Raw genomic sequence first — 144,179 nt, forward strand, 5'->3', positions numbered from 1 at the left:
TTGGGGCAGGTTCCTGACCCGTCTGTGCTTCAGTTTCGCCATCTGGCAAATGGAGAGGGCGATGCCTTCTGCTCAGGGAGGCGGTAAAGGTGAGACGCAGTCGTGCCTGGAAAGTGCTTAGCACAGCGCCTCATTACTCTCTGTTCCTCTTTGTCCATGAAAAGACTCGAGTTAGGGCTGCTGGGAACAGGTGGGACTTGGGGGAGAGGGCGGCATGGCTGTAGGCCTTATAAGAACAATGTGGCCCTCTTGAACAAAACGTCAGAACAGAGGGTCTGGGTGGGTACAGCCTCCACAAATCCAGGCTTTGTGGTGGATTTGAGTGAGGATTTCCCAGGAAAAACGTCCCCCAGCCAGAGAATTGTTGAGAGGAAGGTAGGAGGTCAACTCAACCTCAGACCAGTTGGCAAGGAAGGCTCCAATTTCACACCTTGCACTGAGATTTGCTGGGGAGGAAGCCTGATGCTGTGTCTCCAGGATATCTAGGATAGATGTGGGGTGTGTAAGCACCAAAAAAAACCGGTCAGTCTGTGGTTTCTGGATTTGGCACTCTTAGCTTCAGAAGCACTGTCTTGGAGTGTAGAGCTCAGGATCAGGACACCTCAGGCCTCTGAATCATCATGGGTAAGACAGCTGTGATGGCCCAGGTATTAGTATGCTCAGGCTGCAGTCACTTAAAGCAACAGAAATGTATTTTCTCACAGTTCTGGAGGCTGGAAGTCCAACTGAAGGTGTCTGCAGGGCTGGTCCTTCTGAGGGCTGTGGGGGAAGGGTCTGCTCTAGGCCTCTCTCCTGGGCTTGCAGATGGCTGTCTTTTCTCCATGGCTTCACAATTCTCTTCCCTCTGTGTGTGTCTGTGTCAAAATCTTCCTCTTGTAATTGGAACACCAGGTTTTAGAATTAGGATTAGGGCCCACTCCAATGTCTTCATTTTTAACTTAATGATTTCTGCAAAGTCCCTGTCTCCAAACCCGCTTGCATTCTGAGGCACTGAGGCTTAGGATTTTGACATATGGATTCTAGGAGATTGAGGGGGGCCCATAATTCAGTCTAACAGCCCCTAACCCTCCTGGCTTCTGTAGAACCAAACAAACCATCCAAAGGCTGATCAACAACAACAAAAAACAAGCTTTTCAGACCAACAAGAGAAGAAAGACAAGATTGCAATGCCTTTATAACAACGTTGCTTTATTGATGCAATGCAAGGAAAACTACATTAGAATCTATTGATTCTCTCCCTCTTTTTTCTTTTTAGGTAGAGTTTTGTTCTGTCACCCAGGCTGGAGTGCAATGGCATGATCTTGGTTCACTGCAACCTCCACCTCCTGGATTTAAGAGATTTTTGTGCCTCAGCCTTCGGAGTAGCTGGGATTACAGGCACCTGGCACCATGCCCAGCTAGTTTTTGTATTTTTAGTAGAGATGGGGTTTCACCATGTTGGCCAGGCTGGTCTCGAACTCCTGGCCTCAAGTGATCTGCCTGCCTCAGCCTCCCAAAGTGTTGGGATTATAGGTGTGAGCCACTGCACTGGGCCTCTATTGATTGTCTTTGAGATCAACAGTAAAGTAAGAGATGAGCCTGGGATCCCCCAGATTCTTCCTGTCTTCAGTATGTTAAGGCTCAGCCTAAAACTGCTCAGCCTTCCCAGTGTGGCTGAATGTGGGACTTAGGGCGTGTCATGTAATGTTTCTGAGTTGAAATTTATTGATAAAGCCCAGATAACAAAAATAACTTCTATTTATCTCCCTAGGTGTTCTGAGCCTTAAGATATGGTTGCAGTGATGACGCATTGCAGAACCAAATGAATTTGTCCTTAGGATAGACCATCCAAAGGCCTATCAACGGCAACAAAAAACAAGCTTTCAAACCAACGAGAGAAGACATGATTGCAGTGCCTTCATAACAATGTTGCTTTATTGATGTAATGCAAGAAAAACTACATTAGAATCTATTGATTCTCTTTGAGATCTAATAATACGCTTTATTCAAATCTTTTTCACAAACCACTACCTCCATGGGTCTTTCAAGGGAACTGAAATTGGCCAGTTACAAACAGAATTGGTTCTACTGCTCTTTGAAATCACAGAAGCAGACATATTTTAGAATACAAAAGATACCAAGCTTTCTTTGGGAAACACGTCCTGTTTGGAAAAATAAATCTCACTTCTTAACAAAAATTGAAAGCATGCCTAACTTCAGATTTATTTGATTACAGAGTCTTTCTCAGGGCTAATCAGTTTTAGAACAGGTTCCTATTGGCGTCAGAGAGCCAATAAAAAATCCAGGAGAGAAGTGCTAACACAACAACTTAGAGAAACAAGGTTGTTCATTTTTTAAAAACAGCATTGAATTCATATTTATACTGCTGAGTGAAATTATTTATACACACCCTGTAGGTTTTGTATCTTCAGAATTTGTTAGCATTCAGAGGATTATAAACTGTACCTTGGCTTATTTGTGAGAAAATATGTAGATGACACCTGGTGGGGTTTATTGAAACTATTACTCAGGTGTAGAGCTAGAGAAACTCAGCAGAAAGGAAGTAGGCTAGGTTTTTAGATGTCACGATGGATGGTTAAAAATTTCAGCTTTGGGGCAATGTTATAATACTTGAATTATTTGCTTCTGGTCCTCGTTTTCTCCATCTCCAACATCGGTTCTGAACTCAGGGTTTTCTGTAAATATTAACAGGAATAACACATGCTGAGACATCTGTGTGGGCCCTCCCAGGGTTAAGAATTCAATAAATGGTAGCTCATATATCATCATTATTACAGAGAATCTTTGCATGTTTATATTTCATCTTTGGAAAAGAATTAAATTCGTTGAAAAAAAAAGGGAGAGTAAGTCTCAGGCCTCCTTAGCATGTGCTCTTTCTCAGTTGTAAGAAGGGACATTGTCTCCCCACTCCCCCAGCATGGAACTGGCAGGACGGAGGGGCTGGTTAGCAGGCAGGGTGAGGAAATGCATAGAAGTTTCACTTTTTCCGTCTTCCCTGTGTAGCTGCAGCATTTGGCTTGGTAACTTGTGAATTCCAAGATCAGAAGACCCACCGGAATTGAATTACCAGTGCCCTAATCTTTCCAAATTCCATAATAATTTTTAAAAAGTTAATTAATTAATTACTTTTTTTGAGACAGGGTCTCGCTCTGTTCCTCAGGCTTGAGTACAGTGGCACAGTCTATGCTTTGCTTCCCAGGTTCAAGGGATTCTCCTGCCTCAGCCTCCCGAGTAGCTGGGATTACAGGTGTGTGCCACAACACCTGGTTAATTTTTGTATTTTTAGTGGAGACAGGGTTTCATCATGTTGGCCAGGCTGGTCTTGAACTCCTGACCTCAAGTCATCTGCCCTCATTGGCCTCCCAAAGTGCTAAGATTACAAGTGTGAGCCACCACACCTGGCTCATAGTAATAATTATATTAATATTATTATTCTTTTTTTCCACATCACCATGTCATACTGTAGCACAGAAAACTAAAGTTGGACCAATGACTATTGGCTGGAAGGAGCCCATTGGGATTCTGATGGTTATTGACTGCATTCGTATGTCCCCCGAAGATTCACGTGTTGAAATCCTAACCCCTAGGGGGATATTAGAAGGTAGGACCTTTGGGAGGTGATTAGGTGATGAGGGTGGGGCCCTTATGATGAGGTTAGTGCACTTATAAAAGAGACAGAAAGTCCAGGCGAGGTGGCTCATGCTTGTAATCCCAGCACTTTGGGAGGCCTAAGCGGTGGATCACTTGAGGTTGGGAGTTCAAGACCAGTCTGGCCAACATGGTGAAACCCTGTCTCTACTGAAAATACAAAAGTTAGCCAGGCATGGTGGGGCACACCTGTAGTCCCAGCTACTTGGGAGGCTGAAGCAGGAGAATGGCTTGAGCATGGAAGGCAGAAGTTACAGTGAGCCGAGATTGTGCCACTGTGCTCTAGCCTGGGTAACAGAGTGAGTGAGACTCGGGGTCTTAAAAAAAAAAAAAAGAAGAAGAGCTTGCTTCCTCTCTCTGCTCTCCACCATGTAAGGTCACAGCGAGAAGGCAGCTGTCTGTGAACCAGGAACAGGGCCTTTGCCAGGAACCAGATCATGTTGGCACCCTGATCTCAGACTTCTAGTCTCCAGAACTATGAGAAATAAATGTTTGTTGTTTAAGCTCCCAGCTTTGGTAATTTGTTTCAGCAACCTGGACTGACAAAAACAAAGATCATCCCAAAAAATAAGAACTCTTTTTTTGGTTTTTCCTTCTGATTCTGGCTCTCAGGTACCACCACGGGAGGTTATTTGGACTCTCTAAACAACTGATCTGGGATCAAGAGAGACACAGAGTTCCCATTTGTCTGTTTCCCTCTGTGAACGACAACTCTAGATTTGATCTAATATCGGTGGGAAAAACATTCAGCAAAGGGAGAGGCCAGTTCACCAACATGCAGAGGCAGGAATGGTCAGGAGAATCCGCCTCACATCATGCAGCCCTCACCCTGCCTTGTCGGAAGATGATGATCGTGCTGCCATTTATACAGTGACTCTCTTAGGGGCCAGGTAGTGGTGGTCATTTGACATATCTTATTTCTGAATCTGACAACACATTTTTAGGCAGTTATGATTGTTCCCACTTTACGGATGATGTAACTGAGAGCTGAACATCACAGCTCATAAGTAGAAAAGCCAGGGTTTTGGCTTCAGAGCCTGCGTTTAAATAATTATTCTATTTTTACCACATGATTTTTGGGAAGGCACGTAAACTTTTTGAGGATCAGTACCCTCTTAAGCAAGACAGAGATAAGAATTCTATTTTGCAATAAGCACAGAGGAAGATGTTCAGGTCACAGAAATGCAAATTAAGGAATCCTTGCCAGAGCAATCAGGCAAGAGAAAGAAAGAAAGGACATCCAAACTGGAAAAGAAGCCAAACTGTCTCTGTGTGCTGAAGATATGATCGTATACCTAGAGAACCCTAAAGGATCCTCCAAAACACTTCTAGATTTGATAAATGAATTCAGTAAAGTCCTAGGTTACAAAATTAATGTATACAAATCAGTAGCACTGCTACTCATCAATGGCCGACCTGAGAATCAAATCAAGAACTCAATCTTTTTTTACAATAGCTGCAAAAAACAAAACAAAACAAAAACAACCCTAGGGATATACTTAACCAAAAATATGAAAGTTCTCTACAAGGAGAATTACAAAATACTGCTGAATGAAATCGTAGATGACACAAACAAATGGAAACACATCCCATACTCATGGATTGGAAGAATCAGTCATGAAAATGACCACACTTCCAAGTGCAATCTACAGATTCAATGCAATTCCTGTAAAAATACCAACTTTGTTTTTTCACAGAATTAGAAAAAACAATCCTAAAATTCACATGGCACCAAAAAAGAGCCCAAATAGTTCAAAGCAATCCTAAGCGAAGGAACAAATCTGGAGGTATCATATTACTTTACAAATTATACTACAAGGCTATAGTTACCAAAACAGCATAGTACTGATATAAAAGTAGATACATAGACCAATGGAACAGAATGGATGACCCATAAATAAAGCCAAATACTTACAACCAACTGATCTTCAACAAATCATACAAAAACGTAAACTGAAGAGAGGACACTCTATTCAATAAATGATGCTGGGAAAACTTGATAGTCACATGTAGAAGAATAAAGCCAGATCCCTCTCTCTCACCATATAAAAAATCAACTCAAGATGGTTTATAGACTTGAATCTAAGACCCGAAACTATAAACATTCTAGAAAAAAACCTAGGAAAAACTATTCTGGACATTGGTCTAGGCAAAGAATGTGTGCCTAAGACCCCAAAAGCAAATGCAATAAAAGCAAAAATAAATACATGGGGCCTAATTAAACTAAAAACCTTCAGCACAGCAAAAGAAATAATCATCAGAGAAAACAGACGATTCACAGGATGGGAGAAAATATTTGAAAACTATATATCTGACAGAGGACTAATATCCAGAATCTACAAGGAACTCAAACAAATCAGCAAGAAAAAAAATAAAAACAAAAACAAATCATCCCATCAAAAAGTAGGTAAATGACACGAATAGATGTTTCTCAAAAGAAGATATACAAATGGCCAACAATGAAAAAATGCTCAACATCACTAATCATCAGGGAGAGGCAAATTAAAACCACAGTGAGATAACCTCCTTACCCAACCAGAATAGCCATTATTAAAAAGTCAAAAGGCAATAGAAGGTGTGGATGCAGTTAAAAGGGAATGGTTATATCCTGCTGGTGGAAATGTAAATTAGTATAACCTCTATGGAAAACAGTATAGAGATTTCTCAAAGAACTACAAGCAGATGAACCATTTGATCCAGCAATCCCACTACTGGGTATCAACCTAAAGGAAAAGAAGTCCTTCTATCAGGAAGACACCTGTATGCATATGTTTATTGTAGTACAATTCACAGTTGCAAAGATATGGAATCAACCTAAGTGCCCATCAAGCGATGAGTGGATAAAGAAAATGTAATATACATATACCATAGAATACTACTCAGCCATAAAAAAGAGAGAAAGAATGTCTTTTGCAGCAACTTGGATAGAGCTGAAGGCCATTATTCCAAGGGAACTTGGGAATGAAAAACCAAATACCACATGTTGTCACTCATAAGTGGAAGCTAAGCTGTGGGTATGCAAAGGCATATGCAAAGGTATAATGGATATTGAAGACTCAGAAAGGTGGGGTGGAAGGGGGTGAGGGATTATAAAACTACACATTGGGTAGAGTGTACACTACTTGGGTGATGGGTACACTAAAATCTCAGACTTGACCACTGTACAATTCATCCATGTAACCAACAACTACTTGTACCCCTAAAGCTACTGAAATAAAAAAGGAATGCAAATTAAAACCACAACGAGCTATCACCTCACACCTGTAAGGGTGGCTATCATTGAAAAGATCAAAGATAACAAATGTAGCCAAGGATGCAGAGAAAAGGGAACCCTTGTCCACTGTTGGTGGGAATGTAAATTGGTACATCCGCTATGGAAACCAGTGAGAGGTGAAGCCAGCTGGACTTCCTGGGTGGAGTGGGGACTTGGGGAACTTTTCTGTCTTACAAGAGGATTGTAAAACGCACCAATCAGGAACTTTTCTGTCTTACAAGAGGATTGTAAAATGCACCAATCAGCACTCTGTAAAACGCACCAATCAGCACTCTGTAAAATGCACCAATCAGTGCTCTGTAAATCAGCAGGATTCTAAAAGTAGCCAATTGTGGGGAGGATTGAAAAAAGGGCACTCTGATAGGATAGAAAGGGAACATGGGAGGGGACAATAAGGGAATAAAAGCTGGCCACCCCCAGCCAGCAGCGGCAACCTTCTCAGGTCCCCTTGCATGCTGTGGAAGCTTTGTCCTTTCACTCTTCAGGATAAAACTTGTTACCACTCACTCTTTGGTTCTGTGCCATCTTTGAGAGCTGTAGCACTCACCGTGAAGGTCCTCAGCTCCATATTTGAAGTCAGCGAGACCACGAACCCACAGGTAGGAACCAACTCCAGACGCCACCGTAGGGAAGATCCCTCAAGACCTAAAAATAGAACATGATCCAGCAATTCCACTACTGGGTATATATCCTAAGGAATTGAAGTCAGTCTATTGAAGAGATACCTGCACTCTCATGTTCATAGCAGCACTATTCACAGCAGCCAAGATGGGAAATCAAACTAAGTGCCCACCAATGGATAAAGAAACTGTGGTCTATATACACAATGGGGGCATATTCAGCTATTACAAGCAAGGAAATCCTGTCATTTGTGACAAGACAGATGAGTCTGGAGGACACTCTGCCAAGTAAAATAAGCCAGGTACAGAAAGACAAATATTCTGTGACCTCACTTATTTATTTTTATTTTTATTGTTTTTGGGAGATGGAGTTTTGCTTGTCACCCAGGCTGGAGAGCAATGGCAAGACGTCAGCTCACTGCAACCTCTGCCTCCCGGGTTCAAGCAATTCTCCTCCCTCAGCCTCTGGAGTAGCTGGGATTATAGGCATGTGCTACCACGCCCGGCTAATTTTTGTATATTTAGTAAAGACGGGGTTTCACCATGTTGGCCAGGCTAGTCTCGAACTCCTGACCTCAGGTGAGCCACCCACCTTGGCCTCCCAAAGTGCTGGGATTACAGGCGTGAGCCACCTTGCCTGGCCTTGTGTGACCTCACTTCTATCTGGAACCTAAAGATGTTGAACCCTTCGACGTAGAGTAGAATGGTGGTTACCAAGGGCTGGGAGTGGAGGATGGTGGAGTGGGGAGGGAATCAGATGTTGGGCAAAGGATCCGAAGTTTCAGTTACATAAAAAGAATAAGTTTTTGAGATCTATTGCACAGCGTGGTGACTGTAGTTAAAAATAACGTACAGTATATTTCAAAATTGTTAAGAGAATGTATTTCAAATGTTCTCATCACAGAAAATGATGTGTGTGAGGTGATGAATAGGTAAATTAGCTAGATTTGATCATTCCGTAATGTACACATATATCAAAGTGTCACATCGTACCCCATAGCTATATACAATTGTTATTTGTCAATTAATATAAAAAATGTAAATATATATATTTTAAAAAGATGCTCAGCATTATTAATCACCAGAGAGATGCAAATCACAACCACAATGAGATACCACTTTATACTCACTAGGATGGCTATAATAAAACAAACACACAATCACGAGTATTGGCAAGTGTGTGGAGACATCAGATTCCTCATACATTGTGGGTAGGAATGTAAAATGGTTCAAATTGTTTGGGAAACAGGTGTTTTCTCAAAAAGTTCAATATAGGCCAGGTGTGGTGGCCCACACCTGTGATCCCAGCACTTTGGGAAGCTGAGGCAGGAGGATGGTCTGAGCCCAGGGGTTTGAGACCAGCCTGGGCGATATAGTCAGACTCAGCCTCTAAAAAAGAAAAAATTAGCCAGGTGTGGTGTAGTCCCAGCTACTCTGGAGGTTAAGGTGGGAGGATTGCTTGAACCCAGGAGGTTGAGGCTGCAGTGAGGTATGACTGTGCCACTGCATTCCAGCCCGGGTGACAGAGCAAGACCCTGTCTCAAAAAAAAAAAAAAAAAAAAATTCAACATAGAGTTACCATATGACCCAACAATCCCACACCTAGGCATATACCCAAGAGAATTGAGCATGTATGTCTGCACAAAGACTGGTACACAACTGTTTAGAGCAGCATTATTTATAATAGCCCAAAAGTGGAAATAACTCAAAAGTCTATCACCGATAAATGGATAAATAAAACGCAGTCTATCCATGTAATGGAATATTATTTGGCAATAAGAAGGAATGAAGTGCTGATACCTGCTATAACATGGGCGAACCCTGAAAACATGCTGAGTGAAAAAGACCAGTTGCACAAGACCACACATTGTATGATTCCATTTCTATGAAATGTCCAGAAGAGACCAATCCAAAGGGAGAGAAAGTAATTAGTGGTTGCCTCGGGATGGGAACGGAGCAATGTTGGGGAGTGACTGCTCATGGGGGCAGGGTTTCTCCTTGGGGTTATGAAAATGTTCTGGAATTACATGGTGATGATGGTTGTGCAACTTTGTGAGTCAACTAAAAACCAGTGAATTGCACGCTTTAAAATAAAGTGGTGAATTTTATGGTATGTGAATTGTATCTGAAAAAAAGTCAATGAATGCTTAATTTAGAAAATAAGAAAAGAAGGAAACAGAAATTGCAATCGCAGCATCCGGAGATAATCACTGCAAATGTTTTGATGTCGATTTCCAGACACTTATGTAAATCTATACATCTTTGGAAAATAAAGTGGGATCATATAGCCCATACACTTTAGTGAAAGTTTTGTTTTTGTATTACTAGTACTTTTCCTTTGCATTAGAAGTGGCCTAAGTATCAGTGGGTTTCCCCTCTAAGTCTTCTCAAATATCTTGCCTTTCCACATTTCTCTGCCAAGCCATGCTCTTCTTCCCTACTCTTTTCTTCAGGAGAACTTTCCAAATTCATCTCCTCCGCCTCCCCTTGGTGCCTCCGTCTCCCCTGAGCACCTGGCAGAGTTGTTAGAGGAACCGAGGGAAACTGAGGCCTCCCGGAGCATCACATTTGTGGGACTCAGGGTGGTTCTGGAGGACAGAGTGAAGGTCAAGGCCAGCGGAGTTAGGTGGGCATGTACACTCCAGATCATGCGTACAAGGGGAGGGGAGAGAGTGAGGTCCAAGGAACACACAACTAGGCCCAAGAAGGAGCTGGGGAAGGGTGCTGACAGGCAGATTATGTGGCCTGAGGGAGTGAGAGGTTCCGATTTCAGGTCCTGGCTCTCTCTTCCTTGCCCTTGGTAGGCCTCAATCCCAACAGCAAAGAGGGGACCGAGTGTTGAACTTTTTCCAACAGCAACACTAACTGTCTGCACTCCCAGGCTTGACCCACCTCCAGAGGTTCACCCGGGGGAATGGCCCTTCCAGATGCTTCTGTCGTGCCACCTAGATGTCTCCATCAGAGGGTAAGGGACAGTGATGCTCTCACAGGGAAAACTGAATTTTCTCCAATTAACTGAGGGAGAGAGTTCCCACCTAATTATTACTACTTCCAAGTTACTCATATCCCACTCAGGGCTCCGAGGTTGGGGCCTCGTCCTATCTTCCACATCTCCTAGGGCCGTGGTTCCCAAACTTGAGTGTGCACCAGGATCACCTGGAGGGTGTCGTGAAACACACCAGCCCCACTCCCAGAGCCTCTGAGCTCTTGGTCTGGGCTGGGGCTAGAGATACTGCATTTCTAGTACGTTTCCAGGTGACGTCGATGTTGCTGGTCTAGGGAATCCCATTTCCAGGAGCACTGTTCGACAGCCTCACCTCTTTCCTGCTCCCTCAGCCAACTGCAGCAAATGTCTCCCCACTAAAGTGGGGGCTCCCAGTGATGTTGGTGGCTTTCACCATTCTGGGGATAGTTTTCCTGCCATTTCAGTCTCCCCTAATCCTTTTGGTGGATGGATGGATGATGGAGAGGGTAGACGGTGGGGGGGATGAAGGAAAAAAAGGCACCAGAGCTTTATTAATAAATGGTAGATTGAGAGGCTGAGGCAGGAGGATCACTTGAGGTCAGGAGTTTGAGAACACCCTGGCCAATGTGGTGAAACCCCGTCTCTACTAAAAATACAAAAATTAGCCAGACGCAGTGGCAAGTGCCTGTAATTCCAGCTACTCGGGAGGCTGAGGCAGGAGAATCTCTTGAACTGGGGAGGCAGAGGTTGCAGTGAGCCAAGATCGCACCACTGCGCTCTAGCCTGGGCGATAGAGCAAGACTCTGTCTCAAAAACAACAACAACAACAACAACAACAACAAATATATATATATGAATGATATAGCCAGTACTTATTTGCATGCTGGTCACTCTGATCACAAAGCTCCCTCTTGGAATCACTCTGATAGGTTCCCTTGGAAACATTTTTTTTTCCTTTTTCTTTTTGAGCCAGTCTTGCTCTGTCGCCCATTCTGCAGTGGCTGAATGTCGGCTCACTCCAACTTCCACCTCCTGGGTTCAAGCGATTCTCCTGCCTCAGCCTCCCAAGTAGCTGGGACTACAGGCAAGCGCCATCATGTCCCAGCTAATTTTTCTGTTTTTAGTAGAGACGGGGTTTCACCATGTTGGCCAGGGTGCTCTCAATCTCTTGACCTCGTCATCCACCCATCTTGGCCTCCCAAAGTGCTGGGATTACAGGTGTGAGCCACCGTGCCCGGCCCAGAAACATTTTAAGAGAGAGCCAGCTGTCAGGTTGAAGAATGCTACTTCCCAGCCTCTTGCTGGCAGTGTGTTAGGGACATTTCCAAAGAGATGATTCAAATAACACACTTTAAACAAGGCCTGACACAGAACCAGTATGCAACACATTTTGCTAGAAGTACATCCCACAGCATAGAGATCAGCAGTACAGGCTCCAGATCAGAAGGCCTGGGGTTGGATCCTGCCTCTGCTACTTGTTAACTATGTGACTTTGGGCAAGTTACTTAAGCCCTGTGTAACTCAGTCTTCTCACCTGTGAAGTGGGGTTGGGGATAATAGTACTTCCAGGCTTATAATGGATAAAGGAATCGTTATCTGTAAAATACTTACGATAATGCCTGGTTCATAAGAAGCATTTAATTAACATGTGCTATCATTCCTGGTTCAATGCTTTTGTGCAAACTGAAGTAAAGATCACTGTAAAGGCAAATCACATGGGCTGGGCCCCCAATTATTCTGGATGCTTCTCTCCACTAATAATGCTACTTGACAGGCAAAAACAGATGCTAAAAATGTGAGTTGGAGTCATATTCCCTGGGTTCAATCCTGGCTAAAAAATCTCCTTCTTAGTTATGTTAGCTAAAAAACTCCTTCATAGTTATGTGAGCTGAAAAACTCCTTCTTAGTTATGTGAGCTAGAAGAAGGTACCTCATTTCTTTCATCTGTTAAGTGGGGACAGGAGTGGTATCTACTTTATAGGATGGTGTGATGGTTAATACTGAGTGTCAACTTGATTGGACTGAAGGATGCAAAGTATTGATCCTGGATGTGTCTGTGAGGAGGTTACCAAAGTAGATGAACATTTGAGTCAGTGGGCTGGGAAAGGCAGACCCACCCTTAATCTGGGTGGGTGCCACCTAATCAACTGCCAGCATGGCCAGGATATAAAGCAGGCAGAAAAATGTGAAAAGGCTAGACTGGCCTAGCCTTCCAGCCTACTTGTTTCTCCCGTGCTGGGTGCTTCCTGCCCTCCAACATCAGGCTCCAAGTTCTTCAGTTTTGGAACTCGGACTGTCTCTCCTTGCTCCTCAGCCAGCAGACGGCCTATTGTGGGACCTTGTGATCGTGTGAATTTATACTTAATAAACTCCTCTTTATATACCTATCTATCTATCCTATTAGTTCTGTCCCTCTGGAGAACCCTAATACAGATGGTTTCGAGGATGACCTGAGTTAAATTGCAGGAATGAAGCTTAAGAACAGTGCCCAGTGGCTGGGAGTGGTGGCTCACACCTGTAATCCCAGCACTTCGGGAGGCTGAAGTGGGTGGATCACCTGAGGTGAGGAGTTTGAAACCAGCCTGACCAACATGGAGAAAACCTGTCTCTACTAAAAATACAAAATTAGCCAGGCACAGTGGAGCATGGCTGCGATCCCAGCTACTGAGGAGGCTGAGGCAGGAGAATTGCTTGAACCCGGGAGGTGGAGGTTGCAGTGAGCCAAGATCGTGCCATTGCACTCCAGCCTGGGCAACAAGAGTGAGACTCAATAAAAAAGGAACAGTGTCCAACCTACACTGCAAGTCTGATATGTGTTTGACAGTATTCATAGGGAGGTGACACTACACATGGCTTGAGAGTTGCAAATCTGTTTCTTCAAAGCACATCACCTGCCAGGTCTGTGTAAAACTGAATAGATCAGGAAGAAGCATACGAGAGCACAGACAATCATGGCCTGAACTCATTAGGTTCTTGGACTTGCTTACAACAACCCACCCTATGTTTTATTTTTCTTAGTCTTTCTCTCCAAAGGCCTTGGCGGTATTGTTTTTTGAACTGATGTGTCAAATGCACTCACACCTCAAATGGGTTTCTTCTTGGGTTGCAACTCATGCATTTTTTATAAAGCTCTGTCTCCAGTTTCCTTTCAAACTACAGAGAGGATATCCTTTTCCTGTTAAGCTTCAGAATGATTTTTTTTCCTTCAAAGTAAAGCATTGACCTCCAGAGTTCTATAAATGGGTTTGATGTATGTATTACGGGAGTAACAAGGAGCAGGAAGCTGAAGTTTTCATTGGAGTTTATGTGATACATGAGAAACCTGTTATATTTCAAGAGATTTCAGGTTTTCATAACAGTATCCAAGCAGCAAGCATTACATATATACTGATACATATACCACTGAGTTTTTTCCTTTACCTTTCTTTCTTTTTTTTTTAGTAAATGATATACATTCATTTTAGAAAACTTAAAACATATAATTTTAAAAAATCACATGTAGTTCTACCACTGTTAACAACTTCCTTCTTTCTTCTGTACATGCTTGTAAATACTCCTCTTAAAAATGTGATCAGGCAGCCGGTCGTGGTGGCTCACGCCTGTAATCCCAGCACTTTGGGAGGCTGAGGCGGGCAGATCACGAGGTCCGGAGTTTGAGACCAGCCTGACCAATATGGTGAAACCCCGTTTCTACTAAAAATACAAAAATTAGCCAGGTGTGGTGGCGGGCGCCTGTTATCCCAGCTACTCAGGAGGCTGAGGCAGGAGAATCACTTGAACCCGGGAGGCAGAGGTTACAATGAGCTGATATCGTACCACTGCACTCCAGCCTGGGCAACAAAGCAAGACTCTGTCTCAAAAAAAAAAAAAAAAAGTGATCAGGCACTGGTTAATTAACACATTGTCTATACCTTTTTAAAGCTGTAGGCAGCTATTGGTACATAGTTTTTGGATGCTGCAATTAGTCTGTGTTTGTAGTTACAATCACAACTAACTTTATAAAAATAAGTGTTTTGAAATTAAATATGAGCAGGCAGAACATACTATTTAACAGTAGGTATATCATGAACATTCCTCTATGCCATTCAATACTCTTCTATACTAGTATATATTAAAAATAAAGTTTCGGCCGGGCGCGGTGGCTCAAGCCTGTAATCCCAGCACTTTGGGAGGCCGAGACGGGCGGATCACGAGGTCAGGAGATCGAGACCATCCTGGCTGACACAGTGAAACCCCGTCTCTACTAAAAAATACAAAAAAACTAGCCGGGCGAGGTGGCGGGCGCCTGTAGTCCCAGCTACTCGGGAGGCTGAGGCAGGAGAATGGCGTGAACCCGGGAGGCGGAGCTTGCAGTGAGCCAAGATCATGCCACTGCACTCCAGCCTGGGCGGCAGAGCGAGACTCTGTCTCAAAAAAAGAAAAAGAAAAAAAAAAAAAAGTTTCCCTTCTCAATGCAAAAGCAGCACCTACTATTTAGAGATTTTTTTTTTTTTTTTTTTGAGACTGTCTCACTCAGTCACCCAGGCTGGAGTGCAGTGTTACAATCATAGCTCACTGCAGTCTCAACCTCCTGGGCTCAAGGGATCCTTCTGTCTCAGTTTCCCAAGTTGCTGGGACTACGGGCTCACACCACCGCCAGCGATTTTTTTTAAAAAGAAATGGGTTTTTGGCCGGGTGCAGCGGCTCATGCCTATAATCCCAGCACTTTGGGAGGCTGAGGCCGGCGGATTACCTGAGGTCAACAGTTTGAGACCAGCCTGGCCAACATGGTGAAACTCCATTTCTACTAAAAATACAAAAATTAGCCAGGTGTGGTGGCACACGCCTGTAATCCCAGCTACTTGGGAGGCTGAGGCAGAAGAATTGCTTGAACCTGAGAGGCAGAGGTTGCAGTGAGCCAAGATCATGCCACTGCACTTCAGGTTGGTTGACAGAGCGAGACTATGTCTCAGAAAAAAAAAAAAAGAAAGAAAGAAAGAAAGAAATAGGAGTCTCACTATGCTGCTCAGGCTGGTCTTGAACTCCTGGCCTGAAGCAGTCCTCCTACTTTGGCCTCTCAAGGCACTGCAATTAGAGGCTTGAGCCACTGCGCTCAGCCACTCTCTCACATTTCTTAAAGCATTTTTTTTTGGGGGGGGTTTCTCCTGCTGATTTGGTTTGGCTCTGTGTCCCCACTCAAATCTCATTTTGAATTGTAATTCCCACGTGTCAAGGGAGGGACCTGATGGGAGGTGGTTGGATCATGGGGGTGGTTTCCCCCAGCTGTTCTCGTGATAGTGAGTTCTCACGAGATCTGATGGTTTTCTGTTTCCTGTCACCTTGTGAAGAAGGTGCTTGCTGCTTCTTCACCTTTTGCCATGACTGTACGTTTCCTGAGGCCTCCCCAGCCACGTGGAACTGTGAGTGAATGAAACCTCTTTCCTTTATAAATTACCCAGTCTCGGGTATTTCTTTATAGCAGTGTGAAAAATGGACAAACACACCTGCATTCAATCTTTCCAATGGCTTCGACTAATTTCGCCAGCTTCCACCTCCTCCTCATTCCTACCCCCAGAGTCACTGGGTACTTTCCAATTGAAAGTTGTCTCTTGGTCTTTGAGAGTGTTCACTTTCTTTCTTTTCTTTTCTTTTCTTTTGAGACGGAGTCTCACTCTCGCCCAGGCTGGAGTGCAATGGCGCCATCTCAGCTCACTGCAACGTCTGCCGCTCAGGTTCAAGCAATTCTTCTGCCTCAGCCTCCCGAGTAGCTGGGATTACAGGCACCTGCCACTGCGCCTGGCTAATTTTTTTTAGTTTGAGTAGAGACGGGGTTTCACTATCTTGGCCAGGCTGTCCTTGAACTCCTGATCTTGTGATCCCCCTGCCTCAGTCTCCCAAAGTGCTGGGATTACAGGAGTGAGCCACCACGCCCGGCCAGAGAGTGTTCACTTGCTAAAGTTGTATGCTATCATAATGACAGGGTCATAGTGCATGCAGGCTTCCGGCTAGCAGTCAGTGTCCAGCCAGTGTCCGGGAGTCAGTTGGACATTTAAAATAAGTCCACTGTGCCATGACTAGTGAACCGATCCCACAGGGGCAAGGCATGGGAGGAACAGGCTGTGGTTAATGTTGCCAGGCAACATTAATGGGGGCAGATAGGAAGGACAAACGCACTGGAACACCGCATGGTATGACGATAGAAACAAACACAAAATCTTAACAAAAGTCAAAGCTGCCTGTGGCTATCGGTCGGTGTTTTAGGAAGCATCAGTGAGAGGCAGGAGGGGGAGAAGGTGGTATAGTTTCACACTAGTGAAATATTTCCCAGAAGGACAGAGCACCGTTACCGTGTGTGTCACCAGAGGCGGACGGGGTTAGCCTGGGTGTTGTTAATTGAGTCACTTCTGATGTTCTCTGTCCAGTTGTTAGAAATACATCATTTTTGGAGGGTATTTAATTTGATAATACACAGAGTAAGTGTCCTCTATTTTAATGTATTCTCTTTCTCCCTGCATTGCTAGGGTATAGCAGAAAATAGTTTTTCTAACTGAACATGCAAGTGGGCCACCACTTCAGTGAAACAACCCAGGATGCTTAATTTCCCGTGTAAAATTGTTTTTCACTCCATGTTTGCGGGGAGGGTGCTTCATGTTTTGAATGTCTTAGCACCATGTTGGAGGATACGCACAAAAGGAAGTCTAGACAGCTGGTTTCCGACCACTCCTCCCTTGATCATGCTTGTATCAGCTTCACTTTTGGAAAGCATTTGAAAGGAATGATAAAGTAGCTCAGTTTCAAAGTTTAGGTTTAAAATGTCTTTCCATGTTTCAGTGAACAGTCCAAAATGGCCAAAAATAAAACAATTAAAAAGGCCATTAACTATCAGGTCTGTTTGGAATATCAATGTGTGTAAAGCATGTGGGGCACTCCAAGCTCCATTTCTAGAATGTTCTTTTTTTTTTTTTTTTTTTTTTTTGAGATGGAGTCTCACTCTGTTGTCCAGGCTGGAGTGCAGTGGCGTGATTTTGGCTCACTGCAACCTCTGCCTCCCGCGTTCAAGCAATTTTCCTGCCTCAGTGTCCTGAATAGCTGGGATTACAGGCGCCCGCCACCATGCCTGGCTAATTTTGTATTTTTAGTAGAGACAGGGTTTCACCATGTTGGTAAGGCTAGTCTTGAACTCCTGACCTTGTGATCCGCCCACCTCAGCCTCCCAAAGTGCTGGCAATTACAAGTGTGAGCCACAGTGCCCGGCCAGAATATTCTGGTTTTTTTTTTTTTTTTTTTTTTTAACTGTGATTCATTTAAACATTCTTTTTAATTTCACCGATAACAAAATAGAAATAAACAAATATGTATATACACACATATCTGTATATATTACTTTAGGGGGGATAATCAATTTCATGCGTTTGAGGTTACAAAACATAACAAGAGTTGATCTGTGTAAATTCATGTTGCTTTGAATCACTAATGTTTATTAAATTCTCATGGAGCACAATGTGCATCTCTTTGGTCGATCTATTGACACAATTTCTACAATTATGAAGAGCGGTGAAGGGGCGGTATTAGGGGAAAAGGCATGTCCACGTGATCTAAGACAATGGGCTATAGGGGAAAGGAGAGCGCTGTAAAAGGCTCCTGATCCATCCCATGATACGGCCACTGTCCAGCAGGCCTGACCTTCCCCTCAATCTTGGGTTCTGGGATAAAGGCTCTGGGTTTGGGCTGTTGGGAGAAGGGGAGTCACTTCGGGTAACTGGCAGCACTGGGAGGCCAGGACTCACTGTAGTCAGAACGACTCGGTTGCGTGTTCATGGAAACCTCAGGTCCAACTTTAACCAGTCCGCTCTTGCTGGGCAAAGAGGAGAGAGGGCATCCTGAACATGTTTTCACCAGGGCCTGAAATCTTAACAGCCTGACATCACAAGGCTTAGATTCCAGTGGAAAGATGGGTGATAAACACACACAGAAATAAGCAAGATAATTTCAGCAAGAGGCAAGCGACGTGAAGGGTCAGAGACCGTGACTTGATTGAGCCTGGCTTGGGAAAGTTGCGAATCCTTCTTGGATGATGAAGTGTAGCTGAGACCTGAGTTATGAGGAATGAATGGTGCTTGAAATCCTGGCTGGTTTGGGAGAAAGCTCCTGTTTCAGCTCTCTCTGGTAAGATTGTTCAGGAGCACAAGGTGCTGCTCCTCTCAGGGTTCCGCCATCTGTCCGTTTTCTTGTGACATTGTCTGAGGCGAGTTCTACAAGACTAGGGACTTTGGGTCACCGCTGCACTCCCACCCGGCAGAACAGTGCAGAGCCCACCACAAGTACCTGTGGAATGAATGAATGAATGAATGAATGGAGTAACTCACCTGTCTCCTCCAAATCGTCACACCTTGTGTTCCTTATCTTAGTGACACCCACCCTGGTTCCCCAGCCAGAAACCTGGTGTCAGCTTTGTCACATTCTCCCTCCTCTGGGCTGATTCTTTCTCAGGCGTGACTTTGTGGGTTCATGGGATCCCGTGTCTTCGGCCCGCCCCCTCCTGCGAATGCTCCCTGCTTCAGCCAGGCGGATCGACCTAAGACAGGACTCCCATCAAGACCTTTCCCTTCAGATGCTCCGCGGCTGCCCACGTCGTCCCAGCCCCTCGGGATGGTGCAAGCCTGGCACAGTTTAGTGCCAGGACGTGCCCCTGCCTCCCCTCTCGCCCTCTTTTCTCTTTTATCCCCAAACCGGTCGCCCTAAACACCCACAGTGTCTGCCCAGTTGGTGTTCAGTAAAATGGTGCAGCTGAACTCGGGTGCTGCTGGGAAATGAGCCAGCTGCGTCCTCAGATCCTTGGGGAGGGGGGTTTGGGGGGTGGAGGATAGGAGCGGTGACAACTGAGGCAGGTGTGCAAGCGTCTTCCAGGGGAGCCTCCTGTGGCGAAATGGGGTCCCCTGGCCATTGGGTTAGAGAGGTCTTCGGGCTGTTCTGCCAGGATACCTACAAAGCACTCATCCCTGCCAGCCCTGTAGGATCAAGGGCATCCCAGAGGCCTTGGGCCAAAAGATATGATGTGGGGGCCTGACACAAGGGACCCCAGGAAGCTGGGGGCATCAGGGCGGAGGCGAGGACTGGAGCCTGACTCCAGCTTCAGAGCAGCGTGGACGCCTGCAAGACGCAGGGGCTGGAGTCCACATGTTTTTGCAACAGCTCTCCCTGAGGCTCCCTGCCCAGGTGCGCGTGCCTTCCTAGGCAGCAGCTCCTGCCCCTACTCGCCCGCCTCTCCTCACAGCTGTCCCAGGCCCCTCTAAAAGCAGTCACCCAGAGTCAAGACTCTGAATTGAACCTCTGATGGAGCTGGATTCCAGCCCGCGGGTGAGGCCCGCTCAGAGCAGGGGGCGGAGCACGCCCGCGGGAGGTGGTGGGGGTAGGTGCCCGGCGAGGAGTGGCGCCCCCCTGTGTTCAAAGAGGGGAAACGAACGATTCTGCAGCTGCAGCCGCTCTGCATCGGAGGAGATTGATTTGTCCGTGTGATGTGTTGTTTCCATAGAAGCAGGGCTTAACCTTTTAAGTGAAGATTATAAAGCTACCTAATTCATTTAAAATTAGGCTTCAAGCATCTCAGTACTTAACGCTCAAGTGCTTCTGTGGGACTTGCTGTAGCCATTGATCTAACAGCCAGACACTGCCTTTCCAGCGTCTGAAGGCTTTCACTCTGGCAGCAATCTAGGTGATTTCTTTATTTTTTAAAATTAACTTCATCAGGAGATATAACTTCTGTGGGAGATCATCAGAGTATTAATAATACCTTTTAATTAATGAACAGCACTGACTTCTCTTCATAAACACAGGAAGACCGGCACACAGGCAAGATCAGCACGCATGCTCAATTAAAGTAATTTATTGTATTCTTCCAGATCAGACATAAAGAGCATCTTGGGAATTGATATCACAAGACAATGTTATACACCATTTTCACAACCAGGCTTGCATTGAATTCTTTTTTAAAGAACATAGTAATTTAAAAAAATCTAAATATTTACATATTAATAAAACATATATACAGAAGATTGAGATGTTATCCATAGATATGGATTTTTTTTTTTTGCTAAGAAAGCCTATAAAAAGGATTTCTGAATAAAGTCTGAACAGTAGTCACAGTAAGTAAACACAATTTTAATTTACAAAATATGATTTTACTGTTGCAGTTTTGATACGTATTTCCAATGTGTGGATCCATTCATTGCACATATCTTTGGGTTGAACAAGCCCCGCCCGTCCTCAAGTGCTGAATACTCCAAGCCGTGGCCCTCCCTTGGAAGGCAGTGCTTCCGAAGGCTCCCAGCGAATCTCTAACAGACCACATTTGGAAGTTAGCGTTTCTGCCTTTACCAGCAACATACTCATCCTAACAGAGCGAAAGGTCACTAATTAATCTTTTCCCTTCCCTTGGGTAATAGTTCGTTGTGGGAGGCACAGGACAGATTTTAAAACCCATGGTGCAAAAAACACAAGAGCCGCAGTTCGCAGTACATCAGACCACTTGATAAAACAAAGGGGCTGTTTTCAGGAAAGGGATTACTTACGGGCCAGAAGTGGAAAAAGGCTAACGAAAAGGTATGATGGAAATAATTTCTCCAGACCTTCCTTGTAGCTCCGCAAAAAAAGAAAAAGAAACCACACATATACGAGATGTAACTTGTCTAGTAGTTAGACTGACTCCACAAGCCACACTTAAAGCCAGCTTTTTGTCACAGTGCAGGGATGCCTTCTCTCATCTTTGATGACTGGCTGGTCTTTGGTGGAACAGGGATTTTTCCCAGAGCCCCCCCTCCTATCTCTAGGTTTAGTGTTTCAGTGTGATGTGACAAGAGTACCTTGGACAGGGTAGTCAGGAAATTTGGGTTCTAGGCAGGGCCCTGGCCACAGAGGGGTTAACAGGCTCTGGGCAACCGCTTACCCTCATTCATCCTCAGTTTCCTCACCGGCAGAATGAGGGGTGGGACTGAATAGCCTCTACAGTAACTTTTAGCTCTTAACATTCTGTGCTTTGCTAAATCCAGGGCTAGGGGAAGGCATTGGAACTGCTGGTGGACAGGTGTGAACCCCGAGTTTGGTCATCTGTAGTCAAAATTGGTTTCATGCCAATTTTTGGCCTTTGGATCAAGTGGCAAAGATTCAATGCAATTTGCTTTATACAATAAATGAAGTGTAGATGCAGTGTTTCTAAATAACATAGTGTTTTAAATTCACCATCTTATTAGAGAAAGAAATCTGGAGGTAAATATTTCTATAAAACAAATACCTTCATGGCAATATATCTTTTTAAAATAAATCTAGATTTTCATATATTAGTTTTATATAAAGCAGAGGGCAACTATACTAGGAACCAGATAAACGATATAATATTAAGTACATTTTTAGCCAGTTGCCACATGGTGCCAAAACCCTGTACCTCTCAGTTAAGACCATCTGTTAAAATGGCTGTTAGGTATCATGTAGATAAATGATTGATTTTCTCACCTTTTAATTAGTTATTTTGTCATTGTGTTGACGCAACTTAGGTGAAAGGTTTTTCTTTCCTAAGAACTCATAGGTCATTGGCACTTACTCAGTTACAAATGGCTATTTGGGCGGTACCGATGTCATGAATGATTTCATCTAATAGGTCAGAGCTATCCTGTCTCCCAAAACAGCTTTTTCATCTTCTAAGACGATGAAGGTCTAATTAATTTTGGCCTTCACAACTGCTCTCTCAGCACTGGAAAGAGCCATGCTCCTTTATAGTTGCATCTAAGCAGTTTACATTAAAATAAATACGTTTCACAGCTCTATATTCACACTGAGGTTTTGAATGAAAACAGGGAAGAGAGAACCACTTCTTTATAATGGACAATGAACTAACTGAATCAAATGCTGGACTTTTAAAGGGTAACAAATCAACCCTAAAAGTGATTTTAAAAATCTTATACCAGATTGGAGGCTTGGTTATCACACATTACAAAGAAAGTATATGAAACTATTCAAACCTGACAGGTAAACTTCACAGAGCACCCACACTTTGCAGGCACCTGAAATGCTACGTGGATCTTTGTGGAAATTCAAACGGAAGTTACATATGCCACTGAACAATGTCACTAAAATCAAAGTCTAGGCAGTGAAACCTGGTTCTGTATCCTCCGTGTTTTCTCTCCTGGTGTCAAATATATTACCTACAACAGAGACAAGAAAATGAAGGCGGAGAGCCACTTCTTTAAGGAAGAGTTGTACATGTTTCTGTGACATGGCTGGAGGTGGGTGTTCCGGACGAGTAAAGAATTTACTGGGGAGGTGTCTGTGTTTCACAGTTAAGTTGCTAAGTTTTTAGCCAAGGCTTTAGTTGTCCTCCATGAGCAATTGTAGAAATCTGAAATTTGTAATGATTTTTTATGAGAAAGGCCATGAATGTGTATTACCATTAGAGTATATCCACACATTGACCAGTCATAGAAAATGGCCCAAAAGATAATTTACCTGCAAAACAGAATATCATGCAGCTATTAAAAGAATGCATATGAAGATTTGCCATACAGTGGGAAAATGCTTGTTAGGTAAAAATTTAAAAAAAAAAACATAGTAGGAAACAAAATTTTACATGTTTGATCTCCACCGTATAGATAAATAAAATGGAGAACCATTTGAGAAAAATCATCTAATAATGGTTGTCTGTGGGTGGTAAAAGCAATTGAAATGTTCTTCCTTACACTTTTGTTTATTAATTTAAAAGAAAAGTATGGGCCGGGCGCGGTGGCTCAAGCCTGTAATCCCAGCACTTTGGGAGGCCGAGGCGGGTGGATCACGAGGTCAGGAGATCGAGACTATCCTGGCTAACATGGTGAAACCCCGTCTCTACTAAAAATACAAAAAACTAGCCGGGCGTGGTGGCGGGCGCCTGTAGTCTCAGCTACTTGGGAGGCTGAGGCGGGAGAATGGCGTGAACCCGGGAGGAGGAGCTTGCAGTGAGCCGAGATCACGCCACTGCACTCCAGCCTGGGAGACACAGCGAGACTCCGTCTCAAAAAAAAAAAAAAAGAAAAGAAAGTATGTAAAATGCCAATTTATGACAATTGCTAAGTCTAGATGAACATCCCCATTTCAAATTTGGAAGCTCCATTTTAAATTTTAGAAAGCACTGTTTTGATTTCACTTTCTCTATACTTTTTTTTTTTTTTAATGCAAACTGTCCCCAGCTCCTGGGTGGCTTTTCTTGAGCCCCAGGCCCTCTCCACACTTCTGCGCTGTAGCATTTATGTAATTCCTTCTGCCTCTCACACTAGTCTGAGGGCATTTTATACCAGCATCCAACACAGGGCTGATTCTTGGTAGTTGCTCAAAAAGGATTAGTGAATAGGGTTAAGGGAAAATAAAATGGATGCATTATAGAGGGTGAATCCATTTCTGTTAAAACCTGATGAATAGAAGGTTGCTTAAATGTAATGCATCCAAACAAATGTCATTTGACCTGCCTGTAACCCTACCCTAGTCACTTCTGGTTCATAGAAACACTTAAGGATTTACACCCCTTTCCCTGCCCTTGCCCCAAACACACAAGTTTGGAAGGAAGAAAAAAGACCTTAAAAAAGTAATAAAAGCATTGCTGAATCTTTAAAAAGAACTCATGGTTGCTAGCTCAGATAAATGGGATCGTGAGAGTCTGTATCAGAGCCGTTGGTCGATCCTGTGGTTTTGACCAGTGAGGCTCAAGTTCAAGGATAAAACCACATGTGCAAGAAAGGTGGAGTTCTTAAAGCGCACATGTGAGGAGGGCTGTTAGGAGCAGCACTGCATTCAAAGAAGCCAACCAGAATGGGATTTTACTCTGGAGGCAATCAAGAGACATGCTATCAAGGTGAATATCAACATTACTTAATGTTATTACTGCAAAATTTGAGCACAATCTGATACTTCTTTTCCTCTTTATTTTTATTTTTATTTTTTGAGACGGAGTCTCGCTCTGTCACCCAGGCTGGAGTGCAGTGGCGTGATCTCAGCTCACTGCAAGTTCCACCTCCCGGGTTCACGCCATTCTCCTGCCTCAACCTCCAGAGTAGCTGGGACCACAGGCTCCCGCCACCTCGCCTGGCTAATTTTTTGTATATTTTTTAGTAGAGACGGGGTTCCACCGTGTTAGTCAGGAGGGTCTCGATCTCCTGACCTCGTGATCCGCCCACCTCGGCCTTCCAAAGTGCTGGGATTACAGGCGTGAGCCACCGCGCCCGGCCTCTTTTCTAAATGATAAACGTTTTTATTTATCACGCTGCTTAGCGATTTGTATCAAATATCTATCAACAGTTTAGTGAAAAGACCTGCAGGTGTGTGATACTATTTTCTTCATTATGACCTCAGAGCCTTGGGTAAAGTTTGAGAATAGACTGGAAGGAATGAGTTTCAGCTGCAATGAACCGGGCTGACGGACGACGAACATTGTAATTGTGAAGACTGAGACAGTGAAGAGGACTCCTAAAGGGATTAGCACATCCATCATCTCTTAGGATCTTTAGGAAACATGCAGAGGAAAGCTGGCTTTGGCTTAGGTGTGAGAAAGCTATACAGTATCATGGCTGGGAGTCGAGGGACCTGGGTTCCCACCAGGCCGTCAACCAGCTGTGAGGCTGTGGGAAAGCCACTTAATGTTTCTGGGCCTCAGGCTTTTTTTCCTGTAAAATAAAAGGACTGGATAAAAAGAAGGGATTGGACTAGAGGATCTCTCAAGTTCCTTCTCATTCTCAGATTCCTTGACATTTTTTTCAGTTCCATGAGACTCTCCTAGCACCCTCTGGGCTCAGTTTTCTCACTGGAAAGGTATCTCCAACTTCAGATAGGAAAATACAAAGGCATTCCATACTCACCACTTGGAGGTGAATATAAACTTCAAGGGGAGTGGTTTTCAAATAATAAAAGCTCACTGTGTCACATGACGCAGGAGGACAGGCAGTGGAGATGCCCTGGGTGGGAGGGCACTTGGGAAGCACAGCTAGAAAGGCATGGTGCTACCCTGAAGGGCCTTTTGAAGGCTAGGTCTATTATGATTAGGATTTCATGGATCTGCTGGGACTGGCCCGGGTGATAAGAATGAGGCTGATAAGGGTGCCCTGATAGTCAGAGAATGACAAATTGGGAAGGAACAACAGAGATCACGTCTTTCAATTCTCTTAATTCACAAATGTGAAAACACAGCCAAATAAGAGAAATCCCTTTTATATAATGACTCTACATGGGAAGAACTTGATGTAGGCAGGTCTTTTTGCACTATGTAGCTCATTTCATTTATCTATCCATGGATCTGGTGCTTAGCTATTCAGTGGCAGAGAAAGCAATGTGTCACTTACACCGCTCAATTTTCCTGTTGCTCTGAAGCTCTGAAGTTCACTAGCACAGACCCATCCTACACCTGTGAACGTGGCTTTCCTTGCCATTTTGGGATACGTGCTGTCAATGAATACATGGCCTAGTCTAGTTCCTACACAGCCTAGAGACTCCACTAATGTTTGCTGAATTTAATGTACACAGACCACCCCAAATCTAGAGGAAAAAACATTCGGCTGAGCTTTTTCAGTAAGGGGGTTTTTGGGTGTGCCTGGGTTTTGTGGGCAGAGAATCTTCAGGTATCCTTTGGAGGGCAGTCAGTAGAGTCCTGTGACCAATGGAGGGGATAAATTGTTTTCCACAAGGCTCATTGATCAGACACCCGCCCCTCTGGCTCTCAGATATGAACCTATACACAGGTAGGAAGCCAGGGTCAGAAGCATTACTTGAGAGTCAAATATGAAGTTAGAATTATGTCTATGGCTCAACACAACAGTGTGCAGCAAATGCTTCCATGGAAGGGGGCCTTCAGCTGATCTGCTCCTGGCGTTAGGAACGTGCCACTCACGCCGGATGGCTGGGCTTGTTCAAATTGCTCAGTTAAAACACAGTGTTCATTGGGTGTCCACTGACTGATTGCTCAAGGCTCCAAGGCCGTTTGGAGGAGGTGGGAGAGGACAGCCTAACCATGAATTTGATCACACAAAATTAGTGGTTCCCGTTTTAAAGTGAAATCTCATTTCATGTTAAAAATAGTTTGTAATGTCCAAAGGTTTGGGGAGGCAAAATGTTGTGATACTTAGTTCTTAGGATTTGCTCTTCTGAGATGCTTATGAAAATAAGAGTATGAGAAAAATGTTTTTCTATTCAATGTGAAAAACCTCTCTGAGCACGGGGCCTTGAGCAGCTCCGATGACCAGGGCCTGGGTCCACTGCAGAAGCAGTTTGCTCAAGTGTGTGCATGTCTAATGTCAAAATCATTTTCAATGCAGATATTTTTGTGGGCTGTATTTTCCAGGGGGTGATGAAAATGTAAATGCATTTTATTTACCTGTTGGTGGTAGAGAAATGCCATCCAGTCTTTCATCACTGTCCGTGATCTCTGCTGGTTACAAATATAAAACACAAATCTCATTAGTTTCAGGGAGCACATTCATTCTACTGAAAACAGTGATGTAATCTTAAAAACTTGAGTATGCATAAGTTTTCACCATTCTTTTCCCTTTTTAGCTATCATTGGTTCATATTACAGATGTTAATATCGTTATTTGAGTATTTTTTGATGATAGTGATCTAAAACCAACTTTCCCGTATTAAAAATTTTAAAAATCTTACCAGCCTCATTCTATTGATCACTGATGATTTCTGTTTATTTTCACTTATTTACAGAGGCTTAAATATCGAACCAGCATGGGGGGTGAATTGTTGAAATAGGGTCATCAGGGGAACGTGTCAGTGAATTCCTGCTGCAGAATTGCACTTGGCATCGCCAGAACTACTCCTGGGGGGCAGCTTAGGAAATCCTGAGAATGAACCTTTCTTTGGAGATGACTGATGCAGATCCTAGAGCTGCCAATCTAACTCTGGCACCAACGTGGTCATGAAGAAGGTATAGGCGTTGCTTCAGAAGATTCTCCATTGCTACGTTTTAAAATGCAAACCTTTGCTCGTCTCTGATAAATGTATCCATCTCCTTGGGAGTTTTCCAAAGGTAGATCCTTCAGTCACAAAAAACCTTCTGTTAAATGCAAAAAAAAAGGTGCTCATGTGTCTCTTGGTAAGGGATGGGTTTGTTAGTTTCCCGTAACACGTGGGGATGGGAAAACATCACATTATGGCCCCTGGGATAGTTTTGGTGGTGCCCTCCGTGGCCCAGGGCCTGTGGTCCCCATAGGAAGGCCCCTGCTGACTGCATAATGTGTGTGGGCAGCCCTTGTGAGGCTGTTGAATGAGGTCAGCCTTGGCACCACGCTGTAACACTGAGTCGGTAGAAGCCTAAACTAGTACTACGTACTTGTTTTTATTGTTGCTTTAAACATAATCAGGGCTTAGCTATGGCTAGAAACATTGTAAGGCTCCCCCATCTCCTTCATCCTCCAGCATCTTGTCCTCAGATGAACACTCACTGGCATTAGTGAAAGACGCCTTGTCTGCTGACCTGCTAGATCCACCACAAACAGCAATCACTGAGAAGGGACGAGATATGCAAGACCAATCTAGGTTGGGGAAGACTAGCAACCACTAAAATGATGTTGTAGATGAGTATTTAATAACATAAAAATATTCAGTCAAACCATGGGATACATGGTCTGATTAAAATTCTGGAAACAGGTTTAGAGAAAAAAGACAGCACATGCTAAATGTGAACTGTGTTTCCCTCTGGATGAAAGGCTTTAGGTATTTTCAATTTTGTTCTATGGCTTTTAGAAATTATTTTACATATGAAAAATAACGAACATATGTTATGTTTATATTTAGAAGACATTATTTTCTTCTAATTGGTTTGAGTGAGTTGGAATAGACAGATGGTCTTCATGGTAGTTCTCTCATTGCCTAGGATTTTAAAAATCCTTCAATAATAATAACGATGATAATCTCCAGCATTTATTAAATGCTCACTGGGCACCTGACATGCAATGTGTCAGTGAACCCGTGGGAAACTCTACAAGGTGGGTCTGTTGTTCTGCCCATCTGAACAAACGAGGAAAGTGAGACAGAGGTTAGGAAACTCACTCCAGGTAACACAGCTAGTAAGTAACAATGCCCAGGACATGAAGCAGGTTAATGTCTGGGCTATTCATCTCTTTGCTATTAATAGTCCAAACATACCATAAGCATCATTATGAGCTAATTTCTTAAATCTTCTAGTTCTAGTTCATTTTATATTTTAGCAACTTTCTTTACATCTATAATTGCGTTTCATTTAGTTATAACAAGGTCAGTTCTGGGTATAAACTGATCTTCCTTTTGTAATTCAGCTATCCTCCCTTTGAAAAACAGGCCTATGCAATTATGTGCTTTAGTAAGAACAGAATACATATAACCAAAAAATATATAGATGATTATATATAAATCAGAACATGCTAGTTGCATGAATAGGGGCTGAGAGTCAAGGATGAAGACACTGTTGTGTTACTCAAATTTAATTATAACATCTATCTGCAACAACAAGCTCACACTCTTTCTTCCCCGGTGACAATCAAGTTGGTAAATTTGGAAAACATTGAGCAAGTCCAATAAACATTTAACAGCAGTGGCATCTTTACTCTGAGATCTAACACGATATATTGTGATTTCAGCTCTGAGAAAATCATGTAATGAAAATGATAAAAATGCACACCAGGAAAGGAATCACTGGAGTTACAGAATAAAAATTATCTCATGTGACGACAGCCCCAAATGAATTTCTATCTGGATTTGCATAATGGCCTTTCAAATCTGTGTGGGGCATTTCTTTTTTTTCTAGAGGCAGTGCAGGCTTCCTTCAGCGGTAGCCAATTAGCTTGTGGAGTCAGAGTCTCTACCTCATTCCAGGAATGGAGCCAGATATGATAAATAAGGTTGAAGTTGTGCAATCTCTATGCGACACTGTTTGTATTATCATTTAGACTGAAAATTATCAAGACAAAAAGTGTGAGAGCGGGTAATATTATTGATCCAGACCCCTCAGTTCCTACTGGCATCATGGAAGGAAATACAAGTGGCTCTAGTTTCGATTTGCTGGAGCCCCACTTCTGTGCCCTCGAGGAGAATGATGTGGAACAGGATTTGACAAAATGGGAAGACAAAACTGCATTTGGCAGGTCATTGCTGCTGTGCTATCATTTGGGTCTGCTTGTCAGGGTTGGTTTTATCTTACAGCCACTTTCTACTTCTCAGTTGCTAGTAGAACCTGCTAGGAACGCAGAAGAGAAGGGCCAAGGGAGCCAATCATAAGTATCTGGGCAGATGATCTAAGCCAGTGGTCAAAAGTTACAATGTCCGACATCAAATATTCTGATGCCTAAGGGGCAGGAACGGGCAAGTGAGTGGAGGCTCCTCGAGGAGGGGAGGGGTGGGGAGCAGGATGTGGCTTGGGCCTCATCCTGTAGAAGTGGGCAAACCTGGGGGGAAAATGGGCGTTTGTGATATGAATTATCAACAGAAATGAGGCATGGTTAGGGGATGTGTTCCCTGTCCAGTCTGCTTGTGGGAAAGAGAAGAGGGATGTGGCGGCACATCTCTACTGGCTGCGTGTCTGCTTGCTGGTGGGACAGGGGAAGGGAAGAGACACCAGAGCTCATAATAATCGGTCTCAGCATCTGACGATAGAAGGAAAAGAAGGTGTGTTTATGTCTAAAATGTGCAGCATGGGGAAGGCACCAGAACGCCATTTAAACTGTGTTTCTTAGTCACATGATCCACTGCCAGCAAGGCCTTTCTGGGTCCCTGAGAGAAGCCTTCTACAGAATTTCCCCACTTTTTTTTTTTTTTTTTTTTTTTAAAGAAACAGGGTCTCGCTCTGTCACCCAGACTGCAGTGCAGTGGCCAATCACAGCTCACTGCAGCCTCAAACTCCTGGGCTCAAGTGATCCTCCTATCTTAGCCTCCCAAGTCAGTGGGACAACAGGTGCGTGCCATCTTGCCTGGCTAATTTTTAAGGTTGGTTTGTGTGTGTGTGTGTGTGTGTGTGTGTAGCTAGGGTCTCCACAAAACATCTGGAGATGTTGCCCAGGCTGGTCTGGAACTCCTGGGCTCAAGCAATCCTCCTGCCTCAGCCTCCCAACTATTTTTAGTTTTTCTGGAACCTCCATACTGCTTTCCATAATGGCTACACTAACATATATGAAATTAAAAAATCTTATCTAGAGATGTGTGGCCTCCTAGAGATAGTTACTCTTATTTGATGGGAGAAAGCTGACTACCCAGGGATTCTTCACTAGGAAATTGGCCCCCACCGTCACCTTGGGGAAGCAGAGACTTCAATGACCAAATCTGAACAGGTGTAATTCTCCTGGTGCTCACTTTTCCTGGAGGAATAATCCCAGAATCTCCAAGCCCAGAATTTAAAACCCACACACACAACCCATGCATGCATGCGTGTGCACACACATCCCCCACTCAAAATCCCTTTTACTTGATGTGGTGTTGCTGGTAGAAGAGTTTTTTTTTTCTTCTTTTTTTTAACCTTAAGCAACTTGTACTTTCATAAAGTCACGCAGATCCAAACAAATAAAAATCAACAGGTAAACAGAAGCAAACCATCAGAGACCCAGTTTTCATATATAAGAGCATTAGACCACAAATGAGATTAGCAGTCTTTTTCACTTGTACTCTTCAAAGCAAGTGGCCTGACATAATTTTTACTATTTAGTCCGAAGGTAAGTTTCAAAATTCACTCTAATAAGACTTTAAGAGAGCAAATCACAGCAGATTATACACAGTCTCTCCTTCAAAAGACAAGACGCTGAAATAACCTAGAGGCAAGTATTGTACTTTATAAAGTCTAAGAATTCCTAAGTGCTTCTCCAGTTATTTTTTCTGCACCTTAGTCATACCTGAGCCTCTTTTTAACCTTCTTCTGGCCAGTTTAATTTGATCCTGTAGAATCTGTACCCAGTCTCTTGGGCCAGGAAGCTTATCCACATGGTGAGCTGTACAGTACTTTTCTGTGAAGACTGAAAGAAAATGTAAAATCTTGTTGAATACCTTAAGTAACATATGCAGATCTGCAACAGATACATATTCTACAAAGGAAAAAAAATGTATTTCTTTTTTTTTTTTTTTTTTTTTTTTGAGGCAGAGTTTCACTCTTGTTGCCCAGGCTGGAGTGCAATGGCACGATCTCAGCTCACCGCAACCTCCGCCTCCCAGGTTCAAGCAATTCTCCTGCCTCAGCCTCCCTAGTAGCTGGGATTATAGGCATGTGCCACCAGGCCCAGCTAATTTTGTATTTTTAGTAGAGACGCGGTTTCTCCATGTTGGTCAGGCTGGTCTCAAACTTCCGACCTCAGGTGATCCGCCTGCCTTGGCCTCCCAAAGTGCTGGGATTACAGGCATGAGCCACTGCGCCTGGTCTAAAAAAAAGTGTATTTCTAAAGGACGTCAGTTCTGTATCTTCAGTATCTGGATTATATTTCTTTGGCAGAGATGGAGATTGACAGGTCCTGGCTAGGTCCAGTGCACTGTGCTTCAAAATGAAACTGGCGATACTCACTAAGTAGTCTGCATGGAAGCTGCTCTTCCTACTGGCTCCACATCCATCTGTATGTATCTTATAGGCAGAGAAGAAAATGCTCCCTAAGGGTCTACTGACCTTATGGCAAGGTTTTGCAAATATATTAAAAGAGTTCAGTTTTTTGTTGTCAATTCAAAATTGAATGCAAAATTAACACGAAAAGATGGTCTCTCTCCTGGTGATTTCTACCAACTCAGTCAGTACTCAAATAATAATGCAGTTGGTGTCGTGATGAAAGTTCCAGTTCTACTTCAAGTCAACCCCTTGCACATCACATGAGCGCCCAGGAAAGAACTACCCGATTAAGCACAAAGGGAACTAAGAAGAACCCCAAGGCAGGACACAAGGCAGGCGGGACAGTGATGGTGGGAGGGCTGTGCACAGTGTGTGGCCGCACACGTGGCGCTGGGGTTGACGTTTCCGCCTCACTCACTCCTGAGCACTTTGAAACTCATCTTTTCAACCTGTCCTTCGTAAGGTCAAGATCTGGTAGGCCATGACATCCCATTGCCTCCTTGGTATTTAAAATATTGGTAATTTCGATATTTTGAAAGGTTTCTCTTAAAAAAAAAGACAAAAAGAAAATATTGACAGATTCAGCTACGGAAAAAGGTAAAATTTCTATTGAATGAAAAATAAGGCATTTCATCAGAATGAGAAAAGCTAGTTGTACTAAATGTGACCGAAAAGGTTCATGATCTACCGTCAGATAAAGAGCTCATTTACATAAACGAGTAACCTTGAAAGTCCCCATAGAGAAATGGGCAAAAAATATTTAACAAAAAATATTAGGAAAAATGTTCAATTAATATGTAAACCAAAGAACTGCAAAACACACTTTATACCTACTAAAATTAGAAAAACAACGTTAGAAAGCTAATACTTGATACTGATAAAACTGGCACATTCAAACATTACTGTTAGTGCAAACAGGGAAAACCCTTTGGAGAAATCAGTAGTATTTAATGGGAGACATAAAACTGTTGTACCTTTGGACTGGTAATCTTACTCCTGGAAATTTATCCTAAGGAAATAATTTGAAAGAGAAAAGCAGCTATATGTGATCTCTACTATCAACTACATGGCAACAATCCAATTGTGCAGGACGAGATCAATGTCAATAGCATGGCTGACACATTTCAGGGAGCCCAGAGCGAAGCAGGGAGTTCCCCTTCAGGAAGCTACTGCGAAAGCCTGAGCTAGAGACGCATCTAGGGCCTCTCAGAGAACTGCCATTGTTTGGTTCATCACATGATGCGGTAAAAAGAGAAGAAAGGCAACGTGTGTGAGCTGCAAGGACATCACAGGCTTGGTTTGGAGCATGCTGAGTTTGGGGTGTTTGTGGAGCACCCATGTGGAGATGGCAGAGACAGTCCTGGTTCCAGGACCCCCAGCAGATCCCAGAGTCTGCAGATGTTCAGGTCCCTGATATAGGCCAGGCATGGTGGGTCATGCCTGTAATTTCAACACTTTAGGAGGCTAAGGCGGGAGGGTTGCTTGAGGCCAGGAGTTTGAGACCAGCCTGGGCAACACAGTGAGACCCTGTCTCAATCAATCAATCAATCAATCAATCAATCAATCAATAATCCGGGAGTGGTGGTGCAAGACTGTGGTTCCAGCTACTCAGGAGGCTGAGGCAGGAGGATCACTTGAGTCTAGGAGTTCGAGGCTGCAGTGAGCTATGATCACACCATTACACTCCAGCCTGGACAATCGAGTGAGACCTTAAGCAACTTGTGCAACTGTGCCCTGAGACACCGAGCATACAACAGCAGTGGAGGGGCACCCAGCCTATTTGCATGATTTTTAATTGTTGCATTGAATTTTTTTTTTTTTCTGAATATTTTCAATCTGTAACTGGTTGAATCTGTGGATGTGGAACCTGCAGACAAGGAGGCCAGGTGTATTTAGACAGAGAAATTTAGACAGTTCAGAGAAGAGGCCAAGCTGAACACACTGGTTTAAGAGGCACAGACATACATGTGGTGGTTAAAACAGTGAGAGAGGCCGGGCATGGTGGCTCATGCCTGTAATCCCAGTACTCTGGGAGGCCAAGGTGGGTGGATCACTTGAGGTTAGGAGTTCGAGACCAGCCTGGCCAACATGGTGAAACCCCATCTTTACTAAAAATAAAAACACTGGCTGGGAATGGTGGCACGTGCCTGCAGTCCCAGCTACTCAGAAGGCAGAGGTAGGAGAATCGCTTGAACCTGACAGACAGAGGTTGCAGTGAGCTGAGATCGCACCACTGTATTCTAGCCTGGGTGACAGAGCAAGACTCTGACTCAAAAACAAACAGACAAAACAGTGAGAGAGAGAGAACGTCCGCCAGAGAGAACATGGACAGTGGAAAGGGCACAGGCTGGGTTGGGAGCCCGGGGGAATGCCAGGCTGCCAAAGAGAAGGTGGAGGCAGAAGAGCACAGGAAGGGGCCCAAGCGTGGCTGGACAGGCAGGAGGGATGGGGAGAGTGGTGGGAAGGCCGGTGAGTGGTCCTAATAAAAAGGAGGGACCAGCAGGCTGCAGTGCAGAAGAGGGACAGAAGGGGTGCCCTCTGACCTTGGTGCCCTCTGAAGGTCAGTGAGGACCGGGGAGGGTGGTCACTCTCAGGACACCTGGCCCAGAGGGGAGGGTGGAAGAAGAGGGGAGACAGGAGGGCTGAGGGACAGGGACGTGGGTGTGGTGTGCAGGCTGAGGGAGCAGTGGTGTGGCAGGAGAGAACAGGATTCAGGGAGAAGCAGGAGATAGTCAAAGGCATGACCCTAGGGGGCTGGGGCTGATGGATCTGGAATAGAAATGGAGAGGCTGCCTCCAACAAAAGGAGGGAAACATCCTCTTCGGAACCCATAGGAAGGGAAGATGGTCGATTCAGAAGTGGTTCTAGGCTGGAGCAAACACTCCTGAGCCCTCAGTGAGCTCAGGGGTGAGGGGCTCTGGAGGATGGAGGGCGTAGAGGAGGTGTGGGATCATCTCTCAGAAGAATCAGAGAGGAAGCAGATCGCAGACAACTAATGCCGCTGCCAAGCCGCAGACGGGCAACGTGGTAGGGCTACGCAGCGCGGTGAGAGTCTACAGGCTCTCCACCTCAGTCCCTGCAGCTCCTTTAGAACACCGGATGGTAGGGCTGGTCTAGGCTCAGGGTTTTGCTGGAGAGTTTTGGCAGAACAGGGATATAAGCCCTTGAAGATGCTGAAGGTGTGACCGGGCATGAATGAACTCATCTCTCCACTCCTCCCCTCCCCTTCACCCCCCCAAATCTAGGAAGGACGTGAACACAGAAAAAGGATCATGGGCTTGGAGCTATCTATAGAGATCAGGGAATGCAGATGTCAATGGGTTGGCAAGCAGGAGTCATGGAGCTAGAAGAATTGTTCCCCAAGATACCAGAGAATACAGCAGCAGCTGAGGAGCAGCTGCGTGTGAGGATGCTAAGGTGTGGCCAACAGTACGGGGCTGAAATGCAGTAGAGGTGAATGTCACCGTGGATGAGGTCCAGCCACTACATAGGCTAGGCCATCAGTCATGCGGACAGACAAGTGATCAGGATGACAGTGGGACCAGGGAGCAAGAGGAAGTCTTAGTGGAAAGGTTCCATCAGAGCCCCACCTGGGGAGAGGGGCAGTGATGCTTAGAAAGCACAATTAATGACTGGGGAGAAAATCAACCAGGCTGCCCGATGTATGATATGGGGGGACCGGGAGAGCAAGGTGGGGAGGTGCAGAGGATAGGCTATCCCTGGGGGTGCACATACTTTCAAATCTCTGCCACTAGATTCTAAGCAACTTCAGTGTCTTCATCTCTTTTGTCTCCCTCAAAGCACCTACTATAGTGCGTTTTTCTGAAGAAGAACTCAAGCATTTGATAAATAAGCCAACATGTTTTCCAGTTTTGTTTCTAATGGAAGCAAATACATTAGCTTACAAATTTAGGCTAATTGAGGGAAAATGGTCTATCTGAATTAGCAGGAAGTCTTTAATTAATAGGCTCTATTTAAAGAAGCAAGGTCTTATTGCCTTCAAATACCCACAAGAACATTTACTAATCAGATAATTTCCAAAAGGTTCTTGAAGTCCTGTTTTAATAAATAGAACAAAATATTTCTGTTTAGCATCCTATTTGTTTATGCAAAAATGTGTACTACAAAAATGACTGAATCCACTGTCACAGCAGGTAAACATCTCCCCCCTTGTAATATTATTTATACAGTTAATTTCCATAGCAACCCCTCTTTTCTCGGGTTGTGAAATGCATGTGTCCAAATTAGCACACATTAGAAAGTCATGGCTCCAAATTAACAAAGTGGATTTGGACTACACCACATTGAATGACTCCCATGTGTGCGGACAAGCAAGTTCAAGATAAGCCAAAGGAGACTGTGGACTCTGTTCCCACATCGTGAGTGGGTTCAGATCAGACCCTTCTAGTCCAACCTTGAGCTCAAATATTCTCTCAGTCACTAAAAGGGCAGCTGTGTCTAGTTATTTTTTTCTAGTTTCAATGAAAACTTATTTGGTTTCAATAGAAAGAAGCCAAGAAAATCACTGTCTCCTGGGTCTGTGTCTAAGATCTCTGAAGGTGCAGCAATAGGCTTTTCAAAAAATACCTATACAAATAAATATTTCTACCGGGCACATTATTGACACGCTAGTTCATGGATTACATCTAAACTTAAAAGAGACTTAACTAGAATTTACTTACTGAAGACGAAATCCTATTCTCTCCCTTACGATAGCAGATGAGGCCTCAAGGACAAGGCCAAAAGACTTTGTCATTGCATTGATCTGCAAACAGTCAATACGCTATGTGAATAGAGTTATTGGGGAGACAGAATGCATTTTTGCTCCCTGAATCTATAGCTAAAGGTCAAGCTATTATCCTGGTAACAGTTCCATTAGGAGTAATGATGTGAAAAGGGGTATTGCATTAATGCACTGAGTTTTCTACTATGTTAACAGTGGGTCATTAAGAACCATAGTGGAATCATCTGCATTCATCTTTAGAATGCAATAGGTTCTAAAAAGAAATTTTCCTCCGTTCCTATTTTAATATATGAAGCAGCAGCAAGGGCTACCTTTAAACGAGCCCAGATAATCTGAAAAAGTGAAATAAGATCAACAATTAAAGTAAATAAAAGAGTTAAAGCATCTCTTCTGCTTAATATAATTTGAGTCCCAAGGCACAGGGCGTATGTGAAGTCACTAGAGAAATGACAAATGCTCAATCTGATCCGTCCATGAGTAATGCCTTTTCCCAGATGCTAGCATTCATTTGAACCCTGCCCTTTAATTGTATATAAATAATGAATCAGCTGCTGGTGGCCGGGCAGACCCTTCCTTCAGAATGCTGCTCCTCATGTCATCATCAAGTGAAGGCGGCAGCGCGTGGCGTGTCTGACATGCTGAATGCGCCACTCTGTGAACAGGGCAGACTGGCCGTGTTCCCCAAACAGCGATCTATCCACACTGTCGTTCTCCTGAGGGACTTTTAATTTGGGTTTTTCTGGCTGGTTGTGCTGGGAAAAGCAGAATGTGGCATGGACTTTGAAAGGAAGTCACTGTGTCTAGCAGACACTTCAAGAAACAGGGGTCGGTGGGAAGAGCCTTCAGGTCGCTGTGAAATCCTCTAAGAACTCTGGCCAGCAGTCACAGCCCAGCTTCAGATTTGATGACTCAGTTTTAACTTGTGGTCAAATCAAGGTTTATATCATGCAAGGAAATCAAGGTTTACAGCACGCAGAACTGAAAACCGGGTCCTCATTAGATCTGCCAAACTCCTACAGCTTGCAAAGGGGTGAGGGACAACAGTCTCTGCTGTCGGGTCCCAGGGGACAAGCAGAGGGGACCCAAATGGGGACCACTTGCAGCCAGGGATGTACAGAGGGAGAGGGAGTCATGGGAGGCAGCCCGCCGGCACATCTGAGTGAGTGGACCACAACCAGGGTCTCTCCCACTCTCTTTCCTCTCACTGTCTTAAAGCTATCATTTGAGACTCCCCACGTGCGAGGCAGTTTATACACATCTCATTTAATCCTGCAATAACCAGTGGGGATAGGTATTGTGATCCTAAATTACCAATGACAAAATCCAAGTATGGGCAGCTTAAATGACTGGCCTGAGACTGCACAGCTAACAGGAGTTATTTTCCACATAAATGACTTAATGTTTACAGTTGTATCTGAGCACACAGTGACTGTAAAAGAAAAATGGTTGAATGGTAAACAAACAAAGCCATAGCTAAGTGCATCCTCCCATGTTAAACTTGAGAATGCTGGGTGTTACTTTCCACCTCACAAAACAGAAGCATGGTGGCCAGCTGGGGAGAGGAAGAGGGCAGAGGCTGGTGGATTACCTGTCCCCAGGAGGCCAGGTGAGTGCGCAGCAGGGGAGCTGTGCCTGGAAACTGGGCTGTGGGTAAGATGGATATACACATACTTTGAACTCTGAGATCTGATGACTGTGGCTCAAATTTTATCTGGATCTAATAGGGTACATCTTTTCTCCAATAATATTTAGCGCATCATTTTCCATTTTCAAGGAGAAAGTGGAAACATAAAATTGTAGTCTTGATATCCATTGTATTAAAATAACAGTAACTGTGGCATGTAAAACACTATGAGAGGTGGGGAAAGAGCTAGAATCAAGGGTGGCTATTCAGGCAGGGCCTGATGGTCCTCCACATCTTGGTGGAATTGTCTTGGAATGGGTTCTCAGCATGCAGGCTCAGAAATCTGATTTTAGCTGACCACCCAGAAAATTCAGACCTAAACCTAAACTTACACACAATACTTGGTTGATACACCAACTAGAATGACAATTAAGTGATATGCAATGCAGGGGTGAGGGATTCTTTCTGTATCTGAAACATTTGATGTCATAACCCAGTACTTTACTTGTTGGGGTCAAGGGGCTAGAAACGGGGGACCAACCAAACAGAAGATTGACTGGTACACGCGGAGAAAGATCAGGATGTTCACAGGAAACTGCCCACTTCTCGCCCCTGCTGCCCAAATGGGCAGGACTGCTTTGTCCCAGTGCCCTGTAAGCCACGGCTTGGCTGCAGGATGATGCACCCTTGACCTAAGGGGAGCCAAGCCGCAGATATGTCAAGTGATGAGCTGGGCCCTCTCTGTCTTCCTCCTGAGAATGGCAGGCAATGAGGGAACGAGGGGTTCAGCAGGAGCCGGCGATGCCAAAATGTCACAATGCGAGTAGCATGATGCGCCTACTGTGTGCAAACCAGAACTGTGAGGAGCCAGCAAGCAAAAGGAGGAGGTCAGCCAGCAGGGAGGGGAGGATGAAGCGGACGTGCAAAGAGAAGCGGCGACCGGAGACACAGAGACAACGCTCGTGGAGAGGGATGCAGAGTCTAGGCCTTACAGCAGCCCTGTTCCTGGCCACTTCCACCGGCAGCCCCACGAGACATCTTTTCCTTAAGGGAACCGAGTGACATTCCATTCTAGAAACCAAAGAGCGTTCTAGAAGACAGCATTTTATACAGGTTGGAGTAAAGCCTGGCTCTCTCTTTTAAAGACAGGGATCTCGCTGTGTTGCCCAGGCTGGCCTTGGACTCCTGGCCTCAAGCAATTCTTCTGCCTCAGCCTCCTGAGTAGCTGGGATGCCCACCAAGCCTGACTCTTCATGCGCCCTCAATGGCATACGATCCCCGTGTTTGGATGTCCCTCAGCCTCAGCACACTGAGTAGGCAACACTGGCCTCTGTGCACCCACAAATCTTAGAGGCACGTCACGGGACACACAGTTACAAGTGCTCTCTTGAGATGTGATCTATTTCAGCATATGGTTTTTCTCACATTTTTGTTGATTCTTACTAAGTGCAACTATGGTGAAGATGATGTTCTCTGATCCTGTATAAAAACTTGGCAGGGGCGGGGGGGGGGCTTACAAATCTGGGACTTAAACCTCATTGTGACCTTATTACAAAAATAAAATGCATTAATTCAAGACATATTTATCTACCACACATAATGTGCCAGGACTATGCTAGGTGTTACTGAACAAATGGTCTCTTGTCCCCAAAAAGCCTGCAGTGAAGTGGAAGATAAAGGCAGTAAGAAGTCAAGGACTGCCCAGAGCACACCTGTGATTACACAAGCCAGGCACCAGGTATATACCAAGGGGCACCTCACCCATTATTGGGTGGGAGTGGGCAGCGGGGAAGCTTTCAGATAAAGTGATGGCTGAGCTGAAACCAAAGAAAAAGGTGGAGGTGAGCTGAAGAAAGGAGAAAGAAGGTAGAGAATGCTCCAGCCACAAGAAAGGGCATGTGCATTCCAAAGGCACAGCCTGCGACTGTTCTGAGGCAGGCAGGGGAGAGGCAGTCTCACATGAAGCTCAGGTTTCTACACTCACAGGGCAAGGGCAAGGGCAAGGGCAAGGGCAAGGGCAAGGGCAAGGAGGTCTCGGGCCTATGTGAGTGGGGAGCTGGAGCGAAAGCCTCTGGTGAGGCTGTGAAGGGCAAGGGTCTACCCCCGAGTACAGGGAGGCAACGAGCAAGCTCTGTCCAGACTTTGAGGGAGAAAAAGAAAGTTTCTTAGAAAACTCTAAATGCGGCCAGGCATGGTGGCTCTCACCTGTAATCCCAGCATTTAGGGAGGCCGAGGTGGGCAGATTCACTCTAAGTTAGGAGTTTGAGACCAGCCTGGCCAACATGGCCAAACCCCATCTCTACTGAAAATACAAAAATTAGCCAGGCGTGGTGGTGCACACCTGTAATCCCAGCTACTTGGGAGACTGGGGCAGGAAAATCGCTTGAACCTGGGAGGCAGAGGTTGCAATGAGCCAAGATCATGCCACTGCACTCTGGCCTGGGAGACAGAGCGAGACTCCATCTAAAAAAAAAAAAAAAAAAAAAAAAAAAAAAAAAAAAAATTAAATGCTTGGCCTGCACCTCACAGAGGTTTGGAATCCGAGGTTGTACCAATGCATAAAACTGTAAGTGAGCAGCAGCATTGCTGTTGACACTCCTGGGCTCCAGAGAGAGGGAAATGCAGAATGAGTTTGAAAGGATGCCTTGAAACCTGGGCCATGACAGATTCTCACAGAAAAAAGAAAAGAAAAGAAAAACAGGCCTGCTAGAGATGAGCTCATATTTAAAATAATGAAATACATACAATGACCCAGCAAATACCAGAGGCAGCGGACTCAGAAGCTGCAGGGTGAGACGCCCCTTGCAGATGGCAATGGACAGCAAAGTAAGTGTGCTTAAAATGAACAAGGAAAAATTCAATGCACCAGGAAAGTAACAGGCTGATTTCAAAAAGAACCAAATAGAACTTACAGAAATTAAACATATAGTATCTTGTATTAGTCTGTTCTCATACTGCTAATAAAGACATACCTGAGACTGGGTAATTTATAAAGGAAACAGGTTTATTGGACTCACAGTTTCACATGGCTGGGGAGGCCTCACAATCATATTTTGGGGCAGGGAAGAGAGAAGAGAGAATGGAAGAGGAACATCTTGATTCTTAAAATAGAGTGGGGGTACGAAGTAAATTATTGATAATAGCTGTTTTAAATCTTAGGGGAAGGCAGAGAAAACAAAATCTTGGCACATGTCTTTACCACATTCAAGATGAAGAGGAACACTATTATTTCAACATTTTAACCTAAAGACTACTGCTAATGGGGACAAATGTCATTCTTCAGTCTGTGAACAAATCAGAAAATCTCTCCTAGGGCTATGCCACAGAAATGTCAATGCTGACTAGATTTCAATTATACTCCTTACACACACACTCTTTTGGGATAAGCACCAAAAGCTATCTTTAAAAGGGAGCTGGGAGAAGACTCAGTAATTTGCCTTCGGGGAATAACAGAGAAGACAGCAGTACATCTCATCCTTCAGGTCTCAACTGAGACGTGACCTTCCCCGATAAGGCCTGCCTGAGTTCGTTAACCAGTGATTTTTTAAAATAATAATGTCCAGTGTTCATCAAGACTGCAAGCTCAAAGCAAGGGCAGAGATCACATCTTCTGTTCACTGCTGGCACATAATAGGCAGGTATGAATGTATGGTTGGTGAAAGAATAAATCTGAGAAAGTTTTTTCTCTGGTCTGTTACTTCACTTGAAGGAACTGAAGGAAGCACTCCTTCAGTAAATAGCCAGAGGTCTCATACTGAGCCCTGAAGTTCATTTCAGATTCAGTTTGACAATCAGAATTTAGCACAGTCCATCAACTAATGCACCTAAAAATGATGCCTTCAAATTAAGGAAAAAAAGTATTGCAGACAAAGTATTTACAGATGAAACGAGAATATCCTACTGAGTTACAGACATGAGACCTTAGCAGGAGCTGGCCTGCGGGGCAGTCAGATGTACAGACACAAAAGTCAAGGACTGCAAAAGCTGGCCGTGAGGACCGTCTCATCTTAGCGCTGACCGCTACTGTATGGGGCTGTTATTTTCAGTTGGTTGATGTAATGAAAAGGGCCCTAGATATCCGCAAAATTGATTCCCAGCCATATTTATCTGGTTCTTCAGGTTTACTTCTGAGAATTTGGACTATCATCTCTGAACCACAGAATCTCTGACCCGGAGGCTTTATTATTTTAACTGGAGACTTTAAAAGTTAGTGAAGCCACACTTTTTTTCTGGAGAAAGTGATGGTTCAAGAGCTTGAATGACAGTCAGGAGTGAACCTACATCCCACAGTGCTCCCTTCATTATCCCCACACTGGTGGGGCTCTGAGGCTTGAAGAGTCTTGTTGAATCCCAGTGATTCTCACCGATTTGAGGCCAGAGCGCGCTCTCTCTCTTTTTCTGTGTGTGTGTGTGTGGTGGCGGGGTGGGGGGATAGACAACAATATCCCTTGTCCTCCTTCATTCAGTTTTGCTACTATGACATTTCTGTCCAAAAGGAAGTGCCAAAAAGTGCTGATAGTGGTTTCTCAAATTAAACAAGGTTATTTTTAATTTCTATCAATTTAAGGAGGCACCCATTTATAATACAACTGTTGGGAAACAAGAAGAATTCTCCTTTGGTGAGTTGTGCCATGCCTTTGTTTAACATGGCTGGTGTATTTCAATGGTTACATCATATTTACTAAGTATTAAGATCTGGGTAATAACAAGCTTTAGTGTAGTGATGTTTGTTGAATCCATTTTTTTTTATTAGCAAAGAAAAATGTTTCAAAATTATGGATTTAATAGGCTGGGCGCAGTGGCTCATGCCTGTAATCCCACCACTTTGGGAGGCTGAAGCAGGCGGATCACCTGGGGTCAGGAGTACAAGACCAGCCTGGTCAACATGCCGAAACCCCCTCTCTATTAGAAATTCAAAATTAGCTGGGCGTGGTGGCACACACCTGTAGTCCCAGCTACTCGGGAGGCTGAGACATGAGAATTGCTTGAGCCTGGAAGGCGGAGGTTGCAGTGAGCCAAGATCACACCACTGCACTCCAGCCTGGTTGACAGGTCAGAAACTGTCTCAAAAAATAGTAATAATAATAATTAGGGATTTATAGAAATTCTACTTGGAAGGTGCATTATGTTTCATATAACTCGTTTATTTATTTTATAGAATGAATGCTGAGGCTCAAGCAACACAAAATTTAGAAGATTGGGAATCACCAGCTCAGAGGCCTTAGGCAAGTGGCATAAAACACATGCATTCCCTCCACACATTACTGGGCTTGACCGTTCTTTAGACAAATGAATGAGGAAAAAGTCATGAGTTTTTCTGTTTCTAAAGTGAAGGTTTCTCAGTATATGAACTTTGAAAGTCATTCCACGAGGTGCTGAGTTTACCCCCTCGCCAGGAGGTATGGAATGAATGCCTCCAGTGTCAGGGTAAATTATAACATGGGCGGGAGGCTCAGGTCAGACCCCAACCCAGAGGTGACAGAGGCTGGGAGAAGGAAGGGTGAGGTGCTGGGGAGGTGGGCGCGGGGCGGGGGTCTCACCCATCAGTGGAGGTTTATGCACTGTCCCACCGTGGACACTGGGGCGTTAGGACAGGCTGTGCCTCAGAGGTAGAATTCAATTTCCTGTTCTTTTTTACACGGTGGCAACTCCCTTCTCATTGGGATCAGCTGTAGGAAAATTTGGGGTTTACATTCTGAGGCTGACAGGAGTTCTCAGACTTTTATCTGATCTTCACTCTTTCGGGCACCAAGCTGCTAGGACAAAGGCTAACATATACCTGGAGGGGAAGTATACGGATGCGTCAAGGAGTCTTCAGGGAGGAAAACTAGGAAAGGGCACATTTAGCCTAACTATGGATTCCGTTACTAGGTTTACTTAAACCAAAATCCCACAATAAAATGATTACACTTCATCTTTTGAGGATGATTCCCTGTAGTATGAAGGAAAGCGCGACATACCACACTTCCCACGTGGCATCCCGTGGAGGTTTCTCTTCGATATTTAACAGTGATCAATGCTTTCACAGCCCCCATTAAATACAAACTTAGCTTTTTTATTTTAGATTACCTTGATGTTTTTGATCGACAAGATTACACTATCCTTGATTCCTATCCGCCACTTGATCTGTCTGTGGCTGCTGTTTCTTCTAATCTTCAAACTTATACTCCACTTCCTTGAATTTCAGCTGCCCTTTTCCAACTTGTCATGGAGAAGTTGTGTAGTTATCTTGTTATTCATGCCCTGTACGCATCCAATGTGGGAGTACTGTTTTGATTTTTAAGAAACCACCTTTTTCAGAGAAGATAAATGGACTGTTTTGATGTATTCCTTCCCTCTTTCCTTCCTTCCTATATTTATTGATCATTAGTTATGTGAGTGGTGCTGTTTCACGGGACAAGGAATATACAAAGCAAACATAAAACATGATCTCTGCCCACAGGAGCGTATAGTCTTGTTGGGAAGACAAGATGCCCTAATATAAACAGCATGACCGTACATCCCGATCTGCCCAGGAAAGTTCAAGTTTAAAGCGCCTGTTTTCCCAGTGAGATAATTAACAGCACCATACCGACTCTAGAGAGTGTCCCAGTGTGCACAGTAAATGACATGCTCATCCTCCATCGAAGTCATCAACAGCAAGGCAGAGAGTTAAGATGCCCTGCTAAGCCGTCTAAGGCAGTAAGGGCTACTGGTACTCAGAGAAAGGGGCAATCAGTACAGGTTAGGGCATGTGAAAAAGTCTCACGGTACAGGGGATGAGACTTGGGGTAAACCAGGAAGAATGAGTCAGGCTTGTCTATATAGAGAGGGGAGAGAAGGGCACTGCGGCCCTGTGAACAGCATAAGAGTCCACAATGAATGAGTGGTGCTTGAGGAACAGTGTCGGCGCTGGGCTGGCTCACCTGGGAGGAAGCGCCGGGAAATATGTTCACAAGGAGAGAGAAATTCAAGTTACAGAGTGCTTGGAAAAGGCCAGAGTTCGGATTGAATAGGCCAAGGGGAAGAAAGTAGGAAAACAACGTCCTGAGATTTGGTTTTATGGGTGTTACTAGGCTGTTAGGATACAGTAGCATGAACTGGAAGGAGAAAGGAGGGTTAGGGAGGACATTTCAAGAGTGTTTTTGCAGAATTTCAAGGACAGAGTGATGCACAGCTGGACCAGGATGCTGTCAAAGAAGCCAAAGGGCGCTGAATGAGAGAGGAGGGACAAAAGGAGTTGATAGGGCCAGGTAGTTAAGCAGGGTGAGTCGCAAAGAAAAAGGCATTCAAGGTGTTTCTGAGTTTTCAAACTTGAAGAGTTAGTTGATGCCTCTGCTAAAAATAATGTAGTCGCAAGCGGGTATCAGTGTTAGGTGGCCCATGCCACCACCAAGGTGCCTGCTGTGTGGGTAAGCAGGGCTACCGCTGACTCTTCAGAAAGAGGCAAGCACAGGCCCCATGCCCTGCAGGAAACTTGAATGTCCTATATATCTCCTGGTCTCCACTGTCCTGCCTTCATTTCTAATTGGGATTTGCCCCCATGTAGTTGTACCTGGCTAAGTGGATTCAAAATGGTATGTGCAGTGATAAAGAGGTGTTGGGAGGAAGGTGGTTAAAATAATGAAGATTGGATTTACCCTCTGATCCAAGGGGGAGGGCTGATAGAAGGATACTAGGGTTGAGTATAAAAGGGTTTCTGAGGAATACTATCAGCTGACCATGGAGAGGTGTCAAAATCCAACCAAGAGTAGGATGCAAGAAACATGAGTTGGAAACACAGTCCATACAGCAGAAGACTTGACTGGAGGGAGCAGTCAGAGGGAAGACCTGATTAATTCCAAAAAGGAGCGCCTCTCTCTCTGCTAAGCGTTTTTTACAGACAGGTATAGCCGTGCTTTGCTCTTATACAAAAATGTCTGACAGGCAGCCAAAATCGATTACAGCTTTCTGTTAATTTTAAATGAAGGTTATAGAATTATTATTATTATTATTATTATTATTATTATTGAGACGGATTCTCACTCTGTCGCCAGGCTGGACAGCAGTGGCGTGATCTCGGCTCACTACAACCTCCACCTCCTGGCTTCTCCTGCCTCAGCCTCCCGGCTTCTCCTGCCTCAGCCTCCCGAGCAGCTGGGACTACAGGCACGTGCCCCCATGCCCAGCTAATTTTTCTATTTTTAGTAGAGACGGGGTTTCACCATGTTGGCCAGGATGGTCTCAATCTCTTGACCTCATGATCTGCCCACCTCAGTCTCCCAAAGTGCTGGGATTACAGGCGTGAGCCACCGTGCCTGGCCAAAAGTTATGAATTTTTAAGGGGTTTTCTTATTGTAAGCTTGCATACACTCTTAGTTTTTTTGTGAGTATTCCATGATCATTTGCAATGCACTTTTAGGGCAGAAATACTAGCAAATACCAATTCCTGAGTCTTTCAGATTTTTGATGCACACCTTGTAGGAGATAGTCAATACTTGCTATGGAACCGAATTGAAACATTTGCTAGATTACCGGCACCAATTGTAGGTCCAGAAGAAAAGCTACCAGGAATGCGATCTGACTGATTCTGAACTTATTAAGCAATTCTGCTTCCCCACAAGAGGAGAGAAAACAGGAGGATGTGGCATTACCTTAGGATGCTGGTGAGCAACTTCGATGAGCCAAACAATTCAGGGAGTTAAATAAAGAAGAGATGGGCTACGCAGAAAACATTGCTTTCTATTTTCAGGGCCACAGCTGGCCCATGTGGAGGCATTGTTCAGATTAAAAAGGTGTCTTTCCGCAAGACACTGTACTTTCAGCTGCAGGAAAACTGTCACAATAAATATACAAATTGAAAGTGTCCACAACGGCAACGGTGCCCACAATGTTGTGCAATGCACATTCTACTGCAGTGGCCCTGTTTATGCTCCAGAAACATATCTCTTTTGACAGGAGGCTGTTTTTGTCAATCCTAGTGGTGGTGGTAAAATGCTAGGTTTTGTAAGAATTCAGTAACTGGGAGTTGGAGTTGAATCCTTGCAAGGGAATCCACAACTGGTTCCTGCCCATTATCTGACAGGCTGAAGAAAGATCAATAAGAGACACACCCTTCTTAACAAGTTTCTCCACATTTCCATTTGCTCGTTATGTAGTAAACATATGAATTCACAGTTCTGAGGAGATGAGATCCCTTTTTTGAGCTTATGGAAGGCCGGTGTTGAAGCAGTGGTGAAGCATAGCCTCACTGTGGCCCCAACCGCAGGGATCTGAATTCATCAGGTCTGCGATGGGGCCGAGGTAGCTTTCAGAAGCAACTTTAAGAAGCACAGCTCTGGCTGAAAATGCTTGGAGGTAAACTATATCTGAGTCCATTTCACTGGCATTATATTCATGAAGTCAAACATACTAAGGTAAACAGGTTGCTGAGGACTTAAGATCCACCAGTGAGCATGAGCCTTAAACAGTTCTGGAGGCAAAAGGCTTTCACCCAATGTTTTACTGAATTTAAGTTTCATTAAACATGTTCTGTAGTTAACCTTTTCTATTCTCTCTGCATTTGATATACTTCTCTTCATTCAAGGCCTAGTTCAGACATCATCGATTCTGTGAGGTCTTCCCCTAGTGAGATTTATATCCTCTGTGCTTTCTCCTTCCCCCATCAGGTAACAGACATTTGTCATTTATTTTATTCTGTCTGCAGCATGGCTCTGTTGACATGTCTTACTAGACTGCACATTCCCTAACATCAGGGCCATGCCTTAGTCAGTCACTGGCTTGGGACAGTAAATACATTGTTAGTAGAAATTTCACACCTGCTGATGATTTCTAGGTTTATGATATCAATGAAAATATTGCAAAGATTCTAGTGTTCTCATGACTTAATCTAGTATCTGAAAAGCAGCAAAAATCATGTCTTCTGTAACACACTGTTTGGGGAAATGTCAGCTGAACAAGTGTTTCAAATATGTAATCAAGGAGACTTTGGCCAAGAGCTTGCCAAGAAGAGATTCTCCATTTTCTTCAAGACTGTCGTCATGACAAAGTCATATGGAAAATGAAATGGCATTTGTTTAGTGATCCGTAAGTAAGATCTATGCTGGAGTCTGGAAGTGCCTTCTTCCACCTTGGTGATGTGGGTGGCTATTCCGTCTAGTCCTGGTGAGGCACTGTAGCCATGTCTGAAACCTGGACCCTTGTGTCACATAACACACAAAAAAAGAGTTAAATGCCCAAGGTTCAAAGAATGAGGGCAGCTGAGACAAGGCTACCTTCCTTCTCACTGATTCCAGGAAAGGTGGAGCAGCCTTCAGAAAACTCGGTGACGGTGAGAAACAGCTGAAGGAGCCCAGGCTTCACAGGGGTTGTTGTGTATAGTTGATACCCATTAACCCCATCATCGCTGTTAGCCTCGGGGCCGACACCCATCATCGCTCCGATACCTGTCATTGCTGTTGGCTTGGGGGCCGATATCCGTCATCGCTGTTGGCCTCGGGGCCGACATCCGTCATCGCTGTTAGCCTCGGGGCCGACACCCGTCATCGCTGTTGGCCTCGGGACCGACACCCGTCATCGCTGTTGGCCTCGGGGCATCATCGCTGTTGGCCTCGGGGCCGACACCCGTCATCGCTGTTGGCCTCAGGGCCTATACCTGTCATCACTGTTGGCCTGGGGGCCGATATCCGTCATCGCTGTTGGCCTGGGGGCCGATATCCGTCATCGCTGTTGGCCTGGGGGCTGATATCCGTCATCGCTGTTGGCCTCGGGGCCGATATCCGTCATCGCTGTTGGCCTGGGGGCCAATATCCGTCATCGCTGTTGGCCTCGGGGCCGATACCCGTCATCGCTGTTAGCCTCGGGGCTGATACCCGTCATCGCTGTTAGCCTCGGGGCCGATACCCGTCATCACTGTTAGCCTCGGGGCCAATACCCATCATCACTGTAGGGCCGATCCCGTCATCACTGTCAGCCTCGGGGCCGATCCCGTCATCACTGTCAGCCTTGGGGCCGATACCGTCATCACTGTCAGCCTTGGGGCCGATACCCATCATCGGTGTTGGGCTCGGGGCCGATACCCGTCATCGCTGTTGGGCTTGGGGCCGATACCCGTCATCGCTGTTGGGCTCGGGTCGATACCCGTCATCGCTGTTGGGCTTGGGTCGATACCCGTCATCCTGTTAGACTCAGGTTGATACCTGTCATCACTGATGGATTCGGGAGCTCTGATTGTAGGGGCTGCTGCTCCCAGGCGCATCTGAAAGCAATCGGAATCCCCTGTGGCTGTGTGTTCAAAATGCAGATTTCTGGGACTACCCTAAACCTACTGAATCTATCTCTGAGCATGGGACCCAGAAGTCTGAATTTCAAACCAACGCTCCAGGAAATTCTGATGCACACTAAAATATGAGAACCACCGTGGAAGGGGCTGGAAGTAGAGGGCTACACACAGAGAACAGCCAAGATTCCACATGACCTCTTTGTCACTGGGCCTTCATAAAACGTGGGAAAATACAAACGACAACAACAACTAGGTGAGAGTTACAAACACAGCCGAGAGGCAAGCAATATTTCTGATGTAATTATACTGATGTTATGTATCATGTAATTATATCCTGTTTTAAGCAGATCAGATGTGAAAATATGAACAAGTAAATTAACAGGTGATTAGTCATCTTCCCAAAGATTCTTTCAGCATCCATCACTTTGGTTCTGACTGCCAAACATTGAAACTAGAATTTGATTTACATACAACTTTGGAACACAAGCTATATCAAATGTTTACTCCCAAACTCTTTCCTTGTGGTTCTATGTACTGAAGAGTCTCAGAAGTATCTCTTTCTTGACGGAAGGGATCAGACTTCTTTTTTCCTCCCAAGCACAATGGAGCTGATTCTCACTATCTTCAAGAAAAGACCTGCCCTGACACTAGTAAAAAAACTGATGTATAGCTATATTTTAAAAAGAAAATCACTTTGAATATGCTTTGCATAAACAACTGACTGGTCATCTGAAATCATTTATATGTCCTAGCGGAATTTATAAAGAATCCAAAATGCTAGAGTTTAAGATAGAAATTAAAAACTGAGAAATCTTTCTTTCCTTTCATATACTCCTTTTAGAAAGACTAAAGTGTTTAGCGTGCTGCAAAATGGCATGGGAGTCAGACAGGCCTTGGGTGAAGTCCTGATTCCACTACTTACTAGCTGTTTAAATTAAATGGGGTTACTTAATTTCCCATGGCCTCAGTGTCCTCTCCTATAAATGGAAATAAAATAATCAACATTGGAGGGGTACTCAAATCCAAGCTAATGTTTTAACCTTGTTCTTATAAGGAGTTCTGAGAACACAGATAAGTTACTATCAAGAAATAAATAAATCGGATGCAAATTCCACCCCAACCATATTAATTTAAATCTACGTGAGATCAAATAGAAAACAGCTATTCACTTTTTTTGATTAAATCCTAATGGAAACAGAGATACTATAAAATGACAAATATGGACCCTACAGGTATCTAGAGTCACAAGAATAAAACAAGAGGTTTTGGTGGTCATTTCTGCAGAGCCTGTGAAAGTGTGACAGCAAAAGTGGCCAGGCACCCACTCTAATCTTGTAAGAGGCACAGTTATTTTTTTGGAGGGCTACCAAGGAGTGCTCCCTCCCAGAGAAGTTTTGATACCTGTGGCTGTCCAGACAGACTATCAAGGCTGGCCTCTCAGGAGAGTGGCAGTTTGTGCTGCGTGTAGTGAACTAAGAACCCCCGACAAGGTCTTCACTTGACATGCATATGTAATTTCCACTGAATGCAAGAAGATTCAAGACTCCAGGACAGTTTAATAGTAATAAAACTTTCTCAACTCATCACTATGAAGTTGAATTAAAAATCCTACAATGGGGGCTCTAAAAATTGCTTCATTGCAACTGTATTTTCTGAAGATCATTCAGGGATTCAAAGATTCTATCATATTTAGACAACTCTAACCATGTTAATCTGCATGGTCTACTGAGTATATCACAGCAAGAACTAGATGTGGACCAATTCTAGCCTCAGCAGGTAAGGAAAACAGACCTGGGTACTAACCTCCACTCTGGCTATAAAATCAATTCTGAATCAAATTCAAGATACTAAGCTTTATCCCCAGCACTAAAACCTAAGACGCTACTTAGTAGGATCATAAGTTGTTTCTTCTTAGTTACATTCATAATGCTCAGGTGAACGTTTCTAATTAAAAACTCTTTCATCAGCAATACCTTGAGTCATACTTATCAATACATTTAAAAAAAATTATCATTAAGTGTTAGTCACCATAATACAGATGAGATTATGTAAAAACTATGATCTCTACAAAAGAGGCTTATATTTTACTTTTAAGATACTGTCATGGGGACTATTAATTACCGGTACAAAAAGCTTTGTCAATAATCCCCAAAACAAACTTTTTTTCAGTCCATTTCTGTTCCTACTTATAAGCATTTTATAGATTTTCATTCATCTTTTTTCCCATTGTTGTTTTAACCAATCTAATAATCACTTTTGTTTGAAACAAAATTGAACTCCTACTGTTATTTTCATTTCTGAGATTTTGTAAAATTAACCAGTCTTCATATGTTCCTAGAAAATAGGACTTTTCAAATTAATACACTATTGGGACATTATCCCACAAGAGATCGAGTAAGAAAGACTGTATATTTAATATGTTCAAAATCGTTTCCAAGGGGTGGTAGACAGTAATAATAGCAAGGATAGCCTTGGCACTATTATGCCTAAAGAAACCATTTTATCACTTCCTCATAGTATTCAGATTCAAAAGACTCAGGTTAGGGAATTTTTTTTTTTTTTTTTGCTATTGGTAGAGATTTTTTTAAAAAAGAAAAGACGTTCAATTAATAGCTACTTCTGAAAATCACTTTGTATTGTAATATGTGAGTTAACCCACTTTTAACTAAGGAAAATATAGTAAAGAAAAAATGTATTAGGAAGTTAAGAGAGTTGCATTCAAATTTATATTCAATTTTGGTTTCTATGTTTTAGCTTTCATTGGCATTTTATTAACTGGTAGAAATTTACAACAATGTTTCAATGTCAGTCATTCCAGATTAGTTATTCAAGAAGATGTGAGGATGGATGTTTAGTACTAGACCCAGTATGTCAATAAATTAACATCAAAGTCAAGATGAAAAATAAAAACCTATGCCTCTTCACTCATCCCACGTGCATTTATGGAAATCCTGGTCTGTGGGAAGCTCTCAACAATGTGTGCAGGGTAGGGAAGACTTTCCTTCTACCTTCTGAGGGTTCAGTCGAGTCTATGAAATAAACCAATAGCGGGTAAGTTAACAGGAGAAAAGTACACAGGGGCCCCGCAGGAAAGAAGAGTGAGATCTAGAAGCATACATACCCTCTTTATAGGGAGAGGGGAGGGAGGATGGAGCAGACAAATTAGGGGAGAGTAAATGGTTTTGGGGAATGATGAATGGGCCCTCAGAAGAACAGGTGACAGCCCGTGACAAAGTCTCTCTGGGTGTGGTGTCACCTCCAGTGTCCTCTCCTGTGATGAGAGTTAATTCCCCCTGGTTCATGACACTTCCAGGAAGGGAGTCCACAACTGAGTTCCCTTTGGAGGATCAGTCTTTGGGCAGATAAGGGAGTTCAGAGACAGCCCCTCCCTGCATCTGCTGTTCCCCAGGTGCCTACAATTTGAAATAATCTGCATACCAAAGCAGCATTTCTTAAGGAAGCATCTCCTGAGCTCTTTCAAGAGCAACAGGTAATAGAAATATATTTGAGACAAAGCGTGTCCTTAAGAAACTTACAAAAAATTATCAGAATAAGTCATGTAGAAATGTTGACTAGCCAGAATGAATGGAATGTTTTTATAAAAGAGTCCAATCTGACACCACATTCACATTTGAATAAAAATGGTAAGAATGTATGCCATAATCTTGGATGAGTGAGATTAGGGTGGCCTTTTTGTTTTCTATACATTTTAAATCATTTCTATTTTAAAATAAATATTATTTTTGTAATCAGGAAAAAAATCAAAATCAAAATATATGTCCATGAATAAACACTGCAAATAAAAACACTGCAAATAAATAAATGTAAACTATTTGTTGATTTAGGTTGTTGGTGGCTTATGGGATTTCCATCTGTTTTAAAGTGACTGGGTTGTTATTACAGAATTTTAATAGATTTAATTCAATAACAAAAGTGTATGGAAATTTTAAGTTCTTCAACTGGAATAATCTACTTTATTATATATTGGGAGCAAAGACGTCATTGCCATTTTTATAGAGTAGAGCAGTGAAGGAAATGAAGGTGTGTCCTCTATTTGTAATATACTTTTTCTTTTTTTTTTGAGACCAAGTCTGGCTCTGTTGCCCAGGCTGGAGTGCAGTGGTACGATCTTGGCTTACTGAAACCTCCGCTTCCCAGGTTCAAGTGATTCTCCTGCCTCAGCTTCCCAAGTAGCTGGGACTACAGGTGTGCACCACCACGCCTGGCTAATTTTTTTGTATTCTTAGTAGAGACAGGGTTTCACCATGTTGGCCAGGCTGGTCTTGAACTCCTGACCTGCGGTGATCCACCCGCCTCAGCCTCCCAAAGTGCAGGGATTACAGGTGTGAGCCACCACGCCTGGCCTGTAATACGTTTTTTCAAACTCTTGCATGATGTCCAGTCTAGATGGAAAATGGCAGAAGAAACCCACATCGATCCACTTGTCACGATCTACTTTGTTACCATCTATTATTAGGATAACTCTTCTACCGTCATTAAAATGGACTATGGTCATTTATGGCTCCCTAATTTCCAAATGCTTTCATAATATTAATATGCTGCCCTGGGGGAAAAAAAGAAAATTAAAACAATTCCTGGCTGTATTTCAGAAAAGCATCAGTAGCCTTGACCTTCCTGTTTTGAGAAGGGTCCCTTCTTCACTTCAGGAAGTCCTACTTACATCACTGACCATTTTTCAAATTTTGTCACGTTGTTTATAGTGTCACTTCAGGCTGAATCATTCTTTTTCAGAAATGGCACAGTTTGTCGTATCTCTGTAGCTTTTCGTATTTAATACAACTCAACTGTCACTTTAAGTGAAAAAATTCTGATGGAGCACGAGAAATTCTCTGTTAATGAAGGCTTATGTCCTTCTGGCCATGAACAAAGGGTGCCTGGTACTTGCTAGTTCCATTTAAATACCGTATTATTTTATAAAGTTAATTGTGGATTTTCAAGCATCCTTCAAACACTATTGAATTCATTTACTCATTTTGCCAGATAATGGGGAACAGAAGGGGGCAGAGAAGGCCCCTCTGAGTCAGTCCCACTTCACAACTGAACAATGCAGGAACTGAGCTACGAAGCACAGCACCCCTATCGTTATTCCAGTTTTAAGCAAGGCCTGATTCAGAGTTTCATTTTCATGGAGTTGTGTTTAGATTTGAGACTTGGTTTATGTTCTTTTTGGTAAGAACTAAGTACTTCTATTTCCTAAAGTTATATTCATCCGATTGCTGAATATGGACGTTTTAAAGTTAAGAGAAGTAGGTTTAGGATGTGGCACTGCATATAAAGGCAGAGGCGCTCCCACGTGCCCCTTTTTCTTCCCACATGCGTGGTCACCATAGTGCAGTAGAATACAGACGCATGCTCAAAGGAGGTAAGAGGGAGAGACCCACGGTGGTCTCTGCATGGAGCTGGTATGACTCCATGGCACAAAACAAGAGGGAGAAGAGCAGGTCAAGCACATGTGGGGATGCACAGGGTTTGATGTCACAGTAAGGTCACTTAGATTTAAAATGTCTTTAGAAGCAACAACCTGGTAAACAACTCTAAACTTTGGGGAGAACCATTTTACTTTATCTTTTTTTTTTTTTTTTAAAGCATCATAGCTTTATTCTCATAACTAAAAATTGAAGTTGAAGTCATATTTTGAGGAAGCTCTTAGTTAGAAATTACAAATTACCTGCATTTTAAAAGTCAAGAAAAAACTTATTTTTGGTTCTGCAGCAGATCAAACTGGCTCTTAATTATCTTAACAAATTAACATTACCTTGAATAATGAATTCTAGTGGTATTTGGGGTGGTGAATTACAGAGCTCAACCCCGAAAGCCATGTGAATGGCTAAATTGCCAATGGCAAATGAAATTGGCCACTAGTCAGTTTACTACAGTTTCAGCTGCATCGTTATGGAATGAAGGCAAAGCTCAACAAAGAACCCACAAAATGAAATGATGCAGACCAACCTTTTATTGCACCCACAATATTTTGGTCTAGTCCTTTCCGGTTGTCATTGAGTCCTCTTTTCCTCTTCCCATTGGGTAAGGAGTTAGCCAAAGTCTTGTCATCAAAAAACGCACACACCAGTTTTCTAAACAGAAGGCTTCCTGAGCGAGTGTAGTTTGACAATATAGAGTCCAGCTGAGATTTAGGCATAAACACATCAAAGCCTTCAGCAAGTTGTACTTCTGGCTACCAAAAGAACATAAATATTTCATTAAAAGCAAGATTTGAAGCATTTGACTTTGGGTACATGAGCAACAAAAAAACATCACTAGCTACTGAAATGTACATCTCCTACAAATGAAAACACGCTTGGCTTTCTTTGTGTGCCAGTATCTGCTATTTATAAAACCAAGGACTAGTTATAACTTACAAAACAAGATGCTCTAATTGCAATACTGAGCCTCGTCAAAAGCAATGGAAAGAAAATAGCCACGAGAAGGCTGGAAAACCACAAAATCCTATCATTCTAGAGCTAACAGGGAGTTGAGACTTCTGAATGAAACATCCTCATTTTATAAACAAAGGAACTAAAGCCCAAAGAGATCATAAAAAAATGATTGAGAAATAATTCAAATGCGCTCAGTGCAGTACGGTTATAGATCACTTTCTCATGCACTAAATAATTTCTTTCACCTAAGGACACAAATACGAGGATACCCCAGAAGACCCCTGGTTCCTTCTACTATGCCAGTGGCTTTTAGCTGCGGGGCTATTTTTTTCCCCCAGTGAAAACTTTTGTAAACTAATACATAAAATAAGTAAAAATGATGAGCAGGTTTCCCGGGCCGTTTAAATCCACTCGCCATCCCTAATTTTGGGAGGAAAATGTGACACTATGTCCCAGACCACCCTTGGAAAACCAAGGTGCTAGCACACTGCTTCCCTGGCAGGGACTTCCTGACTGGGATAAGGAAGCAGAAGACATCCAAGGCGCCTTTCAACTTGGACGCTACTGCACACGCTTGGCGCTCAGAACGCCTTCTCCAACAGCATGCCATGAGGTTGACAACTCGCCTTTGAATCTTTCAACCCAGTTCATACCTTTTCCTTTGCAAAGCCTTCCAAATGAACTGATCTCCTAACTCCTTGCTGCCCATGGAGGTGGCTACAACTCTGTTCCTGCTGTTCATTTAGCAGACATATGATTCTATTTCTTACACTGTAGAATTATTTATTAGTTTGCAGCCCTTCCTGATCCCAAAGCTCAGACTTTATAGCTCTAGGATCTGGCATACAGCAGGCACTCAGTAACTTCTTGTGGAATAGACTAAAGTTCATTAGTCATAACCTGCACTACTAAGTCATTTAGTTTATTGTTGGTTATGACCTGGTAGCTGTAAAATAATAACTTTAATATGAAGAAATGCAACTGGTGAACTGTTACTAGGAAAAAAGTCAGACGAAAACCTCACTGAATTAAGATGCTATCGAAGCTGATTCTTAGATCTCCTATTCGTCACTTTACAAAACTGGCCCTGCTTTACAGTTTCTAAATCACATCAGAAATGTGAGGATCCGGGATTAATTTCTCTCCTGGATAGTAAGAACGGTTATCTTTGGTTTTGTCCTATCGCTTTTCAACATGCCACCCCACCTATGGTTAAAGTAAACAGGGCGCAGAGCGTGGCTTAAATTCTTTGGATGACACAGGAAGGAGTTTGGGCCTGGTCCCTCCAAAACAGAACTCTTAACTGGAATATCCAGAAAGTCATCTCACGGCTCTGCTTCACTTTGCCATTCCATGTTTGGTCTCTGAATGTGTGGTGAATATCACTATACGAGCTATGCTGTCAGGCTTTCCCTCGACTTCTGCGTTTTGCTGCTTGCTGGTTCCAGGTCTCCAGAGGAGGTGGTCTGAGCTGGAGGCTACATCCCTAGTTCCCAGAACAGAGGTGGTACATAACAGGCACTCAATAAGTCTTTGTTGAATGATTCAGTGCAGACAATATTAGGATTGAGAGAATTTTACCATCATAATCTAAGATGAAGTTTTATTCATAACCAGAGTTTTATTTTGCATATCCTGTGCTGCATGTAGAATTTTTGTTCTAAGTGAACTCATCTTGGATTTTTGCTAAGTGCTCCTGTATCATTTGAAAGCCATTTAAAAAAAAAATCCAAGTTTATCTTACAGAAGCAGCTACTCACAGCTATTTGAGGGTCTAGGGTGGTTCAGATGCTCTTAATGGCAAGACAGGAAGGGGAAGGACAGTAGTTACTCATATAATCTCAGGTTGATTCTGATACCATTAAACAGGTACTTAAAACGCTGACCTCTGAGACATTCCCTTTGATTCATCCTGTGAACGTGGACCCCAGTTTGAGAAACACTGACCTGAATGAGCTACCAGGCGGCACTGGCCACTCCCTTCTTCACGCGCTCATACTATTTTCTAAGAACTCTGTTTACAGCACTTTTCATGCAGCATATTTGCTTAGCTGGGAGTCTGCATTTTTCATTGGGATGAGGACTCTTGTATCTGGAGTGTCAAGCACCCAATGAGTGCCCAATAGATATTTGTCAGAATAAACAAAACAGTATGTAAGAATTCATTTAAAATGACTGGTGTTGATTCAGATATCTTTTATCCCTGTATGAAGAAAGTGGGTTTGAAACTTTGCCATGATGTGCTCAGCACACCCGTGTCTTCTAATCGTTCATGTGGTACCTTCAGGAGTTGGGTGACCTGGATAACACCGACCCAGCTGTTTCAATACCTACTCACTGAGCCCCCTCCATGTGTAGGAATCTGAAGGTTCGCTCTGCAGGCGAGACATATGCACAAATACCTATCCTATAAAGTCGAACGTGGTAAAACATGAGAGAGAACAGAGCAAGCGCTGTCTGAGACAGCATCATGCAGGACTTGGCTGCTAGGGGTGCGGGAGGAAGGGGGCTTTTGGGGCTCAGGAGGGTAAAGGACAGTGTTTTAACAGGACCCTGAAGGTAGGATTCAGGAGACAGGTACAGCCGCTGTTTCTGGTATCTGCCACAACTCCTAACAACTAAGCATCTGGAGGTTTCTGCAGAGCTAAGAGACTTCCAATGCAGACGCTGTCACTGCTTCCCATTCCACTTTCTACTGCCAAATACTGTTATTTTGAACTGTTCTTTCCAGATCAAGGAACATGAACTCACCCCCTTGCAAGCACGTTACAAAGGAGGAAGTAGTCTGACTAGCGGAGGCGGTGGTGGCAGCGGCAGCCAGGGCACAGGTGACTGGGCTCTGTCCTTCCTGTTCTTCTCGGCCTGTCTCCTATTCAGATTTCTGAGCCAGGAGTGAACGAGCACCAAAGCTATCTACGTGTGCCAGGTGCCGCAAGGCAACAACGCCTTAAAAGAACAAAAGAGGGCAGCTTTGTTTTCTGAAACACGAAGAAAAGATGACGTTCACTAATGTCACATTTTCACTATGAAATCTTTTTATTTCCTCCATTTGATAAGTACAACCACAGTGGATTACTATCATATAATGATCCACATCTTTGTACATATATTTAAAAACAGGATAAAGCTCTTTCTTTAATTGTATCATTGAATCTCTTAGTTTACTGGCTCTGGTTTAAATGAGATCTCTCTGCTTACTGATAGCTATGACAGAAACCAACACTCTTCCAAATGAATATCGTTTTGAAAACTACACTTCTCTTGACAGAGTCACAATCTGATACTCAAGCCAAAATAGAAAGCGAGTATGTTAATTTACAGATTTAGTGATTACTGAAGTAACACGATTTTTAAATGATGACGTCTAAACGAACAGTTCAAAATAACAATCTGAAGTTGGGGCAGGATTTATGACACTTACAGTCACCATTTTAGGAGCTGGGAGTCTGAATTCCCACTATAAATGTGGATTTTCATCTATGTCCTGCCTATTTTAGGTACCTTGGCCACTTAGGACAACAACGTATCAAATGCTGACTTTTCCTTCTTCATCTCGCACTGGGTGAAGTTCTGGAGGCAAACACTGCATACACAGTCATCATCACTCTTGAAAATGTCCCAGAGCCAGGCCTGCGGACTTGCACGAATTTGTTTTTTGCATTTCAGCTGTGGTCTCCCTTTGCTTAGACGTAGCTGGGGTTGAGATCTAGTTTGGCTGGATCTCCTAACTAGGTAAATGAAAATGCTCCTTCCCCACCCCTCTGCCCCGTTACACTCCCAAGTCCCCATGAGCACATCACGGGACTCCCCTGTATAAGCGAAAGAATACAAAGACAGACAGGTTTTAGGAGACCATGCTAGTTAACCACCGAGGGAATATTTCTAACATAGGCTACTTTATCTAAGGTATTAGTAAGGTATTAATAAGTAAACTACAGTAAGACACATCAAAAGCTCCATGTGGTCACTGGTTAAAAGCAGCGCACAAATAATCATACTGGGCATTAACCCCAGATGTTCAGTGGCAGATTAATAGGGTGCAGATTCTGTGTATTACATAGGGTCACCTTTGCAGGCACGTGCACAGGGCTGTTTGGACGAGGTCATACGCTGGTGGGGATTTGGGGGGCTGGGCTGGCTGGTCAGTCTCAGGCCAGCTCAGGACCAAAAGCTGAAAGAAAACTGTAGACAAAGAGGCAGGATCCTGCTGAACAAGACTAACTGATTTGGGACTGAAAAGCTTGTAACAGGATTCATAAGAGTGCTTAAAGGATGTGAATTTAGTATATGTCCACACTACCGTATACAATGATCTTTTGTTCTTGTGTTTATTTTGCAGTATATTAGATGTATTTTGAGGAAAATGTGCTTCAGTTTAAGAAAAGAAATTTTACAACACAAACCTCCCCCATAATTGATTTAATTTTGCTCATAAATGTCATATGCTTCTGTCTGATGTTCCTGGGATGGGGGGGGAGGGATTGCATTGGGAGTTATACCTGATGTAAATGACGAGTTGATGGGTGCCGACGAGTTGATGGGTGCCGACGAGTTGATGGGTGCAGCACACCAACATGGCACAAGTATACATATGTAACAAACCTGCACGTTATGCACATGTACCCTAGAACTTAAACTATAATAATAATTTAAAAAAATTTTTTTTCCATCTCCACTTTATTAAAGCTGGAAAATTGGGATTCATGCTTTTGGCATATGATTTATATAAATACAAAAAAAAATGTAAAAAAAAAAAAACAAAAACCAAACAAACAAAAAACTACATGTTCCTGTAACTCAGGTCTGCCCCAGGTGGACATAGCAAGAATCATTGTTACCATTTATTTTCTATTTTTAAATTTTATTTTTATTTTTTAGAGACAGGATCTCAACCTGGTGCCCAAGGTGGGGTACAAGTGGGGGGATCACAGCTCACTGCAGCCTCCAACTCCTGGGTTGAAATGATTCTCTCACCTCAACCTCCTGAGTAGCTTGGGCTACAAGTGTGTGGCCAGTTAATTTAAATAAAAATTTTTTTTGTAGAGACAGAGTCTCACTACGTTGCCCAGGCTGGTCTTCAATTCCTGGCCTCCAGTGATCCTCCCTCCTCAGTCTCCCAAAGTGCTGAGATTACAGGCATGTGCTACCATGCCCAGCAAATTTTTAAAATGTATGTATTTATGTATTTTGTAGTGAGGGGGGTCTCGCTTTGCTGCCCAGGCTGGTCTGAAACTCTTGGCCTCAAGCAATGCTCCTACCTTGGCCTCCCAAAGGGATTACAGGCAGGAGCCAACATGCGCAGCCTGTCATTTATTAAATGCTATGCTAAGAACATAGCCCACGAGGAGGGTAGCCACAAGAGCGTGTGGGACTGGTTGCTCACCAGCATGGCTGTTCCTGTTGAGCAGCTCAGAACAGAGGTGGCCTGGGGACGTAGCAGGCCTGAGCCGCAGTGTAGATGGGGCGGAAGCATGCGCATGTCCTACGTCAAGGCTCATAGTGGAAGGTGGCTGCCCTCTTTCCATTAAGCAAAAAATGCTCAGCCAAGAGTCCTATCCAAAAGTAGGCGTAATTTACACGATAGCCTATAGTGAATGTTGAATAGGATAAAAATGACAAGAAGTCATCCAACAGCCAATTCTTTGTAGACATTTTTAGTTGACAATATTTTGGTAGAACTAAGCATTTAATTTTAGAAGAGAATACAATTTGGTCCCTTGAAATTTTCTCCATGTACTTGCATAATGAGACATTCCGGTCTTTTAGAGATGCTTTTAGCTTTTTCCTTCTTCGGGTAATAAATTAATGACTCTGAAGACTAGGGCTTGATTTATGCTAAAGATATTTGAGCCAAAATGTACAATATGTAAGAGTCTAACCACTGCAATTTAGCTGCTTCTCTCCTAAGGCCCTGAAATGGCTCCTCCAAGAGGTCCTTCTGAGAGGCTATCCAGGTTCCCAGGTGACCTGACTGCCTGCGCCACAGCTGACATCCTACGCTATTATAATTACTGTTTGTGAATTTTTCTTCATGTGCCCCTTCAAGGGCAGGGACTGTTTCACATACTTCAGTATTGCCTGGAAAACAGCGATATAATTAACATTTATTTGGTACTTACTATATTCCAGGCCCTAGGCTAACACATATCACACAGATTTTTTCAAATTTGATTTTCACCCTATGAAATGGCTACTATTATTATCCCCAATTTGCAGATGCAAAAACTACGGCTCAGAGAATTAAAGTAACTTGTTTAAGATTATCCAGCTAATACATGGTGAAGTGAAGATCTGAACTCCTGCAGCCTGCACTGGAACTTACACTCCAGGCATACACGGCCTCAATTTCAATGTGTCAATGAGTAAATTTAAAAAATCACTTGCTTGGTTTTACTTTACTTGATCCCAGTGGATCACTTTATCTACTGGGCCAAGAAGGTGTTAAGAAAACAGATTTCAAGGCCAGGCACGGTGGCTTACGCCTGTAATCCTAGCACTTTGGGAGGGTGAGGTGGATGGATCACTTGAGGCCAGGAGTTTGAGACCAGCCTGGCCAACCTGGCGAAACCCTGTCTCTACTTAAAACACAAAAATCATCTGGGCATGGTGGCATGCACCCGTAGTCCCAGCTACTGGGGAGGCTGAGGCAGGAGAATTGCCTGAACCCAGGAGGCGGAGCTTGCAGTGAGCCGAGATCGCGCCACTGCACTCCAGCCTGGGCGACAGAGCGAGACTCCGTCTCAAAAAAAAAAAAAAAAAAAAAAAAAAGAAATTAACAACTGTCTTCTTTCAATATTGGTAGAGTATTAGGTTGTGAACTCATGAAGAAAGAATTAAATACTGTATTTTCTTTCTTTCTTTTTTTTTTTTTTGAGATGGAGTCTCGCTCTGTTGTCAGGCTGGAGTGCAGTGGCGTGATCTCGGCTCACTGCAATCTTCAACTCCCGGGTTCATGCGATTCTCCTGCCTCAGCCTCCCCTGTAGCTGGGATTACAGGCACGCACCACTGTGCCCAGCTAATTTTTAAATTTTTAGTAGAGACAGGGTTTCACCGTGTTGGCCAGTATGGTCTCAATCTCCTGACCTCCTGATCCGCTCGCCTTGGCCTCCCAAAGTGCTGGGATTACAGGCATGAGCCACCAAGCCTGGCCTAAATACTGTATTTAAATCTGAAATTTAGTTTTGGGTTTCTGCTTCTGCTTCTGTGTAACTGAGGTTCGAATTTTATTTAACGTGCTGCTTTTAAAAGGGTCAAATAATCCTGCCCAAAAGAGAAGTATTTCAGGCTATTCCCTTTCTAAGAACACTATTTGTTCACATGTATTTGTTCACTGATAGACAAAGTTTTATTTTAAAATATTTATTCCCATAAAGATACTGAGGTAAGAATGCTAAGGTTAAAAAAAGAACTAATATTTATTGAGTGCTTAAAACGAGCCAGGCCTTGTTCTAAGTGCTCCACGGGGATGACTTCATCTAATTCCTCCCATGGGCCAATTTCAGGAGGGAAGCACTTGCTATCCCCATTCTACAGAGAGAAATGGAGTGGGGAGGGGTCAGGTTCGCTTGCTCAGGGTCACACAGCTGAGAGTTGAACCCAGGCAGTCTGACCTCAGAGCCTGCTCCCTGACCTGTGAAGTTCTCCCCAAGAAACTTCCAAGTAAACAGAATCAACAGCCACAGCTGAAGCTTGCAGTTCTTTCATATGATAATCATCCCCTCAACAGTGACTTAGTCTTCGTCACGCACGGGCATCGGGCTAGAATGGGCACCCACAAGTCCTCTGCACAGCGGACAAGGGCAGATGACAGACCTGGGTTGGGGGACACACTCCACTTTTCTTGGCTGTGTGAACTTGTGCAAGCTGCCCATAGAAAGCGGATAAGAAGAACACCTCAAAGATGGCGCATGATGAATACTATTACTATTACTATTATTCTCAATCATAGTTTCTGCTCTTGAGAAGCTGGGGTGGAAGGATGTATTGACATGTCAATAATTACCAAACAATATAGGAAGTTCTATCCAGGAGGATCGTTCAGATCACAGTAGAGGCCTGAAGGGGAGTGGGTGGGTACAGAGAGGAGGAACAGGAAAAAACAAGTAAACTGCAGTGAAATTGAGGAGGGGGCTCTCCTTAAAGCTAAGTCCTAGACATAATGTTTCCTAAGTTTATTTTGTATACTGTGCTTAATGCAAATGCAGATGCTTCCTCCTTCGCAGATTAAACAAATAACATTTATTGAGTACCTTTTATGTGCCAGGCATTGCTACAGGATTTTCCCCTATACTATATCTCATTTGATGCTCACAACACTCTGCCGTTTTGACATTTCGGTTGCTTCTGATTAGAACTTAGTGTTTTTCTGCATCTGAGTAGGGACTATTGTTATCAGTTTGAAGACAGTGGCTGACCTGCCATGATTGACAGCCCCTTGTGGGCCCTTATATTTGTGTTTGTGCCATGGGTATACACATTGGCATTTGGGTGACACTACGAGTCACAATGCAAAAAGGGAACTCTATACACTGCACGTTCTTTATCTTTACAAAAGCGATAAAGCATGGGTTTCCAGTGTCACTTTTCGGCGTTTCTAGTGCTAATCTTTCTCCTGTGCTCGAGGTGTCTAGTGAACGTGTTGAGGATATGAAATTCACTTTTCCTTCCCATCCAGAGCTGAAAGCCTGCGCTGCTCTTGCTCTCCGTATCTCAGTTGAAGTCCCAGCTGCAGCTGTAACCCAGCAAGTTTCCCAGATGGGAATCCAGGGCTCACTTCCCACTCAGTCCCCGCGTCCCTCCTGAACGGCTCTCCCTGCTCCTCCTCTCCAGGCTCACTGTTCCTGTCCAGCCCTCCTGATCTCCTGCCTGGCGGGCTGCATGCATCTTCCTCCCGCTCTCTCTCTCTCTGTCTTTCTGTCAGCCGCATGCTGTTCTAGCTATAGTTCTAAGATACAGGCACAATTCTTCCTTTACTGGAGACTTGCAATGGCTCCCTCCTGCCCACAGATAAAGGCTGAAGGCCTCACCTGGACTTTTCCTCTCTCCCCCCACCCTACTTTTACCAATGCCAGCCAGACAGCTGCTCCAGCAACACTGGGCCACCTGCCCAATCCTGATTTTGTTCTTTTGTTTTTGTTTTTTTTGAGACAGAATCTCCCTGTGTCACCTAGGCTGGAGTGCAGTGGTGTAATCTTAGTTCACTGCAACCTCTGCCTCCTGGGTTCAAGCGATTCTCATGCCTCACCCTCCTGAGTAGCTGGGACTACAGGCATGTGCCACCACGTCTGGCTAATTTTTGTATTTTTAGTAGAGACGGGTTTCGCCATGTTGGCCAGGCTGGTCTCAAGCTCTTGACCTCAGGTGATCTGCCCACCTTGGCCTCTCAAAGTGCTGGGATTACAAGCGTAAGCCACAGTGCCTGGCCTCACTTTTCTTTTTTTTTTTTTTTTTTTTTGAGACGGAGTCTCATTCTGTCACCTAGGCTGGAGTGCAGTGGCACGATCTCAGCTCACTGCAAGCTCCGCCTCCCGGGTTCACGCCATTCTCCTGCCTCAGCCTCCCGAGTAGCTGGGACTACAGGTGCACGTCGCCACACCTGGCTAATTTTTGTATTTTTAGTAGAGACAGGGTTTCACCGTGTTAACCAGGATGGTCTCAATCTCCTGACCTTGGGATCTGCCTGCCTCAGCCTCCCAAAGTGCTGGGATTACAGGCGTGAGCCACCGCGACCGGCCCTCACTTTTCTTTAGAAGCATGTTACTCTTCCAAGACAATCAACAGCTAACTGAGTTCTCATTAGCCGGGCGTGATGGCAAGTGCCTGCAATCCCAGCTACTCAGGAGGCTGAGGTACAAGAACTGCTTGAACCCGAGAGGCAGAGGTTGCAGTGAGCGGAGATCATGCCACTACACTCCAGCCTGGGCGACAGAGTGAGACTCTATCTCAAAAAATAGCTTAGAAAATTTAAGGACTGAATGTACTTTGTGTTGAGGAATAATTTACCTCTGTTTCCGAATATGGGGTTTGACTCAGGGCCCTAGTTGCAATAGCAATATGGTATCACTGCATGAGCTGACTGGTCCAGAATAGAACGTCATCATCATAAATTATGTTTTAAAATTAAATTTTTAGTCTAGAGGAACTTCTTAACAATTGTAGCAAGTGTTTATAGATTTCAAAAAAAAAAAAAAAACCTTTAACATTGAGAATTGGGTAAAAGTTCCAATAACTTTCCAATCTAAAAAAATCACAAGATGATTACTATTGTCCCTTCCCTTTGTTAAAAACCCAATGTGGATATACCCTAGCAAACTGTCTTCCCACAATTTCTTTCAAAAATGTTCAAACACTTTTTAAAAAAGCAATTTGTTTCCCACTTAAAGTTTAAAAGGAACGGCCAACCTCCAGTCCTATACAGGCCTGCGGGAGTTCGCAGCAGGATTCTCATCCTGTGCAATCTGATAGTAACAGATCCCCCATTCTTGTTTAAGAACTCTCCCAAGAAGTTAAGGTTCACAACACAAACATACTCAGAGAAAGGCATTGTAAACAGAAACGCAATTGCAAATATAGTGCAGAATTAAACAAATTCATTTATGGTCCTATGAATGTAAAATAGCAAGTCAGATGGTTATCTCAGATGTCATCCAACATTCTGGACTGCAGCAACTTTCTGGCTATGATATTAAAATAGAAAAACCTTTGCAGAGCGTTAACCTATCATTACACGGAGTAAATGGCATGGCACTGCCACCTAATTAGCAGTGTGGCTTGCATCTATAAAATAGAATTAGCACGACTGCTCCTTTTTTATTATTAGTTTGTGTTTCCAGAAAGGTGTGACCTTATCTGTATGGTTCTGTTCATTTACGCCCATCTACAAAGGATTTAATTATATTCTTTTAGGTCTCTACACTAAGGAAATTGAAAACTGCCACTGCAAAATTAAAAATGCAAAAGAAATTAGTGAGCAGATTATTTACGCCATCACCCTCCTCCTTTTGGAGACAAAGACTGGAAACCTGTCTAAATAAATAAGACATAAAATTTTCAGAAAAGAAAACTCCAGACAAGAAAATTATTACCATTCTTCTTTTCTTCTTTCCCACATATATTCTGCAAGTTTCTCTAGTTGTCAAAAGGGAAATCTATAAATACTATAAAATTCCTGAAAGTTACATAGCATTAGAGTCAGCAGCCAGAAAATAGCAACTTACATCTGAGGAAGGTGATTCCAGAACAATGCCGAATCCTAGAACGCGGCTCTCCTCCGGGGAGGTGTGCTCGGCTGCCTGGAGAGCAGATACCTCAGAGGCCACCGCTGCCTTCTTCTCCATCTCTGACCCACTGGGCTTCTGTTTCACAGTAAGAGGTTCCACAGTCTTTGGGGGCACTTTTTTCTTTTTATTTCTCTTTCGTGAGACAGCAGTTCGCTGGGAGCATATAAGGGAAATTGGGGGTTGTTGTCTGTTTTGAGTTCCAACTGCGAATAATAAACAAAAATATGGTACAGGCACGTGTGTCTGACTGAGGAAAACTTATTTCCGGTCTATCCATGTGATCTACAACTGAAACCGAAACGAGGAAAACTCCAGGATGAAGCACACTAAATAAATCTCCCACTGGACCTAATGGTTACCAAACACAGGCTCTGAAGCACTTTCAGGTCCTAAAGGCAGAACAATACTCAGGAGAAAGCGTTACTGCAGGTGAATCGTGATTAGCATACTGCTGTTGGGTTCGATGCTGGGAAAGCATCGTGAGCTGTGAGAAAACAGAGAGCATGGCTTTATAAATCATAGGACGGTTTTAAACAAATGAGAACTTCGGAACTTGAATTTAGGTGGCGATGGCTGTGCTTCCTGGTCAGCCTGTTTCAGGACTATTCCAACTGTCGTTTGGGGTTAGACTGATCAATTTCTAATAATCTACAGGTGCCAGAACTGACAAAGATGAGACAGTGATGATCATTTGGGAGAGACTGATCAAAAGTGGCAGTCTGGGATGATTCTACAATAGGGACCAGTAAACATGTGGGAAAAGCCTGTTAGTTACTTAATTAGGACCAGCGAATCCTTCCTCACCAAACAAATATTCTCCACACATCAGCCACCTCCAGAGCACCCTGCTACATGGCCTCAGACCAGGCCACTTCTTTAGACCTCGGTTTCACATAATTGAAGGAGTGATAATATCATTCTGTACAAGTCAAGCAAGTCAGTGAAATCCAGACACAGTTCCAAAGATGAAAAGCACAGTGCAGGAACCAAGTATCCAACCTGATTCTATACTTAAAGAAATCCAGGATGGTAAATTATAGTTCTCACAGGTGCACTCTGAGAAGTAATGTCTGCTAGCCATTTAAACATACTCTCTTGGAAAGTGTCATTGGAAAATATGGAATCATTGTTTAAATCCTCAAGTATTAATATAGCTTCCTAAATATGACCATAGGATGTCTCTGCTTTTCAATAGGAATGAACCTATAAGACAAGTGTAAACTAAAGGTCTTTAAAGGCACATAAACATAGATCACCTCCTCTTATCTCTTATCAGTCCGAAAATAAAGAATATTTACACTTTGATCCTGATATTTTTGTCTCCAAACTCAAAAGCAATTCATAAATATTAGAAGCAAACTAATTGCACTACATAAGAGCACAGAAGCTTTTAAATCGGTAATTAGTCTAGCTCACTGGCTCTCGACCTTGGCTGTACATTAGAATCACTCGGGTTTAAAAAAACTGAGATGCTGGGCCAGGCATGGTGGCTTACTCCTGTAATCCCAGCACTTTGGGAGGCCAAGGCGGGCGGATCACGAGGTCGAGAGATCGACACCATCCTGGCCAACATGGTGAAACCCCGTCTCTACTAAAAACACAAAAATTAGCTGGGCGTGGTGGTGGGTACCTGTAGCCTCAGCTACTCGAGAGGCTGAGGCAGGAGAATCACTTGAACCTGGGAGGTGGAGGTTGCAGTGAGCCGAGATCGCGCCACTGCACTCCAGCCTGGCGACAGAGCGAGACTCCGTCTTAAAACAAAAACAAAAATAAACAAAAAAACTGAAATGCCTCAGCCCCACCCCAAACTAAATGAACTGACACTTCCAGACATGCCGCCTGGGAACCAGCATTGTCTGAAAGGTCTTCCAGTGATTCTGCTGTGCAGCCAGAGTTGGCAACTTCTCTTTGCTCTATTTGCATTCCCCCTCAAGGTTGGGTCTGTACCCTCAGAATAAAAGGGACCCCGAAGAATGATCACGATGGCCTAGGCCCCAGGCCTCGCTGAGCCTCATGATTCTAAATTAAAAATGAAAATGTTTTGGTTTAAGGAACATGGGGACTATCTGAGTTTTTCTTCTTTTGCAAATCTAGACACAGCCCGAGTCTCTGGCATACAGATCTCACCTCTAGGTCTTATTCCTTGTCTTCTTAAAAGAAAGGTGAAACTTTCTAAATGTAATTTAAATCTAAGTCTTCAGGCATTAAACCTTAAGTAAATCTACCCACGACACAGATTTTTAAGTTTAAGAAAATTAAAGGAGAGTAATTTATTCAGTTTATCCTTTGTGCCATCCTACAGCTTTGGAATCGTTTACCTCCCTAATCTGCAAAGGTTCAGAAAAGAAAACACAGCGACAAAGTGGCATTTACTTAATAGATTCTAAAAAGGCTTCCATCAAGGATTTAAATGGTTGCAATTTGTAGTTTGCCATTTCAGTAGTAAGGAGCTTAAGTGACAAAACAAATCATTACAATTTCATATGCATATTTTCTTAAGTGCGAACAAATTCCTCCTTGGAGAAAAGAAACCGAACATCATGAAGTAACCTTTCTTTCTGAGCTCCTTATTTAGGAGATGTTAACCTCTGCCAGGTTAATAAGAACACAGATTATCGTAGTGGAACAAGGTGAGTCCAACGCTTACTGACCTGAGCAAAATGCTTCCTTAGGGTAAAACCAAATTCAGTGCTTAAAAAGATGCTGTTTTTCAGAAAGTAGCTCACATTACTTCAATGTGATCTTGGGTGACTGATAAATCTAAGTATTAAGCTTTTTATATCAAAACCACATCACTGAATATTAAAATTATGCTAGAATTCACTAAATGGCATCCTGAACAGCCTCTGAGTGACGACCTTCCGGACTACCATTCTGAGGAAAGGGCAGGAAAGCTAGTCACGACATGGCTAAGAGCAAGTGGTGATGTCCCTTGACAAGAGGGAAAACTTAATACAATGATTTATTTCTTGTACCTGTGACAAAAACAATTCTGTTTTCCTTCAGTTGTGAAGATCAGAAAATACAGCTGCTATAATGAAGACCTAGACTTCCAGACTTCCATAGAACGCTCCATGGACTTAAAGGCCACGCTAATGAAACAGCTTAGGCTTGTACCATGCCTTATTAAGTTCATTTACAACCACTACATCATTCTATTTTGACAACAGCCCTGTGAGTTCGACATGAATTCTCCATTTACAGACAAGAAACAGGAAGCTCAGACACGCCACACAGCATCAAGAGCAGAAATTGGCGTCCAATCCCAAATTATAAATCCACCGCTCTTCCATCCCTCAACTTGCCTGACGGCAGTGAAAACAAAAAGGAGTAACATAAACAAAGACGACAGAACAGGAGGATCTCTGAGCTTCCGCATCCTGAACAGGAGAGAAAAGCCACAAAGCACAGCCTGGGGCTCCACATTTCTTATCTGCTTAGTCCTTGAACACTGAAGCCCATGCTTCCTCCAGGGCTCCTCCATACACAATTGTTCCCAAATTTAATTAACTGACATTTGTGAAATACTAGGAGATCATGGAATGAAGTCTATTGAGTACATACACATAATTATATGAGCTGTATCAGTTGCAAGACAAAATATGTTTGATTTGCTAAAGGAAAAACGGATTGTAGAGAAAGCTGAAAAAACAGATACTTGAAAAGGCACAGCAAGACAGCAAGGTGAGAAGAAGGCTTTAATAAAAGCACAATGAACATTCCAATGGAAGATGTCAGATATGCATTAAAAATCAAAGGACTCATTCCGAGGCCTGATCCTTGTACCTGCTTGAATTTGCATTAATTTCCTCATGGTCTTGAGTTCTTGCAGAATGGCCTGCAACGTTGACTGGCAGTTACAAGTACAGCAGTTTGATCCAGCTGATGAATTCACCACTGGAAGTTCTCCTGAGCATGAAAGAAAAGAATGACTACTCCAAACAAACCAAAAAAAAAAAAAAAAAAATCATAAAGGGGTGGGGAGAAAAAAAGAAAGTATCTTGGCAGGATTTTGAAGCATGTGCAATTATGATGAAGCTGTGCCTAAGGAAAACGTACCCACTAATTATCACAAGCTAAATCTGGGGGTCTGACTTTATCTAATTATCCAGGCTCCCATACTGTAAGGTGCGTGCTGTGGCGCGGTGTGGGAGCCTGCATGCACACACGCACACAATGAGTGGGCACAGCAGGCCTCCCTGTTGTCAGAGCCGTTCATCTCAAATAACAATACCTCAAAAACTCACTCGAAACACACTCACGCTAGTTCACACAAAAAGCAAGCCCCGAGAACAGCCTTGCAAAAAAAATTTGGTAGCTGTGTTTAAGAGTTCATATTAAAAATTAAAGGAGTTCTATTGAAAATAGTTTTGATATTAAGCATATTATTTCAAAAACAAAGAACTGTGCACCCATGAAAAGTTTTAGAATACTCTCTGGGTGTGGCGTTTGGGGTGGGGAAGCACAGAGGAGCAGGGATGGGAGGATATATTCGAACTGGATGGGTTTGAGGGTACTGGTGGGCTGGCTGGTTTTTCTTCAACTTAATCAAGAAAATCTTTCTACCTCTTTTCTCCATTCCCATGTCTTATCTTTCCCTTGCCATAGCCTCTTTCGCACTGTTTACATTTAATGCCTTTTCCTTAGTAAACCTATCATATTCTGTTTCTCTCATAGGTAAGCAAGTATCTTCCATTGTCCTTAGAATAAAATGGGACATTTGGACACTGCTCTTACAGTGGGTTCCCTCCAGCACCTGTTCACCTGACCACCATAAAATGGAGCAGTTTAGAGACTTCCAGAGCTTACATTTTCTCACAGGCCAGCAAGGTAAGTTCCATGGTTTTGTTCCAATTATATGTTTTATTATACTTTATATACCTTAAATCCTGTAATAGGCATTATTTGGGAATACTATAGAAAAATTCGCCAGAGCAAAACCATGAAATACTTCAAGATAACTTAGTGACTGTAGTGGTACAATTATTTACATTCAAAATTGTAGCAAGATTGTAATGTTACAACTTTAAAATTGTAAATAATCCCAATTAAATACCAAAGTAGTCACAGTTATATGTAATGTATTTCTTTCTTTTTTTTTTTTTGAGACAGGGTCTCAGTCTGTTGCACAGGCTGGAGTGCAGTGGCATGATCCTGGCTCACTGCAACCTCCCCCTCCCAGGCTCAAGCGATTCTCACGCCTCAGCCTCCCAAGTAGCTGGGACTACAGGCATGCGCTGCCACGCCCGGCTTTGTATTTTTTAGTAGTGATGGGGTTTCGTCACGTTGGCCAGGCTGGTCTTGAACTCCTGGCCTCAAGCAATCCACTCATCTCAGCCTCCCAAAATGTTAGGACTATAGGCGTAAGCCACCACGCCTAGCCATATTTCTACAGAAAACATAAAATCAATATCTATTTTCAAACTGATATGGGGGAATTTATGTTTGCAACTTTTACTAACTTGATACTTTTCAAGGTAAATCCACTGTTGCTGCTGTATACTGGGAAACTGAACACTGTTTACCCAAAACTTACTGATGTGGGGTTTATTAACTTCACACATACCTAAGGGTATTTTATTTCTCTTATTGTCTCTTCCATGGTAGTAGAGTTAGGAAGGTCTTAAAGAATATTTCTAGTCACTATTCTAAGTACCATCTTCATCATTTTTAGAGGACAAAACCAACCCTTTTCAGCTTGTTATAAATCATTTTCTAATTTTAAAGAGAACTGACTTTTTATTTTTATGGAGGAGACTTTAAAGAGCTGTGTCCCTCTAACCTGGATGCATGCCAGCGTGGGAACTTTGATACTGGCTTATGTAATATTGAGAGAAAGAGAAGACACCCATACATCTCTGGGGTCCTTCGCTGTCTCATCAATGTCTCAGGATGGCTTTTCACGCCTCTGAACCGCAAATTGCGGTTTTAAAAAAAGTCAAAACAGTTCTCTTTTTCTTGAACGATATTGTGAAATGAAAACGAATGGAAAAAAATCCTTAACTTCTTTAGGAAACTGAAAATGCTTTCTTACCTTTTTCTTGTTCTCTTTGTGAAAACAGAGATCTGCACATCTCTACATAGTTTTAGAACAAATATTATAGCATCCAATGTGGCTGGATAGAAAACTAATATGACCACAAAAAGCATCAGGTTTTTTTCTTAAGCTTTGAAAAAAAAAATTGTCATTTGATTCTTTTCTTAACAATTAGGAAACTTAAATTGAGAAAATTTTACTTTAAAGGAATACTTTCCATTGCTAATGAAGCACGTTATAAAATATGGATCACGGGGTTCAGTACTGGTGTGGGATGCTGGATTATCACTGACCCTCCCCCGCCCTTGCCTTTATCTGGGACTCTTCTGATAATGAGAAAGGTGAAGGAGTAACCAAGAGGATATGTTAGTAACACACCATAGGACCAGGAAGCTTCTTTTAAAGACAATGGGGAGCTCTTTCTGCCCTAATGTTTGTTTTTTTTGTGACAGTAATATCTGTATATGGGCACAAAATGATCGCTTTTACTTCTTAAAGGGCTAAAATCTCTACCAGGAAATCTTCACTTATAATATAGAACCCCCTGTCTTTCCTAATTCTCAATTCTGTTTTTTAATAGTCTTCAACTCTTTCCTTTGTGTCTCCCTGTCTTTTAAAGTAACTCAGCAAAGGCAGGTAATTATGGGAGGGTTTAATAAATTGAACTCAACACACTGAATATTTAGAAATAAAACACAATGGTACAAACCCCCATGAGAGCCTTCTGAATGTTTGTTGACAACCATACCATTGGAGCTTGCAGCAGGGTGGGGCTGGCTTTGGAAGGTTCTAGAACGGGTGCCATACTGCCCTGAGAACTGTCCACTCTGGGGCGGTAGCTCATTCCACACACCACGTGAAGACAGGTGGAGGCTCTGTGGGGCCTCAGCAGAGGAGTTCAAACGCGGAGGCCAGACTAAATCCAGGTCCTGGGGCTCTTCTTTTAGTTTCTCTCCTTCTTTGCCAACTCGCTGATAGATCCGCCCAGTGCTGTCGTTCAGCAATCTTCTCATCCCTGTAATTTGCTTTTTTATTTCCATGCTTTCATCTCCTAATGGAAACAGGGCCAAAGTTAGCACTCTAAATTAGTGAAAAAGAAAAACAGTTCACTAACCAAAAACAAGAGAAAGAAAAAACAACCCTTCTTTGGAAATAAGATGACTGATTCGATACACTTAATCTGTAAAATGCAAAGGCAGGAAAACTGACTACGGTCTGAAAAAACCCACCATATTCCTGGTGCCTCTCATTTTAATCTCTGCAAGTCTCCTATGATAAAAGAGGTTTCTTGAGAGTGTGTCATCAGGAACAAACATCACATTCCCTCTTTGGAAGCATTTTCTGAGTGAGAAGGTGATGAGGAAACAGGCTGAGACAGAAGGTCAAGGATAGAACTGGACAGCGGAACCCCTCTACTCTGATGTGCCACAGCCACCCGTGAGGAACGGGCAGGTCACTAACGCGCTCTGCTGTCTTGTCAGCTTCAGCAGGCGGGGCGAGGACAAGGAAGCAAGCCTGGACTGGCAGGGATGCAGGGCTTCACTACTGACACAATGTCCTCCAGGATGACACGCTGCTGCCGCTGGAGACATCACCTTCAGAGAGGATGGCCGAGGAGAGAGAGAGGCGCTGAGTGTGGCAGCATGGCGAGCAAGGGGGCTTTGTCTTTCTGGCACCGATTCCCATCACATCAACCTGGTGATGACCGAGGGGTCCCTGCCACTCGAGGTCACTGGCAGTACCAGCACTGGAAGGGCGGAAGTGCAGCCTCCCCACCCCGCCCTCCCCCCAATGCCAAACGCACTGCCACCTCCCCTGCAGCGTAACTACGTGTGAGAGGTCACAGGCAACTGTGAAATCCCACCTCACCTACACTGACTTCTTTTTTTAAAGATTTTTCTCCCAACTCAGGAATTTTTTTTAAATTAAAGAACTTCTATATTGCACTGGGAGTACTTAATAAATATTACTTAAAGATGTCTATAATATTGTACAGATAGAAAATATTTTCGGCCGGGCGCGGTGGCTCATGCCTGTAATCCCAGCACTTTGGGAGGCCGAGGCGGGTAGATCACCAGAGGTAGGGAGTTCGAGACCAGCCTAACCAACATGGAGAAACCCTGTCTCTACTAAAAATGGAAAATTAGCCGGGCATGGTGGTGCATGCCTGTAATCTCAGCTACTCAGGAGGCTGAGCCAGGAGAACCCAGCTCACCCTGCGGGGAGGAGGTTGTGGTGAGGTGAGATCGCGCCACTGCACTCCAGCCTGGGCAACAAGAGCAAAACTCCATCTCCAAAAAAAAAAAAAAAAAAGAAAGAAAATCTTTTCTATCAATAATAATATCAAAGGATAATGATATCTATTAGGAGCTATTTCAAACACATTATCTTCTTAAACTGTGCGTCAGCCAATATCTTCATGAAGATGAAGAGAAAAGGATTTTTTTTCCTCAAACCCAGAAGATAAAATAAAATCTTAGGCCACTGCTGGGCATGGTGGCTCACATGTGTGATTCCAGCACTTTGGGAGGCTGAGATGGGCAGATCACTTGAGCTCAGGAGTTTGTGACCAGCCTGGCCAATATGGAGAAACCCCGTCTCTACAAAAAGGACAAAAGTTAGCCCAGCGTGGTGGTGTGTGCCTGCGGTCCCAGCTACTTGGAGGCTGAGACAGAAGGATTGCTTGAGCCCTGGAGGCAGAGGTTGCAGTGAGCCGAGATCATGCCACTGCACTTCAGCCTGGGTGACAGAGGCAGACCCTGTCTCAAAAAAAAAAAACAAAAACAAAACAAACAAAACAAAAAAAAATTCTTAGGCCAGGGTATGTGCGTGTAAACATTCATGCAGTTACTCTAATAAATGCTTGAAATTTAAACTGTAAGAAAAAGAAAAGGCTAACAGACAGCATCTGTTAAGAAAAATACAGCTCCTACAAATAAATACAGCACATTCAATATAATGATGTTTTAATGCACTTAGGATCATATAAGCGAAGTTTCGCTGTAGAACTGGTAACTGCACAATAACCTAGCCATTTTGTGCTTTCAAGTTAGATATTTAGCTTATTAATACATGTGTTATGTTACTAAATAAGGAAGGTTATTTTGAATTTACTGTTCACCATTTTGAAGTAAATATCTTTAGTTTTTTAAAATGATACTAAAAACATTACAGAATATATTAATTCTGTCTAACTGAACATGGGTAAACACAGAAATAACACAGATTTCCAAATTTACAATATTGCTATGTGTTGTTGGCATATGCTTGAGAGGAGACATATTCTAATTTGAGAAAAAACTATTTCTACTTCAAACCCCTGTGAAATTTACAATATATAAACAATAAATCATATTCCGGACTTTATGAGAATGAATGACCAAGTGAAATTTAAATAATGCAGAGTCAGCAAAATTTACTACTCTCTCAAGAGGCTATGGAACAGGGTGTGTCTGGAAGAGGTCCCAGAGGAATCCTGAAAGATAAGCCCACAGGCAAATGCGGCATTAATTTCAGCAACCAGACACATATATTCCCGGCTAGTTAACACCACAATTCAAGCAAAAGGAGGTATCTTTTCCGTGTGGTTTCCACTCACAGCCCTCCCCATCAGGCCAGGCGCACCTGCATTGAGGGCTGTGCAGAGCCTTCGCTGACACAGGTTGGTGGCCGCCTCCCCCGACCCCAGGTTCCCTGAAAAGAGCAGTCATAGCCAGAACACATGGGGCAGACACCCATCCTGGCTCTCGAGTCCAAGCCAGCTTGCTTCTCCACGCTAACTGACACATCACAGGAGAACGGATGTGTCTCCTGTCAAAGGTCCTGCCTCCGCTCTGTAGATAGAATGCTAGGATACAGTGCTACCATTAGGAACAGGCAGGTGTCATAAAGATTCTGGAACCTTCCGACGGCAAATCTGCTTTGTCATGACCTCAGTTTCAGAGTTCCAGAACTTTTGCCTAAGAAAAGTACATGGCTGAAAATACAACCTGAGTTTTCCGTAACTTTGTATTTTCATTTTGACAACCAGCACCCTAAGCTGCAGGTGGTGATGGGGGAGGAAGGTGGCAGGTGTGAGCGGTTCTGACAGTGGGCCGCCCCTGCCGTGTGCAGAAACATGTCTCCCACAGGCAAAACAAAATGAAACAAATACACAAAAAATCAGGACGTGGGGGTACTGAGGAGGAAGAAACAGTGCTGAAAGGAAGAGGGCAGGAGGCCAGAAGCAGGTCCGTCCTCAGAGGAAGTAAGCTCATGGCTTAGCTCACTGTGGCACATTTTAAAGGATGGAACACAGGGCCGGGCACAGTGGCTCATACCTGTAATCCCAGCACTTTGGGAGGCTGAGATGGGCGCATCACCTGAGATCCGGAGTTTGAGACAAGCCTGGCCAACACAGTGAAAGCCCACCTCTACTAAAAATAGAAAAATTAGCCGGGCATGGCAGAGCGCGCCTGTAGTTCCAGCTACTCGGGAGGCTGAGGCAGGAGAATCACTTGAACCTGGGAGGTGGAGGTTGCAGTGAGCCAAGGTTGCACCACTGCACTCCAGCCTGGGCGACAGGGTGAGACTCCATCTCAAAAAACAAACAAACAAAAACCTAACAACAACTAAAAGGATGGACACAGAAAACTACAGTAACTGCAGAAGTCTGTGCTGAGAGGAGAGCGGAGAGGTGAGCGGAGAGGAGAACTGAGCGGAGAGGAGAACTGAGCGGAGAGAACTGAGGGGAGAGGAGAACTGAGCGGAGAGAACTGAGCGGAGAGGAGAGTTGAGAGGTGAGCGGAGAGGAGAACTGAGCGGAGAGGAGAGCTGAGAGGTGAGCGGAGAGGAGAGTTGAGAGGTGAGCGGAGAGGAGAGTTGAGAGGTGAGCGGAGAGGAGAGTTGAGAGGTGAGCGGAGAGGAGAACTGAGCGGAGAGGTGAGCGGAGAGGAGAGTTGAGAGGTGAGCGGAGAGGAGAGCTGAGAGGTGAGCGGAGAGGAGAGCTGAGAGGTGAGCGGAGAGGAGAGCTGAGAGGTGAGCGGAGAGGAGAGCTGAGAGGTGAGCGGAGAGGAGAGCTGAGAGGTGAGCGGAGAGGAGAGCTGAGAGGTGAGCGGAGAGGAGAGCTGAGAGGTGAGCGGAGAGGAGAGCTGAGAGGTGAGCGGAGAGGAGAGTTGAGAGGTGAGCGGAGAGGAGAGTTGAGAGGTGAGCTGAGAGGTGAGCGGAGAGGAGAGTTGAGAGGTGAGCGGAGAGGTGAGCGGAGAGGAGAGTTGAGAGGTGAGCGGAGAGGAGAGTTGAGAGGTGAGCGGAGAGGAGAGTTGAGAGGTGAGCGGAGAGGAGAGTTGAGAGGTGAGCGGAGAGGAGAGTTGAGAGGTGAGCGGAGAGGAGAGTTGAGAGGTGAGCGGAGAGGTGAGCGGAGAGGAGAGTTGAGAGGTGAGCGGAGAGGAGAACTGAGCGGAGAGGAGAGCTGAGAGGTGAGCGGAGAGGAGAGTTGAGAGGTGAGCGGAGAGGAGAGTTGAGAGGTGAGCGGAGAGGAGAGTTGAGAGGTGAGCGGAGAGGAGAGTTGAGAGGTGAGCGGAGAGGAGAACTGAGCGGAGAGGTGAGCGGAGAGGAGAGTTGAGAGGTGAGCGGAGAGGAGAGCTGAGAGGTGAGCGGAGAGGAGAGCTGAGAGGTGAGCGGAGAGGAGAGCTGAGAGGTGAGCGGAGAGGAGAGCTGAGAGGTGAGCGGAGAGGAGAGCTGAGAGGTGAGCGGAGAGGAGAGCTGAGAGGTGAGCGGAGAGGAGAGCTGAGAGGTGAGCGGAGAGGAGAGCTGAGAGGTGAGCGGAGAGGAGAGCTGAGAGGTGAGCGGAGAGGAGAGCTGAGAGGTGAGCGGAGAGGAGAGTTGAGAGGTGAGCGGAGAGGAGAGTTGAGAGGTGAGCTGAGAGGTGAGCGGAGAGGAGAGTTGAGAGGTGAGCGGAGAGGTGAGCGGAGAGGAGAGTTGAGAGGTGAGCGGAGAGGAGAGTTGAGAGGTGAGCGGAGAGGAGAGTTGAGAGGTGAGCGGAGAGGAGAGTTGAGAGGTGAGCGGAGAGGAGAGTTGAGAGGTGAGCGGAGAGGAGAGTTGAGAGGTGAGCGGAGAGGTGAGCGGAGAGGAGAGTTGAGAGGTGAGCGGAGAGGTGAGCGGAGAGGAGAGTTGAGAGGTGAGCGGAGAGGAGAGTTGAGAGGTGAGCGGAGAGGAGAGTTGAGAGGTGAGCGGAGAGGAGAGTTGAGAGGTGAGCGGAGAGGTGAGCGGAGAGGTGAGCGGAGAGGAGAGTTGAGAGGTGAGCGGAGAGGAGAGTTGAGAGGTGAGCGGAGAGGAGAGTTGAGAGGTGAGCGGAGAGGAGAGTTGAGAGGTGAGCAGAGAGGTGAGCGGAGAGGAGAGTTGAGAGGTGAGCGGAGAGGTGAGCGGAGAGGAGAGTTGAGAGGTGAGCGGAGAGGTGAGCGGAGAGGAGAGTTGAGAGGTGAGCGGAGAGGAGAGTTGAGAGGTGAGCGGAGAGGAGAGTTGAGAGGTGAGCGGAGAGGAGAGTTGAGAGGTGAGTTGAGAGGTGAGCGGAGAGGAGAGTTGAGAGGTGAGCGGAGAGGTGAGCGGAGAGGAGAGTTGAGAGGTGAGCGGAGAGGAGAGTTGAGAGGTGAGCGGAGAGGAGAGTTGAGAGGTGAGCGGAGAGGAGAGTTGAGAGGTGAGCGGAGAGGAGAGTTGAGAGGTGAGCGGAGAGGTGAGCGGAGAGGAGAGTTGAGAGGTGAGCGGAGAGGTGAGCGGAGAGGTGAGCGGAGAGGAGAGTTGAGAGGTGAGCGGAGAGGAGAGTTGAGAGGTGAGCGGAGAGGAGAGTTGAGAGGTGAGCGGAGAGGAGAGTTGAGAGGTGAGTGGAGAGGTGAGCGGAGAGGAGAGTTGAGAGGTGAGCGGAGAGGAGAGTTGAGAGGTGAGCGGAGAGGAGAGTTGAGAGGTGAGCGGAGAGGTGAGCGGAGAGGAGAGTTGAGAGGTGAGCGGAGAGGTGAGCGGAGAGGAGAGTTGAGAGGTGAGCGGAGAGGAGAGCGGAGAGGAGAGTTGAGAGGTGAGCGGAGAGGTGAGCGGAGAGGAGAGTTGAGAGGTGAGCGGAGAGGAGAGTTGAGAGGTGAGCGGAGAGGAGAGTTGAGAGGTGAGCGGAGAGGAGAGTTGAGAGGTGAGCGGAGAGGAGAGCGGAGAGGAGAGTTGAGAGGTGAGCGGAGAGGAGAGTTGAGAGGTGAGCGGAGAGGAGAGTTGAGAGGTGAGCGGAGAGGTGAGCGGAGAGGAGAGTTGAGAGGTGAGCGGAGAGGAGAGCGGAGAGGAGAGCTGAGAGGTGAGCGGAGAGGAGAGTTGAGAGGTGAGCGGAGAGGAGAGCGGAGAGGAGAGCTGAGAGGTGAGCGGAGAGGAGAGTTGAGAGGTGAGCGGAGAGGTGAGCGGAGAGGAGAGTTGAGAGGTGAGCGGAGAGGTGAGCGGAGAGGAGAGTTGAGAGGTGAGCGGAGAGGAGAGTTGAGAGGTGAGCGGAGAGGAGAGTTGAGAGGTGAGCGGAGAGGAGAGTTGAGAGTTGAGCGGAGAGGTGAGCGGAGAGGAGAGTTGAGAGGTGAGCGGAGAGGTGAGCGGAGAGGAGAGTTGAGAGGTGAGCGGAGAGGTGAGCGGAGAGGAGAGTTGAGAGGTGAGCGGAGAGGTGAGCGGAGAGGAGAGTTGAGAGGTGAGCGGAGAGGTGAGCGGAGAGGAGAGTTGAGAGGTGAGCGGAGAGGTGAGCGGAGAGGAGAGTTGAGAGGTGAGCGGAGAGGTGAGTGGAGAGGAGAGTTGAGAGGTGAGCGGAGAGGTGAGCGGAGAGGAGAGTTGAGAGGTGAGCGGAGAGGAGAGGTGAGCGGAGAGGAGGGTTGAGAGGTGAGCGGAGAGGAGAGTTGAGAGGTGAGCGGAGAGGCGGCAGGGGAGGCTGAAGAAGGGCAGAGTGGGGAAAGTTTCTTAGGGGGGATGACGGGACGTTCAGGAATGGTCTCTGGGGTTTACTGAATCGCACTCTCTTCACCAAGCAGCAGGAGCAGCGGAGCAGGTCACCCCTGCAGCTGCTGCCTAGGAGGAGGGAGTCCCAGGGCTCCACCCCACAGCAGGGGATGATGAGTGACAGGCTTTGGCAGACAGGAAGAAAGAGGTTTCCTTGCACATTTGGGGCAGATGGGGTAGAGGATCAGAAACGAGGCCTGAAGACTCAAAGTGCCAATGACAAAAAACTTGAGTCAACCTAAATAAACTGGGGACAGTGGGTGCTGGGAGCAGACGAGCAGGCCGAACTGTGGAAGCTCAGTTGAGTGTGGTGCAGTGTTAGTGGGGGAAAGGACAGGCCGGGCTATTACACCTACACTTGGACTCGCCTCCTAATTACCCCCACCTTCTACTGGATACGAGACAGGTCGCTGAATATTCTCTAGTTTCCTAAATCCTAAAGCAACGGTCTGAACCATAACCCGGGGGGCACATGGTAGTCCAGGAGGGGCACAGGATTTTCATCGTCACCGAAGTGTTAACCAAGCACTTCGTGGCTCTAGAAGTCACGTGCGTCCTTTTCAGAAGATGGGCTGCTTCTATCATAGTGGAACCCAAGTTCTTTGATAAATAAAAAAAAAAAAAAAAAAAAAAAAATTGGTGAGTACATAGGAGATTGAGATTGGAAGTATTCATTGACTTCTATTGGCATTTCCAGTTATAATTAGTCAATGACTTCTCCAGGTACAGATACCAGGAAAAGGAAGCTCTTTGAAGCAATGAGCTCTCTAGCGAAACAGGACGCTATAAGGAAACCCGTGCATTTTTTCCCGATCTCTTTCCAAGAAGCTGAATCCTTTTCAGAAAAACTAACAAAAAGAAATCTGACTAAAATGGATCCATGCCACGTGGCTACCTTACTGGCAACCGGAAATCCTTTGGAGAGTTTAGTAACTATACTTCTTGGACAAGATCTAAAAAGACTATATGCGGGATTCTCCCCCTCACTAAATATCAAGACTCTACTAGATCACGTTTCTTTACACACAGAATTTATGACACACAGTCTTGCAGGATCTGATAAACGTGAGGGCAACACAGAAGTCATCACCCAAGGTCTCCCTTAACTTGGCTAAGAGAGAAGGATCCACTACGTGGAACATGATTATTCACAGGTAATCACGATAAAAGATGGTAACAAACAAACAGAGAGTGCGGCGAATGCTCATAATTTTATGTTGCCTTGGCATTCATTTTAAATATAAGTGGGAGTTTTTCATTCCAGAAGCAAGGCTCTGTCACCTTTGACAGTTTCCAGTTCTATTCGCTGCACCCCCGGTTCCTCAATGTGGTCGATCCAGACATCTGCTTTATACAACTGCTGCCTGGTGACCAACTCCCTATAGGACAGCCAGATGCAGCCTGCTGGCCCTTGCACCCCATGTGGACTGTGCAGATATGCCACAGTGACTCCCTCTCAGTCACTGCATGACCTCCTGCAACCCCTGCCTTCTTGCTTTCAACTCATGAATTACAGCTCCCTACGGGAAACCTGTGTGGGTAACGCTCTGGACCCAATAAAGGTACTGGCCACGGGTTCTTCTCTCTCCACTGCCTGCGCGCTCTGGCCTGCATGTGTGTGGCCTCCAGGGGTGTGCTATATCCCCTGGGGTCTGTAAGTACTAAAACTTCTTAAACTCTCACACTGTGCTAGTGTCATTAAAGGCCCACAATCGGACTCCTGACTGGGAGCCGGCCCCAAAGGGACCCGTGCTTGTAGATGTCTTGCTGGCACTTGTCTGGGCCTCTGGTGGTTGCTGGGGACCATGTGATCAGTTAAGTTAATAATGAAACTCAAAGAGTTCCATCTAAAACAAAGCAGTTGCACGTGTGCCCATCTATATGTCTCCTTATTAGGAAAACTCCTGGTAACAGTCACCCTATCTGTGCCCTACAAATGTACCAGTGCTGATGTACAGCAGGCATTCCATAAATCTTTCTTAAGTAATTGAAAAAAACTGGCTTAAAACAGAAATGAAGTCCAGAATGTAACACTAAGGTAGTAAACAAATAACAGGAAAGAATGAGAATGTATCAGAAATAAATTATTTGACAAATATTTATCAAGCACCTCCTAGGCTCCAGAGATACAAAGATCATCGGGTACAAATTGGAAGGTACCCCAACTTTCTCAACATCTCTTACCTGAATCCCTTTATATTGATTTCTTGCTCCCAACAATGGTCCTGGTATTCCTGGCCCGCTGACCCCTGCCTCTTTTAACTGTGTGCCCTGGAACTCTACTTGGTAAACTGCTTCCCTGGTTGCAGACCGCACGCTCTGCTTCCTTGCTAGAGCTAGACCCGCCTCTTTCCTGTGGATCCTGCCTTCCCTGTGGCCCCCACACAAAAATTATTCATTCTCCCTTCCCTTGAGGCTGCGGAGGAGACTCGGCTTTCCTCTTGCTCCCCGAAACATTGCTCTTTTAACCCCTGGAAGAAGCTCACAGAGGTGTATGACCTTGTATCCCTCTTCCCAAGCAGCAGTTCCACGAGACAGGAGTTTAAGATTCATAGGAGATGAGGCAGGCAATGGAGCTGGAGTGCATAGTGAGGCCACCCCACTAGGGCAGCACGTGCAGGGTGAAGGGAGAAGAATTGCACACGGGAGCCAATGGGTTATCAGGCTGGGTAACTTAAGATTCAGGTCTCTTTTCATATAAGGATAGCAAATAATCAGATATATCCTATACAAAAACAATTCTGGCAAAATTATGGTGAAACTGGTATGGTATAGAGGAACCCGGCTAGAATGTTATCACAGAAGGCTCTGTGAATGGCAACATCAGTCTATCAGGATTTTCAGGGTGGAAATGGAGAGAGATGGAGAGAGAGAGAAACACTGAAGAAGTTTAATCAAATGGGCTTGGGATTAGCTGGATTTGCGGGGGGTGGAGGCGGGAAGAATCCATGAACGATAACCCCAAGGTTTCCAGCTTGGGTCACTGAATAGAGATAAACACCAATAGGAGAACTGGAAAAAGATGCGTGCAAGGGAGTGGGGATATGGAGTCTAGTTTTGATGACGAAAATCTGGACAAAAGCAGGCAACAGGAAACGCAGCTACCAGGTGCATGAGGTTGAGCATGAAGCCATATTTCGGTTCTATCTATTAGTAGGCTGGCCCCTCTGGACTGAGTAAGCCCCTGAGGGTCACGGATAATTTGGGGGATGGAGGACATCTTATAGAGAGATACTAGATCTTCTACTAACCTAGCATGTAGAGAACTCAAAACATTGATTTATTAGTAAATATTTAAAAAGATATGACTTCCTATGATTCCAAGCTGGTAAGGTGAGTCAAACCTATCCCTCCTGAATTCCCACCCCCTGAGGCAACTGTCCTCTTGATCAGAACTGACTGACTCTCTCTCCCTGCGCCAGTCTCAAACCCATCACTCAGGGGTGCCATGTTCGGCCTCTTACCTGAGCAGAATGGACTGAGGGCATCTGAAAGAAGTGGGGTCCAATCCGACCGCTACACTGAGTATTACACTATCATGTCCCGTTTTGTCCTATGTTAAAGAGGCCATTGAGAAACTTGAGGAGATAATGAAAAAGCCAATTGAACAGATTAAAGGAACAAGGAAAGACAGAGTGGGGGTTGGGTTCTTTCACTAATAAATAAATGACTACTGAGTGACTTAATTATCTCTAAATATACTAGGCAGTATTATGGGTAGGACATTGTTCTTTATCAACAAGAAAAACAATGAACTGAAAATGCAGCTTCCAGCCTGGAGGTGGGGCCACAGATGGTCTTAAAGAGCTGGCCTTTCCAGTTCGTAAATACCAGAAGCAGTGCAGAGGCATCTGCAGGAGAGGTGACAATGAGGATGCGTCTCTGTTTGTGGTGATGAAAAAGCTCTGGAGATGGTTGCACAACACGGTGAACATATTTTAAAGAAAAATGCTTTTAAAACTCCTTGCATTTTTTAGGGGAGGGGTAATGGCATGTTAAAGAGAAAAAGCTTATCAGTGAGAAATAATAAGATGACCAGGTTTACACTATATGGTCCAAAATATTTCCTCTTAAAAACTCGTAGAGGTTGGCATGGAGCCATGCTGTGGATAGACTGATGGGCGGCCTGTCGAATGGGAGATGGGTAGGAGCACGGAGCTGGGCCCTTCAGGCCTGCGGGCAGCTCTCCACACAACCTCCACAAGTGAGCTGAAAGAAGAGGAATCTGAAGCGGACCCTGTGCTTTGAGGACCTAAGGCTGGCACCTCTTTCCAGACCCCATTAACAAGCAGATGCTATCAAGGTCCCAGCTGGCAGCCTGCAGGGACAATCGCCATGTTTACGAGGGACACACAAGACTGGGAGTTGAACTCAGCAAACCACCACGTGAAAAGCAAGTCTACGGAACAGGGCAACGGTTTTCGGAACAAGCCCTTTTTCTTCCAAGTGCAATCTAAAGTGGAACCCCAATAAATACAGAAGAGCAAAGCTCTGCTGAGGAGACTGTGCCAGAATCCGATTCCTGAAGCCACCCTCGGAGGACGCTCAAGAACTCCAAGGGCTCCACACTGCATAGGCTGAATGCCACAGAAAAGGAAAGGCCAAAAAGTGGCCATAGAATCATTTAATTGGATGAATGAAATACTATGAAAAGGAGTATCTAGACACAAATATATCTACATGTGCTTGAGGGTCCTGTTCAGCTGAGAACTACAGGTAGAAAATAATTAAGCCACCCAATGTATACATGCCATTTACATTTAAAGGATAGCTAAGATCCTTTCAAATCTGTTGAGATACTAGCAGGTTTACTCATCCACTTAATAAATATTTACTGTACTACTACTAAATATGAGACACAACGTAACAAAAAAATATATATAATACACAGTCTCTTCCCTTCAGGAGTTGATAGCCTAGCACAGGAGACAAAAGAGTATGTACACAGCTCTAAGAGTACAATGGCACTCTTCTGATGGACGGGCAGGTCTAAGCGGCACAGGGGTCACCCACAGCCAGGGGGCAGGAGCACCTTGTAATCATGGCTGAAGATGTGAAGCCAGGACAGGTACCAAGAAGGAACACCAAGGATCCTAGTTGGAAAACAGGCACTGAAAGCCAAAAAGGCACAAAGGGCTTGAGATGGGCATTTAGGGTCAAAGAGAGCAAAGAAATACCAGGAAATGAAGCAACAAACAGCTGTGCAAAATGAGCTATCACACAGCTTCTCAAACTCTTCCCTCAGAGAACACAGAAAGCCAAAGGAGAGTAAGTATCTATGAGAAGTTTGGGGGCAGAGTCCTAGGAGGGGAATAAGGAACAAACAATTTTCTTAGATGTCCTTATGTTTTCTCTTAAAAAGTAAATGCAAGTCCTGTCCTACACTCTCCGTGTTTTTGCATTTAATTTTAAAACAATCTTCTACCCACCAAGATGTGCAGCTTCCTACGGACCCTGGACCCCAGCACTGGGCACCCACGGTTACATGTTTGCCAGCTGATAAGCAAGGCTAGGGGTGGGTGGGCTGGTCCATCCCAGGGGCAAGGGCTGGTGCCTGCGAGTCAGGCTCTTCAGCATCGCCAGCTGCACTTCCTAGAAGCACAGGTACGGTGTCCATGACTGGACAAAACTAAGGGGACGCATGATCAATGCCTTAGAAATCGTGTAAGTGACAAGTGTTTCAGGAATTACAGAGAGAAACAGATCATTTTACCCTGGGAGGACTACACCTCACAAAGATGGCAAGACTGGAGGTGGTCAATAAACACCACTAGCATTTCCATGGCACTTTGGGGAGGAGAAAAGAGAATGGCACTGAACAAAGCTTGAGGGCAAGAGAGAAGTGAAGTGGGCAATGGCGAATCAGCGAACTTAGCTGGAGTTAAGGCAATGAATGGGGCAAAGTCAAAAACAAAAGGATTCTGACACTGACTTTATCCTCAAAGTGACAGGAGATCAATGAAGGTTTTTGTAAGAGCGATAGGACACAGAACTACCCAGTGAATTCAAAGACTTTTGTCTACTTATTTCTCCTCCAAATGTTCTTACATCATGGAAAGCAAAGTTTTATTTTATAATCAATATAGCATGGCTGTCCAGTGTTCCCTGATGAGTGATTGCATATAACATTAAGCAACTAGGTCTGAAACCACCACTTTGAGTAATATTCAAGAATGATCAAGTCAAAGAGTTAAATCTCAAATGCATGGAAGAGGTCTTATAAATCAATAAAGAAGATGATGAATACTAATGATGTTGGGCAAAGGACATGAACGTGTAATTCACATGAGAGAAAATGATCAATAAATATTTTAAGTATCTTATCTCCCTAATTATTAATGTAATGAAAATTAACATAAAATTCTTTTCCTTTTTATGTAATTATAGATTCAAAAAGGCCATTTTTGGTGATAATTTAGGGTCACAGTAACTCTCATATGCTGTTGGTAGGGATGTAATTTGATAAAACCTTTTTGGGGTAGAATATGGCAATTCCACTTACCAAAATTTATCCTACATAAATATTCCAACAAGTACCTGTGAATATTCACTACAGTATCATTTTACAAGGGAAATACTGGGAACAATGTAAACATTTATCAACAGAACATTAGATAAGTGAATTATGGTACAGCAGTAGAATGAAATTGGATCATTTCATATCTGTAAAGAGTGAAATAGACCCTTCCAGAGTCATTTGGAAGTATGTGAAAGACAAATTATTAGCTTCAAGAAGGCTGAGATCACGATCATCTCATTCACTACAGGATAACTTGGGGCTAAATCTGCCTGGCTCCAAATAGGCAGTCAATATGGGTGAAATAAATGAAGATTAGGTTAGGTGAAAAGAGTTGCAACACGTTATATAGCATAATTCTATTTTCTTTTTCTGTGACACACACACATATTTCACACACACCTCTATTGGTAATAGGGGTTACCACTGGAGAGTGTGACTGGGACGAGATTTTTTAAATTTTTAATTAAAAAAAAAAATAGTCAAGGGCTGGACAGGGTGGCTCATGCCTACAGTCCCAGCACTTTGGGAGGCCGAGGTGGACGGATCCCTTGAGGTCAGGAATTCAAGGCCAGCCTGGTCAACATGGTGAAACCCCGTCCCTACTAAAAAAATAAGACAATTAGCTGGGTGTGGTGGTGGGCGCCTGTAATCCCAGCCACTCGGGAGGCTGAGGCAGGAGAATCGCTTGAACCCGGAAGGCGGAGGTTGCAGTGAGCTGAGCTCACGCCACTACACTCCAGCCTGGGCAACAGAGTAAGACTCCGTCTCAAAAAAAAAAAAAAAAAAAAAAACCCACCCCCAAACCCCAAATAACTAGTCAAGTGTATTAGTGAGAAGGGGGAAACAGTAGAGTTTGACCTACAACTCACCATGAACAATCAACTGAGGTAACTCGCTCACTTCAGACCAGCTCGGATCTTTTACTTTTTGTTTTCAGCTTTATAAATTGTTTAAAAAATTGTTTCAAAATGAATATATTGACTGTTTTAGAGGAAAAATAATCTAGAATTATTATTTACAAACTTTTCCTTGTGGTATTCCCAAGCTGGGTATAAGGCAACTGGTAGATGCAGCTGTGGACCTGAAAACATCACAGTGAAACTGGGCAGGAACGACTGACCCACCAGCAGCTAGACGGCAGCAAGAAAAGTCAAGCAGGGAGGTGCTGGGGTGTGGTATGTGTTGTAATCCCTGGAATACATGCTAAGGCCACTTTCTCTTGAAATTCATTACAAGTCCCGTATCCTTAAAAGGAATTTGGATGTATTTAAGGGAAAGAGTGTTAAAGCTATTAATATCACTTACAGAGCACTTAGTATGTACCAGGCCTCTGGCAAGCACCCTGCCTACATTGAATCCTGACACCAAGCTAAGAGGTTCGAGCACTGACGTACACATTTTACCCAGGAGACGCAGAGACTGTGAGGTCAGAGATCTGCATTGGATGCATCAGGCTTCTGGGTCCCTATGCTGCACTGCTCTACTAAGCTGCTCAAGGAACTAGCTGAATGGCAGGAAGGGCTCCATTCATGAGACCATCAAGCCAGTGTCCAAGGAGCTGTCACAACAAGCTGTGGGTGCCGTGTGAACTAGCTGGTACCTTAACTACCTAGGAATGTTAGCACACATGGTGGAAACAAGGAAATCACTGGACCAAACCATCTTTACAGATTCTGACTTAGTTGCACTGCTCCAAACTAAGAAGAATGAGGCTGATATTTCCTTTTAAATTGGAAATTCGTACTTGTGAGGCTGAGGTAGGAGATCACTTGAGCCCAGGAGTTTAAGGCTGCAGTATGCTATAACCACACCTGTGAACAGCCTCTGCACTCCAGCCTGGACAACATAGCGAGATCCTGTCTCTTAGAAAAAAACAAACTGGAAACGTGGTCCATGTGAAGCCTGTTAGTTCTACAAAAGCCAAAGATGAAAACTTCAGAAAAGTGAAATAAAAGTTTGTGTTCACGATTCTATGAAACATACAGCAAAAGTCTCCAAAGGCTGACAATACACCTAGGAAAAATAGAACAAGATTGTAGATTAAGAGCTGCTTCTGAATTCCTACAGTAACACAAGTCTTGCCTTCATTTGACAAGAAAATGTTCATAATTTACTATTTGCAAAGACGCGCCCTTTTCAATATAAGTCGAAACACTGATCCTCTGCTCTCCTGTACAGAAAACTTCTAAGAGAGTCTTGACACAGAAATGCAAATATCCCTTCCTTCCTGAGATGTTAATTCCACATCTACCTCATGGATCAGTTAAGTATGAACATCATTAAGTACCGTCTGGATTATATTTCTTCAGTCATTTAAACTTTTAAAATATTCAGAGTTAAACACACATGCTGTTGCACAATTTCATTTTCAATGCAAATATTATTAATAATGATGACAAACAGATCACACTCACAATGGCTTTTTCTTTCAAGGATCTCAAGGGATTTGGATAACTTGGGGCACAAGGGACCTGGAGAATGGCAGCCTTCCCTGAGTGAGTCTCGTGGGAAATCTCTGGGGCTAAGGCAACAGTAACTTAAATCAGTGGCTTCCAAACTTTTCTGACCATGGTTCATAGCAAGAAATACATTTTTCATGATGACCTAGAACACACATACAGATAGGTATACCATGCACACAACTCTTTTTTTTTTTTTTTTTTTTTTTGGGACGGAGTCTCGCTGTGTCTCCCAGGCTGGAGTGCAGTGGCGTGATCTCGGCTCACTGCAAGCTCCGCCTCCCGGGTTCACGCCATTCTCCCGCCTCAGCCTCCCAAGTAGCTGAGACTACAGGCGCCCGCCACCACGCCCAGCTGGTTTTTTGTATTTTTAGTAGAGACGGGGTTTCACCATGTTAGCCAGGATAGAATGCACACAACTCTTAACGACAGTGTCAGGAATTTACCTTCCCTGCATGCAGTATACTTTGATGTTTTCTATTCTACTCTATTTCTCTCTTCTTCTTCTTATTGCTATTGTTACTGTTGTAGTGTCGGTGACAATTCACTAAATTGATATCATGACCTACTTACAGGTCACAACCACTGGTGTGCAAAACATTGCCTTCAGTGTCCACAGTTTTAGGACACTGGCCTAGGCAGTCTTCTCGCCCTCCATGCTCTTCCTGGATCCACCCGTCCTCTCTCCTGGCTCCACTGACTATCCGTACAAGAGGACTCCAGCCCAGATTCCACCTCAAGGCTCCAGAGCCATACATCCAATTGCTTACCAGATAGCCTCACTTGGACATCTCAAAAGCAACCTTCACATCATGTCTAAAAAGGTTATTTTATCACGACCATCCCCTAGCCTTAGTAAATGGGCCAACTCAGCTGTCCGAGCCAAAAACCTAGGAGTTATTCCTCTTTCCTTCCCTCCCACAGCCGATTAGTCACCAAGTCCTGCTTCTTACAACTTCTAAATTACTTTAGAATCCTACCGCTTCTCCCCCCCACCACCCCATTCTTGGTATCACTCCATGGGGCTACTGCCACAAGCCTTCAGGACTGCTCCCCTCCCATTCTATTCCACCCTGAAGCTAGAGTGATCTTTCAAAAACGCAAATTGAGTTACACTGTGGACCTCCATGGAGTGCCACTATCCCCAGGATGGAGCTGCAGCTCCCTGAGAGGCCGGGCCTCCTTGCCGCTGCTCCAGCCCTGGCTCCTGCCACATTTCTCCTATTCTACGGTGGTGTCTGGCTCTAGGGTCTGGCTGCACGTGAGAACCACTGGGGCAAATTTTAAAAAATAAAAGTGGTGGCCGGGCGTGGTGGCTCAAGCCTGTAATCCCAGCACTTTGGGAGGCCGAGACGGGCGGATCACGAGGTCAGGAGATCGAGACCATCCTGGCTAACACAGTGAAACCCCGTCTCTACTAAAAATACAAAAACTTAGCTGGGCGAGGTGGCAGGCGCCTGTAGTCCCAGCTACTCGGGAGGCTGAGGCAGGAGAATGGCGTGAACCTGGGAGGCGGAGCTTGCAGTGAGCTGAGATCCGGCCACTGCACTCCAGCCTGGGTGACAGAGCGAGACTCCGTCTCAAAAAAAAAAAAAAAAAAAAAAAAAAAAAAAAAAAAAAAGTGCCCAGGCCTCCCTTCAGAACAATTCAATCGGAATCCAAGAAGCGACTGTCCGTGCAGCTCTGGCCCTGCCCAAGGCCTTTTCCTGTGTCTCACAAGCTGGTCCCCACATGCTGCCCCTTCCGTGTCCTCAGCCCCAACACCAGATTGGCCCTTCAGGTCTCCGTTTCAAGGTCATTTTCTCAAGGGCCGTATTCCTTAATTCCCCAGGCCTGGGAGGACTCATGTTCCCACAGAATCCTTAATTTCTCTTATCACAACCTAGTGGGTTCTATAACCTCCCAGCCTGGCATGGTGGCTTCAATAAATATCTACAATATGAATATATTAACGTCAATTCTAATAACAGATATGACGAGAAGACATGGTTGAGGAAAGCTGATGGAAAAACACCACCACTGATGTGCAAGAGATAAACCCACATCGGAGGCATCTGTGCAGTTCTCCTTCTTTCTGTAGAGTGTGCAGCGGGGTGGCAAGCAGAGGCCATTTGGTGCCGAAATCTGGCCACATATTCCCATGAAAGCCTTCCCCGAGGGACATGTCTCATCTCCATCTTCTTCCTGGTTCATCGCAGATAATGGGTGGGAAATTCAGTTTCCCCTGCCTCAACAAATGGGAAGTAAAAGCTGCCTGTCCAGAATGATCAAGTAAACCAGGGAAGCTAGGTCGGACCTGGGCCACCCTGCTCTACTGTGTGCCGGCACCAGGCTCTCCCTCCCAGTGGAGAGTTGAAAAGAGGAACACTGAACTTGTAGAGAAATGCTAAAGCTAATATTCCTGTAGCAACTCTTCAGCCACATTTCATGCTGTGCATATTAAGGTACCCATTAAAGTCTTGCTAGTAATCGAAAAAATTATCTATGTGCAATGAGAATGAGTAATGCAACAGAGGTACCTTAACTTTTGCATCTCCTGACTTTTCACCTTGAAGAGGTACCTGAACCTTGCATTTTTGTGGGGTTCTTTACATTTCCTATGTAGGTGTAAAGTCATACTTGAGAGATATAATTCCATTCACCACACAAGCAACTTCATAGTCTATTCTATTGCATCAACTTTTTCTGTAAAAATAAATTGTTAAGGATATTATTCCTGGAACAGAATAAATTCTTGGAATTACTGAGTAACTCATGTAGCGTTCCACTGTTCCAAGAACACATCACTTATTTTATCATGACAATGTAAAGGTATTAATCTTTTGGCTTCCATTTCAACAATGAGAAATGCTGCGAGAGACACAGACACCTGCATTACATTTCAGCTCAAGTTTATATCATCCATAAACATCTCTGTTTTGGACACCTCGGCCAAACAAATGCTCACAGAATACTCTATGTAGCATTTGATTTTATGGAACTATAAAAGTTCCTTGCTGTTAATTACAGAGACAAATGTCTCATCACACATTTGGTTACCAGATAGCAGCATAATTAGTTTTCTCCATTAACCTTTCAGATATAAAATTTGATTTCAAGTAAAAAACATTGTAAACCCCTTGGAATCTGAATAACACGGTATATTTCTGCATGTTTGAAAAAAATGCAACACTAAGAAAACAATTTTATGGATTCTTATTTACAAGGATATTGGTTGTATGGAATACTGAAAGAAAATCTGTCTAAACTTTGTAATGATTCGAAAATATATTATCAAATATGCGTGCGATAAGCTATCCTTTGTAGAGAAATGAGGCACAGTCACCTGACCACCAGTGGAATGTGCCCTTTGACCTCTCTCTCCTAACTATGGTCATGCGGCCAAATTGTTCAGCACAGCCTCTCATCTGCTCCCCCTTCATCCTGGTATCTGTGAGACAACGGATGAGGGAGGTGCGTTCAGTTGATGGCAATGGAATAGTTTTTTTCCTGTTTAAAGCCAAATTGCCTTCAGAATGACTGATCCCACAACCCTGGTCTGCTAAGGACCATGCTGTAGCTTACGTTCGCAGAGGGCGCGTTTGATGGGTTCAATGTGTAGATGGGGTGCTATCAACATTGACGTACGTTTACGCTGCCGATGTGGAGGGTGGGATGAAGACCTCCTGTGTCGCATGGGACACTCCTGCACGAGGGAACGGCCTCATCTCAGTCGTCCCACTCTGACCTACTGATAACTGGAGGCACATTACCTTTTAATATGTTTTAACATGGAACTCATGTATTCAAAAATAGTTACTAAGAGTCTACTCTGTGCCAAGGAATACTACAGTAGGAATACAGCATTGAACACTCAGAGTCTTGCCCTGAAGGAATTCAAGCTGAGACTGGAAGGACAATTAAAAGATCATGGAGGCAAGGGTAGCCGAGGTCACTCCAGGCAAAGAGGCCAGCAGAGCACATGCCAGGGCCCCAGTGTTGCAAGATTCCAGGGGTGCTGTCCCTTGTGCCATGTGAGTCTGCGAGGCCCGGGGAGACGGGTGGCACGGAGACTGGTGACACACAGGGGGCACAGAAGGGCATCCTACTTCAGAGTTAGACTTTAAAGGATGGAGACTTTTACCTAATAAAATAGAAAACAGGCTGGGCGTGGTGGCTCATGCCGGTAATTCCAGCAGTTTGGGAAGCCAAGGCGGGCAGATCACTTGAGGTCAGGAGTTCAAGACCTGCCTGGCCAAAATGGTGAAACCCCGTCTCTACTAAAAATACAAAAACTAGCCAGGCGTGGTGGCACGCACCTATAGTGCCAGCTACTCGGCAGGCTGAGGCAGGAGAATCACTTGAATCAGAGGTGAAGGATGCAGTGAGCCGAGATTGCACCACTGTACTCCAGCCTGGGCAACACAGCGAGACTCTAACTCAAAGGAAAAAAAAGTTTATTTAACAAATACTTATGATATTTCCTAGAATGTGCCAGACATTGTTCTGCAAACAAAAATGCAAAGATATCAGGCTAGATGATAGCAGGATACATACAGGCTTGGAAGAGTTGATACCAAAGGAAGCTTTTGGATTTCTAGTGCCAAAGGCCATTATATTTTAGGGTTCAAGTAAAAGACTGTATTTCTCAGTGTCCATTGAAGATACATGTGACCGTACAAAAAATAAGTGTTGACTGGAATATCTGGTTATATTCTTTAAGAAGCAAGTGGAACAAATAAATTAAGCAAGCACTTGTTGCCCTATTGAGATTTTCTTGTGGTTTTCTTTTTTTTTTTTGGAAATAGGATCTCACTTGTTGCCCAGGCTGGAGTGCAATGGTGCTCTCTCAGCTCACTGCAACTTCCACCCCCGGGGCTCAACTGATCCTCCCACCTCAGCCTCCTGAGTAGTTGGGACTACAGGTATGCACCATTACACCCGGCTACTTTTTGTAATTTTTTGTAGAATTTTTATTTTTTTTTTTTGCAGAAGAGTGGTAAGCATGTCAATGACGTGAGGAAGTGCACAGTCTAAAATGTAAGGAAGGAGAGCTGCTGCAGGAAGGAAAAGTGGTGTGGTATGGCTGCTGTACATGGAGGCAAGAGGGGAGTGTCAGGAATCAGCTGGAAGAAGTAGACGGGGGCAGTTCCTGCAGGGTCTCAGCTGTCATGCTAGGGAGTTTGGGTACACTTAGATGACAAAGAATTTCAAGCATCACACCTACAACCCCAGCACTGTGGGAGGCCAAGGCTGGAGGATCGCTTGAGGCCAGGAGTTCAAGACCAACTAGTGCAACAGAGGGAGACGCCGTCTCTACAAAAAATAAAAAAATTAGCTGGGCATGGTGGTACATGCCTGAAGTCCCAGCTACTTGGAAGGCTGAGTAGCTTGAGCCCAGGAGTTGGAGGCTTCAGTGAGCTATGATCATACCATGCACTCCAGCCAGGGCAACAGAGTGAGACCCTGTCTCTGAAAAATGGAAAAGAATTGCAGGCAGAGGGGCAGCCCAAGTTGCACACAATACTCTCAGGACCCGAAAGGCACCATGTGGATCGCAATGGCTGCAGGTTCAGGTTTCTGCCCTTCGCCAACCCCACTCCCCTGCTACTGCTGGGGCACTGCTGTCCAGGTCACTTTCTCTCCGATAATCTGCTACTTATAAGGATAACAGACTTCCTGCGCCAACATCCCAGGTCTATTTTTAACTTTGAGATGCAGAACACACTGGCTCAAAATCCTTACTTTACCGTATAGATGGCCATATGATTTTCCTCCGAAAATAAAATCAGAGAGAGGCTGAATTGTCAACATGTTTCCTTAGATTCTACCCTTCATGACTTTATTATTATTTTTTCAATGATTTGGTCATGACCAGTGTAAGAAAAGTAAAAGACCACAATATATCACACTTTTCATTTACAGGGCAGTTGCTGAACCACAACGAGCCTTCCTGAGAAACAGAAAGAGGTGGTTTTTCCTTAGGACAGCTGCTGCCCCCACGCGGGCCGTGGCGAGCAGGCTGCAGGCTGCATGTTAGCCCCACTGGCCCCTCACAGGGCCCCCTTGGGCAGATACAACTTGGGTGGCTGTGTGCAGGGGCCCAACTCCTTCAGAAACCCGACAGGCACCAAGGTTTGTGGGTGTGATCTTTAATACATGGCTGTATGTCCTTAAATTAAGGTAGAAAAGCTTGCTTCATGTGGAATCTGAGAAGTCAACAATGTCAACATCGGTTTACAGACGGGCCAGTGCTATCTTAAGCACCTTCCTAAAGCTGTACCTGTGTTACAGCAGAATAAGGAACAAGTAGAACAAATGTGATTTTCCAATTTTGGTTTCCAACATGTCACTGGCTTTCATATGTGAGTTCTCCTTTTCAGTTTCTTCTAGATTTGAAAAAAGAAGTTGTATCTCACAAATCAACATCAGAAATCCCAAATTTCTACTCTAGTATGTTACAGAAGCTTAAAGTTAAATGAGGCATCTTTTAGTTTGGCTCACTAAATGTCTCTACAATCTCAATATAGCAGTATACTTTACAATAAATCTTCAGAGTCCTAACGACAGTGTCCAATATATTCATGCATTTAAATCACATATCTGAAGACCTATCAGCAGAGTACCTATTGCGGATACAGCATTGTGCTAGGTTCTCAAAGGATCCAAAATGAATTCAGGTCACACTTGCCCTCTAGGATCTGACAGTTTACATTAGGAGCGATTAGAAGAGTCCTGCAAATAAACAACTCCATTTCAATGTGGCAGCTGTTAAGGTTCGGGGGAGGATCTGCTGGGTGACTTGAGCACAATAAAGCCACACACAAAAATAAGTAAATATTAGGCATCACATGGTGAGTGCCAGAGAAGGGTACTGTTACTACTTAGTGCCCAAGTATCAGAAGAAAAGATAACTTCTAGGCCGGGCGCGGTGGCCCACGCCTGCCATCCCAGCACTTTGGGAGGCCGAGGCGGGCGGATCATGAGGTCAGGAGATCGAGACCATCCTGGCTAACACGGTGAAACCCCATCTCCACTAAAAATACAAACACATTAGCCGGGCGTGGTGGCGGGCGCCTGGAGTCCCAGCTACTCGGGAGGCTGAGGCAGGAGAATGGCGTGAACCCGGGAGACGGGGCCTGCAGTGAACCGAGATGGCGCCACTGCACTCCAGCCTGGGCGACACAGCGAGACTCTGTCTCAAAAAAATAAAAGGTAATTCCTAAATCTGGGAGAAGGAGGAAGAATGGGGTAATAAAAACACAAACACAGTGTTTTCCAGTTTGAAAAAGCATTTTACCATACAGGATCTCCCATGTGCGTCAGGAGGGCCAACATTATTCTTCTATTACAGAAGATGAGGAAAGCCCTCAAGAGTGTTCTCCAAGGTGTTACAGCTGGAGCCTGAGATTCGAAGCAAGGTTTTCTGACTCTAAATCCGACTTCTCTCTACTATGCTATGTAAACTGAGAAGGCTTACAGGCCAAGGTAATATTTGAATTGGGCTTTAAAAACCGATGGGAGAGACAGGATTTTAGGGGAAGGAGTTTGGAAATGGGGTAAGGCATGGTAGGAGGCTAGGATGGAGAAGGAGCCACTGTGAAACGGCGGAGATGAGAAGGGGAACGTGCTTTAAGGAGGGAATGATGTGGCCGGTTTGACAACAGCACATGTTTTCAGTGAGGGTGAAGAGCAAGAGAAGGCTGGAAAGGTGGGTTAGAAACAGACAGCGAACTGAACGAGGGGGAGAGCGGGGCCTCACTCCTCCACGGCAGCGTGTTACAGTGAAAGACTGCGGCCAGGCCATGTCCAAATTCCAGATCCAGGCTCTTGTCTCCTAGCTCTATGACCTTACATACACTAACAATTCTAAAGGCCCATTTTTCTCATATAAAAGGAGAAATGACAATACCTTCTCAGAGCTGGTCTCAGTGTTAAATGAGATAAAGTTCGGAAGTGCCTAGCATACACGGGAGACAGTAAACAAGCCCTAGCTCCTTTCTTCCCAGGGGCTTTCCCAGGCCGCAGCTCCTGGCCACCTCATTCCTTCTCTCTGTGGAGCCCCCTCTGCACCTGGAAGTCCTGCTTTAGGAAGCCGGCTGGCTCAACGGACGGTGGTTGCATGAAAGCTGGAGACAGGGAGATGCAGATGCGGTCGGGTCACACTACGCATACTAAACACTCAGTGAAGGGCTTTGCCTTGATTCTAGAACCCATGCCAAGGCAGCTGAAGTCTCTAAGCAGGAGAGAGGGTGAGAAGTTACGTATTGAGATCAGCCTATGTGAGCAGATTGGAGCAAGGAGTGGTGGCAGCTCTGACAAGGTGAAGAGCGCAGAAGTGGATGTCAGGAGACCCGACTGGAAAGTGTGGTCAGCTACTAATGACCATGTAGCCTTGGGCAAATCACTTTCACCCCTGAGTTGAGGTTCCCATTTGTAAAACATGAGACCAACCCAACACCAACCTCACAGTGTAGCTGCAATAAAAACTAAGTGAGAAATGGAGGGCCCGTATGGCCTAAATACAAATGCCTCCCAGACTTCAGGCAACAAGTCATACGTGAGAATGACAAAGTTCTGCATCCACAGCTACTGAAACACATGTATATGTGCACATAAATTGAAAGAAGCTATCAGTATTTAAGTCTTCTCAAGAGGCTCTCCAAACTTTGACTTCGCTTGCAATTGTTTTTGAAGCCATTTTTTGGTCCTAGAGTATAATCAGACATATCAGGTGCTGTATGAAGCCTTGGGAACAGTCTAGACCAGGGGTTTTAAAATAGTGACTGGGGGTGCCCTAACATTCTGCAGAGGCCCACAGAGGAATGTGGAACGCACATAAGGCGCTCTGGGTCTCCTCGACCTTTCTTCAAGCAGCTCTGCTCCCCTTTGATCTGCTGGACACGCCGGGGGTTCCGCTTGGGAGCGCGTTTGAACACAGCCTGCCATGCGGTTAAGGGCTTGCTTTGGAGACAGGCAGACCCTGGCTTGCGTCCTGGCTCTGGCACTGAGTAACTCTGTGAACTCCTCAAATTCTTCATCCATCAAGAGGGAAAAACAACACGTTTCTTGGGACAATTAATGGGATAACATTTACAAAGTCCTTTACATAGTGCCTGGCACACAGCAAGCTCTGGGTAAATGACACTATTACCGGCCACATACTTAACCCCAGGAGACACTCCTGGTTGTCTGTCCCGTTCATTCCACCACCAAAAAAGGAGAGGCCTGACATGAAAGAGCACAGGGACACAAGGACACAGTGGGGCCAGCGTGCTGAAGATGGAGCTTTGACGGGGAGGAACAGAGTCGGGAAGCACTTGCTTCGAAATACTGGGATTTCGGGGTTCTACTTTTCCCTCTTGGCCCTTCATTTCCCCTAAGTTTGCAACTCCTGCCCCAGATATGGTGACACACTAGACCCTTCTTCCTCTTGGGAGCAGGGGCTCAGCTCCTAAGCCTTTTGAAACCAACCAAGAACCAGGGTGGGACCCAGGCCACCTGACTCCAGGTGAAGACCTCCTCCGTCTTACAAACAGACCTGCCCAGTCCTCCGGGAGGAGAACGACGTCGTGGCTGGGAGATAACTCTCTAACTTGTAAAAGTGCACAGGAATTTTTCGAGTGTGTCCTCTTTGGGGAGATTCTGGGGACTCTAGTGGGGGCAGCTGTCATCAAGAAAGCCACTGAAAAGAGATTTCAGGGTTTCAGAGATGTCGATCCTGCTCACCTGGCATGGCAGCCACACTGTGTGCTTCATCTATGGAAAGCTGAATAACTGAACTGAATACTAAAAAGAGTAACTAGAACAGGGCTTGGCATGGATGTAAAAGGAGCACAGTGAATTTCTGTTGAATGAATAAATGAATGAGACTGAACACCTGACAAACATGTTTCAAATGTACATACTATGATAAATGTAACCCAAAATCCCACGTGTGAAAAGAGACTTCATTTTATATTTGTATGAGTGCTATGAATAATAAATTAATTGTCTCATAAAAATCCTTCTATAAGTGCCCTGCTAGCAGCTAAGGCCTCCTCCATGAGCCTTGGCTTTGCCTGGCTCCACAGGGCAGAGGGGAAAGATCTTTGAGAGGAGGCCTGGGTTTACTCTGGTCTCTGCTATTAATGAGCAGGTCAGGTAACTGAGCTTTGGTTCCCATCATTATAGGAATCATTATATCTACCCTAAGTACCCCACAGGTATATGGTAAAAATCCCGAGAAAACAGATGTGAAAGAACTTTCTAAGCCGTAAGGTGCAACACTCATGGTCGAGCTATAATGATGCTTACTGCCGGCTCCCTCCCCCTTCCCACCTGGAATCTTCTCCAGGGAGGAGAAATACAGGAACGAATCTTTCCTGTAGTTCAACATCTCTGCTTTATAGAGTCCTCCTCTCTACCCCTTCCAACTCTGCATCTGCTGTTGCCCTGACCATTCACATTTGTCGTTTAATTACTGTTCACAGGGAGGCGGTTAAGTACAGTGTTCAAAGCTCAGGCAGACCTGCACTGGAACCCCACCTGTGGCACTTCCTACTTGAGAGACCTTGGGCAGGTCACCTTGACATCTCTAGGCTCATCTACAGAATGGGGATGACGATAACTCGTACAGACATTCTGCGAAGAGCCACTCAGGTCTTTCATGTAAAGTGCTCAATGTGCTGCCTTGCACACAGTAAGTGCTTAAACAACTGCAGCTCTTACGATTGCTGAATACTGCGCCCTGTTTCCTGAATTTGTCCTGTCTCCTCTCCAACTGGATCTGAATCTCCGAGAACAAGGTCCCTGTCTCTATCCATTTCTGTGACTATCTTTGACCCCACTCCCATTCCAGAAAAGTGCTGAGTTCGGAGTATTTTCTCATAAAGACACTGGGTGAATCGACGTAAGGGAACCGTTTTCCTTCAAACAGTGCTTAAATCTTCATTGTAGTCCCATCACAGCCAGCTTGAGAAAGTCAGTGTCCACAGGGTAAAGTAACGTCTTCTGACCCTATTATCCAATTAAAAATATGTAATTCCTAAAGCTCTCGGCCAAGCCATTTACACTACTGAGCTACCCGACCATGTGAGATGCACTATGTTTGTTAACAGCCTAAAAATGTTCCACAGAAGGAGACCTGATATGGGAACCTCTGCCACATTCTGGAAGACTCTTTTTCACCTAGGACATAAACTTGGATCTTATAGATGCAGATAGTACTAAAGGGAACACATATGTTTGAATGTAGAAAATCCTATAGAATATCCCTGGGACAGTGTGTCAGTACTTTGTTATAGGAGAAAGAGTTCTAGTATTTTGGTACCAAACCCCCTTGGATGTCATAAGCTTCCCATAGAATTCTACATCTTTATGGACAGGCTTTAGCAACTTATAAAGTAAACATAATTGAAATATTTAAATCTATGTTTTGAAAACTGTAACTATAAAACTATAAACTATAACACTGTCAACAAAGAATTCCTACTTTCAGATGCCATCGGGAACTATTCTCAATTGTTCCAGAAATCATGTTTTCTGTGACAATTTCTGTTATTTTTTCCTAACTGACCTAGAGATCACAAAATAAAAATGTTATTTGGGAACCAACTACATCGTGACCTCAGAATGAACACAAGATTGAGAATAACCCACAGCACATTCCCAGGCTGTTCAATCTTTTGTCTCTTGATATTGAAGGCCTTCTTGAGCAACCACTTTGAAAGTGTATCTATCTCAAGCCTGGTCTTTCATTGGAATTCTTGTATCTTCCTCAACTTGGACCAGGAAGAAGAAAATCAACAACGTCTATCATCTTCGGGAGTTTCCAGCTTACTGAATCCTGGGCACTAGCATCCTGTTGCTCTTCAGCTTCCCCTCTCTTATCCTTACAATTCACTTTTCTCATAGTGACTTTACCACTTTTCTAGTACACAGCAGAAAGCGCGGGAAAGCCTGCCTTGCTGGAGAAGAACTAAATCAAGGACATGATGTTCCATTTGTATGGTGAACGTAAATTTTCTACTAAAGGGCAAATTCGTTATTTCAAATGGCTTATAGAGTGGTACTTTGATAATACAGAATTCCAACTGACCAGCCAGGCACGGTGGCTCATGCCTGTAATCCCAGCACTTTGGGAGGCTGAGGTGGGTGGATCACCTAAGGTCAGGAGTTCGAGACCAGCCTGGCCAACATGGTGAAACTCTGTCTCCACTAAAAATACAAAAAATTAGCCAGGTGTGGTGGCGGGCGCCTGTAATCCCAGCTACTCGGGAGGCTGAGGCAGGAGAATCACTTGAACCCAGGAGGCAGGGGCTGCAGTGAGCCGAGATCATGCCATTGCACTCCAGCCTGGATAACAAGAGCGAAACTCTGTCTAAAAAACAAAACAAAACAAAACAGAATTCCAACTGACCAAGTTTAGGGGACTGGAAAGACTGAAATCCAAGAATATTCTCTTTCTGGGCCACAGCATTTCACTTGATTATTAACCTTTTGGCTCCTAGCTCTCTTTAACAGTAAACAGGTACTGGGAGCAGTGCTGGCACCAGTGCTATTCTTTCCCTTAGCAAAAAGATCCACGTGCCGTCAATGAACGCTCATGTAAGAAATGCTGACATTTCCCTCCTATTTTTCCTCTTAAAGTATATATTAATATTTGACTTCTTCCCAATGCATCCCGACCCACCCTTTCTATTCCTCAAAGCAAAACCAGGGAGATCCCGGTGAGAGCTTCGTTTGAAGGCTGACCCACACTGGGTCTGGGCAGCAGTCCTGCTACCTGAAGTCCCCTTTGATGGGGTAATTGTGGCTTTGATGGTAATCGCTCTCGCTCTGATCCCTCTCATGTTCTGCTTCCTTGCTGTGCAGTGCTGGGCCCTCACCCTGCTACCTGGGATTGCAGAGGTCCCAGATGGGCAAGGTTGAAGCCAAAGGCCACACCATCTACTCTCCACTCTGACCTTATGGGTACTTCACTCTTAGAGGCAAAATCCTACATGGTTGCATTTTTGGCGGATGGTGTGCAAATAAAAAACTGCACATCCAAAGTCTTTCCTGTATAGCATGTGCGCCAACACTGCACATGGAAAAGGTGGCCATGTTTGTGGCTACCCACCCACTCATCATGCAGCTACACTTGCTGGAAAGTCTCGGAGATGCTGCTTTAGCTCTGCTTGTCCCTGATGTGAGCTGGGAACAAGGATGGTAAGAGGAAAGCATGCTGTTCCCCCTGCCCCAAAATGCTGGTGTGAAAGGAGCACAAAGCCAGGAAAATGAGGAGCTCCTTGATGATAACTAGCACTATCAAGAGCTGTTTAGGCAGCCAATCACACTTTTATTTTCCTTATGCTTTTTGACTGTAGATTTAATTTAATTTCGTCATGGCAGGATTAGCAACTGGGCCACAGAGGTGAAGGGACATTATAATAAGACAGCACATTAATCCTCTATCCCACCCAAGGCAGAAGCAAAACCAAACAAATAGCAGCTTCCTGGAAATTGAATTTCTGTTATCCAGATGTCAAAGATGTAATACCCCAATTACACAAACTATTGCCAGTGAAGCATGCCAGCGAATATGCAATGTAAATGGGGTGAGCGCAGAGCCACAAAACTGCACAGTCAGCATCTGGCTCTGTGAGTGAGTGATAATTAGCACTGTGTGTAGACACTAATAAACATTTATGTCTGAAATTACAACTTTTAGCAATGTTAATAAGGGATATATTGGCAATCTGTAAAATAAAAGGTCTTGAAAAGAATGTCATACATTAAGCAATGGCAGACATTTCCCGTTCCTGAACAATTTCCTTTTTCCCCCTAATTGCAAATGGCCACGATGTTTTGCTGAGAAATTAATTGACATAGGAACCTACCTAAAAAAATGGGTTGTGTCTCTTTGGCCTCCCCATTAACATCGTTGCTGAATTCTGGGATCTTATACACCTCATGGTGATAATCTGGCATGAGAAAACAACCAAAAATTAGAATCCTAATGACCTCAACATAGGAATAAGCACTCAAGTCTAGAATCTCATTCTATTTAGTATGTATAATCTATAATTTATAAATAAACTTTTTGAGAACTGAATTAATCACAGAATTTGTAGTCGATAATAATTCCTAAAACTTTGCTTATTCTGGAGTATGCAAACTTGAAAGATTACTTTGGCTTTAGAAGACAGCTTTGCTTGATCACACCATTTTCATGGTAAATTATGCCTACAGGTGCCAATTTTTAGGCTTTTTTTTTTTTTAATTTGAGGTGGCAAGTACGTTTGCCCAATCATAGAGCAGGAGAGGTTTCCAAATTTCTCTTCACAACCCATTTTCACCAGCATATCAACAGTATGCTTTAAAGTTAGCCAGCACTCTAGTTTTCTCAGTTTACCCAGAAAATCTCAGCCTTTAAGCAGCTTAAAGGCAAGCACACATGAAAAATACTGATTTGTTATTTCAAATGTAGTATGATTTGGATAAGAAAGCAAGATTTTCATCTTTCACACAAGTGACTCTTTCGCTTTCAGCTACTGCACTTTATTTAATATGCAAGTTTATTTTCTAAAACTGCACCTGCAGAGAGAGAGAGAAGAATCAGACCTATAATTAAAAAAAAAAAAAAAAAAGAGAAAAAAGGAAAAACTTGCTATGTCAGTCAAAGTTTAAAATACAATATTTTACAAGCTTCTCTATGGAGGCTACTGCACTTTGGCTTCTATTTTTGAAAAGTAGGGTCACTTAGGCATGAAGACAGAGGTTCCTCCTTAACACCTACTCCCCTTCCTCTGGCCTTAGATCTCCCAGGACCAAGTCAACAAAACTACTCTCACTTTTAAGATAAAGCAGTTAAGTTCTCTGAGGTCATCAATAAGAAACAGCCTACATTCCTGAATGAATCAGATAGCACCATCAGGGCAGTCACCCAGACAGAGACTTTTAAAAGTCCAAGTAACTGAGTAATCAACACGGATGTGGAAAAAAAAATTTACTCAGAAAGTGGGAAGAGCCAAGTATTTTGAATGCGTGAAACTATTTCAGGCCTCTTTCATTAAACAGTGTCCAAACTAAATTAGGGGAGGCAGATAAGAATGGATCTGCAAAATGCCTATAATCAAACTATTTTCAGATGAACCAAATCCACATCTTAGCTAGCTTTGCTCAGTTTGAAAAATTCGATTACTTGTAATTGTCCACGATTTTTCACTAATTTTCATCAGTTTACACGTGACTTCTGCAGGTCGTTGAAGAGTTTCTACCCTGATGCCAATGCTAGAGAAAACGACAGAGGAAAAGCGGACAGGTTCTGTGGTGTGGCTTTGACCTCAACTTGATTAAAAGACGACATTTAAACAGAGCGGGTCTAAACTCAATATGAGGACTTGTGACATTACAATGAACAAAGTCACCTGCCCCTAATTAAAGATGACAATGCATTTTGAGATATATTTTCACGATGGCTCTTACCTTGAGTTATCATTAAAAAAAAAAAAAGTCAAATCAGGAAGATAAAGACTCTTAACAAGTAACTGAACACAGACAAGACTGTATTCCACTTTCCCCTCCCTGACCAAATACAAACCCCGAGAGAGTGGTGTACACCTGTTAATTTGTCAGGAACTATCTGGATTTTTTTTTTTCTTCCTTTTTTTGTTTTAAAGGATACTTATCTGACTGCTACGTGATCTAGTCTAAAACACCTTTCCAACCCAAATCAGCTAGCTAGAGATGTTGGATGTCAACAATTCCGCCTTGGGCTTGGACACGGCGTGAGCTTCTTTCTCCTTCTTAAAAGGAACAACAACGGTCATCCTTTTTCCTCCTTCTCTCGGCGGGGGGAAGGGGGAAGACCCCAGAAAACAAAAAGAGCAAATCTCAGGTCGGATGGTCAACGCTCGGCCTGATGGCCAGGCAGGTCCGCGGCCGCCCCAGCCCAGCCCCGGAGGCGCCCCGAGGAGGGCTCGGGCCCCCCGGTGTCATTGTTTGCTAATTTCCTGAGCTGCCCTCCGACTTGTTTACGTTAAATAACACCCCGGCTCCCCCCGCGCAACTTTCCCCGCCGCCCGGCGTGTGCGGCCGCGGCCCTGCCTGCCAGCCCCGCGGAGGCACCGGGGGACCAGGAAGGACCGGGGACTCCGGGAGGGCGCGCCCCCCAGCGTGGACCCCCGCGGGCGGCCGAGGGCGCGGCGCCCGCTGCCTGCCCCCGCCGCCCCGGCGGCCGCTTACCTCGGCTCACCAGTTTGAAGCTCTGGGATTTCCTGCTTCTTTTCCTCTCGGAGAACTCCATGGTGCGGGGAAGGCGGCGGCGGGGGCTGAGGAGGCGGCGGCAGCGGCGGCGGCGGCAGCGGCGGCGCGGGCTCGTGTCACCGCCGCGGAGCCGCCGGGACCAAGGTCCGCGCCTGGAGTCGGCGGGGGGAGGCCGCGGGACGAGAGGAACCACCGCGAGCCCGCTCGGGGCTGCAGGCGCGGGGCCCCGCGGCGCGGGCTCCCGGGCGAAGTTGCCCCCGCGCGGCGCCGCCTCCCGGTGCCCTAGGCGCCCCCGCGGCCCCCGCTCATGCCGGCCCGCGGGTTCCAGACGCCGCCCGCCGCAGCCCAACTTTCCGTTGGGAGCGGGCCGGGCGGGGGCGCGGCGGCGGCGGCGGCGGCGGCGGGGGGCGGCTCGGGGCGGCCGGCCCGCCTGGGCTCAGCTGCGGACGCGGCGGCGGCGGCGGTGGCCCTGGAGACACGGCTGGCGGGCGGGCTGCGGGGAGGGCGGCGGCGGGTGCAGAGCCGGCCGGGGCGCTGACCGCCCCCGCGGGAGGAGGGGCGCCGGCGGAGGGGGCGGCGCCGCCGGGACCCCGGGGCCACCTGCTGGCGGAGCCCGGCCGCCGCCATCCCCGGGGGCCGCCGTCGCCGTCGCCGCCGCCGGCCTGGCCGCGCGGCGCCCCGAGGAGGCGCGGAGGCCGCGGCGCAGCGCCCTGGCCCGGGCCCGGCCGGCCTGCCTGCCCCCGGGGACGCCGCCACCCGGGCCTCCGCTCACAGACCCCGCTGGCCGGCCTCCCTCCGCCGCTTGCTGAGCCGAGCTCCTCTTTGCACCTCGCCGTGGGGGCGCGACCGCCCCGGCGGCCACCTCCCAGCCCTCACATCCAGGGCTCCTCGGGGCCCGACGCGCTGATTTTAGGCAAGTTTTAGGGGGGAAAAAACTTACCCATCTGCGCTCTCTCTACAAGGACAGACAGGAGGTTTTAGAATATTGTGGAGAAGAGTATAGTAGAGAGAGCTCCCATTCCCTAACCCAGGCTGGGCGGACTGTGGGAAGAGCCGAGTCACATTCAAGGAGAGCACTTGGAATGGGGGGCTTGGTGGCCCTGGGGACTCTCAGGAGGCCATGGTCAAGGCAGGTGCAGGGGACTCTGCTTCTCCAGGTCATATGTCGGAATCATGGACCCAAACACAAAGCGCTTACTGGTTTTGTGTAATATTCTTATCGGGGAAGCAGAGAGAGTACTCCAGGCACCATTTCTTTCTCACATCTTTCGAGTGGGCCAGGAAAATAATTCACACCATCTGGGAATGGTAGGACAGGAACGTGATGGGACGTGCGTGAAAGTATCCGCCAAACCCAACCAGGAAGAGGGTAAAGAGTCGGAGGGGCGGGGGTCTACCTCTCCAGCACGGGGCAAAGGCCAGTGGCCCCCAAAGAGAAAGGAAAATGGGGAGGTTGCCAAATGTGATGAGTGTCACGTGGGTCCCACCCAAATGAGGCGGCCGCTGAGGAACCGCTCTTCAGGGACACAGAGTAGGACAAGTGCCGAGGAAGAGGGACGTTGAGGCAGCTTGCAGAAGCACGCATGGAGAAACAGAACCAAAGAGCAGGGTAACCAGCAGACCAGGCAATAGAGGCAGGGATGGTTACCCATCCCAAGGTCTTGGATGGTACCAAAGGCGGCACACCTGGAAGGCTGTCATGGAGGGGAGAGGGAGAACTGTTTCTTCCGTTCGATAAAGCAAACCTTCAACAAGAGGTTATTAACCTTTTTGGTCACTGTTTCCTTTGAGATTATGTTCAAAGCTCAAGGGCCCTTTTTCCCAGAAAACATGTATGGGACACATAAAATTTAGTATACATTTATTGGAGTTCTTAGACGCGCCTTGCTGCTCTCAGAAAATTAGTGGTAACAGTGATTAAAGCAATACCCTATTTGGGTTTCTTCCTTCCCTGCCACCCTTTCTTTAAAACCAGGCATAAAAACCTGAAGATGTTTTGGAATTTTTTTTTTTTTTTTTGAGACAGAGTCTCATTCCGTCGCCCAGGATGGAGTGCAGTGGTGTGATCTCAGCTTACTGCAACCTCCATCTCCTGGGTTCAAGCGATTCTCCTGCCTCAGCCTCCCAAGTAGCTGGGATTACAGGCATGGGCCACCACGCCCAGCTAATTTTTTGTATTTTTAGTAGAGATGGGGCTTTGCCATGTTGGCCGGGCTGGTTTCAAACTCCTGACCTCAAGTGATCAGCCGCCTAGACCTCCCAAAGTGCTGGTATTACAGGCGTGAGCCACCACGCCCGGCTGTTTTGGATGTTTTTAAAGAAACAAAGCATACAATTTTGTTCCTCAGGCTGGGATCCATTCTTTCTTTATGTAATGCCTTTTAAAATGTTATTCTCAAAGCCGTAAGGCTAAGTTCTACACTGACTAAGGAACTTCCCGGATCCTTCATGCCTTGGAGCATATAATGAGATTTTATTATGCTTAAACTATGATGAAGTCAGTGAAGGTGTCATCCCAAGAAGTAAATCCCTGGAGAAGGTATTAACAACTTAGCATTTTCAGTTCAAGTGGGAATGCAAATTCCATTTACTGAAGAGAATATTTTTGATAGAGTTAAGAATAAAATATTTGAGTAAGAATATTTTTAAATAGTAGTCATTTCTCCTTGACCCTTTTTAACCTGGCTTTCCAGAGATGGTGTATGAGTGAGTTGGCCTGCAGAGGACACAGGCTGGGCCTGTCTTATTAAGTTTTAGAGAAAATAAATGTCTATTTACTCTGCATTTTGTGCAAATCACTATGCTCTTATCTAACAAAAATATATATCACATTTAGTATTAAGATTAATTATAATATTTAATTAAAATGAGATTGCTTGGGGTCAGGTGTGGTGTTTCACACCTGTAATCCCAACATTTTGGGATTCAGAAGGATTGCTTAAGGCCAGGAATTCAAGACCAACCTGGATAACATCATGAGACCCAGTCTCTACCAAAAAATAGAAATATAAAGTAAAACATGAAGTGAGATTGCTTTAAGTGGCAGGTATCCGTATAGTAGCCACTCTTTATCCTTGGGGAATATGTCCAAGACCTTCAGGGGATGTCTGAACCTGAGGATAGTACCGAACCCCGTATATACTATGTTAGCATCAAACCCCATATATACTGTGTTGTTTTTGTTTTATGTTTCCTAATAACCAACCAACTACCAAGAATACGCTGGACTAAAGAATGATTCCCATTCCAGGTCAGAAGGAGTGGGTTGGCTAAAGATTTCATCATGCCGCTCAAAATGGGGCACAATTTTAAACTGATGAATTGTTTATTTCTGGAAGTTTGCATTCAATATTTGCAGGCCATAGGTGACTGCAAGTAACCGAAATCATGGATAAAGGGGGACTACTGTATTAGCCTGCTCGGGCTATTGTAACAAATACCACATACTGGGTGACTTAACAGCAATTTCTTTTCTTAGCATTCTAAAGGCTGCAAGTTTCAGACCTAGGTGTGGCAGGATCAGTTTCTGGTGAGGGCTCTTTCCTTAGCTTGCGCACCGCTACCCTTACATGGCATAGGGAGACAGCAGTCTTTCTCTCCCTCTTCTTATAAGGCCACCAATCTTATCAAATTAGGGCTCCACCTTTATGACCTCTTTTAACCTTAGTTACCTTCTATTAAAGGTTCAATCTCCAGATACAGTCACGTTAGGAGTTAGGGATTCAGCATACGAGTTTGTGGGGGACCCAAATCAGTCTGTAGCCATCTTGTTTTCATGCAAACATAGTGTCTGTATTGGGGGTTCCTGGAAAGTTTTCTAGGGGATCTACTGAGGTCATTTCTTTGCCTCATTCTTTCCAATTTTAGTATATGTGCTGCCGAAGTGAGCACTCTTTGCCTCGTTCCTAAAGGCCCCCTAAAGTTCCAGAACCACAGGTTTATGTGTTACTGGAGATCAGAGATAATCGGTCAAATATTCAATGACATCACACAGGGCAAACATTTTATTATATGGCCATGGTTAAACCCACTTGATTATAAAGATTTCATGTTGGTTTCAATCTTTGACAAAGCCAGATAATTTGGCCAGAAAACATGAAGTAACCTTAACCCTGATACTTAAAATTCTCTTCCTGAAAACTGTCCTAAGAGGAATAGCATTATGAAAAGTTTCATCTTCATTTAGAGCTCTGCTGTCGAATAGAAATACAATGCAAGCTATATATGTAATTTAAAATGTCCTATTAGCCACACTGAAAAAAGTAAAAATAAACAGATGAAATTCATTTTAATAATTTATCTTATTTAACTGAATACATTAAAATACTATTATTTTGACACATAATCAATATGAGAATATTATTATTGAGATAGTTTATATGCTTTTTATTGTACAAAGTTTTGAAATTGGTATGCATCTTAACCTTAGATTACAAATCAGTTCAAACTAGCCGAATTTCAAATTGTCCATAGTCACATGTAGTTGGTGGTGACCACATTGGGCATCTCAGATTTAGAAGGAATGTCTGATTTGAATCATGCTATGTACGTAGATGTAGTATGTCTACAACGTGATTGTTGTTTAACTGTCTTATTAATACCCCCTCAGAAAGAAGATGAGCAGAATGGGATTATTGGGTTTCAGTCTTTTTATAATCTTTGATTGGATTTTCTGGAATTGAATATCCTGTCATTAAATAGATTCTGGGAATCCTTCAGGAAGATTTAATACGTATAAATATCCACTTTTCAACATCAGGACAATCACACATCAGACAGTCATGGAAGGAATAGACGCCCTCCTTTTAGCCGCCGGTTCCGAAGTGTTGCTGACCTAATGCAGTTTCTACACTTGTTGACTTCATTGGTTTTGGTGATTGTAATTTAAGAGAAAGGAGGCAGTATTTATAAGAGATTACATAAGTGAAATTGAGAGTTGGAATGTTCCAGAAATAATATTACCTTATATTTATATAGGGCTTCTTTTATAGCTCAAGCATATGTATGCATTATCTAACTCTTAATAGCTCTGTGAGATTGGTATATATTAATATTCCAATTTTGCAAATGAGAAAAATCCATTCTGAAGACCATTTTTGAGTGAAACTAGAATGGTCTGCTGTTTCCTGACTGTTAAATATGATGCATTAACCTTAATTTTTTTTAACTTGGTTCTTTAAAATACATTTTTTTGTTCTTTTTAAGATCTACCTTATATATGATAAATAATACACACCTTAAGTGGATATCTCAATTAATTTGTTTTACTTATATACACATCCATGTATCCCCCACCCTGATGAAGATTTAGATCTTCTCCAGCATACCAGTAGGCTTCCTTGAGGCCCCTCAAAGTAGATACCCCCCCAAGGAAACCACATTTCTAACCTCTCTCACAATAGCTTGGGTTTGCCTGCTCTTGAACTTCATATAAATGGAGGCATACAGTGTGTACTATTTTGTGTCTGACTTCTTTTGCTTAATGTTATGCCTGTAAGATTCATTCATGATGCTGGCTATAGTAGTAGTTCATCACTTTTCATTGCTGCACATTATTTCATTATAAGAATGTAGCACAATTTTAATCTACTGTTGATGGATATTCTTGTACATTTTTGTTCATGCTTTTTGGTGCACATAAGCACACTTTATCTCATATATCCATGAATAGGATTGCTGTATTATAGTATATACATTTGTTTAGATGTAGTAGACTACTATTAAAATAGTTTTTCTAAGTAATTCTTTTTTTCTTTTTTTGAGACTCAATCTTGTTCTGTCACCCAGGCTGGAGTGCAGTGGTGTGATCTTGGCTCACTGCAGCCTTCACCTCCTGGGTTCAAGCAACTCTCCTGCCTCAGCCTCCCTAGTAGCTGGGATTACAGGTGCGTGCCACCACACCCAGCTAATTTTTTGTATTTTTAGTAGAGACAGCGTTTCACTGTGTTGGCCAGGCTGGTCTTGAACTCCTGGCCTCAAGTGATCCACCCACCTCAGCCTCCCAAAGTGCTGGGATTACAGGCATGAGCCACTGCACCCAGCCATTTTTCTAAGTAATTCTATCCATTTATACGCCCACCTACAGTGTATGAGAGTCCTAGTTATTTCATGTCTTCACCAACACTTGATATTATCAGTCCTGTTAATTTTAGCCATCATGAGAGGGTGTAGTGGTACCTCATCTCACTGGGATTTTAATTTGCATTCCCCAATTGTCCAATGACAAGCACATTTTCTTATGCATATTGGTCATTTGGACATCCTTTTTTGTGATGAGCATGTTCAATCTTTTGCCTATTCAAAATTTTTTGAGCTGTTGGTCTTTTGAAAATTATTAGGTTGGGCTGGGCATGGTGGCTAACGCCTGTAATCCCAGCACTTTGGGAGGCTAAGGCAGGCGGATCACCTGAGGTCAGGAGTTCGAGACCAGCCTGGCCAGCATGGTGAGATCCCATCTCCACTAAAAATACAAAAATTAGCCAGGCGTGGTGGCAGGCACCTGTAATCCCAGCTACTTGGGAGGCTGAGGCAGGAGAATCGCTTGAACCCAGGAGGCGGAAGTTATAGTGAGCTGAGATCGTGACATTTGCAATCCAGCCTGGGGAACAAGAGGGAGACTTCATCTCAAAAAAAAAAAAAAAAAAAAAAAAAAAAAAAAAATTAGGTTGGTGCAAAAGTAGTTGCAGTTTTGCCATTTGAAGTTCTTTTTATATTCTAGATATTTGTTTTGGAGGATATTTGTATTACAAAAGTCTTCTCACGATCTGTGGCTCATGCTTTCATCTTAATGTTCTTAATTTTAATGAAGCTGAGTTTACAAATGTTTTTACGTTAAGAAATTGTCTTCTATCTGTATAAACTTTTCTCTTAAGCTTGAATTTGTCAGTGTATCAGTTTGCTGAGGCTGCTATAACAAATGACTACAAACTTGGTGGCTTAAAACAATAAAAATTTGCTATTTCACCATTATAGAGGCTGGAAGGGTGAAATCAGTAGCACTGGCCTGAAATCAAGGCATCCTCGAGGCTGAGGTCCATCCAGAGGCTCTTGAGGAAAGTTGTGCCTCACCTCTTCTTGTTCTTTCCTCTTCCAGCTTCTGCAGGATGCTGGCATTCCTTGGATTATGGCCGCATCACTCTAATCTCTGCATTGCTCTCTCTGTCTTCACATCACCATCTCCTGTTCCTGCGTGTGCAAGTCTCCTCGTCATCTCTTATAAGGACACTTATAATGACATTTAGGCCGTACTCAGATAATCCAGGATAATCTCCCTTCACAAGATCCTTAACTAATCACACCTGCAAACCACCCTCACCCCCTACCCCTGCTTCCCGCCCCCCCCCCCCCCCGCCCCAAATAAGGCACCATTCACAGTTCCAAGGATTAGGATGTAGAGATCTTTCAGAGATTCCTTTCTCCTCCTCCCAGTCAAATTGACTCTGGAGCAACTAACCCCCAAGACAAGACAGTGATATTATAGATGAAATTCTGGCAGGGTTTAGGGAGACTTGCTTACCACTCACCATGCAAGTTTCTATTATTTGTAAGCTTCAGTTTCTTTATCTATAGAAAGAATAACATGTGCCTTATCAACTCCGCCAAGTTGTTTGCAGGTGAAATCCTGCATGTGAAAGTGATTTGAAAAATTCAAATTTAGGGTCATATGGCATTAGTCCATGCCATACCTGAGATGAAATTGAGCACCTTACAATGATATTGCAATTCTCACTGTTGCAATTGAATGAAACTCTTAGGTAAGTAAATACCTCCTGCAGCATTAGAAGTATTCAGACTGCAGGCAGTGTTAACCCGAGTTTTATCCCAAACATTTGTGACAGTATAGCATAGAAGTTTGTGGCATATACTCTGGAGACTTCCTGGGTTTGAAACCCAGGTTTATCACTTCATGGTGGTAGAACCGTGGTCAGTTCTGTATCTGATACGCTGCATTACCCTACCTGTGCTATATCTAGGGAAAATTTAATGTAAATAATTGTTAACTCTTAGAAGATGGTTAGTTACTAAAAGAGGTAATAGAGGCGTCTAGGGGCTACGGAACTAGCAGGTGCACAGAAGCAGCCACTGTATCTTGCTGAGGGAGAGGGAACGCTAAAGGAAGGAGGGAGGAGGAGGGTCCCTTCACCCCCAGTCAGGGATTCAGTCTTATTTTTTAAGAGCACGCAGCCTGCTGTAGGCAAATGGCTTTCCAGAAGGCGAGGGACAGAGCTAGTCTGCAGAAGCAGCTACCTGTAAGAACACCGTGGCCTGAGCATGCGACTGGAGCTCTGCCAAGCTGGCCCCTGAGCTCCCACACTGGAACAATGGAGGACCAGATCCTGCATGGGAAGGGGCTTCCTGAGGCTGTGGCCCTGCAGTGTCCCTCTGGTGCCCTCTGTTGACAAGACCTAATGTGCCGCCAGCTCCAGGGTCACAAAGTAGGGGGGCTCTGGAGCTGAGAGGCAAGCCATTGAGGACTGGCAGTTCTATATTCTCTTATGCCTTATTTTCTTCACCTGGAAACTGGGATACTAATTGTACCTCTCACATGTCGTGAAGAGTGAATGAACTGATGCATGTTAAGTGCTTACCCCAGGGCCTAGTGTGATCTATGTCAGCTCTTCCAATGGCTCTTCTTCATTCATGATACCAGGCCCGTGTGATGAGGTAATATAAAAAGACAAGCAAGACGCGGCCTATGCCTTCATGGAGCCTCATCTCTAGTGCTTTTAAGAAGATTGTCAGATCTGGCTGGACACAGTGGCTCACGTCTGTAATCCTGGCACTTTGGGAGGCCGAGGCGGGTGGATCACTTGAGGTCAGGAGTTCGAGACCAGCTTGGCTAACGTGGTGAAACCCCACCTCTACCAAAAATACAAAAATTAGCCTTGTATGGTGGTGCATGCCTGTAGTCCCAGCTACTCAGAAGGCTGAGTCCGGAGAATCGCTTGAACCCTGGAGGCAGAAGAAGTTGCAGTGAGCCAAGATCGCACCACTGTACTCCAGCCTGGGTGACAGAGAGAGACCCTGTCTCAAAAAAATTAGGGATTAATACGATCTCAAAGCCTGCCATTAGGAATTTAAATAACTTCTTCCCACAGTATGATAAGTTTTTGTTTTCTTGTCTAGCTCTTAAAAGCAAAGAAGTATGCATATCTTTGATTCCTTAGAGAATCGGTGCCAAGTAAATGAATTCATTCCTTCAGCCAATATCTGTTGACTAGCTGGGATGAGCCAGGCAGTCTTCTACACTTGGGGGGCTCAGAAGTGAACAACACAAAATACGTTTTCTGTCCTCGTGGAGTTTAAATTCTCCACGAGGTGGGAAGCTGGGGAAGATAGACAGTAAATAAACTAAAAATGTGGGATCAGTGATAAATACTGTGAAGAAAAAACTGGGAACAGAGATGGACTTGACTCTTTCCCAAGCCTCGCTGTCACAGGCATGTGAATCAGAGCGACTCCATCTTGAATGGAAGCTGGGTAGAATGAGGCTGAGACCTGCTGGGCTGCATTCCCAGACGGTTAAGGCATTCCAAGTCACAGGATGAGATAGGAGGTCGGCACAAGATAGAGGTCACAAACACCTTGCTGATAACACAGTTTGCAGTAAAGAAACTGGCCCAAGATGGCTCCAAGAGTGACCTCTGGTCACCCTCACTGCTACATTTCAGCCCCAGGACAGTTTACAAATGCCATGGTAACGTCAGGAAGTTACCTTATATGGTCTAAAAAGGGGAGGCATGGCTGGGCGCTGTGGCCCACGCCTGTAATCCCAGCACTTTTGGAGGCCAAGGTGGGCAGATCACGAGGTCAGGAAATTGAGACTATCCTGGCTAACCAGGTGAAACCCCATCTCTACTAAAAATACAAAAAAATTAGCCAGTCGTGGTGGCGGGCGCCTGTAATCCCAGCTACTCAGGAGGCTGAGGCAGGAGAATGGTGTGAACCCAGGAGGTGGGTGGACCTTGTGGTGAGCCGAGATTGCACCATTGCACTACAGCCTGGGTGACTGAGTGAGACTCCGTCTCAAAAGAAAAAAAAAAAAAAAAAAAGAAAAAAAGAAAAAAAAAGGAGGAGGCATAAATAATCCGCCCCTTGTTTAACATATAATTGAGAAATAACCATGAAAATAGGCAACCAGCAGACCCTGGGGCTGCTCTACCTATGGAGTAGCCTTTCTTTTATTCCTTTACTTTCCTAATAAACTTTCACTTTATGGACTCACCCTGAATTCTTCCTTGCGTGAGATCCAAGAACCCTCTTCTGGCGTCTGGATGCAGACCCCTTTCTTGTAACATCATTACGGAAAAAGAATGTGGGGGGGGGGTGGTGGTGGTGGTGGTGGTGGTGATGGTGGTGGTGGTGGTAGTTGTGTGTGTGTGTGTTTCAGTGCCAGCTCCATGTCTGTAATTCTCCATCAGTGTGGAAGTCAGAAATTCCAGAATCCCAGGAGAGCCTGTGCTGGGAAGTTTTTCTTTTGCACATTGAGATTTTGGTTAAATTGGAGGGAGGTTCTCCTTTTTAAAAACCTTTCCTTCATATTATAAACATGTTCAGTCCTTCAGCATATTCAGATGCATTATCAAATACCTGGTGGGGGATGAAGTCCTCTCCCAATGGACAGTCTTTATTCTCTCCTGACTGCCCAACTAAGGCAATTATATCTGATGCGCTGCTAAACCCACTGCAACCTCCGCCTCCCAGTTCAAACGATTCTCCTGCCTCAGCCTCCTGATAAACCCAATCTTTTTCACCTGTGCCGACATCGCCTTCAATCTGAATAGGTCCTCCATGTTACATTCTCTTTTTAACATTCTTCCTTTTTAAAATGTGAATATATTTATATCAGGAATGGCCAGTCTCCAACCTATGAAGTAAAGTTAGAAGTTTTAGACTAATCTCTTTCATTTAATTCCCCCATTCCAAAGACCTTGGAAACAGGTCTGAAATCATAGGAACCACAAATTTAAAAAGTGTTAGTTTGATATGTCTGAAATTAATGCCTTAATTTATTCACCACAGAATGTCTTCACACATCGCTGTTTTCTGTAATTTATACCATATACTGTCTACTCAAGTTAATGTGGGAAGCACAGTTAAATTATACCTAAAAAGGAATATGAAAATTATCTACAAGACGGTGACGGGAAGAGGGTCTAACTAGGAGTAATGGGGCAACATTTAAATGAGACAAATTGAAATAGAAGTTATTTCAGCCTAACTGGAATAAGCTCCTCGGAAATAGGCTTCCAGACATTTAGAGTACTGGGAATGGAATGGACAGAGTTCTAGAAAATATTTCTGTAGGGAACGTGTAAGTGTCCATGTGGCCTCAAAACCAGAGTAGATAATCAAATAACCTTTTTATTTATTTATTTGTTTTTGAGATGGAGTCTTGCTCTGTTACCCAGCCTGGAATGCAATGGCATGATCTCGACTCACCGCAACCTCTGCCTCCCGGGTTCAAGTGATTCTCCTGCCTCAGCCTCCAGAGTAACTTGGACTACAGGCATGTGCCACCACCACGCCCAGCTAATTTTGTATTTTTAGTAAAGACTGAGTTTCTCCATGTTGGTCAGGCCGGTCTTGAACTCCCAACCTCAGGTGATCTGCCCGCCTTGGCCTCCCAAAGTGCTGGGATTACAGGTTCAAATGACCCTTTATGTGTCTCATATCTTCAATTTTCAGTCTTTGGTTAATCATGTCAAGGAAGGTTTGGGATAAAGATCAAATGAACAATTCTAGAGAAAAGAGAGACACATTTTGTCAATACGATTTCATTTTGTTCTTTTTCCTGATGTGTATAGCATGCTGGTACTTTGGTTCATTTTCTTATGGCTAATTTAACTCTAGTGGAGGTTGCCAAACTGATAACTCAGGAGACTGAAGTCTATTATACACTTTCCTGACTTTGCACTTCAGTCTCATCCTAAAGGAGTCTGTGTGAGAACCGTCAAGGCAGGAGGATCTCTGTGATTCCATTCTGTTTTATTTTTGAGAGCAAATCATATTATACTAATTAGTATTTTTATTTTTATTTTTTGAGACAGGGTCTTGCTATATTGCCTAGGCTGGGGTGCAGTGGCGTGATCTCCGCAACCTCTGCCTCCCAGGCTCGGGTGATCCTCCTTTCTCAGCCTCCAGAGTAGTTGGCACTACACGCGTGCACCACTATACCTGGCTAATTTTTGTATTTTTAGTAGAGATGGGGTTTCACCATGTTGGCCAGGCTGGTCTCGAACTCCTGACCTCAAGCTATCTGCCCGACTCGGCCTCCCAAAGTGCTAGGATTACAGGTGTGAGCCACCACGCCCAGCCGCTAATTAGTATTTTTAAATGTTAGCAATTTGGAGGTTGCATTCATTAATTCACTCTCAATGCCTACTTATGCCCACAGCACTTTGTTCTAGGTTCCAGCCCCTGTAGGAAATGAGGGTATTTAAGAGACCACTTTGGCATTCAGTGAGTACACAGGTTAGCAGGCTGTTAAGATGAGAAGGACCTGCTGTGTTTCACATCAGACACCACATCAGAAACACTAAAAGCAACACGGAATGGAATTCAGACAGGTCAGTGTTTGAGGGTGGGGAGAGGGGACACGCAGGAAGAGGTTGCCAGGTCGGGTGAGTCTAGGTTTATTTTCCTCAATGACGTTTAACAGACTTGCTTTAACTCCGCAGTCATATTTCAGCAGAATAGCATTCTTTTCAAACAGAGAGTTGAAGATGCGAAATAATTTTTGGAATTCTTCAGTGAAAACAGAAGCTGGCTAGTCCCTCACATGCTCCTGCCTGAACCTTCACCCTGAAGCCCCACCCTGCCCCACTTCTCTGAACACACCCGAAATGCCTCTCCTTGTTTCTCTGCTCTGATCTCTGAGATGCTCCGAGTTCACTCAGGCTCCATCTCATCATTGACCCAAACTCCCCGTTGGGGGCCGCATACTATTCAGGCAATGGGGAATGACTGTGCGCTTCCTTGCACCATGGTGACCGCTGTTGAACTGAACAAGCGCACTCCTTAGTCTGGACTCACTGCGGACACCAAACAGTGTCTCATTCTCACTGTGTCACCCAGGCTGGAGTGCGGTGGCACAATCTCAGCTCCCTGCAACCTCCACCTCGCAGGTTCAAGTGATTCTCCTGCCTCAGCCTCCGGAGTAGCTGGAACTACAAGCACGCACCACCACGCCCAGCTAATTTTTGTATTGTTAATAGAGATGGGGTGTCACCATGTTGACCAGGCTGGTCTTGAACTCCTGACCTTAAGTGATCCACCCGCCTCAGCCTCCCAAAGTGCTGGGATTACAGATGTGAGCCACCGTGCCTGGCGAATGTTTTAAAATCGGAAGGAAATCTACATTGCCAAATTGAGAAAACTTAAAGACCAAAGATACTACAATAAAGCAAACTACACTGGCCAGAAAAATTTAAAGAGTGATGGCGGTAGGCATCACAAAAGTGCTCAAAAGCTCATGGTTTTTTTTTTTTCCTGAAATATCTAATACAGACTGAGTAGAAAAGTGGACATTCAAAGTGATAAATACAGTCTAATGTGGCTAACTCACTTTCTTATCTTCAATCCTGATCATTCTTAGAAAAAAAAGAGAAAAGGACTCTCATCCCAATTCTCAGCAGATATTGAAACTACAGCAGTGTAACTTCATGTGACTAAATCATTATTTAAAAGCTAAATGGGGCTGAGCAAGGTAGCTCACTCCTTTAATCCCAACAGTTTGGGATGCCCGGGTGGGTGGATCATCTGAGGGCAAGAGTTCGAGACCAACCTGGCTAACATGGTGAAGTCTCATCTCTACTAAAAATACAAAAATTAGCCAGGCATGGTGGCATGTGCCTGTAATCCCAGCTATTCAGGAGGCTAAGGCAGGAGAAATCACTTTAACAGGGGAGGCGGAGGTTACCACAAGCCAAGATCGTGCCACTGTACTCCAGCCTGGGCAACAGAGCAAGACTTCATTTCAAAAAATAATTAATAAAATAAAACATTCCTGCAAGTGTTTTGCTTTGAAATTCCCAACGCCTTTTCCAGGAAATGAGAAGAGACTTTGAACTCATCTGTACGAGTAATGCTGACAAGTAAATTTTCGCAGGGCTACAACCTCATCTATTCTTTAAGGACAAGCTAACTTGGTCTCCAGTAGTACACCAATAAAACACTTGCAGCTACCTAAGCATCTTCATGCTTCAGACTGCCTCTGTCTGACCTACTGTACTTAGAGGCTGACTTTTAAATAATCTGATGTTTTAGGTATATTTTTATGGGCAACTGAAGAGGCACCATAAACCTGAGAATTCTCATTTTAAGCATTAGGTATTCCTGGTTGATATTCTTTCACCAAATGTCATAAATTAGGGTTACCAGATCTGGGCAGAGGAAGGGGAGAATCAAACAGGAACGCCCAGTTAAATTTGAATTCCACACAATGAATACTTTTTAAAAAAGTGTAAGTATGTCTCATGCAACATTTGGTTCATGCTTTATACTAATAAATTATGCATTCAAATTGAACTAGGTGTCTTGGATTTTATTTGACAACCCTATCGTAAATGGGAATTTCTACTCCTGCAGCTTGCTCACCCTTCATTTCCCAGAACTTCACCCAGGGCTCAGAGTTCAGAGTGGGATGGCGTTGGGGAATAGAAGAGAGGATACTTGACATTCATTGCCAGGTCCTTGGCAATTTCCAGGCCTATGAAATTGTTGCTGAGATGTCAGGTCCAACGAGGGGGACCCCAGGAATGAGGTAGCCCCAGTGATGAGATAGCTCTGAATTGGACGAGATACCCATCCATTTAAATCAATACCAGTTTATCCAGATCTGCAGCAATATGTATCAGTGAATAGCTGGTCCCTCAGCTGTTCATCTGGAGTCAGGCCATGGTGTATTTTTTTTTCTTGCTTTGTTGCCCAGGCTAGAGTGCAGTGGTGCCATCATGGCTCACTGCAACCTCCGCCACCCGGGTTCAAATGATTCTCCTGCCTCAGCCTCCCGAGTAACTGGCACTACAAGTGCACACCACCATGCCCAGCTAATTTTTATATTTTTATACTTTTAGTAGAGATGGAGTTTCACCATGTTGGTGAGGCTGATCTTGAACTCCTGATGTCAAGTGATCTGCCTGCCTCAGCCTCGCAAAGTGCTGGAATTATATGCGTGAGTCACCACACTGGGCCTAAACCATGGTGTATTTTATGATACCCTAACTATAGAGATATAGATGAGGTTACCCATAATCCTACTACTATTTAGGGAAATATAATTCCGTGTGTAAGATGTTGTTATGACAACATATACATATGTATATGTATATGTGCCTAAGGATTCCAGGTTCTCCCACTCGTTGCCTTGAAAAAGAGAATTCTGTTGTCACCCATGCTGTGTTCCTGGGTCCAGAATTGTACAGGACTGGGTTAATGAAAGAAGGAGGGAATTAAATGAAGTCAAGGCCAGTTGAGTTGATACAGAAAAGGCAGCAAGCTAGTCATCCAGGAGAAAAGAACAGATTCAGAAGATGAGATGGGTAGCACAGAAAGAAGGACACGGTGGGGTGTATGGGGGAAGGGACGTGGGCGGGAGAGGGGTAGAGAGAGGGATTATGGAAGAATAGGAAGAGAAGGAAGGGGATGTCCTGCTGGGCTCTGTGCCACATCAGAGAGAAGGCAAAGGTGAAATCAGCTTTTCAAGAACTTCTGCTGTGGGTTGGAAGATTCATCTCCGTTTTGACATTCTTTTCAGAGACTGTGTTTATATTTATTTCAATAACATTTTTTTCTTTTTGCTATCACATTGATGTTTCCTCTGAATGTGAATGACGCTGAGCTGCTCTTACATGCAACCCCCTTCAAGCCCTTGACTTAAAGTGAGGGAGGAGGAAAACAGGGCAGCAAGGGTTTATTAAAGTCGAACCAAACCAATGTTGGGCAGTGAAACTGTAAAAGTAGTGCCTTATTTATTTCATCATTCAAACATTCCCGAGGAAGAGCTAAAGTGGGTGATATGGTTTGGCTATGTTCCCCCCACCAAATCTCAAGATATTACAATCTTGAATTGTAATATCCCCATGTGTCAAGGGCAAGGCCAGGTGGAGATAATTGAACCATGGGGCAGTTTCCTCCAGACTGTTCTGGTGATAGTGAATAAGTCTCAGGAGATCCGATGGTTTTATAAATGGGAGTTCCCCTGTACACGCTGTCTTGCCTGCGGCCATGTAAAACATGCCTTTGCTTCTCTTTTGCCTTGCACCATGACTGTGAGGCCTCCCCAGCCATGTGGAACTGTGAGTCCATTAAACCTCTTTCCTTTATAAATTACCAAGTCTCGGATATGTTTTTATCAGCAGCATGAGAATGGACTAATACAGTAGGTATTCCCAACAGGAACATTAACAAAGAAATTGATGTTATTTATTCGTGCTTTTATGATGTTATGGACTTTCTCTTCATCTCTTTTCCTCCCTTTCTCTTCATAAAGTTAAATGCATGTGTGATATGATATGTGATCATGAGATGAATAAACTTATGTTTTTGTCATGCAACGTAGAATTTGCACTCCAAATTAGTGGGGTTTTTATTTCTTCTAAAGGTGTGTCACCATGGATGCTGAAGTCTTTGTATCAACACCTCATTGCATTACATGGCATTTGAGCACTGCATTGTTAAAAAACAATGCAATCTCCTGTTTTGGAATCACCTTCAGAGTCTATGTAAAATTATTTTTATTATTCTTAGTAATGGAAAAACATTCGTCCTTAATGATGCATTTGATTTTTGGAAACAGCCAAAGATAATTTGGAATATAGTCTGATAGATAAAATACATGATCATAATAGATAATATTTTAGGATAAAAACAAAATAGGAAAGCTAATGAAACATTCTTATGGTTTATAAACTGAAAATAATTATAAAAATAAGACATTCTAAGTTATTTTTGGGCAATGGACTGAGTTGCATAGACTCTTAAATAATTATTTTGAAATAGTCGCTTGTTTGGAACTGTGTTTTTTCTTTGGTTTACTCTTTCATTAGTTCAACAAACATGCCTTGAGGACCTACTAACTCTTAGACACTGGCTCTGAGAATACCAAGATAAAAAGACTTAGTTCTTGTCTTCAGAAAACTTCTAATTCCACTGAAAAATAGATATACAAATGTATGATTATAGTGTACATGTCTTATCTGAAAACCTTTGGTAGGTTTTGGAATCCAGAATTGTTCACATCTTAAGGTAAGATCATGGTATTCTAGTTACTATGACTGCATAACAATTACCCCAAAACTTAGTGGGTTTTAATAAAACAACAAAAACATTCACTTTTCTCATGAATCTGCATTTTGGGCAGGTCTTGGTGGCACCAGCTTTTTTTTGCTCCATTTGGCCAACAGGTGGGATGCTTGTATGCCCAGGGCAGGGGTCACATTAAGGTTTGTTTGCTGGCATGTCCAGTGGTTGGTGTTGGCTGGTGGTTGAAACCTTAGCAGAGACTGTGGGTCAGAACATCTCCACGTGACCTCACCGTGTGGCCTGGGACATGGTGACCAGGTTTCAAGGGCAGGAAGTTCAAGAGAAAAAGGAAGACAGGCAGAAGCCATATGACCTTCGAAGATCTGGCATTGGAAGTCAAGCAGTGTCTATTCCACTGCTTTTTATTCATCAAGGCAGGCATAAAATCCCATTTTCAACGGGAAGAAGAAACAGGCCTCACGTCTTGATGAGAAGTGAACGTTTTGGAAGAATTTGTGGGATGAGAAGTATTGCAGTGGCCATTTTTGGAGTGGGGCCACAGATACACAAACTCTACGTGTACAAGCTTGTGCATCTGTAGCCCCAGTCCAAAAATGAGCTACGTAATACCATTTGTGGGGCCCGAGGCTCCACTCTGTAATGGAACCCATTAATATATCTGCAACAGAATTAACCAATATTCACACAAAGTAGAAGCCATTGAGATTATAAATGTACATATAAATAGTTCAATTCAGGTTTTGCCAGCAAATGAGTTACTCAAAAAATATTTTAGTATTCCCTGGGAAGAGCTAAAAGAGCAATTCCCAACAGCAACATTAAAAAGTAAATTGACATTATCTATCTATGCCTTGATGACATTATGGATTTTCTCTTTATCTCTTTTCCTCCCCTTCTCTTCATAAAGTTAAATATGTGTGCAATATGATGTGTGGCCATCAGATGAATAAACTTATATTTTTGTCATGCAAAAGATACCCAGAGATTTTCTGGATTTCAGAATTTCTCATAAGTGATTTTTGAACTGTTATATAATCCATGCTGATGAAGGCTGTTGGTATCCACAATGTATCTGGAAGAAGAGACTGTAGAAGGACTGGGGAGTAAGAAAACTTCAAAAAAGAGGTAGAAGGGATTAGGAGGGAAGTTCCACCCCAGAGAAACAGTATGTGCAAAAGAATGGAGGTCTGAGAGAGCGTGGAGTGTCTAGAGAAAAGCAAGATTTTCGGAATGGCTGGAATAATACTTAAGAGAGTGTCAGGGGTCAAACCAGGAAGGGTCTTGGATGCCATATTAAGGAATTTAGAATTTATCCTACAGAAGTAAAATTAGAGTTCCATTAGGCATTTTAAGCACAATAAGGATGTGATCATATTTGTCCTTCAGAGAGATTATTTTGGTGGCAGATAGATGGCAGACTAAGGGGAATGAGAATGGGATTCACTCTTTAGTAGGCAGCTAGAATGGATGATCACCAGAAATTAGAGCTACCATTTTGTTTTGCACTGTAGGTCAGAGTGAATAAAAAAAAAACCATGATGTGCTGGGCGTGGTGGCTCACGCCTGTAATCTTAGCACTTTGGGAGGCCGAGGTGGATGGATCACAAGGTCAGGAGTTCGAGACCAGCCTGGCCAATATGGTGAAACCCTGTCTCTATTAAAAATATGAAAATTAGCAGGGCGTGGTGGCAGGCGCCTGTAGTTCCAGCTACTCAGAAGGCTGAGGCAGGAGAATGTGAACCCGGGAGGCAGAGGTTGCAGTGAGCTAAGATCGTGCCACTGCACTCCAGCCTGGGTGACAGAGCAAGACTCCATCTCAAAAAACAGAAACAAAACAAAAAGCATGATGTGAAGGCAAGTTGTCGACTTGTCTCTTCTTTAATTTTTTAATCCATGTGGTACATCTTCTTTACAATGTAAAAATAGCACAAGGCATAGAATAACAATGTACCCTGTACCACACCTCCTCACTCCTATTCTGGTTTCCTGAAGGCTACCGGTTTCACCCCTTTAAACCATTCCTTCTGGGATTTACCTCCTTGATCAAAATGAGCCATGTCTGTTACATGTAACAGAAAAAGCAACTGAAAATGACTTAAATAATATTTATTCTCACACAACAAGAAATCTAGGTTGGATAGGTTTCAGCCACTGTGTTTGCCTCCATCTCAGCTAGCTCCTTTCATCATCACAAGAATCATGCTTTTGTTCCAAGAGTCATGCAAAAATAAACAACAACAACGAATTCAGTGGAAGAAGAAGAGGGACTGTTCTTGTGAGTCTTTTTGTATTGTTCAGTTTATTAGCAACTAAGTCTTTTCCAGAATCTCTCCAGCTCCCTTCCCCTCATGTTCCTTTGGCTAATTTGGGTCCCATGCCTTGTGTTGGATTACCTGTTGTCAGTTCAGTATCGACACTACCCCTTCTAAGTTGTCCTCTGCTTTGAAGAAGAGAAGCCTGGAACTATGTTTGCCATAATCCCCTTTGTCATATGGTTCCAGGGTGGAATGTAACAACGAGAGGCACCCTTGAGCCATAGTGATGAAGAGATCATTCTCTAGAGTCAGTTGCGGTCAGAGGTATGAATGGGTGTGATATTGCTAAAAACGTCAAGGTGAGTTCTAAGAACCACTTGCTTTGAGTGCTTCAGGTTGAGAAAGTCAGTGGTAGTGTATTAGTCCGTTCTTGCTATAAAGAACTACCTGAGACTGGGTAATTTATTTTTTTAAAAAAGAGGTTTAATTGGCTCAGAGTTCCACAGGCTATACAAGAAGCTTGGCTGGGGAGGCCTCAGGAGACTTACAATCACGGTGGAAGGGGAAACAGGCACATCTTACATGTCTGGGACAGGAGGAAGAGAGCAAGGGAGAAGTGCTACACACTTTTAAACAACCAGATCTCGTGAGAACTCACTATCATGAGAACAGCAAGGGAAATGTCTGCCCCCATGATCCAGTTACCTCCCACCAGGCCCATTCTCCAACATGGGGATTACAATTGAACATGAAATTTGGGTGGAGAAGCAAATCCAAACCATATCAGGTAGCTTCTGTTACCAATGCTCCCTTAGGTTTTTTTTCAGGGGGAACTATGAGGGGTAAACCACAAATTCCCTATAGTAAAACCCTTAATATCTAGGCTACATAGAGTAGCTTCTGGTTTCCTGATTAATATATGAACCTTCCTAAACATGACTGATGCAAGGGCAATAAATTATAACAACTGACAGCCTAATCACGACCTACCCCCGAAGATATGTGGGAAGATTAACATTTGAGTGAAAACTGATGTTCTAACACAAAGAAAAATTGGGTAGGGGTAGGGGACATGATTCCAGTATGGAGCAAAATATAAGATCAGGAATTTGGCTTCTGGTAATAATTATGTAACTTGGTGGGACTAACCTTCTCACAGATGACAATGATAAAGTCTGGATGAAAGTATTAAAAATCACCTATTGGAAGATACCAGACAGAGACTGAAAGCAGGCAAAAATTGGAGAAAAGTCTACCTTAAAAGGTTGGAACTATATCAGTGTGATTTTTGAGTTTGCAGTGTTTGCCCTAAGATGTTCACTAATCCAGTAGGTGGCTCAGGATGAAGAAAGTTGCAGCCTTACTGGACTGTGGTGTCAGAGTACAGTGTTCAGGATTGAAAAGCAGCTAGGAAGCTGGGGATAAGTCTAAAAGGGAGGGCTGCATAGAGGCAACAAGCCCCAAAATCTGCATATACTTTGCTCAGATTCTTGTCTGAAAACTGAAATACGCAAATTAAAGTTAATTCTCTATTGGAACAGAAATCAACGCTCTTCTTAGCAATGTAACAGAATCCAGAGTCTCTACACTGTATCATTCATTATGTCTAGTATAAGTTAAGAAATGACTAAACACATGAGTAACAAGAAAATATGATACATACCCAAAAGAAGAAAAAAAAAAACCCAGTCAATGAGAACCAAACCTTAGGTGGTACTTAGCAGACAAGAATTTTAAGGCAGCTATTATAAGACTGTTCAAGGACTTACAGGAAAATATGTATAATGAATGAACAGATGGAGAATCTTAGCAACAAAATGGAAACAATGAAAAAACTCAAACGAAAAATTTAGATGAAAAATACAGTAAATAAAATGAAAAATTTACTAGATATATTTAATGGCAGATTGGAGGTGGCACAATAGTCAGTGAATTTGAAAATAATGGAAATTATCCAAATTCAAGAAAAGAGGAGGAAAAGATAGAAGATACATGAATAGATACTTGGGGACTATAATATAATACCAAGCCGTCGAACACATGAAACTGGACTTCTAGAATTAGAGAAGAGGGAGAGAAGAGGGAAGAAAAACAATTTTGAAGAAATAATGGCCAAAGCCTCCCAAATTTAGTAAAAACATAAACTTATGGATCCAAAATGTTAGTTAACCACAGCAGAAGAAATGCAAGGAAAACTATACTAAGGACGTTGCAGGGGCCTTTGAAAACAGTATGCTGAGAATAGATAGGGCTCAAGGACAGTATCTCCAATTGAACTTTTAATGAACTGCCGTAGGCGCCAAGAAGGCAGGCAGATAAGGAAGAGCATAGAAACAAGGAACTGAGTAGAAGGTTACATCTGGGAAAAGAAAGTTTGTTTTGTTTTGCATTGCATTCTTTCTGCTGACGTGGGGTTTATGGGGTATAAATAAAGTGAGGCGGAGGCTCTGAGCGCGGCCGCCATGTTCTCTGTGTGTCTTTGTCTTTTGTGTGTTCTTTCATTCTCCACCACCCCCGGCACGGACCCCAACAGGACGTGGCAGACTGCTGAATTCCAAAGACAGAAATAAAGGAGCCAAGAAAAAAAAAAAAAAAAAAAAAAAACCTCTAAACACTACGTAAGGAGAAACAACAACACAAATGACGGCAGACTTCTCATCAGAAACAATGGGGCCAGAAGACTATGATGCACACCCAGGAAACCTTCAGTGAAAAACTTGTTGCCCCAACTGTGAAGAGTGGTGTTAGTAGATAACTTTCATTTGTTTGCTTCTTTAAGAATTGCCTCAGTTGTCGAGAATGGCCTCACTCTAGGTCATACCCCTTCCTGAGGTGCCTACAGTCAGGGATCAGTCAATTGAGCCTGACCATCTTGGTCCAAGGCAAGACGTATCCGAAGGGCCCTTCTTGCTCCAGATCTTCCCAGGTGGTCAGCTCAGACCAGATCTTCCCAGGTGGTCAGCTCAGACTGTTTTTTTTTTTTCTTGAGACGGAGTCTCGCTCTGTCACCCAGGCTGGAGTGCAGTGGCCGGATCTCAGCTCACTGCAAGCTCCGCCTCCCGGGTTCACGCCATTCTCCTGCCTCAGCCTCCCGAGTAGCTGGGACTACAGGCGCCCGCCACCTTGCCCGGCTAGTTTTTTGTATTTTTTTAGTAGAGACGGAGTTTCACCGTGTTAACCAGGATGGTCTCGATCTCCCGACCTCGTGATCCGCCCGTCTCGGCCTCCCAAAGTGCTGGGATTACAGGCTTGAGCCACCGCGCCCGGCCTAGCTCAGACTGTTACAGGGCATGCATCACAGATGAACTTTTACTTCTGACTACTCTTACTTTCTTCTTTTTCCCACAGGTTTTGATGCCAAGGAAATTCCCTCGTAAACATCTATTGGATAAACTCCATCTTGGAGTCTGTCTCCTAGGGAACTGAACCCATGACAACAATTGTATGACATCTTTAAGTACTAAAACCTAAATGCCAACCGAGAATTCTGTATGCAGCAAGATTTTCTTGCAAAAAGGAAAGCAAAATAAAGATATTTTCAGATAAAAGCTGAGAACATGTGTCACCAGCAGACTTGTGCTATAGGAAATGCTAAAGGGAATTTTTCAAGCTGGAAGGGAACAACACTAGATGGTAACTTGGATCCAGTGAAAATAATAAGGACACAGAAAATGGTATTTGGGTAAATATAAGAGGATATATATTTTGATTTTCTGAATTTCTTTAAAAAATCATGGGATTGTTTAATGGAAAATTGTAACACTGTATTATGGGGTTTATAACATAAGTAGATGTACTATGACAAAAATCTCACAAAGTTTGAGGGAGTGGTAAATAAAACTACAGTATTAGAAGGTTCCTATATTTTATGTGAAGTAGTATAGTATAAACCCTTAGCAGATTGTGACAAATTAGAGATCTATATTGAAATCCTTAAAACAACTACTAAAAAATGTAAAAGGCATAGCAAAAAAGTCAGCAGAAAAATAAAAATGGAATACTACAAAATATTTGAAAAATCCAAAATAAGGCAAGAAAGGAGGAAGAGAGGAACAAAAACTGGAAAAATAGAAGGCAAACAGCAAAATGTACACCCAAATCCAACCCTATAAAGAATTACATTAAATGTACATGGAAGAAAAACTCCAGTTAAAAGGCAGAAATTATCAGACCCACTGAAAAAGCATGACTTAACTCTGTCTACAAGAGGCACACTTTCACACTTTAAGTACAAAGACACCAATAGGTTGAAAGTCAAAGGATGGGCCAGGCACAGTGGCTCATGCCTGTAATCCCAGCACTTTGGGAGGCCAAGGCAGGTGGATCACCTGAGGTCAGGAGTTCGAGACCAGCCCAGCCAACATGGAGAAACCCTGTCTCTACTAAACATACAAAAATTAACTGGGCATGGTAGCATGAACCTGTAGTCTCAGCTACTCGGGAAGCTGAGGCAGGAGAATTTCTTGAACCCAGGAGGCAGAGGTTGCAGTGAGCTGAGATCGCACCACTGTACTCCAGCCTGGGTAACAGAGTGAGACTGCTTCTCAAAAAAATAAATACATAAATTAATTAATTAAAAAAAAAAAAGAAAGTCAAAGGACGGAAAAATCAATCAGCACAAAAAATCTGGAGTGGCTGTATTTATATCAAACAAAATAGAATTCAAGAAAAGGAGCATTAGCAGAGAAGAAAAGAGACATTTCATAATGACAAGAGTGTAAATACATCAGGAGGACCAAACAATTATGAATGATTATGTGCTAAATAACCAAGCTTCAGAATACATGAAATACCAACTGTCAGGATTACAGCAATAAAAAAATAGACAAATCTACAATCATTGCTGGAGATTTTAATATATCTCTGTCAGTAACTGATAGAACTAGGAGACAAAATCCATAAGGCTATGGAAGATCTAAACCGTACCATTAATCACTTTGACCTAAATGACACCTTTGGAACACTATGCCCAAGTGGAAAATTCACATTTCTTCCAAGTGCGAATAGAATGTTCACTTAGATGGACTAAATGCTGGGTCATCAAACAAGTCTCAATAAATTGTTGATAAAGATTGGATTCTGAAAGAGTATGTTTTCTGACCACAATGGAATTCAATTAGCAATCAGTAACAGTAAGATAGCTAGGAAATTCCCAAATATTTGAAAATTAAGCAACATACTTTTAAGGAACACACGAGGCAAAAAATAAATCATAAGGGAAATGAGAAAATACTACAAAGTTAATGAAAATACAACATAAAAATTTTGTGGGTTGCATTTACATCTTTAAATGCTAATATGAGACAGCAAGAAAAGCTTAACATAAATTATCTAAGATTCCAGTTTAAGAACCTACAAAAAGACAAGCAAGTTAAACCTAAAGCAAGAAGGAAATAGTAAAAAGCAGATATCAATGGGAAAAAAAAATCCAGAAGCAATCTATAGAGAAAATTATAAGAAAGCCAGAGGTCATTATTTGAAAAGATTAATAAAATAGATAAAATTCTAGCAAGATCTATTAAGAAAAAAAGGGAGAAAACATACATTTTCAGTGTCAGGAATGAAAGAGGGTATGGATTTCACTACAGATCTTATTGGCATTGAAGGATAAGAAAATACTGTCAACTACCACCTTGGGTTGATATATTAACAATTTAGATAAAATGGCCAAGTTCCTTAAAAAATAAAACTTAAGTTGGCACAATATGAAATAAAAAATTGAAACAACGCTTTTTAAATACATTGAATTTATTATGAAAAATATTTTCACAGGCTGAGCATGGTGGCTCATGTCTGAAATCCCAGCACTTTGGGAGGCTGAGGCAGGAAGATCACTTGAAGCCAGGAGTTCAAGACCAGGCTAGGCAATAAAGGCAGACCCTATCTCTAAAATAAAGAAAGGTTGGGCGTGGTGGCTCATGCTGGTAATCCCAGCACTTTGGGAGGCCGAGGTAGATGGATCACTTGAGGTCAGGAGTCCAAGACCAGACCAGCCTGGGCAACATGGTGAAACCTCATCTCTACTAAAAACACAAAAAAAGCCAGGCGTGGTGGTGGGTGCCTGTATTGCCAGCTACTCAGGAGGCTGAGTCAGGAGAATCGCTTGAACCCAGGAGGAATTAATAAATAAGTATATTGGCCGGGTGCAGAGGTTGCAGTGAGCTGAGATCGTGCCACTGCACTCCAGTCTGGGCAACAGAGTGAGGCTCTGTCTCAATACATAAAATAAAGGACAAAGAAAGAATTTCTGATTTTTTCCTTTCTATTCAGTTGGAAGTTCATCACAATAATGCAAGACAAATAAAAGACATAAAAATAGGAGAAGTAGTAAAACTTTCTGTTCACAGACAACATGATTGTTAATGTAAAACTTCTAAGGAATCAATAATAACAGCAAAACTGCTGGAATTAGTGAATGAGTGTACAAAGTCTTAGGATACAAAGTCAGTATGAAAAAATCAATTGCATGTCTATGTACTAACAGCAAACAATTAGAAAATAAAAACAAATTTCATAAGCTAAGGGGAAAAGTCAAGCTGGGAACTGCTTAGGGCAAACCTACCTCCCATTCTATTCGAAGTCATCTCTCTGCTCACTGAGATAAATGCATATCTCATTGCCTCCCTTGGAAAGGCTGGTCAGAAACTCAAAAGGATGTAACCATTTGTCTCTTATCTACCTATGACCTGGAAGCCCCCTCCCAGCTTTGAGTTGTCCCGCCTTTCTGGACTGAACCAATATTCATCTTATATATGTTGATTGATGACTCATGTCTCCCTAAAATGTATAAAACCAAGCTGTGCTTGGACCACCTTGGGTACATGTCCTCAGGACCTTCTGGGACTGTGTCACATGCACAAGACCTTAACTTTGGCAAAATAAACTTCCTAATTTGACTGAGACCAATCTCAGCTATTTTGTCTTCAGAAAAGCATGCAAAAATATTTACTAATACATTTTTAAAAAGACGTTCAAGATCTTTACACTGAAAATTATTAAATGTTTTGGGAAATATTTAAGAGACTCAAATAAATGCTACAATTATGGCGGTATGGAGGACGTGGAGAGGACGGTGTGGAGAAGGGCAGCAGCAATGGTGACTGGACATTAGCTACATATATGGAGATAAATAAGTATATTGACCAAGCATGGTAGCTGATGCCTGTAATACCAGCACTTCGGGAGGCCAAGGTCACAGGATTGCTTGAACCCAGGAATCTGCGACCAGCCTGGGCCACATCATGGCCTATCTCTACAAAGAATAAAAACTACCCTATCTCTACAAAAAATAAAAACTTAGCCAGCTCTGATGGTGTGCACCCATACTCTCAGCTACCAGGAAGACTGAGGTGGGAGGATCGCTGAGCCTGGGAGGTTGAGGCTGCAGTGAGCCATTATCATGTCACTGCACTCCAGCCTGTGCAACAGAGCAAGACCCTGTCTAAATAAATAAATAAGAATATTAATGACAGTGGAGGCCAGCTTTCTCTTTGTCAGAGAAGGGAATTACAAACATGGAAAGCAGAAAGCAAGAGTGAACCAGTAATGCTGGAATTGGTGTGAGTTCATGGCTTTATAGAAAGATATATATACGCATACATGTAATTTCTAGTTCTGCTCACTGACAAGACTTGAAAATGTCAACACCCCGTTAGTATTGAGCACACCTAAAGATCCAATCTTGATTTCTGAAAACCATTCTCCACCAAACAACAACAACAACAACAACAAAAAACCCGAGGCTTTTTGTTGAAATTAATAATTTGCAGACTGGGCAGGGGATGTACAAAATGAGCCTGGAAAGTTTTGTGCAAGAAAATAAGGAAGTCCCCAAAATAATGATGGGGCTCTGTTAAAGGGCATAGAAACCAACTGGAATGGGCTCCCGCTGGTCAAATCTGGGACAAACGACATCAAAATTAGTAGTAATCATAACAAATTATAGCCAAGCACGGTGGCTCATGTCTGTAATCCCAGCACTTTGGGAGGCCAAGGCAGGCAGATCATTTGAGGCCAGGAGGTCGAGACCAGCTTGACCAACATGGTGAAACCCTGTCTCTACTAAAAATACAAAAATTAGCCAGTTGTGGTGGCACATGCCTGTAGTCCCAGCTATTCGGGAGACTGAGGCAGGAGAATCGCTTCAACCTGGGAGGCAGAGATTGGGTAAGCCGAGATTGCACCACTGCACCCCAACCTGGGTGATACGGAGTGAGACTCCTTCTCAAAAAAAAAAAGTAATTGTAACAAATTATAACTCATCAAATAAAACAGGAATCTGTGAGTCCACATTTGGTATAAAGAAATGTGTGAATGAATTGTAAGTGAAATGAGGAACAGATATTTACATAGATTTACTTTACCTCTTCAAAAACTAATATTAATTCCAAAGGGAAAGCCACTTTACAGTGGAGAATCATGGCCAACACCTTCTTAATCAAATGAATAAACATAATACTGACGCAGAACAGGCAAGCCCCAACATTGAGGCTTAGCCCAGGAGGGTTCTTGGCTTTGCCTGGAGAAGAATTCAAGGGTGAGCCGGTGGTGTTAAACAGCAACTTGGCAGGTGTACAGCAGCAGGAAAGGTACAGCTCCTTGTGAAGCAGGGTTACCCCAAAGGCAGTGTGCCCAGAGAAGCAGCTCAGAGGTGCTTCTGCACTAATATTTATACCTGTTTTAACTATATGCAAATTAAGGGGTGGTTTATGCAGAAATGTCTAGGATGAGGGTGGTAACTTCCAGGTCATCAGGTCATTGCCATGGAAAGGACTTGTAATGTCCAGGTGTTGCCATGGCAATGGTAAACTGATATGGCATACAGGTGGGTGTGTCTTATGGAAAGCTGCTTCCCCTGGGAACCTGTTTTAGCTAGTCCTCAATTTGGTCCGGAATCTGAGCCCTGTCTCTGGAGTCAAGTTTTGCCTCCTACCTCAGTATCACTGGTAATAGGACAAATAGACATCAGAACCCCCTGATAGAATGCCATGAGAACACAGCATCACTTCCGTGATATTCCTGTCAAAGATTCACAACCCAAATCTAGTCATGAGAAAACACTGGAAAAACCAAAATGGTGGGATATTCATCAAAATAACTGTTCTATAGTCATCAGAATTGTCAAGGTCATGAAAATAAAGGAAAGAGTGAAGAACGATTTCAGACTGAAGGAGTCTAAAGAGATATGACAAATAAATGCAATGTATAATTGTGGACTAGCTCCTTTTGCACTAAAGAGATTATTGGGACAACTGGAAATTTAAATGGGTAAAAGGATTAAGTAGTGGTAATGTATTAATGTCAACTTCCTGGTTTTGATGGCAGTGTTTTGACTGTGCAGGAAATCTGCAGGAAATATACACAAAAGAATTCGCTAACAAAGCTGTAGGTTTTTGGCTTTCTCCTGTCTGCTAAGTAACTTACCACTCCATCATCTCTTTTCCACTTTCCTAAATTTTATTTTATTGATTTATTTATTTTGTTAATAATCCTCATCTGTTATTTCCCTCCCATTCATTCTTTTTATGTTTATGTGTTTTTTAATTATTCAATATCATTTTTGTTTGGTTTCAGGAGTGAGCAAACAAAAATGCTTCTGTTTTATCTACCATGAAAAACTGGAAGTCTCTCCAAGCGATCGTAAATCACATCATTGTGTGATTCATAGAAGTAGAAAGTGAAAGGGAAGGTATCCTAACTGGAAAAAAAGGCAGCAGGTGGAGAGAGGGGACAAATACAAAAGATATTTAGATATCTTTATTTATTTATTGAGATGGACTTTCATTCTTGTTGCCCAGGAGTGAATGCAGTGGCATAGTCTTGGCTCACTGCAACCTCCACCTTCCAGGTTCAAGCGATTCTCCTGCCTCAGCCTCCCAAGTAGCTGGGATTACAGGCATGCCCTATCATGCCCGGCTAATTTTTTTTTTGTATTTTTGGTAGAGACAGGGTTTCATCATGTTGGCCAGGCTGGTCTTGAACTCTTGACCTCAGGTGATCTGCTCACCTCGACCTCCCAAAAGTGCTGGGATTACAGGCCTGAGCCACTGCTCCCAGTCAGATATCATTATTTAAACAAAACTCTACTATTTTATATTCTTGTATACATAGTCCTAAAGAACATGCTTGTTTAACCATTCTGCTATACAGAGAATGCAAAAAATTGTTTTGCACAAACCCATGTGAATTGTTATAAAATAATATGTTTTATTGCTGCTTAAATGTCAGTCCTCCTCAACAAAATATTAGCAAATCAAATTCAACAATGTATAAAAAAGTATATACTAGGACTAAGAGGGATTTGTTTCAGGTAGGGGAGGCTAGTTCAACATTTGAAAACTGATTGCTGTAATCTATCACATCAACAGGCTAAAGAAGAAGAATCCCATGATCCTATCAGCAGATGCAGAAAAATAATTTGACAAAATCCAACACTCATTTATGAAAAATCTTTCAACAAACTAGAAATAGAAGGGAACTTCTTCAACTTGATAAAGAATATCTATTTAAAAAATCCCTAGAGCTGGCATCATGCTTAGTGGTGAGAAACTAGATGCTTTCTTGCTAAGATCAGGAACATGGCAAGGATGTCTGCTCTCACCACTCCTATTCAACATTGTACTGGAACTCCTAGATAATGCAATAAGACAAGAAAATGACATAAAAGGTGTATAGATTGGTAAGGGAGAAATACAACTGTCTTTGTTTGCAGATGACATGACTGTCCACATAGAAATCCCAAAGAAGCAACAAGAGCTGGCTAATAAGTGATTATAGTAAGGTTGCAGGATACAAGGTTAATATACAAAAGTCAAATGCATTCTTATATAACAGCAATGAACAAATGGAATTTGAAATAAAATACATAAAACCATTGACACTAGTACTCACAAATTAAATACTTAGGTGTAAATCTAACAAAATATATGTAAGAGCTATAAGAAAAACTACAAAACTCTGATGAAAGAAATCAAAGAAGCTCTAAATAAATGGAAAGATATTCCATGCACGAAGATAGGAAAACTCAGTATTGTCAAGCTGTCATTTCTTTCCAATTTGATCTACAGACTCAGTGCATTCCATGTACACAACTGTTCCATAGTGTGTGTGTATGCATGGGTTGCTTAATGATGGGAATACATTCTGAAAAATGCTTAATTAGGCCATTTCATGGCTGTGCAAACATCACAGAGTGTACTTACATACGAAGATGGTATAGCCTATTACATACGTAGACTAGATGGTATAGTCTATTGCTCCTAGGCAATAAACCTGTACAGAATTTTACTGTACTAAATACTGTAGGCAATTGTAACACAATGGTATTTGTGTACTTAAGCATACCTAAACATAAAAACTACAGTAAAAACCTGGTATGAAAGATAAAAAACAATATGCCTATGTAAGACACCACGAATAGTGCTGGCAGGACTGGAAATTGCTCTGGGTGGGTCAGTGAGTGAGTGGTGGGTGAATGTGAAGGCCTAGAACGTTACCGTACACTATCACAGACTTTATAAGCCCCATACCCTTAGGCTACACTAAGTTTATTTTTAAAATAAATTGCTCCATGATCTTATGACTTTTTTTTTTTTTTTTTTTTTTTTTGAGACGGAGTCTCGCTCTGCCGCCCAGGCTGGAGTGCAGTGGCCGGATCTCAGCTCACTGCAAGCTCCGCCTCCCGGGTTCACGCCATTCTCCTGCCTCAGCCTCCCGAGTAGCTGGGACTACAGGCGCCCGCCACCTCGCCCGGCTAGTTTTCTGTATTTTTTAGTAGAGATGGGGTTTCACCGTGTCGGCCAGGATGGTCTCGATTTCCTGACCTCGTGATCCGCCCGTCTCGGCCTCCCAAAGTGCTGGGATTACAGGCTTGAGCCACCGCGCCCGGCCGATATTATGACATTTACAATGTCATTTGGTGGCAGAAATTTTTCAGCTCCATTATAATCTTATGGGACCACTGTTGCATATGTGGTCTACTGTTGACTGAAACACCATGATGCTGCACATGACTCTGTGTGTGTGTGTGTGTGTGTGTTTGTATGTGTGTATTTATCCAAAAAAACCTGACTAGTACAGTGGCTAATTGTCTACTACCAGCTCTACTATCCTTCTTGCCTCCTTCTTGTCTTCAACCTGAATCAGCTTTCAGCTAACCTCAATTTACAGAGAAGCAGATAATTAACATTGAGTTATTGTTGTGTGAAGTTGATAGGATCCATATATCTTTTACTTTTTTTTTTTTTTTTTTTTTGAGACAGAGTCTTGCTCTGTTGCCAGGCTGGAGTGCAGTGACACGATCTTGGCTCACTGCAACCTCCACCTCCTGGGTTCAAGCGATTCTTCTGCCTTAGCCTCCTGAGTAGCAGGGATTAAAGGTGCCCACTACCACACCCAGCTAATTTTTATATTTTTAGTTGAGATGGGGTTTCACCATGTTGGCCAGGCTGGTCTCGAACTCCTGACCTCAGGTAATTTGCCCACCTTGGCCTCCCAAAGTGCTGGGATTACAGGCACGAGCCACCGCACCCAGACCTCTATGTATCTTTTAACAATAATAATGTCTTCCAACCAAAAGAAAGGAATGCTAAAAATAAAAGTTTATTCCACCAGGTTGGTGGACTGTATCATACATACGTATTTGATTCTGTATACATAGATATGTGTTTTTGTTTATTTTGGTTTTGGTTGAAGGGTCATAGCTCCAACCAAAAAGATATGTGATTTTATTTATTTTGTTTTTTGTTGGAGGGTCATTCTGGATGTCAGTCTCTGCCTGCTACAGGTAGTGGGCACCTACCTCAGCAGGCTGTCTCTTGCAGACTCTGGTTTTTTCTCAGATTAAGAACCCAGGCCCACTAGCTGTAGACTTAGTCTGTGGCCCTAAAACAGACATTTAATATTGATGATTCCTTCCAACCTGACTTTGTATAAGCCTGCTTGCAGCTTGCAGGCTGCGACCTTCCCTAGCTTATACAACCGGGCTTCAGCCCTGGTTCCTTGTTTGCACTTTAGCAATCTGGTAGTTCTGGAGCCATGACACAAGCCTAGGCCCATTTGGCTAGACTGTGATTTCCTGTCTAGCTTTTGCCAGCTTCTGTGCCCAGGGTGTCTGATACTATTCATTCTACTTCTGTTTCAACTTGAATAGACTTCTATTGGACTCTGATTCTGGTTCTGCATGACTAGGTTGCTGCCACTACTCAGTGACTGTGGAAGCTGTGCCCTCACTTAGCAAGAGAGACCTCCTGGGTGGATCCAACTTGAACTGTGCCCAAGTTTCTCTTGCTCTGGTGGATACTGTGACATGCATCCTGGGACTCAATGTTGTTTCTGGGTTGGTTCCAGTCTCCCTGTTTCCAGTTAATTCCCTGGTCCCTGATGGGGAGATTCTGGGGTCCAACATGCAAATAAAATATGCACCCTGATTTAATCAAGTGGTAACAGTAATTGTGTGATAGAATTATGTATGACTTTATTTTCTCTATTTTCTAAATTCTTATAATATGGTTATATTAGTTTTAAACATTCTGTGATTCTAACTTCCTATTTAGAGTAATTCTACCTCTAATTTAAGTGATCATTTTGATAAATTTATTGGTGCCCTCATATATCCTAGGTCCTGGAATGAACTTTGAGAGAGGGTAAACAGCCATTTTGAGAAAGTCATGTTGTTTGTTTGTTTTTTTTCATCAAGGGCCAAGCCAAACCTGCCTTTAGCAGGGGCCTTTAGCCCTTGATTAAAACAAACAAACAAACAAAAACAAATAACAAAACATTGTTTTCCAGGCAGCCCACGAAGACCTACTTACTGCAAACTTATGCATTGGATTTATGTTGATTTCTAGCATAGTTGGGTCCCAGCTGCCTCCCAGGCCACTAGGTGCCCATACTCTGTACTCATTTTCCCTTCCTCTGGGGGCTACAATAGGAGCTAATGTTAAGATCAACAAGCCCTAACCACAACTGGCATATTTTTTCCCCTTAATACTGCTTGTTTTCCATCTCTACCTTGAGGCGGTATTAACTTAGTTGATAAGATCATGGACAGACCTGGTTTGAAGTTCTGGGTCTTCTGTTCATAGGTGTGTGATCGTGGGCAAGTTACTTGACCATGTGTGTCTCCATCAGCTCAGGGTGTGATATTGCTACCTTGCAGGATTGTGGAATGATTGTAAAGAGTCCCAGGAAGAGCTATCAGTAGAGCTATTTTGCCATCATTCAACCTCACCAAGTTGCTGCTGAGGGAGAAGGGTGCTGGCCTCTGAGTGGATCCTGTATCTCCATTTGGCGGAGGTCAGGACAGGACTGTGCACAAAGACCCTTTATGTTACAACTTGACATGTTCTGAAATGCCGCCTGCATTCATGACTCTCCTGGGACAGTTTGATGTTACTGTCATCAAGCATCTAGATGCTCTTACGCAGCTACAGAATTTATTGAGGTAAATGTACAATGATTTTCAGATGAGGCTGGAAACATAGCATTCTTTGTATGGCAAAGATGAACGTGTCTTAGTCCATTTATGTTGCTATAAAAGACCACCTGACTCTGGATAATTTACAAAGAAAAATTTATTTGGCTCGCAGTTCTCTAGGCTGTACAAGAAGCATGGTGCCAGCATCTGCTTCTGGTGAGGCCTCAGGAAGCTTCCACTTACTGCAGGAGGGGAAGGGGAGCCAGCATGTGGTCACATGGTGAGAGAGAAAGCAGGACAGAGAAGGAGGTGCCAGACACTTTTTAACAACCAGCTCTCATGTGAACCAATAGAGCAAGAACTCTCTCATTACTGGGAGGATGCACCAAGCCGTTCATGAGGGATCCACCCCTGTAACTCAATCACCTCCCATTAGGCCCCACCTCCAATGTTGGGGATCAAATTTCAACATGAGGTTTGGGCAACAAACATCTAAACCATAGCAAACAGGTAAGTGGGAAGTTCAGAAATAACTATCAAGTTTATAGATAATGGGTCTCTGAGCCCTGAATACTCCCTTCTGGGAGCCTGTGGCCAGGCTGATCTTGAACTCCTGACCTCGTGATCCACCTGCCTCTGCCTCCCAAAGTGCTGGGATTACAGGTGTGAGCCACCACACTAGGCCTGGTGCCTGCCTTTTTTTTTTTTAATGAGACGGAGTCTGACTGTCACCCAGGCTGGAGTGCAGTAGCGTGATCTCAGCTCACTGTAACCTCCACCCCCCTGGGTTCAAGCGATTCTCCTGCCTCAGCTTCCCGAGTAGCTGGAATTAGAGGTGCCTGCACCACACCCGGCTAATTTTTGTGTTTTTAGTAGAGACAAGATTTCACCATGTTGGCCAGGCTGGTCTCGATCTCCTGACCTTATGATCCGCCCACCTCAGCCTCCCAAAGTGCTGGGATTATAGGCATGAGCCACTGTGCCTGGCTGGTGCCTGCATTTTTTAACCTGTTTCCCCTCTCTCTGTCACTGACTCTAACATGTCCCCTCTTGGCTGGATCCATGAACTTGCAGGCTATTCTTCTTGGCTTATCTCTTCCACTTGGATTTTTTTTTTTTTTTTTTTTTTTTTGAGACAAGGACTCACTTTGCCACCTAGACTAGAGTGCAGTGGTGCAATCATGGCTTACTGCAGCCTTGACCTCCTGGCTCAAGTGATCCTCCCACCTCAGCCTTCCAAGTAGCTGGGACTGCAGACATGCATCACCACACACCTGGTTAACTTTTAAGTATTTTGTAAAGAAGCAGTCTCGCTCTGTTACCCAGGCTGGTCTTGAACTCCTGATCGCATACAGTCCTCTTGCTTCAGTCTCTGAAAGTATTGAGATCACAGGCATGAGTCACTGCACACAGACTGTTTGGCATTTTGACAATGGCCCAAATTCTCTATTGCCTGCCCGTCACTAACCCTCCTTGTCCAGTATGGAAGACACGCATGGGTCTTCCTCCTCACCTTGTCCAGTTCTCACCTGACCACTTCACCAAAGCTGACGAGAAACTGCTCCTCAGCACCCAGCTTCCTCCCACAGGCAATAGAGATCTTTCAACAGGGCTGATATCCACTATGGGAATTCAGAAGAAAGCTGGGCAAGTGATAGGATAAGGGAATGAAGCCAAGAGGTAGTAGAAAGTGGGAAAGTGGAAACATTAGGGAAGGATCATGGAGGGAGAGGAAGAACAGTAAAGTTGTTCAGGTCACTGTTGGTGGATGATATGGTTTGTGGAAGGGTTGAAGAAGGAAGAAAGAAGCACACAAAGTGGCTCAACAGTCAAAGATAAGTTTATTTTAAAGAATAAGCCTGAGAGGGGCTTCTGGCAGAGTTAGGTCAGGAGCACTCTCTCTTACAGACTAAGAGTTTGTAAGACTTCAGAGCAGGAGAGCTTATCACAGGCTGTGTCTCTTTGTCTTGCTTATCTGGGAGGGAGAGTTTTGTGTCTGTTCCCATACATCTTCCTGCAGCTACAGGCATACCCACTGAATCTGCTTTTAGCTTCCCTAGCTTAGTGCATCTAAAGGGAAAGGAATGTGCTTATTAGGGCCACTGTTTTCCTGGGGCCCATTGTATGAGTGTGAAGTTTAGTGGTTACCCAAGAGACTTTCCCCACTCCTTCTGGGCCCGAACTGTCTTATCTGTGTTTTACTATCTGCTCTTTCTGGCTTCTTCTTGTTAGAAGTGATTTCCTTGAAGCGCATGAGGTTAGAAAGGGAGCTAGAACTTAAAATGGCAGTGTTTTTCCAAGATCATGGTGCTCCTGCTCTGTCAGTTTTGATCTGCATCCCTACCAAATCTCATGTTGAATTATAATCCCCAGGGTTGGAGGTGGGGCCTGGTAGGAGGTGACTGTAACATAGAGACAGATTTCTCACGAATACTTTAGCACAATCCCCCTTGATGCTGTCATCAAGATAGTGAGTTCTTGTGAGATCTAGTTGTTTAAAAGTGTGTGGTGCCCACCCCTACCCCCTGCTCCTGCTCAGGCCATTTAAGACTCACCTGCTCCCCCTTTGCCTTCTGCCCTGATTGGAAGCTTCCTGAGGCCTCCCCAGGAGCCGAGCAGATGCCAGCATCATGCTTCCTGTATAGCCTGCAGAACCATAAGCCAATTAAACCTGTTTTCTTCATAAATTACCCAGTCTCAGGTGTTTCTTTATAGTGATGCAAGAACAGTCAAATACAGGGGATAAAACATTAGAAAGAATGAGGATGAATGGTAAATGGAGATCTATGATGAAGAAAAATAAAGCGTGTGGAGGTTACAGTTGAAAATAAAAAAAGAAAATGGGTGTAATGTTTGGAGGGGAGGCGTGCAGTGGAGGTGAAGGTGGAAAGATGGGCTATTGGGCCATTTCAAGGCAGGATTATAAGGTGGGCACCTGAGACAGTCAGCTAATGACTGCCATTAGAGGGGCTGTAATAGCTCTTGCCTTCAAGAAAGACGGGATTCAAAAGATGGCTTAAATAAATACAAAAATATATAAAATAAAGTAGACTATTGAACACAATAAGAGAAGTACAAATAAAGCATGGAGGGATCACACAAAAAGGATGTCATGGCATTCAACATTCTGTCCCTTATCTCTGAAGAATTTTGCGACTGAAATTTGGGGGGTTCTTTTTCTTTCTTTTCTTTTCTTTCTTTCTTTTTTTTTCTGAGATGGAGTCTTGCTCTGTCATGCAATGGCGCGATCTCGGCTCACTGCAACCTCTGCCTCCGGGTTCAAGCAATTCTCCTGCCTCAGCCTTCCGAGTAGCTGGGATTACAGGCGCCTGCCACCATGCCTGGCTAATTTTTGTATTTTTAGTAGAGACGGGGTTTCACCACGTTGGACAGGATGGTCTTGAACTCCTGACCTTGTGATCCACCTGCCTCGGCCTCCCAAAGTGCTGGGACTATAGGCATGAGCCACCGCGCCCAGCCTTGGGGGTTCTTTAGTAGAAAGTTACCATGTAAATATATTAAATTACTAAACATCTTCAGCAATCAAAAGGAAATCGTATAATGTTTGATAGCAGAAACTTACCCTGATTTAGGGTCTATTTATAATATTAAATTTATACATTTCGAAACACTTTATCTCATTTTTTTTGCCTCGAAATCTCTGTTGGTTAAGTAAAGTATGATCTTTATTTTGCAAATGACTGGCCT

The 144,179-nt window shown here is 43.9% G+C and overlaps 1 protein-coding gene across 37 annotated transcripts; it reads right to left on the reverse strand.

The window, feature by feature from the left end:
• Window positions 1–18,607: 18,607 nt before the first annotated feature.
• On the reverse strand, window positions 18,608–107,047 carry BEND7 (BEN domain containing 7). Of its 37 annotated transcripts, none has more exons than XM_028825997.2 (9): window positions 106,515–107,047; window positions 104,168–104,251; window positions 74,077–74,418; window positions 71,117–71,239; window positions 67,268–67,533; window positions 55,623–55,848; window positions 31,351–31,470; window positions 26,865–26,918; window positions 18,608–18,811 (listed from the first exon to the last, which is right to left on the reverse strand). In XM_028825997.2, the coding sequence occupies exons 1-9, from the start codon at window positions 106,573–106,575 to the stop codon at window positions 18,747–18,749; spliced, it is 1,341 nt and encodes a 446-aa protein (XP_028681830.1). In that variant the 5' UTR covers window positions 106,576–107,047; the 3' UTR covers window positions 18,608–18,746. The 37 variants fall into 37 exon arrangements, 32 of the variants coding, with proteins under 32 accessions (XP_028681830.1, XP_077801938.1, XP_028681831.1 ...); XM_077945812.1 differs by having other exon boundaries at window positions 106,525–106,818; XM_028825998.2 differs by having other exon boundaries at window positions 26,865–26,915; window positions 106,515–106,788.
• Between the last annotated feature and the right edge of the window lie 37,132 nt (window positions 107,048–144,179).

Source organism: Macaca mulatta, chromosome 9 (genome assembly GCF_049350105.2).
Source record: "Macaca mulatta isolate MMU2019108-1 chromosome 9, T2T-MMU8v2.0, whole genome shotgun sequence".
Taxonomy (NCBI): Eukaryota; Metazoa; Chordata; class Mammalia; order Primates; family Cercopithecidae; genus Macaca; species Macaca mulatta.

Bases quoted from the DNA above. Each gene is read 5' to 3' on its own strand.
- BEND7 (XM_028825997.2), bottom strand. From the start codon at position 106,575: ATGGAGTTCTCCGAGAGGAAAAGAAGCAGGAAATCCCAGAGCTTCAAA. The intron at 26,919-31,350 runs GTATGACTAAGG...ATTTGTAACCAG, and splicing joins AAGGTTAAAAAGAGGCTCAG to CAGAGATCACGGACAGTGAT. The intron at 18,812-26,864 runs GTAAATAAAATG...TTCATTCCACAG, and splicing joins CATTTCTCTACCACCAACAG to GTACTTGTGGTGGGCTCTGC.